A 144,179-nucleotide genomic window follows, 5' to 3' on the forward strand; every position below is an offset into this window, starting at 1 on the left:
GAAATATGACAGGAATTTGTAAACAGAGGCAGACAGGGGGCCCCGGGGTATCCTGAGTAATAGCGAAGAGAGGGGAGGGTAATTGAAGGAGAGCAGGATGAAGGTTATTATGTGTTTGTATGGCAACTGAGGAGTTGATGGCATGTAATTACAGTGCTGGCTGAGAGGGGAACACTTTACATCCTCTTGCAAGTCCCGGCAGCGACCCACTGGTCTGTGCCGAGACGTAATGGAAAGGCAAATTGCGGAGTAATAGTGGAATGTGTTTATTCTGTCCTTTAACTTCCAGTATATCTGCACCTCTACGCTTTGTTCTGTTAATGTTGTACACCATAATGACTGCAAACTTACTCGTATGAATTCTGCAGTGGCTGGTCTAGCAGATACAGGAACATTTTCAAAAAATCTAGTACTATCAAAAATCTAATAGTCTTACACCAGCCAAGTTTTCATCAGCATAGTTTTCTTTGCATATTATATAGACCCCATTGGTTGACATATAAACAAGAAATAATATAAATTTAACATCAATATGCAAACTTTTTTACTTACAGACGTTTTGGCCCCAACATTTGCCAATGTATATGAAATGTAAAGGTTTTTAATTATTAAAATTATTATACATTTTGTATATTAAAATACTGTTATATAAATTGAATTTAATATATATTTAAATTTAATATATTTTATATAAATCTTTTTTATTTAGTCATCTCAGCCTCAAATATTATATATATATATCATTGTATAATATAATTTAAATATCACATATTAAGTTATTAGACATTTCAGCCTCACTAAATTTGCCAATGTATGAAATGTCAATTATCGAAAAAAAATGTAATAAATATTTTTCCTGATAAATGTATGTGTATATGTGTGCTTATATATATATATGTAAATATTATATAAAATGAAATATTAATTTTAGCCTCACTAAATTTGCCAATGTATGAAATGTCAAATATCGAAAGATTTTTTAATAAATATTTTTCCTGATATGTATGTGTGTGTTTATATATATGTAAATATTATATAAAATGAAATATATTAATTTTAGCCTCACTAAATTTGCCAATGTATGAAATGTCAAATATCGAAAGATTTTTTAATAAATATTTTTCCTGATATGTATGTGTGTGTTTATATATATGTAAATATTATATAAAATGAAATATATTAATTTTAGCCTCACTAAATTTGCCAATGTATGAAATGTCAAATATCGAAAGATTTTTTAATAAATATTTTTCCTGATATATATGTATGTGTATGTGTGTGTTTATATATATGTAAATATTATATAAAATGAAATATATTAATTTTAGCCTCACTAAATTTGCCAATGTATGAAATGTCAAATATCGAAAGATTTTTTAATAAATATTTTTCCTGATATATATGTATGTGTATGTGTGTGTTTATATATATGTAAATATTATATAAAATGAAATATATTAATTTTAGCCTCACTAAATTTGCCAATGTATGAAATGTCAAATATCGAAAGATTTTTTAATAAATATTTTTCCTGATATATATGTATGTGTATGTGTGTGTTTATATATATGTAAATATTATATAAAATGAAATATATTAATTTTAGCCTCACTAAACTTGCCAATGTATGAAATGTCAAATATCGAAAGATTTTTTAATAAATATTTTTCCTGATATATATGTATGTGTATGTGTTATATATGTAAATATTATATAAAATGAAATATATAAATTTTAGCCTCACTAAATTTGCCAATGAAATGTCAAATATCGAAAGATTTTTTAATAAATATTTTTCCTGATATATGTAATATGAATGTGTATATGTGCGTTTATATAAATATATATACGTAAATATCATTATATAAAATGAAATTAATTTTAGCCTCACTAAATTTGCCAGCGTATGCCAGCGTTTTTATTCAATAAATATTTTTCCAGATATTTCTTATATAAAAAAAATAATAAAAATAGCTAAGATCATGTATGATGATTGTCTTAAGTACGTACTCTTTCTGTTTAATTTGTTTAAACAGTGGCAAAATGAATCTCTGCTACCAGCAAGTGTTCTCTCCCGTCCTCTCTAACAAGAATTATACAAAAGTGGCAGGATTCATATTCAGCCTCGCTTCACAAAGACATAAAAGCTGCTTGGAAAATGGCTCATATAAGGCCAGACCACCCACCAAGGCTGAGTGTTCATCCAACACATGCCCATTTTTAGCCAGGTAAGTCAGACCCAAAGCGTTGCGTCACCCTTCGAAGAGTTTCAACAGTTCCTCAAGCAAGACGGCAGGGCTATTCTGGATAGAGCCGCTGGAGACGGTCGATAGGCTGGGAGCTGGAGTGGTACGCCACCCCACTAGCATATTCACAGCATCTCTTTTATCCCTCTTTGAGGGGAGTCGCTCACAAAGGTCACGCTATACGAAGGTGCGAGGATCCAAAAAGCAGCCCTGCTCCATAATAATATCTGAGGTACTTTGCTCCAAGACCACCCACAAGGTTATGGCCAGTCCCGCCGCCTCAGTGGGAACATTGTTTCCCCTCTTTGGAGAAAATCAGATATTTCGTTTAGCCAGATCAAGACAACAAGAAACAATTACTCGAGTGCAATTCAAATTTTCTCACGGGCACTCAAGACAAATGATCAGAAAATCTTAAGGGGCTGCAGTCCCACTCGGTTTAGTGCCCTACAAAGTGAAATGCATTAAGGGTTAATGCAAACAGAGAGGGTGGCACCCATTGCGTTCTTGGTCTGGCATGCTGGTCTGCCCATATTTAATGCCCAGACTAAACAAGTCCTCAACTTAAATACAAGTGTTGAATCTCTCAGTTGGGTTTACACTTGGTTGTCTCATTCCAAACTGCATTATTCACTTCCTAGTTGAGTTTAAGGCAAGACACCACAGGTGAATAGGCTAAAAAGATTTAGAAACAGATATCACCAAACTTCCCAGGTTGATTGATTACACTAAAGAGATGAAAATCCTGTCTCACCCTCAAGAAGTATGAAAAAAACAAATACTACAGAAGTCGATGGCTTCCGTCAACTGTTTGGTTACTGACTTTCTTCAAAATATCTACTTTTGTGTTCAGCAGAAGATATTCAGTGCATGAAAAAACAATGTTTTTGCCTGTAGTGCAAATAATTTTATTATATCTCATAGCTGTGACTATTTCACTCATATTTGCAATGCAATTTCTCATTATTTGGACATTTGCGAAAATTGACGGGCCTTCTGAACTATAATCCATCTGCTAGATTTGTAGCTGTATGGCGTTCATTCAAAAGCTTCTGGATGCTAGCAAACAGCGCACTTGAAGGAAAACAGAAGCTGCGATAATTACAGAGTCTGAGGTCGGGTGTGCCCCCACCAGCTGCGGATGTCCGTGCCGCTAGTCAAAATCACTGTCAGCATGTGAGTATGTTAAAGTTGTCATGGTCTGGCAGATGTAGGTTTAACAAGAGGAAAAGAGCAGATGCAACCGAATCATTTCCACAGTCTCATTTTCACAACCTGTAAAAGTGCGTGAAAGGAAAAGGGTGAGATATTGCAAGTTATCTTTGTATTTTCACTTCAGCAAATCTAGCAGGAAACGCAATTCACACATTGTTTTCCTCTTATACATATTCAGAAAAAGAACAGTGGATCCACACATTGGAAATGGATTTCTTTACCACTATTAAACTCAAATACATTTTGTGTGATGGAAACATGAACTAAATAAACCCTATTTACAATTTTGAAATGTATGATTTAGTTTGAATTCGCACAATGTGATTCATATAGAAACTGTCAGTGGGACATAAGCAGATTGTACAAAAACAAATGAATATCATTGTAAAAAGTCATTCAAATTTGCTACCAGTTTACCAAAATGTAAAATAGTTGCCATATGTTACGTAAAATGTAAATTCAAGATGGGAAGCACAGGAATGAGGAGAATTGTTACCATGCTAACATTTGCACAGCAATATACAGTATAAGATAACTAGCATAATGCTAACTCCCAAAATAGCAGCATAACATTATCAGCATGAACCAAATAATGTTTGCGCATCTGAAACAAGCTCAAATGAATGACCTGCAGTTAACTATTAGCTAGCTGGCATTAGCATATATTAGCATGCCAAATATAATTTTTTTTTTCAACATATTATGTAAATTGTAGGTGGGAAGCACACAAATTAGGTTTTCTTACTAGCAATTTGCACAGCAACATAAAGTAGGCTATAAATTAGCATAATGCTAACTCCCAAAACAGAAATATAACAGAACATTAATGAAACCAATAAATCCTATAAAGTTTAATCGCTTAAAATGGCTCAAATGAATCACCTGCAGTTAACTATTAGCTTAGTTAGCATTAGCGTATAATAGCATGCCAAATATAACAGTTTTTACAACATATTATGTAAATTGTAGGTGGGAAGCACACAAATGTGGTTCTTACCATGCTAACAATTTGCATTGCAATATAAAGTATAAACTAGCATAATGCTAACTCCCAAAACAGAAAAATAACAGAACATTAAACATAACATTCTCAACATGAAACCGATAAATCTTTTAAAGTTTAATCATTTAAAATAGCTCAAATGAATCACCTGCAGTTAACTATTAGCTTAGTTAGCATTAACATATATTAGCTTGCCAAACAACATTTTTTACAACATATTATGTAACAATATACAGTATAATCTAACTAACATAATGCTATTTCCCAAAATGGCAAGATAACAGAACATTAAGCAATAACATTCTCAACATGAAACCAATAAAGTTTAGGTATGTGGAACCAACTCTTGCAGTTAACTACTAGCTTAGCAATAGCACAGAGTAACATGCTAAATGTAACTATTTTACCACATAATGTAATCGGACATGTTACCATGCTAATGTTTGCAGAGTGTAATATAACTAGCATAATACTAACTCCCAAAAGGGCAACATAATCCCCTGCCTGTTTTTAGCCATGTTAAATTAACGTACATGTACTCCTAATTTGTACATGTAGCTTTGAAAAAAATGTTCAAGAAGTTATTTGAGCAAGGGCGATTTATAAACAGTAGTGATTCAACTTAGCATACAGTAGCTCAGCTATATGATTCACCTCACATCTCATGTCAAATTCAACCACAAAAGCTATTTTAAAGAGCCTAACCATATAAACAGACATAAAAATCCTTCCAGTTAATCTGAATGTGAGATCGCAGCGGCGAGACAGATCTGATACAGACAGCATACATCCCACGCCAGCCTGACGTACTCTTGCCAGCTTGTTGGATAAAGGTTTGCGTACGAAACACTGTCATCCCATCATCCAAGCGGGCTGCCAGCATGGTCTCGTGCGCAACAGCATCTTAAAAGATTAGGAAATGCTTCTTAACCTGCTTAACACAAAACTACCTTTGGCGGAAACACAAGCTCACCTGACCAAATGTGACAACCACTTCCACAAAAGATCATTGCAGGCAAATGTGCTAGTGAAAGCCTTACTGTCTATAAGAAAAGTCACTAACAAGAGTCTCCCATCTCAAAGATTTTTCTAGTGTGTTAGTACAATATGTATGTCAACAACAGTGCTGGATGCTAATATGAATTTGTAGCTTGTCAAGCTACATGCTAATCATGACTATAAATAATTATAGTGAAGCTATTTGAGTGAAAAAGTATAACTATGCTACAAACATTAGCTAGCTAGCTAGCAAACTAGCTATGGGGAACATATCTTCTTAAATGTTTACAATATAATTTAACATTTAATAAAAACAATGAAGTTGACAAATACATTAGCTGTTGAACTACTGAAAAACTTCACTAAACAAAGTCACTAACGTAGCTAAACGAAGTTACTCAATTGGGCTACAATAACAATGAAATTATGATGCTAACTGAACATATAAACATTAGTTCTGATTGACAGGGTCTCTATGCAGTGTTCACTATTCCTACTCCCGGAGCACGGATATCTGTTGGAGTTCACTTCACTTGACAAAATGCAGGAATATCCTGCAAAGTCAAACAAAGAACATGTTCGCTCCCTTCAGATTTAAGAAGAAATACCCTGTGAAGTGCACTTCGTAAGGCACTTATAGTTAAAGGGTTAGTTCACCCAAAAATGAAAATAATGTAATTTATTACTCACCCTCATGCTGTTCCACACCCTTAAGACTTTCGTTCATCTTCAGAACACAAATTAAGATATTTTTGTTGAAATCCGATGGCTCAGTGATGCCTCCATAGCCAGCAATGACATTTCCTCTCTCAAGATCCATAAAGGTACTAAAACATATTTAAATCGGTTCATGTGAGTACAGTGGTTCAAAATTAATATTATAAAGCGACGAGAATGTTTTTGGTGCGCCAAAAAAACAAAATAACGACTTATATAGTGATGGCCGATTTCAAAACACTGCTTCATGAAGCTTTGGAGTGTTATGAATCTTTTGTGTCGAATCATGATTCGGATCGCGTGTCAAACCGCCAAACTGCTGAAATCATGTGACTTTGGTGCTCCAAACCACTGATTCAACACGCTGATTCATAACGCTCCGATGCTTCCTGAAGCAGTGTTTTGAAATCAGCAAAAATATTCTCATCACTTTATAATATTAATATTGAATCACTGTACTCACATGAACTGATTTAAATATGTTTTTAGTACCTTTATGGACCTTGAGAGAGGAAATGTTATTGCTGGATATGGAGGCCTCACTGAGCCATCGAAATTTATCAAAAATATCTTAATTTGTGTTCTGAAGATGAACGAAGGTCTTACGGCTGTAGAACGACATGAGCGTGAGTAATAAATTAATTTTTTTTCATTTTTGGGTGAACTAACCCTTTAAACAGAATGCACTATACTAAAAAAGTGTTTGCAAAGTACGAGAACAACCCATAGACATCAAGATGATGCTAATTGCTAAATCCATACTTTGCAAACACTTTTTTACAAATCATTTCTGAAATTTACCACTATATGAATTAAATCATTTGGCTTTGCTTTATCAGTTAACATGGTGGAAAGCAGGACATTAGCATGCAGCCCCTGCAAAAGCAAAAACTGACTCCAGCGCTGAGAGGGTTTACACCAGATGCAATTACTTCCTAGCTTCTTTCACTAGCTCATCCTCTTTTCTTGCCCTCCTCCTCTCTATCCTCTCCGTTCTGGGAGAGGGCTAGGTGACAGATGGGTTTGGGACATCCGGCCGAGTATCAGGACTTAGGGAAGCGGCTAATCTAAAACAAAAACAGCAGTTGGCAGGTACCACCCCCTTAGCCGAAGACAAGCTGAGTGATTAGTGGAGTTGAGAATGGTCGAGAGCACCTGGAGAGGATTACAGACAGGGAGAGACACACACACAAAGCGTTCTGTTCTCTAGGGCACTGCTTTGTTGGCACTTTTTGGGATTAGCAGGGCCTTCCCATAACACACCTGGACATTAGTGTGGGATGGATGGCGACTATTTGCTTACATAAAAGAAGACATGACATAAGTGGACTAAGCGTGTATTATCCTACTAGTCATAAAAAATTAGGTAACTGAGACACACACAGTCATTGCATAATGCTGCTTGGAGTTTTATGCCGCATCTAATAATACGCAGTAGGTTAAGTCAATTAGTGCGCAATTTATGAAACTAGAGTCTGATTCATTTGATGGAATGTGACCAATTGCAGGGAACAAAACAAATTCTGAAGATTTAAGCTACATTCAAGCTATCAAAGATTAGTGGAATGACAAAGAAATTATATAATTTTAATATATTAATACAGGAGTGAGTCTCACGAAAACTGAAATACACATTTCATATTTCACCCCAAAAACAAAAGGAAAATTTTTTTTTTATAATAAATTAAAATTTATATTTAAAAAGAATTATATTAAAAAATAAATTATATTTAAAAAGTAATAATTTAATGTACATTTAAAATTGTATTTCAATTTATATAATGAATATAATTAATTATTGTATTAAAATTCATTATTATTAAATGATTAGTTTATAAAATATATTTTTTAATTATAATAATATTTTATTGGATTAGTGGCGTGACAAAGAAATTATATAATTTTAATATATTAATACAGGAGTAAGTCTCACGAAAACTGAAATACGCATTTCATATTTCACTCCAAAAACAAAAGGTTAAATTAGATTTAAAAAATAATAATTTAATGTAAATTTATTTAAAATTATATTTTAGTTTTTATAATTATTTTATTATTATTGTGATTAGTTTATAAAATATATATTTATAATTATATAATAATTTTGTTTTAAAAATATTAAAATTCAAATTATATTAAAATGTATGTATTAAAATGATATCCCATATAAAGAAAATGTAGCTTATTTGTTGCATTGTGACTATTTTCTTGACAGTTACTCTATCTTTCCACATCTAAATTGTAGATTTAGTATGTTTTAGATAACCACTTATATAGATATAGATAAAAAAGTTGATAAACCCAAAAATGTGTGTCCACATTTGCATCAGAGTGCTCTCCTAAGCACAAAAGGCTCTTGGAGTTCAGAGAGCCTAACTTGACCTAACTTTCTCAACAAGCTGAAGTGAAACTCTGTCATGCAGCCAATCCAATCAGGCCAGATTGAAAGCTGAGCCACGGAGGACAATGAGTCTCACCGCCACATACACTCCTTAAGGATGTATTGACAAACAATTCAGGTTCATTCAGACCCGGTCCATCCGGCTAGACTCAAAAAACAAGAGAGGGCGTAGAGAAGGAAGATTACACAGATGTCTCTACCTGCCAGCTCTCTGTCAGGAGGCATCAAGGGAATAGGCTGAAAGTAGTCTTGCTTAAGGAAAAGCCATCAGGATTGAGATGTGGAGACGGAGTCTGGATGTACGAGTGGCACATGACTGGACAGGCACATGGATACTAGAGCAGACAAACACTGTCCTACACATAAGAACATACGCATTACACATATGCTGGCTTTGTAACAAATAAAGACTGGGGCTAGTTGTCACACTTTTTACTGAATAATTTAGTAAATAAATAACATATGCAATTTATAGTGGGGACAAAAACAACCATTATTCCAATATTATTTTTTTATGATTTGTCAGTCTGATCTCATTAGTATTTATAGGCATTCATATATAACGTTTACACTAAATATGCTGAAACATATCATATGCAAATGTACTAGTAGTACTACTAATGAGATCACGGTGGATAGGGATATAATTAAAAATGATATTTTCCCACAGGAAGTTCTGTTTCTCTTTTCATTTGTACAGTACAAAGTAAACACATTTTGACAAGGTCAGATTTCTCAAACAGGTTGTGAGGACACAGGACGGATGTTCTAGATTTTGCAATGACCCCTGGCAGCACCTCTTTCCAGTTAAAGGACCGGTCCCATATGTGGAAGGTGGGAAGTTCCGTACGTTCTTATCAGCAGCAGGGACAGCCTGTTCCCACATTTCCTCCTCCAGCTGAATGGACGCAAGAAAGAAAAAAAACAGATATCTATGAAAACCGGAAGCTCATGAGACTTTACAGGAAAAGGGCCCTTTTCTAGACTTTGTGAAATATAAGCATAACAAAGAAAATAGGCTAGTTTCAGATGTGAGAGGAAATTGTAAAGACAGAATCCATGTTTGGAAAATCATGACAAATGGTATAAAAGCTCACCAACTTTGGTGCGTTTTCCCACACAAATGGCATTCCCAGGTGAATAAAAAAACCTATCAAGGCAAAACGATTTAAAAAAGCAAAGCGACAGACATAACAATATGTAAAACATCACAACTAACTACTTTAAATGTAAAACACACAAATCCATAACAACAACAAAAACTCCTTGGTGTGTATTAAAAACAGTCTTTTTCTCTTTTCGTGTTCCTTTGAGATTTTATTAAGTGCAGCTGTTGTAATCAACACACCTCTGTGTCCTTTGAACTTGACGTCTCTCTTCTGAAAAACACATCAGGTTCCTTGTGTTATTCAATCAAAGAAAACTAAAAACACACTTGGGGTCAAAGGATTTGCTACAGGCCGTGCAAATGTGTGACTTCAAAGGGCGTCGGGCTTAAAAAACTGTTTGAGATGAGAGCACAGGGGGTTTTTGGTTAGCAGGAAAGACTTGTTTTAAGGATCTGGGGAAAAGCCAAGGAGGAAAGTATCCGGGTGGGGGGTTATTAACCCATCACACCTTTTCAATACCTCTCTTGAGGAGATTTTGACACTTTGAGAGTGTGTGTTAACCCAAGCGATTGTTTTTCATTCATCATTTTGTCCTAATTTCCATTGCAAATTTTCAGTCGCAACTGTTCGCAAACGCCTACAAGATTCCATCAGATTCCATCACCATTAATGGAAATTTCCGTCATTTGTGAGAAAACGCTTCCCCGCCATTGACGGTGTGGTGAGAAATCGAGTCCCCTCAGGAACTGGGTCTCCTTTAGGACCCCAAATGATCCCACTGGTTCAACAGACTTTTAGAGGGTAGTATTTTTAGTGCCTGATTATAATTCCTGCAAAATCACATTATGATTTATATCGTTATAGTGACAATTAATGTCTTTTAAACTACATGGTTCATATGCTAGTATATAACTGAAGCTATAGATTGAGAAATCAAGCATTTGTAGTTCTTACTGTTTTTTTTTTTTTTAGTTTATGGATTGGCATAACATCTACCTGATTAGCTTGCTAGCTTAGCTTATATTATATTAGGTGTTTTTGGCTTCCAATATAGTTCCCAATTACATGTTTCAAATTAATGATGTTTGTGTGTACTTAGCATGACAATTAATTTATTAAAAATGAATAATAATAATATTATATACTATATCTCATTGCTATTATTGTGAAAAATTAATATTATATTACTTTTACTGAACATTGTATGTTGCAACAATCCTTATTCCTTACAAAAACACATTTTTAGGCATGGTTTTGTTTCCGTTTGTTTTATTCTGCAATACGTAGGCATTTATTTTAGGCATTTATTGTTTGTGCACTTAAAGGGATAGTTCACCCAAAAATGAAAATTTGATGTTTATCTGCTTACCCCCAAGTGCATCCAAGATGTAGGTGACTTTTTTTCTTCAGTCGAACGCAAATTATGATTTTTAACTGCAACCGCTGCCGTCTGTCAGTCAAATAATAGCAGTAGATGGGAACTTCAACAATAACAGTAAATAAAACTTGCTTAGACAAATCAAAATTAAAACCTGCGGCTCATGACGACACATTGATGTCCTAAGACACGAAACGATCGGTTTGTGTGAGAAACCGAACATTATTTATATCATTTTTTACCTCTAATACACCACTATGTCCAACTTCGTTCAGCATCCTGTTAGTGAGGTCAAAAAACGCGTTGTGATGACGACAGTGATCTCTCGCCCATATACTTCAATGAGCGCGAGACATCACTTCCGTTGTCATAGCGCGATCAGACCTCACTAACAGGAAGCTGAACGCAGTTGGACATAGTGGTGTATTAGAGGTAAAAAATGATATAAATACTGTTCGGTTTCTCACACAAACCGATCGTTTCGTGTCTTAGGACATCAATGTCTCGTCACGAGCCGCAGGGTTTAATTTGGATTTGTCTATGGAAGTTTTTTCGACTCTTATTGTTCAAGTTCCCAATCACTGCTATTATTTGACTGACAGACGGCAGCGGTTGCAGTTAAAAATCATAATTTGCGTTCGACTGAAGAAAAAAAGTCCTCTACATCTTGGATGCACTGGGGGGAAGCAGATAAACATCACATTTTCATTTTTGGGTGAACTATCCCTTTAATGTAATGATTACAACTTTTGATCAGGCATTGCTGCTTGGGTCCTAAAGGAGACCCGATTCCTGGCGGGGGACTCGATTTCTCATGACAACGGAAATTTCTGGCTTTCCATGTTTTGACTGTTATACGGTAGGGGATGCTATTACGTATTTTCTGAAAGAGTGAATCCCCTGATCAAAACACATGCGAAGAAGATGCAGAAGCAAGCAATATCATATGTAATCATATGCATATGGTTTTTGATCAAAATGTTGCTTTTTTTATGAAACTTACCCACATTCAAGTGTTCATAAAAAAGAATGCATGAAGCAGAGTCTGTTCTTTCTTTTGATATGTTGCATGTTCAGATATTCATACAACAAAATGTTCTGGGGGCTGTGAAATTTTTGTGAAAATGATCAAAAACATTAGTGGTGATGGTGATCCATGGCAACTTTTTTTTTTTTTTTTTTATAAACACTGAGCTTAAAATTATTTAGACAATTATTTGGAAATTATTAGATATATAGATTAGTTTTTATTTATTAAAAGTATGTAATATTTGAAATATGAAAATATTTAATAATTAACATGACACCAAGAAGTGCTTTAAATATCTTTACAACTGAAAAGCAAAAAGGCTAAAAGGTCATTAAAATGGTGATTTTGAATGAATATTAACCTAATATATGTAGGCATATTATTTTATCAAAAAAATACATAAATAAATAAAACATTGTTTTACTTTTCTTGTCTTTTGTTTTGATGTCTGTAGTCATTTTAGAAAACAATAAGCATTTCAAAACTCATTTCCCATGTGAGGTTGGAACAAGTTTATGTACTAGCCAAAAATAATCAAAACTGGGGTGAAGCCACCTGGATTTGGAAAACACCCCACTCAATAAACCAGGTGTGAGGATGCTTTAAAACAGATGTGAATAGGATCGTATGCTTTAAAAGTCATAGTGTGAGCCACAGATCTCAAGATAAGTGCATGATGGATTTATGACAAGACTAAAACAAGTGAATCCAGATTTGAAGCAGCAGTTAGTTCTTGGAGTTTCTCTCACCATTTCGGAAACTTCAAAAAAGATCTCCAACCCACAACAGGTGTATAGCTATCTTTAAACTTTCCGCTCCATAAAACCATCTATATTTGTTGAAAGGGAAAACCTCTCAACAGACGTTCCCCTAAACTAAAAAAAATAAAATAAATGGAGCAGGTCTATTCTGTGCAGGTGGCACTGCAGAAACAATACGAGCGACCTCTTTTCCATCTTTATCAGTTCTTCCCTAGAGCAGAAGGTCAGAGGGAATTTCCTCAAAATGCTCTGATTCAGCGCCAACCAGTCCTGGCTAACAGAAGGAAGAACTAGTCCTCTGATGTCTGTGGGGGGGGATAATGTTTACCTTCCCTTGCCTCATAAGCAGGCAACCACTTTACCATATGTGGGTCCTACAAGAACCTGCATGCGTACAAATCCATAATCACAGGCACATGCTCGAGCAGACAGCCGCACACGACATCTTTTACACAGGCACACATGCATACATTTCTGTTGTCTTCTCTTTGTTCTACTTTCATAAGTTGGTTGCTCTAGCCCTTTTTCGGTGCCCCATCGGAGACAAGGGACTTGTGTTCTGTACAGAGAGGTCACAAGCACACCTGCTGTCTGTGCGAGACCGTGTGCTGCACAGGAAGTAGCTGGGGTTGTAATTTGCAGTAACAACAACAGTCACATGCTGGAATTTTTGTTGTGTATATACAAATTCTTTAAAAAAATATATAATCTAGTCCTGTCAAACCGAAAACCGAAACATATTAATGAGTAATAAATCACCATTATGTTGAAGATATCGGGTACATTATTGTTTAAATGATTTGTTTTCACTGACAGTGGATGCATTGTTTTTATGCAAGACTGTTGGGAAGACTTCAGCAGAGCTGCTGCACACAGAAGGATGTGGTACGCAAAGCAAACAAGCACCGCTGGGCCCTTCTGTCGATTGGCTCCCTGCTTCCGTCTGACCTCCACCCAGAGGAAAGCCACAAGGCTGCGGCTGATTGAGAAAGAGTAAACAAGACTGCGAGTGTCTCTGAGGACACTTACTCAGTCTCTCTCTCTTACATACACATGCACAAACCATTCATGCTGCCTGGGACACAATCGCATCAAAGACATGAGCTGTATTTCATTCATAATGGTCTATATTTACATAATCCATATGATGCAGCAGACACAAACCAATTTGGATACAGTAAAAATCTGTGCATGTATGTCTATTCTTTCAGTCTCTTCCTGGAGGATGACAGCCAAAACATGACTGGGATGTTGTCTTAGCTGCAGCTACTTTTTTTTTTTTTTTTTTTTGGGTGAGACTGCTGTATGACCCCTCAAATCCCCCTCCTGCCCTTCCCTCATCCTGCTTTCAGTCTTTTCATCTTGTGTCCTTTTTTACATTGTTAAGTCCAATGTCCTCATTTGGAATGACACAGCTGGATGTCTTTAAGCTCAAAAGAAAAAAAGAATAAGGGATTTGGTGTGTCCCCCCTCTGCAGGCCAGAGGAAGTTACCATTGAAGTGAGGACCACTGGGGTTGGGTATCCCTCACACAGATGATCCCTCTGTTTCCTCGTCAGATCGGTCCACTTGTTGTGTCTGTTGCATAAGCAGGACCTGGTTGTCCAGGCATGTCCTCAGTTTGTCTTCGGTCAGTGTAAGACGCTCTTCGAGGACAGCAACGGTCTGAGAGACAGTTTAAGTCACAATCACATTAGTAATATTTCGTAGACAAAAAAAAGGTCTATCGCCAATAGTGTAGCTATTTATGAGTCACACAGCAAATCTGCATGACCAGCTTGAGCTTGTTACGAAATCTGCGTGGGGAAATCATTCATCCTCACATGAGATTCCCAATTGTGTGTATTCCTAATGAAATGACTGGATTTTGCCAACAAAAATGGTCAAACAACAGTAAATATGACCATACCTTTGAACAAAGTTCAGATTTGACTAGGAAAAACAAGCTACATTTGATCTGTTTTGCTGAATAGATCTAGACAAAACAGCACTATTCAACAGATTTAGATGATCTACAAGCAGTTTACCTGGGTCAGGATGTCCAACTGTTGCACAATGTTCTCAAGAGTGCTAGTAAGGCTTGATGGGATACCCAAGTGCTCCGCTGCAGATGTTGTCCTGCCACCAGGAAACCTTTCTTCATCCTCCTCATCTCTGTGTCGCGTATGAGTCCGAGCTCGACCTGAGTCACTACCTGAGATGGGCTGATCTCTGCTGCTTGTCCTAACATCATGGCTTCTTACATCCTGAGGAATGATAAAACCAACATCGAAGGTTCTGTTATCATATCTCACCCTCATGTCAGTCCAAACCTGTATGACTTTCTCTCTTAGGTGGAACACAAAAGGTTATGTTTAGCAGAACGTAGCAGGTGCTCATTTCCAATGAAACAATCAATAAACAACATAAAAGTAAGTAACATTTTGGTCTGTTCCTCACTCAAAGCTATTTTATGACTTTATAAGACTTCCCAAAGACTTATTTTAGGGTCCGCTGTCATTTTTGGAGCTTGAAAGCATTGGTACCTATTCACTTTCATAGTATAAAGTGATGCATCAAAATATATATATTTATTAAACCCACAAAACTGAAACCAAAACTAAAGTTTTAAAGTGGCCATGAATTCAAAATTGAAGTTTTTTGCCTTTTGTAACGGTTGGCTTGTCATGTTCATTTTAGACAGCTTTTAGCTGTTGCGGCATGGCGCGATGCGACATGGTAAATGATAAGGAACGATTAAGTAAATATGCTTCCATTGAGACGAATGAAGTCTAGTTTCACGTTAGTGTCATGCGAGAGACACAATAGCACAGAGCGGCTCAAATGCACGAGTCGGCGCAGACCTGAAATGGATCAGACCCATTTGAATTCTGCACAGAATGCTATATTTTAAAGCGATATGGAGAAGTAACTGTTAGAGATTAGAGAGACTAAGGCTTTACCAAGCTCAACATCCTATTGGTCATTTTTTAAAAAGGGGAGGAGCTGTTCGATATGTCCCACCCTGTCTTTCTGTTTCAGTGGAAATTTCGTCAACACATTGAATAATGCTGCGCGTTCCAAGGCACTTCAGTGGGACATTAATTTAGCTAAATGCCAAAACTGAAAAATAAAAAATTGGTAATAGAGTGCCCCAGGGATGACGCATTTTTGTAGGCCAACCCAGAAGTTAGCGGTGCACGGGTTCCCTAGGTTGAAAGCCTTTTTCCCATAGACTTTTGGAAAATCGCAGAAAATAAGCTCTGTGTTTAACAAAGGGTTATGACACTTACACGTTTTGTCTATCAAGATAATCTTTACAAGTTAACACAACATTTATAGATTTTGAAGTCTAAATAAAGTCGTCAGATATAAAAGGCTAACAGTTGGCGATAAACAGACTACAGCACACCATGGTCGCGGATCAATGTCGTCACCACCAAGCGTCCTCAAACTGTATTTAAAAAACAACTCTATTTAAAAACATGCTCACTGATTATGATCTGCGCTGTGTATGAATACTTATCCACTTTTTCATGAGAAATGCTGTCCAAATGTCCCGTTTTTAATGATGACGTCTAAAGTCCCCGCCAAAGGAAGTAGTCCATTTTAGCAATTTGTTAGCAACCGCCGATTTTAAGACACAGTAAAAGTTTAAAAAAATCACGAGTGGGTTATAACTGGTGTGTTTTAGCAAAAACCCATTAAAAAAACCCCACAGACTTTATGGCGTTGGAACCGGAAGTCCAAAAATGCTAACTCACTTCTGGGTTTTGCCTACAAAAATGCGTCACCCCTGAGGCACTCTATTAAGTTGGCGAAAATAGGAAATTATCTCTATATGCAGTTCAGGGTATCGTTTTTTTTGTCGTTGTGAAGTTCTTCAGCAACGAGCCAACTCTCAATATTTCAGCCGAACAAATTTTACATATCTAGCAAAAATTTTTCATGATAGACGCATTCCACACTGCTGCCATGTTTACCTGTTATAGCTTATCTACGTTGTGCTATGTGTGCATGAAACAGATTCTAGAAGTCAAAATGTGTCATCTTACACCATGGCCTAACCAGACACGATGCAATAAGATTCCAGCAACGAGCAATTTGACTGTCCACGTTAACGTAGGCGCGACGCAACAACGAGAAGCGATAAAATCCATCAAACCACAGCCAATCAGAAGAGAGTGTAGGTGGGCTCTCTCGGCAAGAGCATAACAGACACAATGAAATGGGCATGTACATAGTAAAATTCATAAATATTACACAATTTAAACATTGCTTAAAGTACATACAGAGTGACTGAACCAATCTTTGTCATAGAATACACTTGTTTGTTCACACTGAGTTGACAATTTGAACGTTCCTGTGCGCATTTATTTATTTTCAAAATCTGAGGTGAATTAGCCAGTGTTGTTTTCATTACACCTAAAAAGTTGGGAACACATAATGATATTAAAACTCACATAAGATGCTTTTAACATTAAATAAAGCACATAAACAGTACCTGATATTATCATTGCCATACTTTGTGTGTCGCCGTTGCAGCTGGTTAGGACAAAAACTCAGATTAACATGGAAAAGACACCTTTTATCGGGTGTCGCGGTGTTGCGTTGCATCAGGACATGGTGTGAGAAGCGATAATCATTGATTTTGTCCATGACAAAAATTCCGTCCGAAACGGTCCATCACAAATTAGGTTTTATTTTCTTCTTTTGTAAAATCATATGTGTTTGGAATGACATGAAGTTGACTAAATGATTTTAATTATCTTTTTGCTAACAATACATGACAGAAACACAGAATCAGTACATGGGCCTCTGACCCTATCATGCATATAACCAAAATCCAGAGAAGAGAGACAAAGTGAGGAGGAGGAGGAGGAGGAGGAGGATAGGATCATACATTCCTGCCCTAATGCAGGAAGAAAATCGATTGCAGCCCCTTACTTCCTGTGCAGCATCCTGACTTCAAAGCTCAGGCCTGAGAGACAGCATCATGGCCTAGGAAGGGAGGGGTGGAGGTGAACAAAGCTGTCAGTGTGTGGAAGGGTTGGTTATGGGGTCCTCCGGCACCCACCAGCCACATCTGGGAAACATCTGCTAGCCTCATTTACACGCTTCATGCTAAGACCTCGATCATGCTACGCTCCAAACTTAGTATCTTCTTCCGTATGTGTTTAGTTTCTCTATACTAGTGGAAAACAGCCCTGGGAAAATACTGTTTGTGCTAGTAGCAGTGTCTCATTTGTGAAAATGACTGAGAAGTTTAGCGTCTCCATGTATGCATGACGTAAAGGTTCAAACCAGGAAAAAAGTTGCAGCTAAGATTTCTCTAAACAGGGGCTTCACACAGGGTAGTTATTGGAACCAAGTTCTAGGAACTAGCCACCAAGGCAGTCTCCCGAGAACTAAATGTTCGCTTACGACCATTTTCCTGGTTGCATTCATACTGCCAGTTGGAAGTTTAATTAAATGATATACAAGCAAATGGTATACAAAAAGTATTATATTGTTTCCCATGTAGTTAGCAATGTACCATGTAGTTTCCCAATGTCGCTAGCTGAGCAGAAATGCATAATGTTTCGCTAGGTCCCTTCAAAGTCACAGTGGATTTCCTCCTTAGCATAAAGGTTGTGCCTGGACTTCGGCGTTGGTCTATCTATCACTGTTTTCTGTTCGTGGAGAAAATATGTGTTTGCACAGATTTTTAAACATGGCGGATGCCAGTGTTTTGCATACATTCGGCCAATCAACGTACACTTACATCACTGGTAGTTCCTATTGTGCTGGGTTATGGTGCGTTCAAGTCCTCCTGGGAAGTTCGTATTTACGAGATGGGAAGTCGTGTGTACGACGGTGGGTGCGTTCAAGTCACTTTCGTCGGAGTATGATGGTGGTGTGCCTTCTCTAAATTAATTACACAAAATGACAACACTTCTGCTTCTAGAAAATGTAGAACAAATAATGTGCATTAGTTGTATGTTGCTTTTTTTATTAATTTATGAAGCTATTGTAAACTTTATTGTTACATATTACATTTTTACATTGTGATGCTATGGGTTTTTTTGCTGGTAATCAGCTTACTTCATTGTAAATGGAAAAGCCTGACAATGTCACTGCTAAATACCTGTAAGTATTTTGGTATTTCGCTATGTTTCTGACTGACACACCCCCAACTTGTACAGATCGGAGCTTAAAGAAAATTACGAGCTTCCCACTGGTATTTACGACAAAGTGGTGCCGTTCATGTCAGTTCTGCTCGTAAATACGATCTTTCCGACATGACTTGAACGCACCATTAGACCATAGTCTGTAGTTTAGTAATTTATATATATATATAATTATTATTTTTTTTTTGTAGTTTTAGTAATTTAAAGTTCCCCCAAAAGGTGTTCCTAGAAATAAAATCATTCCTAGTTCGTGGCGCGAACAAGCCAAAAAGGGGGTACTTATGCTAGGGCTGGGCGATTTTTCGGATTAATTCGAATTGAATCTTTTGCCTCAAATTTATTATTTTTAAATCAAGAAATTGTGATTTTGAATAAAAAATGTTAGCAAACGTTGACAATACAGCAACGTTAAGAGAAGAAAATGATCCGACCTCATGATGGAGCGCCTGATTAACTGCTCTCGCGTTAATCACATCACTCACTAGTCTTAAGCGGCTGTTCACTCCGAAAAAATGCATTATTGCGTTAAAAAAGAGACACGAGTTATTAAATGCAAGTTGAACTTGTTTTTAACTTGACAGTCGCATTTTTAGAATGCCATTTCATGGGTGAGCTGCTGCAAAGATGCGAGGCATGATTGAAGCAGACAAATATATCTGCCAAACATAAAAACAATAGGAAAAATAGCCCAATGGAATGCAAACACCTGTAAAGAACTATTACTGTATGTTTGATATTTCATGTTTGCATGATGGTGATAGGCTGAAAGCTGTTTTTATTTTCTGTTTTTATAAAGGATTTGCTGTTAATAGCCTACTAGTGGTGTTATTTATTGCCATTAGTTTTTGGCTAAGAAATATTTAGCATTTTTTTTATACCATTTCTGAGTAAACAGGATATGTTTAAGATAAGTCTTATCTTACATTTGCCTTCATATTTCATGCATATTTTCTGCAAAGATATTTAAACAATAAGTCATTTGTTTTACATTTACACCATGTTGATCACTTCAGGTGTAGTAGATTTGGAATAGAACTTTTTTTAACCAGATTATGTTAATAAAGATAATGTTACTTGAATAATATTGTAGTTAAGTTTTTAAGTTGACAAGTTGAACACACACAAAAAAAACAAAAACAAAAAAAATTATATATATATTATTTTTTTTGCCATATCGCCCAGCCCTAACTTCCACCATGAGTTATAGGAAATATGAAAAGGTTCATCTGGTGCGAAAGTCCCTAATGATTCCGGTTCCGTGATGGTTCTTAATGGTAATTGATTGGATTTTGGAGGAATGGAGGCAGATGAATGTGAGCTTCCTGGGGCGGGGTTTAACCGGACTAAATGATTGGAGAAGTCCAGCATATATCAGCAAAATGATGTAAATACTTGTAAAGAAAACATATTTGGAAAAAATAAACGCCAAAGAACTGCTTAATAATGAGGATTTCATTAATAAATCCATTAACACTTTTAGGCAGCGTGAATGCAATCCAATAATTGGCCTTAACTACACATTAAGCAACAATGTAGAAACAAAGTATTTGTAAATTTGTAAAAAACACAGTTATTCAATTAAATTGTAATTATTTTTAATAAAATACTTTCTTTATTTAATTTTTTATAAAATACTACTGACAAAGCTAATAATGTGCATTTTTAACTACACATTGTAATATGAACAACCAGTCAGTCTTACAATTGTAAGCTGTATGCATTCGATTCACTAAAAAAAAACAGAATAGTAGTACAGTACAGGAACAGATCATATAATTTATTGCATAAGACTATTAATTATATGGCTCTCTAGGAAAAATCAGAGGTAACCTTTTCAAAGCAGAAACAGCTCTAACATTAGAGTTATCTTGTCATATCTAATCGCACATAACTCTGCCTTACTAAAGCAGAAAGGTCAGTTTTGGCTTAGTGTTTCTTACTCAATGGGCTCAGGTTGGGCAAGAAACAAGCCTGTGTTGCAGGGTGAATGAGTGACCTCTTCTTGATTGCTTCACCAGTTGCCATGACAACAGGGGTACCTGGGGTTGCTCGCAGAGAGTTACACTCATTCTGTTCCCTTGGTGACAGTGTAAGCGATATGTGAACTGACTTCAATCTTTCCTGGACCGTTCTGAGAATGTGCACCTTGTTAACAACTGTTGTGTTCGGTCAAAAACTGTCTTGCATTCTCAAGTTTGAAGTGGGCACAGGTGGGTCATTACAGTTTGAACATATTCAGCTCTGAGGCCAAACCAAGGGTCTTTATGCCAGCGCAGATATAATTTATGTCAACAGGCTTGCTGGCCGCTAAGCAGGTACTTCACTGAGCCATTGGGAATATTTATGAGCTCCCTCGACAACACCGAAACCCCCCCCCCGAACAACCCTTTGAAATATCACTCCGTTATTCATTGAACACCCGGGATATGGAGCATAATGACTGGATACTTGACAAGATCAGAGCAGCTGTTGAAGTCGTGTCTGGTCGTATACTCATTAAGAAATGGGAAGACACCTTCTCAACGGCCTCCTCACAACAATATCGGCTCCTCATTAGCGCTAATATTAGAACGATGTGTCCGTGCCGGTGAGAGAAATGTCAAACGTCCTTCATTTACAGAAGCGTATGCTTGTCCTCAAGGATAGGCACTGAAAGTCCCAAAACGGTTTCTATTTTTTTTTTAAAAGTTAAGCGCCCCTTCTCACTGCCACTAAACCACTGACTGATCTGGTCTTGTGACATAAGATATTTCCTTGTCACAGGATGCCATGTAATGCCATTAAAGTGAGCTCCTTGTTCAATGAAATCCTTACTGAATCAAAGGAGGCATCAGCTCTTTGACCTGCTCTTTTTCTTTTAACAGTCTTTCTATGGATCAGAGGCTGGTTTCTGCCATGTGAAGTGTCTTCTAAGGGCTGGCTAATGGGGTTTAAGCTAGTATCTAGCTCCAGAACTCAATAAGACTCAATTTTGAGACTCAACTGAGAATCTGAAGCAACTGACAGGGAAAATGGGAAAAAGAAAAGAAAAAAAATGTATATTCACTTTCATAACCTTTTAAAATAATGCTGAAAAGTTATTTATTGTGTTTAAGTGAATGGTTTTCCTTTGCCTGTTTGGCAGATAATTAAACTATTAATCTTAAAAGTGCATAATATACACTGACTGGCCAAAAAAAAAAAGAAAAGAAAAAAAGTTACTGTTTGGGTTTAGGAAAATACTTAAGAATCTATGAATGGATCATTATTACAGTGATAATTATGTTTCTAGCATGTTTTATGTTTGGCAATGGTTCTTTTAATCCTAACAGATGGAGTGTGTAGCTTTTCATTTCATAAACAACCATGTAGAAAGACACATCATGGCCAAATTCCAGAATGTCAAGATTCATCAGACTCAAATTGTGAAAGAATGGGAGCATGAATAATAATTTTCACACATGAATTGGCACCTCATTTTAAGTCTTTGGGATGTGCTGGAGGAGACTTTACAGAGTGCTCACCTCTTGCATTGTCAATACAAGATCTTGACCAAAAATTGATGTACCTCTTGATGGAAATAACATCACAACATTCATTTCCACCAAGAAGTACATCAATTTTTGGTCAAGATCCCGTATGGACTCAGAGGTGCCAATTCATGTGTGAAAATTATTCTTCATACTCCCTCCCAACCATTTTTTCACAGTCTTAGCCTGATGAATCTTGACATTGTCATCCTGGAATATGGCCAAGATACAGTATGTCTTCCTACATGGTTGTTTAATAACTGATAAGCTTTTAGGGTTAAAAGAAACATTGCCAAACATGTGACCCGTGCTGTCAAAATGAGTTGAGGAATGTGCACAGGCTAATTTTGACTACAGGCAAAACAAGTGAAAAATGTCTATTTTGGTCGAATTTGAGGTTTTCACAAAAATGAGTTCATTAAGCCCTCATCTAGCAATCCCAATGCTCCAAATAGCAATTAAACATCTAAAAGTAACTTTATTTGTATGTTTTCTGAGAGGAGTACCTTTCCTTCGTCCATGAAAAATGACGTTTTTCTCTGCTCGCTTCTGGACGACTGGCGTTTCCCCCAGCACAAGTTTAATATTGTAGTAAAATGTAGCATTCCAACTTTGTGAATATTCATAGCGAATTCTCGATGGTATGAGTCTGAACCAATGAAATGTGATTTTTGGTTAACTGTTAGGGAAAAACATCTGATGTGCATTATATAAGATCCGTGTGATACAGTAGGTGTTAATATATAGGCTATCTGTTTCATTAAATGTTACTCAAACAATTGTGGAATTATGGAAAATATTATACACATATGGACTTGGTTTGTGCCAAATTTGGTGGTATTACAAGGGATTTTAAGGTATGGTTGCTAGATAATTTTGTTTTGGAACCTTCAGAAAACTTTACCTTGATTTTTCTCAAAATTGAGTTTGCTGACTATCGACTTCAAACAGGTGTAGCTTTTTTGTCGGATTCCAACAAATCATACATCAATTTGAAAGTTTTGTAATAAAGAATGTGAAAATAACCAAGTTATTTTTGATAATTTGGTCATTGGGTTTCATTTTGCCAGCACAGATCACATATAACATGCTAGAAACATAATAATCACTGTAATAATGCTCCATCCATAGACTCTTAAGTATTTGCCTTTTAAAATCCAAACATCAACTTTTGTTTTGGCCAGGTAGTGTATATAAAAATATATATACACACACACACACTCAAAAATAGACTTGTGAATTGTGAATGATAAGCATTACTGTCTGGATAGTTCATTAAAGTTAAAAATCCCTGCACTGCTATGTCATGTTATCATATTTGCACATGTCCTACTTCAGTGATTACGATGACGGCTATTTTTGCAAGCCAAGTCTGACACTTCTTTATGATATGGCGTATTTGACCCTCATGCTGGCTGGCCTAGTGGAAAAGTGAAACCAACACATGTCACTCTGAATGTAGGCCATATCCTGTCAGGGGACCAAAACCACAGCTGTCTGCAGCACTATGAGTTTCACATAGAAGGTCAGGTGATGGGTGAAGCCTAAAGAGGACCTGCTTTTGCTTTGGTGTGTATCGGTGCTCAGGAAATGGGCTTTGAAATGGGTCTTTGTCCCGAAATGAGAAACACACACTTCCGAAACGAACAAACACATGCGTGTACACGCAAACCCTGACCCTGGGCTTCAAAAGCAGAGCTGTTTGGTTAGTCTTCCAGATGAAAAGATAGAAAACACAAAGCTGTACTGAAAGACTGGAATATCAGAGATGGCTCCCGCACGCTATGGTAGGGGAAGCAGACGCTTCCTTTTTCCCTCTCCGTCTGTTCTCGTATCAAACCACCGTTTGCTCGCCCACACGTTGGCTTCAGGGAAGATAAATATCCGTTTTCAGAGATACCACAAAACTGCAGCATTTTATAACCAGCTCTGTGACTAAGTGGTTATGTCACATTTCCATTGTGACTGAAGTGTACACCCTCATCGGCAACAACACACAACCAAAGACAGCAATAAAACTCGAAGATCGCTGTCAGTACCCTCTCATCCGCTGTCCATGAGCCGTGTTCACAATGAGTGCCGATACCACCAGTGACCTGAAACCACCAAATGCCAAGTCCACAGGATATGATATAACTTGATTATGCAAACCAGGATGCACTGACAAATCTGCCTCATCAATCTGGAATAAAAAGAATGGATTCAAAAATCAGACTGAATGATGTAACATATAATTAGGGGATTCTTTGTAAATCATTAAATTAGATTTAAAAGCATAAATTCGACTGTTGGAACTCAAATCAGAGGCCCTTGTTTCAAGAAAAGAGGGGATCCCTCTACAAAACGGGTAAAGGGGGACGATGAATGCGGCGTTCTGACCCAATTCCTATTGGAGGCACAGTTTCAGATCCCACAGACTGGATGAGTCATCAGGCGCATTCGCGCGCACACACCAAAATTGTTCCAAACACCCCAAAATCAGGTTGAAGGAATCACAAAACCGAAACGTATGGAAAATTAGAACAATGTGTCTAGAGTAAATATATATTTATCAGAAATGAAGGAGGGCAAAGTGTCCTTGTGGTGAGTGGGCATTCCATCACATCTTAAACACCAAAAGAACATCAATTACTTAATAAACTCTGAATGAACACACATATACACACACACACACATTATATATATATATATATATATATATATATATATATGTATATTTTATAGCAAGGTGCTTGAAAAACTACAGTAAATCTAAGCCTTTTGAATCAGTAGCTGCTAACAGGAATAGGAAAAAAATATTACAAGAATTTAGCTTTGTCCCCAAAGAACAGGAAGGGTACAGTAAAGCGACCAAGTTCTTGGAAACCATGTCCATCATTTCCCTATCCAACACATTGTACAGCATTCAAACATCTCCATTCATTTTCACTCAAGAGCCTGTGACTCATGGTGCTCAGCAGAGTCGTGATGGGAAAATTCAGCATTAAATAACCTTGCGAGAGCGGCCGAAGTTCATTGCCTGAAACTCTTGTTTTGTCTGGGACGCAGCTCCTTTTGTTTGTTATTTTTTGCGCCCTGTTGCATGGAATGCAGGCAAGGTTAAACATACAGGCTGCATTGTAGGTGGTGGTGGTGTCAACTGAGGATGTGTAGGATGAAATTTAACCTCTCGAAGTAGGCAAAGATGAGTCACTGTGAGAAAACTGAAGGTTATGTCTTGAAGGTGCAGTTTATGCAGTTTATTTTAATTTGCCATAACAAAAGACACAAGCATAAATTCGTTCACTATCTTCAGGTAAAATGCTACTGTAGGAGTGGATAAAAATATAGACCTTAAAAACATCGGCCTCAGTGTCGGGCAAAAAAAAGACAATGAAGCTAGCTAAGCTACCAACTATTCAAAAGGAAAAATTTGTTTATGCAAACAACTACACTGAAAAAAAAAATTGGGGTAGAAACAATTTTCACTAAGAAATTACTAGTAAATTTCACAAACAATAGAGTGGTGCAGGGATGATGTCAGAACATGGACGACTGATTCGCCAGTAGTTCCCTCAAGATTTTCCTTATGGGTTTTTATAATGGGTTTTTTCAAGATAAGTCCTGTGATAAATATAAATTGGCAACGTTTTGTTCTACAACAGAAATTACACACACCCATATTGAAAACACGAATTTTGAAGCAGATGTGTTTATTTTTAAAAACGTATATTTCTAAGAAGTAACATTTGGGGTGTGTGTAATTTCTGTTGTAGAAAAAAACGTTGTCAACTTATGTTTACCACAGATCTTATCTTGCAAACCCCCATTATAAAAACCTATAGGGAAAAACTTGAAGGAACTAGCAGCGAATTTCAAATTTGACGTCATCCCTGCACCGCGTTATTACAAAGAAATGGCAAGTAACACACTTAACTAAATGAGAAATTTTGAAATAGAAAAACTGAAATATTTTCATAATAAAATTTATTATGTTAATATTTTCTTGTAAAACGTACTCAAATAATCTTTAAAAGTAGGAAAAATCCATTTTTACAGTGTAGGTACAATACAAGACAAAAGCTACATGCTAAATGCTACATTTAAGCTAATTTTAATAATTATGAAACTAACAATACTTTACATTTCTTATAAAACAATACGAATGATTCAGACTTGAACTTTAAGTGATTCAGAGTTTTTCCTAACTCGTTTGACCAATTTGTTGAAAAGAACTGACTCAAAAGATTCAAGTCATTCGTCATTCTACGTTACATTCTACGTTTGCCGACGCTACCCCGCTATATAATCAATACAATAGAATTAATTAGCAGACAAGGTAAGTTCAGCATACAGTCTAAACTCTACAGTCTAAATATAATGCAAAGCAGAGAAAAGCGTGTGTTTGGCTCAGGTCAGCTCACTGTGGTCCTGCTTGTAGCACATAAAAATTGATGCTGGTTGTGGCAGCCGTAATGTTTCTGAGCAGGAAACCATTAACATGGCATTACGCGGCGGATGGAGGGCAGGAAATTAAATTCGGCTGTCTTTGAGTAACTGATGTCACAGTTCTCCCTGTGGGTAATTGATTATTACTCGCTTCCGCTGGCTAAGAGCACCCTGGATGTGGGTCATGCAGGGATGAGGAAAACAGAGAGGTGTGGTGAGTTTAAATCTGAATTATTCGTTTACTAATCAGACTGATTCAGTTCTTGAGTTCAACTCACTGATTCGATATATATATGGGTCAATGACGTGACGGGTCATTTTTTTTGTCCAAAGGCCTTAAAAATATTAATATAAAGCAAAGATATGACATCCAAAGTATCTAAGGTGGTACAACTAGATCTCTTTTATTGAATCCTGGAAAAGGTTTTAATTATATTTTCCTACATATAAATGTATTTTAAAGATTTTGAAGTGTCAAAAGGTCATTCGGTTTAACCGTCCAAAGGCCAATATAGTCATTTGTGATTAAAATATCTAAAAATGTAATAAACGTATTTATTTTTTATTCTGGCATGATTTTATAACATCATATATCAACATAGTGCAAAATGGTATTAAAATTATGTGTAGAGGATGTTGCTTTGTTATGAGAAAGAACGTCGGAAAAATGAATTTCATTGATGTCATTCAGAGTAACCAATATAAAGGGACCATTTTGGATCAAGTCATGCGGTAAGTATTATGTGACAGGATGTGACATCATTCAGACACCTGCAAAGGACCACATGGTCATGAATCAAAGTAACTAACTCTCTCTTAACTATCTGAAAATTTCATGTTTTCACTTGTTCATATGCATGTCCCGAAACATCAGGTCATTCGGTACAACCGCTGTAAAACATGGAAAATTTCATGTTTGAAAATATTGTCATTCGGTATAACCAAAAGTGTCTTTCAGTAAAAATGAAATTCTGGTTAAATAGAATTACTTCTGTGGTGACAAATTTTGTCCATCTTGTAAAAAATGACAAAAGCAGTGTTAATTGATTATAAAAACCATATAATCTCATTGTTAACACTTAATAAAACTTCAAAAAATTGTATATATATATAATCATTATATGAGAAAAAACATATATTCATAAAATACCAATATAAATATAATTCATAAAATTCCAATATAAATATAAAATTCCAATATAAATCCAATATAAATATAATTCATAAAATTCATAAAATACCAATATAAATATAAAAATAAGAATAATTGGATTTTTTAGACCCCCAAACTATTTATAGAAAAACTTGGTTACTGCCAGCCTGCATAAGCAAGATGAGGAAAAAAAAAAAAAAAAAAAAAGGCAAAGTCCAACAGCACTGGAAATCCAGAACTGCAATAAAAAACAAGCTGCCCAATGAGCCCTAATGCACCATGCTTATCTTGGCTTTTATGCACCTTACTGATCTTACAGCCAATGATTAACGCCAGGGTCAACAGCCCACTGACTGTAAAAGCTTTGCTATCAGCAGGAGATATCACGCCGCCAACTGACACCTCATTGAGACGTGTGGTATTCAACCCCCATCGGCAAACTGTTCACACCAAGAGAGACTCCACATCCTCAATTCTGTTTTTTGTGGCTTCATAATCAAATGCTATTTTATGCGTGGGAGAAAAAAAAGATAAGAAAACACTTGCACAAGGTTAAATGAGAACATGATGTACTACCATGCCGTAAAAAAGTTTGACATATAAAGACCGTGTGCTGTAACGTGGCACATTGTGCAATCATAAGTGACAGTGGGAGATCTGATGGTGTTAATAGCGTTGTCATATTAAACTGTCATAAAATGTGCGAAAAGAAACTGGGACAAACGTTATATGACATGCAAGTGGTTGATTGTTAAAGTTACATTATGATGAAAGTGGCCAACATTGTTTAATTTGGGCTGGTCATGACAGAATAATGTTTGATAGGTCTCCCCAATGCTCATTTTCCTAATTTCAATACTGTCCACAAATTGTATACACAAATATATTATACACAAATTGTAATATATATATATATATATATAATTAGTACAGTACAGTACAAAAGTTTGGAACCACAAAGATTTTTAATGTTTTTAAAAGAAGTTTCGTCTGCTCACCAAGGCTACATTTATTTAATTAAAAATACAGTAAAAAAACAGTAATATTGTGAAATATTATTACAATTTAAAATAACTGTGTACTATTTAAATATATTTGACAAAGTAATTTATTCTTGTGATCAAAGCTGAATTTTCAGCATCATTACTCCAGTCTTCAGTGTCACATGATCCTTCAGAAATCATTCTAATATGCTGATTTGCTGCTCAATAAACATTTATGATTATTTTCAATGTTGAAAACAGTTGTACTTTTTTTTTTTTTCAGGATTCCTTGATGAATAGAAAGTTCAAAAGAACAGCATTTATCTGAAATACAAAGCTTCTGTAGCATTATACACTACCGTTCAAAAGTTTGGGGTCAGTAAGAATTTTTATTTTTAATTTTTTGAAAAGAAATTAAAGAAATGTATACTTTTATTCAGCAAGGATGCATTAAATCAATCAAAAGTGGCAGTAAAGACATTTATAATGTTACAAAAGATTAGATTTCAGATAAACACTGTTCTTTTGAACTTTCTATTCATCAAATAATCCTGAAAAAAAAAAATATTGTACACAAATATTTTGTACAATTGTACATATTAAATGTTTATTGAGCAGCAGATCAGCATATTAGAATGATTTCTGAAGGATCATATGACACTGAAGACTGGAGTAATGATGCTGAAAATTCAGCTTTGCATCACAGGAATAAATTACTTTGTGAAATATATTCAAATAGAAAACAGTTATTTTAAATTGTATATATATATATACACAATCATCATTAATAAAAGAAAAAAACATGTTTATGAAATGTGATTTTTAAAAATTAATTAATAAAAAAATAAATGTTATATATAATTTAATTATATTTAATATATTATATATAATATTATAAAAATTAAAAGATATAAAGTTGAACTACAAAAAAAACACCACTAATAGCACAAGATGCAGCAAATTATTAATTTGAAATAATAGTATTAAAATGGCATATTATGTTTTTTTTGTCCCAGCCTGTCGCCATCCTCACTGCACTTCCACTTATTTTAAGGTGCAGTCAGCACATTTGTTTCCGATCTCACGCCTTTTTTTCTAATTTTTCCTCTCTCTCCATCACCCACTTCTGCTTTAATTTTTAATTCTCTTGCTCAACGTCGACTGTGCACAGCTGTGGTTCAGACAGAGCCAGAATACTGTGGATTTTCCGTTTAAGAGTGGAATATATCAGAAATGACCTGGTCCAAAGCCCATGGTCTCTGAACTGATCCAAATGCATTTGCAACAGAACATTGTGATTAGTGAGGCACGACCCGCTGTTCACAAAATTGTGACGTTGTGGGGCTGAAATGAGATGAGTTAGTGACACCTCAAATGATATCAGATGTGAACTCACAAGAACTATTGCTGTGAAGTAGGAATGCTGAATGCTAAAATGGAAAATAGGTTGGAAAAAGAACAGAAGCTGAGTGGTGGCTCCGGTGTTTATGGTGCAGTTGATAATTGAAAAGTGGTGTGGCAATCAGAAATGAACCTTTGAAAGGCGAGCGTGGGGAAAAAAGCTTTATATAAGCTATGTCATGTCAAACTGGCATATAATAATTCCACTGGAGCCATGCATAACCACATTCAGCACTGGCACGTAGGTGTTAGCATAGAAGAGAGTAGCCGAATGAAGCAAATCCCTATCACGTCATTCAATTCAACTTGCCGCTGTGATCCTGTTCGCTCTGAAAAAATAAGTGCACTTATCTTAGAGATGACAGCAAGAGACATGCTACCACTGTTTAACTGAAGGAAACTGATAGACTTCAGAGAGCCTGAATACACAATAACATGGCGGAAAATGATCACGTCAAGTTTGCTTACTTGTACTTATTGGTCTTGCACTTTAATAAATATGCCTATATTGGCTAACGTTGAATGGATGTTTTTTTTAAGACGGCCTGAATGTTAAATGATCATAACATAAGGCAGACGCACCACATATTTATGACCCAGTGGCATTAATTATGGGATTTGACTGTTTTGATCATACACAGGGTGTGTTCACACTTGTAGTTCGGTTCTCCAGACCAAAAAAAAGAAAATAATACATTTACTCATGGTTCACTTAGCATTCACACTGTCGTTTTTAAAGGTGCCGAAGAACATGTTTTCAAAAGATGTAATATAAGTCTTAAGTGTCCCCTGAATGTGTCTGTTAAGTTTCAGCTAAAATCACCCAATAGTTTTTTTTTTATTAATTTTTTTAACTGCCTATCATTATAAATGCGCCGATTCAGGGTACGCGGCCCCTTTAAATCTGGTGCTCCACGCCCCAAGAGCTTGCGCTTGCCTTAAACACCATAAACAAAGTTGACAGCTAATATAACCCTCAAAATGGATCTTTACAAAGTGTTCATCATGCAACATGTCTAATCGCGTAAGTACAATGTTTATTTGGATGTTTAAATTTGATTCTGAATGAGTTTGATAGTGCTCCGTGGCTAAAGCTAACATTACACACCATTGGAGAGACTCACTGTATGTCATTTCCATGTACTGAACTCTTGTTATTCAATGATGCCATTGTAAATTAAATTTTTTAATCTAGGGCACCTTTAACACTGAACCTAAAGATACAAAAAAAAAAAAGATGTATACTTTGCGACAGAACTTGTCGAACATCCAAAACAATGATGTGTACTGGGCTTAATGCGCTCACTGTATGTGTGTACATGTGATGGTATATGATGGAGCTGACAACTCGCGAAGAGATTTTAAAATGTGTAAAGGAGTCAGCAGCAAGAATTCCTCAATCACACACAAAAACAAAGATCTGCTGCAAGGAGACTGGTACTGATGCCTGTACCGAACTGTGATCGTGACTAAAATGAAGAGAAAAAACTTTTACGATATGAACTCGACAGTAATGCAACATCACGTAAGTAACTGTTAATTCTAATGCCTGATCTGATATATAATGTATCTTGTACAGTCAGATGTGTCGGTAAATCAAACCAGTGACTAAATGGTCAGCTTCACGTTTCTCTTAGTAGGATGAAAATAATCAATAATTTAATAGGTCATTAAATTATATATAAAAAGCGATCAAAAAATGCTCCCTTTACATTTGCTGGAGCTGTCAATCAAACAGCGCGAGTTTATCAGTGACTGAGTTCTGGACTTGCGCCAAAACTCCTGTTTTATTCAATGAATTTCTTACATCACATTTGCACTGTTAGTTATGATGAAAGCATTCGTTAGTGTGCAGAAAATGAGCTGCAATGACGAGATCACTGATTTCACGCGCTCAACAACATGTCTGTGATCGGCTACAATGTTCATCACAGCAACCTTTCATGCCACAATCTAAATATAACGCCATAGTTATAAATGTATCCTATAATCAACACTTTTCATGATTAGATAACCTTGAGAGCTGTAATAGTAAAAATGTGCTAAAAGTTTTTGAGAGTAATACTTAGCTATTTCATACGCGACGATGTTAGCCAATCACAGCAGTAGGCATTTACACTGAAGTCTCAAAGCAGACACGCCCCTTAAAGGTGCCATTGAACATTTTTTTACAAGATGTAATATAAGTCTAAGGTGTCCCCTGAATGTGTCTGTGAAGTTTCAGCTCAAAATACCCCATAGATTTTTTTTAAATAATTTTTTTAACTGCCTATTTTGGGGCATAATTAGAAATGCGCCGATTCAAGGCTGCTGCCCCTTTAATTGCTCTCGACTCTATCATTGCATAAACAAAGTTTACACAGCTAATATAACATTCAAAATGGATCTTTACAAAGTGTTCGTCATGCAAGTATAGTATAGTATTTATTTGGATGTTTACATTTGATTCTGAATGAGTTTGAGGCTATATGCTCCGTGGCTAACGGCTAATGCTACACTGTTGGAGAGATTAATAAAGAATGAAGTTGTGTTTATGAATTATACAGACTGCAAGTGTTTAATAATGAAAATAGTGACAGCTCTTGTCTCTGTGAATTCAGTAAGAAACGATGGTAACTTTAACCACATTTAACAGTACATTAGCAACATGCTAACGAAACATTTAGAAAGACAGTTTACAAATATCACTAAAAATATCATGTAATCATGGATCATGTCAGTTATTATTGCTCCATCTGCCATTTTTCGCTATTGTCCTTGCTTGCTTACCTAGTTGGGGGTGTACACCCCGACTGTTACGTTATGTTGAGATTCGCCTGTTCTTCGGAGGTCTTTCAAACAAATGAGATTTATATAAGAAGGACAAAACAATGGAGTTTGAGACTCACTGTATGTCATTTCCATGTACTGAACTCTTGTTATTTAACCATGCCGAGATAAATTCAATTTTCAATTCGAAGGCACCTTTAAAACAGAGCGGTCAAATCAGAGGGACAAAATCAGGGTAGGAAAAATTCCTTTTATTTCTAAATTCTGACAATTTTTTATGTAAAAAGCATACTAACATTATAAGTGCACCCCAGGAAACATTTTAAAACAATATAATAACGCAGTTCATGACCCCTTTAAACAAAAGTCAAATTAGTTGTATTGCACACCCCTAGCTCTAAGTATCATTTATACCTGTAAATGATCTGATATATATTTATATCCAAAAAAAAAAAAAAAAAAAAAAAAATCTTTATTTTTGGGTACCTTTGAGAAATATATTTATGACATTCAGATGGGGGTCTATAATTAAACTGTTCATTATTATGTAGTCTTACTACTAATATGTAGTATTATAAATTTACTATGGACTAAAGATTTGTTTTTGCACTTTCTCGCCTGCTTGTTTTTCTGTTCCCCTCCGAGTCGAATACTGGCAGATGGGCTGTGTCCCTCACAGGAGTCTATTGTGCGTCTATTTGTATCATTAACCTATTTTAAATCCGCTTTCAAAGAATTATCCACTTTTTAAAATATTTACCCCTCTCTGCAACACAAATGACGCACTCAGCTGGCATGGAAGTAGTCATTTCCGCATTACAGTGCTTAATACATAAAACAAATAAGTAGAACATGCTGAAACATTAAAACGTCCTAAGCATGAGCCAGTAATGAAAACCAAATGCTGCATTTAATCTGCAAATCAATGGATCAAAAAATCCCTTTTCTCAAAAGCAGAGTGGAGTAGAAAGCGTCTTAGTATGTATTTCTCACTATTCCCTGCTTATAAGCTTGCAGCACTGCAGCAAAGAGTGCGGACAGAGTGAAAGTTCAGCCGTTTGATTGACAGCTACAGCAGCAGGTGGCGTGAGGTCCAGCTGAGCCTGTGCCCTTCACCGAGCTCCGTCAGGGAGCCTCAGCCTCAGCATGCCACCTCTCAAATCCACCATTACTCCCTAAACCGGACAGACAGAACCTTCATGTCAAATCAGCCTGAGAGCAACATGGGCTGGCGACTCTGTTGTTCCTAAGAAACACTGTTCCACAAGGCTGATTCAAAAGGTAGACATTTTAATTACTCTGCCTTCTAAGATACCCAATTTTAGCCAAGTTATAGATTTAACCACTATTTTTGTGCATCACATATTTTAATTAGTGAACAATATTAAAATTATGGCTGATAATTATTTTCATTTTACAGCTGATAACTGAAACACTATTTTGTCTAAATAAATAAAAAATAAACTAATAACACTAATAAACTTTTAATATAAATCATTTTAAATGATACAAATGAATCATTAAGTTTAAAAGAATAATGAATGTATAATTTAAAATTATAAATTTATTTGCATTATTAAAAATTATTTACTTTCTAAATTAAAAAAAAAATATATATATAATGAGTCATTGATGAATAAGGTTTTTAAAGGAACACTCCACTTTTTTTGAAAATAGGCTGATTTTCCAACTCCCCTAGAGTTAAACAGTTGAGTTTTACCGTTTTCGAATCCATTCAGCCGATCTCCGGTTCTGGCGGTACCACTTTTAGCATAGCTTAGCATAGTTCATTGAATCTGATTAGACCGTTAGCATCGCGCTTAAAAATCACCAAAGAGTTTTGATATTTTTCCTATTTAAAACTTGACTCTTCTGTAGTTAAATCGTGTACTAAGACCGGTGGAAAATTAAAAGTTGTGATTTTCTAGGCTGATATGGCTAGGAACTATACTCTCATTCCGGCGTAATAATCAAGGAACTTTGCTGCCGTATCATGGCTGCAGCAGGCGCAATGATATTACGCAGCGTCTCTCACAAACGTCTCCATGGTTGCAAGGCACGTTCCCTGTGCAAGCAGGGGCTCACGGGCGCTGCGTAATATCATTGCGCCTGCTGCAATGATACTGTAAAACTCAACTGTTTAACTCTAGGAGAGTTGGAAAATGAGCCTATTTTCAAAAAAAGTGGAGTGTTCCTTTAAAAGTGAAAAAAAAATCATAATGGAGCTATAATTAATTTTGAAGTTTTATTAAGTGTTAATAATGAGATTGTGTGGTTTTTATAATCAATTAACACTGCTTTTGTCATTTTTTACAAGATGGACAAAATTTGTCACCAAAGTCATTCGGTTTAATCAAAATTTTGGTTTTACAGAATTACACATTTGGTTATACCAATATTTTTTAACAATGCTAACAGTTTGATAGCTGGCAAAAGGACAATCAAACATTTTATATTTAGTAGTTTATAAAATATTGCAACATTTTCCATTGCAGGTGTCTGAATGATGAAACATCCTGTCACATGATATTGACCGCATGACTTGATCCAAAATGGTCCCTTTATATTGGTTACTTTGAATGACATAAATTAAATTCATTTTTCCAGACATTCTTTCTCATAACAAAGCAACGACTCCTACACATAATTTAAATACCATTCTGCACTTTTTTTTTTTTTTTTCAATTTTTTTTTTTTTTAGAACAAGGAAAAAAGATCAGACAGGGAAAGCTCTGGCTTTGTGTGGATGTGGCCTTATAATAAATTTGAAAAAGCTCTAATATCTTCCAATAACCAAAACAGTACAGATATATCACGCATCCCTAATTTTATTAGACGTGTCTCTCTGAATCCACGTAGTATCTCCAAAGGCCCAGTGCTTCCCCACTGTGTGGATGTTCTCATTTTCCCTATGCATTGATGAGCATGAAGAGGGGAGATGATATCAGCGGCGGGGAGTCTCAGAATAGTGTTACCATGTGAAAAGGCCACAGGCTCATAAGTGTAGCATATCCGTAGGTCAACCCCATAAAGCAGAATATCAAGGCTCCCCTGCGCTTCCTCTCATATGAGCCGGTGCCAGAGGCGGCAGATTAGTGAGAAGAGTTTCCTGTTGCTCTAAATAGGTATGACATCTGCAATTCAAATTGAAAATGTAAAACTACAGGTGCACTCTTCAACTTGCTGCTTGGTATAGGTGTGTGTGGTTTGGCATGTAACAAATAATGTTTTTAAAATGCTCATATTATTGGAAAATCAAGGGTATATTCAATATGGACGTTGCTCACTGTAAGCAAATCAGGCTCAATCAACAGCCTTTAGCATACAGCGTGATCTCATGCCATCTCACTTTAGCTCAGACTTATAAAGAGGCTATCTGTCTGGCTGTAAGCTGATTCAAGGTGTTGCTCAAGCAGCATGGCCAAGAACTACAGACATTGAAATCTTTTCATTCTAGTGCAAGCCGATTAGGCCATATGCAGAAAAATCACGCCCGTATTGGCCCCTTTCTTTTTGCGAGTTCCCACAATTTGAGTTCTATGAAAAGCTATTAGTCTAAAGTTACCCTACAGCTTTAGAGAAGTCTGCTAAAACTTTTGGCCTCAAGAGGCCTGTGCATTCCATTAATGTTACACTAAGAGCTAAAGACTCACCTCTAAGTTTTAAAGCCACAATATGTACATGTTCGCCTCTAAGAGGTCGTTTATTCAAAACAAAGACGTAGCTTAATGACCCCTTGATTTCACAGAATCTTGGGAGGTGTTGTCATGTCTACAGCCAGTGGAAAAGAATCGGAATGGGACTCTGCCAGAAATCATGTTCATGGATGAGATTATTAATGTTACTGTAGTATGAAGCAGAGCAGGACTGAGTGATGTACGAGCAGAAATGAGGCTGCTTAATAATACTTATGTATAATAGGGCTGAGTGATATATCGCATGCGATTGTCACACGCCGGATCCCTGATTACCGTTAAATCGCCATCACCTGCTTTCAAATGGAGCGGCATTTAATAGACAGAGCCGTAGTTCACTGACAAGCTATGCAATATCGTGCTCATTATCGAAGGCGATTCATCTGCGATATGATTATATATATTAGTAGAAATAGTAGTGGTAGCAGCTATATTAATACTTTCTGTTATATTTTAAACATTATTAATTCTATATATTATTATATGTTTAGTAGTAGTAGTAGTGATGATGATGATCCGCCAAAAATGAACAGTGTCATTGGAAAATAGGATGGAATCCCTTTTTTCCAGTGCCAGAGAGGATGTTAAAAACATGACACTTAAACTCAGACTATGCCATGCCTTTCTCAGAGGCTATGTAGACAGCTCTTCATTTTCCAGACAGGAGCAGATAGTAAGTAGCAATGAAATCGGAACAGAGTTTTGGGCATCTCTGTGGTATCACATACACCTACTACTTGAAAGGTGTGAAACTAGGGGCTAATTTTAGGCCTAGCCAAAAAACACTCACATCTTCTTCCCGTTGCCTCCATATGCTACAGTGATAGATATCAGTTAGGTGGCGAAAAAAACAGGAAGAGAAAATGGTGAGGCATGTCCAGAATGCATTGGAACTTGAGCTTCGGGCCTGACACCTGACCCCACTGCTGCTTCAAGGGGGTCAATGTGGGTCAAAAGAATGATGGGAAAGAGGAGCGGCAGGAAGGGAGGTGGATGATTTCCAGTGTTGGCTTGGAAAAAATGTAGACGCACTTAGGTAAGTAAACATGAGAGACTCACCAATGCCATTCCTCCACAATTCTTCTATCACCTCCTTGAAGGTTAGGCTGAGGTCAAGCAGATCCCCTCTCTGCTAAAGTGACAGCAGCTGTTTACACTTGTGCTTTCACATGGTAATACTGAAGGTGGTCAAGCAGTGGAGACTCATTACTGCAGCTCACTGGAAACCCAAGGCTTTTTATAGCAAGTCAATAAAAAGATTCCAGTGTTAAAAGGGGATGCAGCAGAAGTGAGTGGGGTAAAACAGCTTTTATCATTTTAATCTGGTACTTACGACAATGACCACAACAGAGCAATGAAAGCAATAGAGGATTTCCCTGATCCAAAGTGATTTCAACAATACAACAATTTCAAATTCAAAGTGGTTCTTCCTGATTCAACAAGGGCTCCTACTGAGTGATCTCCATAATGACTTTACATACTTGTGGTCATCACTTGGTCTGATGACCCCTTTTTAACCCCAACAGTACTCCAGAACACCTGTTTTTTTCAAAATGGGGTGGTGCACTAATACAAACATATTGCTGAGCCCTGTTATGTGTCTATCACTATGGATGGCCTACTGGGTCAGCGTCATCTCTCAGTGACATTTGGATTCAAATTTTTGCTTTTTTAAATAAAATATATTTAAATATCTTTTATGATTTTAAATTTGATGTTAAATGTTTAGCTCAGTAAAACAACTGGCAGAGCAAGTAGAACTCTAAATCTAAAAGGAAAAGAAGTTTGCTTCTTTTAAAACACTCTGAGGAAAGTCAGCATCTCTAAATTCATCCACCGCCACCACTCAGTGACTAGATGACCATTCTGCCCATTCCTAGAACATACGTAGACTTGTAATTTGGAAGCATATAGTTTGTCTCGCCAGATTTAAGCAGTAATAATTACCTGTGTCTACACTTCATGCAATTTCCAAGCATGATGTAAACCCTCTATTATGTATATTGTATAGTATTTATTTATATATGAACCTCACACTCCCAAGTTAAGCCCCAACACATCTGGATGAGCTAAATTAAGAAAATGAGGGTAGTGTCGACTCTCCAAAACACAAGAGAGAACATTGCAGGACATATGACTTCTTCCGTGCCAGTCAATTCTAGGGATACACATTCTGTAATTTGATTCTGGATAATCCGATTGATCCATGCAAAATCAGGGACATCAGTGAAGTGCTTGTTAAGCGTGTTTCCTAACTCATTGCCCTCACATGAGGTAGTCTGTAAATAGCACAAAGAGGAAGAGGCAGAGCGAGTGGGATGAATGCAGTCTTCATTAAAGATGTGGGGGAAATGGAGGTGAAGCAAGCAACCAATTTCCCTCCCCCCCCAGCAGCGGCACAGGTTTCTAAAAATAAAATCATGCAATGTCCGACGAAGAAGAGATAATGAGATTTCAGAGGGCTGTACTGTCTGAATATGCTAACTCGAGGTCTGGAAGGTTATCATGAGTCAGGGGGTCAAGGAAAATAAAAAGGCATTGGAAATTGGAGTTTTTGGTAGTTATGTTAAATTACCTAATCATTTCACATTTTTTGAAACCATAAATAGTAAAATACTTGGAGGATTTGTTCCTCAAATGAGCCCCAGCTATTCAATGTGTTTGTGTCTGAAGTTGTAGTATTTTAGACATCTATACATAAGACATGCTGCTGCACAATATAGCATATATGAATTACCCGTAGCAGATCTATACAGGTGGAGCTGGGGAAGGTGAAGGGTTTCTGAAAGTTTGCTACAGAAAAAGCTGACCAGTATTTGAAGGTTGAGCAGTGAGCTCATTGGCAACAGCAGGATCCAATCAGCTGGGCCCTATAGAGAATGATGTGATTGCAAGTTACGGACCGATCAGCCTGCGGCTGCGCCATGGTCTACAATTTCTGACAGAACTTTATATACACTGCGTTCCAAATTATTATGCAATAGACAAATCAGTAAGATTTCTGTACAATAAACATTCAGATTTTAGTTTTTCTAAGAAAATGTTTGTTTGTTTATTTATCCATGTCTTTTTAGATAACTGGTATCAACCTCAGACAAAATAATTTGCCAGATCTATGGAAACCCTACTTAGAGGTTGATCCACATTATTAAGCAAGTCACAGTTCTCATGCAATATGGGGAGGAAGAAAGATCTTTCTGAAGATGAAAAGCATGAAATGGTGCAATGTTGTGCAAAAGGCATGAAAACAACTAATATTGTGTGAAACTGAATGGCGATTATCGAATTATCAAAAGATTTGTGAGTGATTTAGAGCACAGCAGAACTCGGTCAGATAAAGGCTTATTAATGAAAGTTCCTATCAGAAAAATGTATTGTATTAAAAGGGCAGCTATAAAAAAAGCCAGTGTTGAGCAGCAAACAGGTATTTGAAGCTGCTGGTGTCTCTGGAGTCTCAAGAAACTCTCCATGCAGGCTGGCAGTTGTGCTTAAAGATGCATTTCAGCCACTCCAAACCAAACCTCACAAAGAGAAACATTTACAGTGGGTTTAGAAATACATGAAGACTCATTTTTAAATAGTTTTATTCACTGAATAATGCCGTACTACTACTGGATGGTCTAAATGGATGGATTCCTGGATGGTTGGTGAATGGCCACCACGTTCCAATAAGACTGCAATGTCAGCAAGGAGCTGGCGGGTGATGATCTGTGCTGGAATATTGGGAAGTGAGATGGAAATGACTTTTGCAAGATATGTGGAGTTCATAACTGGCCATTTTCAGCTATGGTATAAAAAGGAGGATAGTGCATAGTACAATGCACTATTGTACAATGCACTATGCACTATCCCATGCTGCAAAAAACACCACAGCAATAAAACTGTTTGTATTTCTACACCCACTGTAAATGTTTCTCTTTGTTAGGTTTGGTTTGTGGTGTCTAAAATGCATTTTTACGCACAACTGCCAGCCTGCATGGTGAGGTTCTCAAGACTCCAGGGACACCAGAAGCTTCAAATACCTGTTTGCTGATCAACACTGGCTTTTCTTTATAGCTGCCCTTTTAATACAATACATTTTTTTGACAGGAACTTTCATTAATAAGCCTTTATCTGACAGAGTTCTGCTGTGCTCTAAATCACTCACAAATCTTATGATAATTTGATAATCGCAATTCAGTTTCACACAATATTAGTTGTTTTCATGCCTTTTGCACAACATTGCACCATTTCATGCTTTTCATCTTCAGAAAGATCTTTCTTCCTCCCCATATTGCATGAGAACTGTGACTTGCTTAATAATGTGGAACAACCTCTAAGTAGGGTTTCCATAGATCTGGCAAATTATTATGTCTGAGATTGATACCAGTTATCTAAAAAGACATGGATAAACAAACAAACAAACATTTTCTTAGAAAAACTAAAATCTGAATGTTTATTGTACTGAAATCTTACTGATATGTCAATTGCATAATAATTTGGAACGCAGTGTATGTATTCTACTTTATATATGATAAGAGCACATAATAAATCATGGGCAGGAAACCTGTATGACACCAGCCGGAATAGATATCTGCTAGACCTGTGAACTACATGCACTCACACACAAGTTCCAAATATCAACTTTGAATTGGACAAAAGTGCATTAGAGCAGGGAGATGGATTGATTCTGACCCAGGGTCATTTCTCAGGTTGAGGAGGTTTCTCTCAGGTCTGTGCTAATGGTGATCTAGCTTCCGGGCCTGATGGAAAAGAGGCCCCACACTGACTAAAAACCTCCTGCCTGGTCACAAACATCACTATGTCAATATAAAAAAGTCTCATATTTGCAAATACCTCAGCAGGTATTGAGTAAAAGTAATCATTTTAAAAGTACAGTATGAAAAATAGATATTCATTTTTAGAATAGATAAATCTATGGCAAAGGTCAAAATGTAAATCTAAAAGTAAATATAGAAGAAATGAGCATGAACAATTAAATATGCAATACTGACAAATAAACAATAAACTTAAAAGAAAAAAAAAAAACTCTAATGTTTGATAACTGCTAGGGTATCAAAATATCATGGATCCCTACTTATTAGGGTTGTAAAGTTTCCAGAAACTTTCCTGAATTTTTGGAAGCTTTCCAGGATTTCTTTGGGGAAATTTTCAGAAACTTTTGGAAAGTTTCTGGAAATTTTCAGCCACTTTGCAACCCTACTACTTATAAAAGAATATTGTACGTCTTACTGATAAATTACTGAGATTCACACTTTATTGACTAGTATGAATGACATGGTTAGCATGGAAACATTGAATACACAATGTATGTTTGTTTGTTTGTTTGTTTATTTATAGGTTAACGCCATGCCAGCTACCCCGGCTATATTCATGGCAAGAGAAAAAAAAAAAAACTAGATTTTTTTAAATTTTATCTTAGATAAAAATTCTAAAACTAGATCTGGTCTTCATTAAAAAAAATTCACAAGAGTCAACTGAAAAATAAAGAATTCTAACTGAGTTCAATCTATCAGTCCATCAAAGCATGCTTCAATGATAATGGATTCCGGCACAAGGGGCATAAAGGAGGATCTTCACCCATTAAACAATGTATGAATTACCTCAAACAAACAAACAAAAAAATACACTAATCCCTTCCTGTACACCAGGCTACACTTCACATTAACTTCACATCACATTTTAGAGCTTTAAGTTTTTTCATAAACTGGTGTAATTCCTTTAGAATTACCGCTATTAGGCTTAAAAACAGCAAAACTTTTCACTTTCAAACATCAGAAAGCAATGTAAATTCACAAATACACGGAAACAAGAGGGTCACTGTATGGGATTTAATTTAAGCTAAACCCCATTGCTACACAAATGCTGGATAATCTGCTTTCGAACTTGGTAATACCAAATCAACTGCAAAGTATCTGTGGGAAACTGCAACACACAATGAGCTTGTCACTAATTGCGAACCAGCAAGACAACAGGAATGTTACCATATAACCCTACTAAAACCACTGCAGGATTTCATTGGTTTTCATCTCTACAATTGGTTCACTTCACTGGATATTGGCGTACAACAACAAAGACTTTACAATTATTGCTTGCATTAAGAGTTGTTTGCGAAAATAGATAATCACACCAGCGAAATGTATTTAAAGCAGTGTTTGAAGGGTTAAAAGGTGATGTGTACACAGACATTAATGCACTTTGAGATAAGGACTGCACTGACCTCAATCTCTTAACACTGCATATTTGGAGAGTGTTTGAGATAGACGTGAATAATGTTATTGGCGTAGTCGCTGCTTTCGCATGAGGCCGCCCTGGGAGGAATGTGAAGCTTTATGGTTAAGTGCACTTTAGCTGGGCCTTGCCTCCTTTCAAAGTTCCCGTCAAAGCCCCCTGGCCCAATTCAACCCAAAGACTTCCCTCATCTTCAAGGGAATAGGTGTGAGGGGTTAGAGGGGAAAGAGAATGAGTAATGTTAACACATTTCCCAGAGGCAAGGAAGAATGCTGTGACTTGTGCGGGGTTAAGCCCGTAAGGCCCGGACGGGTCGGCAGAGAGGCGCCTGACAGCCCTTGTGGGCCTGTGGTTGGAGGTGGATGTTGGGGCTTAGAGGAGACGAGGCAGGGGAGGCGGGGGAGGCAGGGAGAGCGGGACGTGAGGGGTTGAGGTTCAAAGGGTCATGGACATTCCCCGCGTGTTTCATTATGAGCTGCTGAGGCCAGCTGACGCCAAACAGGCAACTGTGGTGCTGTCGGCGTGCGTGTGGTGTTTGTGTAAAAGAGAAAGGAAAACAGGGTCGGAAAGGACTGGTGTGAGAGAAAGAGAGGGAGGGCTGTGGTGTAAGACTACAGAAAAAACAAACAGGAAAGGGTGTGAAAAGTACAATAGGAAGAAGGGAAAAGTGTGCAAGGGCCATTCTCAAAAAAAATTCTGATTTAGAAAATGCTGATGTTTGAATTCAGTTCAAAGCTGAAAAAAGGTTAAAATCTTTAAATTAAAAAGGGAAAATATTTAATTCAATGCACTGGCTCTTCTTTCTCTTCTTTAAAAAACAAACAAACAGAGTTCCCAGGTTCATATCCCGGACGAGCCCCCAATTATGTTATGACTTATGACTATTATTGGCATCCAGGGTTGTAGGAAGGTAACACAAAACATAAATATATTCCTACTTGTAAAGTGGTATGTCAGATGAAGGGGACAAGGTATTTTTCAGGCACCTAGCAAACTAAAAAATAGTTAAAAAAATATATATAGTCAAGCTTAATAAAAAGTTAGTTTATCTTTTGATGCCTTTAATAAAGTTTGTGGATTATTTTAAATATAACAGAAGTAGGATGTTTGTCACCATATTTTGAAAATGACCCAGAAGAGAGAATGATAAAGAACAATATGTCCATTAAAAGAAAAATGTCCATTAACTTTTACAAAATAATATTACAACAGCCATTATATGCAATAAATCTAAAGAGCTTTGGGAAAGATGGGAAACATTTGACACAGGAAGTGTTAGAGTGAATGAGATGGGAGAGAAGGGAGGGAGTACTGGTTTAGGAATAGAAATGAATGACTTCCTAACAGGTGGGACGGGGAACGCAGCTTACCCTCTAACCCTGAACAGCATTGGGTTTCAGCTGTACCTCCGGAGCCCATGACCCTCCTGTACCTCTTGCTCAGAGGAAGTTGATTTGTTTTCTTACCCCTGTACATTTCAAACACTCATGCCAAGAGAGTAAGTTTTTCTGACAAACCTAACCAAAACGCACTTCTTCACTAACTAAAAATAAAACTTCCACAAAAACAATTTACCAAGAGTATACGTAGGTTGATTTTTGTTTCGTTTTCATAGCTGTTTTTGAGCTTAAAAAATAGCTAATTTTTTTCCATCAGTGAAAAGCAATGTTTTGATAGCTCGTCCTACGCAGTTCACAGAGGCGCTTCCACCTTCCATTTATGCTACGTTAAAAATAACTCATACAGGTGAAGAGGAAAGCGACAGTAAAATGGAGAATCAAAATAAATCACGAAACCGCGCATGCAGCAGCTATCTATTAAAGTAAAGGGCATGGAGAGATGACCTGCGTTTTTAATTGCTACATTTTTACAGAGGTTCTGCTGCTCTGAAGAGGCAATACTGTAGCTGTGGTGTTAAAAACATGTACACAAGCAAACACTTTACTGCATAAAAGTGCTCGTAATGCACAAACCTGTTTGGGTGAGGAGTGTATATTTAGCATCAAATAGAGGATTGAGTAGGTATTCAAAAGCATTAATCTATTCTTCCATTGTGGTGGTCCAATGTTGGCTTGAAATTTGTCTTAAGTTTTGCAAGTCTCTTTAATAATGATGAAATGGGATATAACTCTTATAGCATGTTTTAAAATGTCTGGAAAGCTCATTATAATTGTTATAATTGAAAGTGTAAACTCTGCACCACTAGTAATAAAAAAAATAAAAATAAATAAATAAATAAATAATAAGATAAAATACAATTCTAAAGTTTTGGGTCAGCAAGTTTTTTAATTAATAGTTTTATTTAGCAAAGATGCATTAAATTGATCAAAAGTGACATTAAAGACATTTATAATGTTACAAAACATTTCTATCTTAAATAAATGTTCTTCTTTTGAACTTTCTATTTAATCAAAGAATCAGTTTCTACAAAAATATTAAAGCGGTCATGAATTGAGAAATCAACTTTTCCTTAAGCTTTTGATAAGAGGTCATTATACAATAAGAATATCCTGAACTGAAACTTCCTTGTTAGTCCAATAAAAGATTTTATTGACACCTGGCCCAGTGAACCTGGAATGTGCCCATCTATGCCATAGATAGGTGAAACGCTGCCTCTGCAGAAGAAATCAATGCCTACTTCATCATTGTAACGTTAGCACCGCCCACTGGTGTTTTTAGCAAGATGATGAGGAGAGAAGAGCGATACAGGACAAAAATAACATAACCTTTCAAAGGATCCTAATGCTAGGAATATGGTTATTTATTTTCAACAATGTGAATGTCTCAGTTGAGCTTTATTTATTTGTATTCAGTACATTTCACTGTGGATTTTTTGGTAAATAAATCACATTTTGGTGCAGGCTTTGAAAACAGACTTTTACAAAAGGGACTTGACAGTAATGTAACAACATGTAAGTAACTTAATTCTAATGCCTGATCTGATATCAGTGATATGTAATGATTTGCGTATAGTCAGATGTTCTTTGTCTATGTGTCAGTAAATCAAACCAGTGATTTAAGTCAACTTCATGTTGTTTCTCTTAGTAGGATGAAAATAATCGGTTATTTGAACGGTGATTAAATTATATATAGAAAGCAATCAAAGAACACTCCCTTTACAATCGCATACTTTTTTTTTTTCACCATTAGTTAACCTTGAGAGCTGTAATAGTAAAAACACGCTAAAAGTTTTTGAGAGAGTAATAGCTATTTCATATTGCAAAGATGTCAGCCAATCACAGCAGTAGGCATTTATGAAGTCTTAAAGCAGACACGCTCCTTAAAACAGAGCTTTCAAACAAGAGTGCTAAAATTAGGGTAGGAAAAATACCTTTTATTTCTAAATTCTGACAATTTTTGATGTAAAAAGCATACTAACATTATAAGTGCACCCCAGGAAGCATAAATTAATAATACAACGCAGCTCATGACCCATTTAAGCATTTCAACATTAATAATAATGATAATAAATGTTTCTTGAGCACCAAATTAGCATATTAGAATGATTTCTGAAGAATCATGTGATACTAAAGACTAAAAAAAATTGAGCTTTGCAATTCTGGAATAAATTTAAAACATATCAAAATAATAGTACCTTTCCATCAAATAAATGCAGCCTTGGGGAGCATAAGAGACTTCTTTCAACAACATTAAAAAATTAAATTACTGACCACAAACAACTGAATGTTAGTGTAATGGTAATTTTGTAAAGGATGGTTCATCCAGTCAAAAAGAAAAAAACAAATTATATATATATATATATATATATATATATATTATATATATATATATACACACACACACACACACACAGTACAGTCCAAAAGTTTGGAACCACTAAGATTTTTAATGTTTTTAAAAGTTTTGTCTGCTCACCAAGGCTACATTTATTTAATTAAAAGTACAGTAAAAACAGTAATATTGTGAAATATTGTACACAAATATTTTGTACAATTGTACACATTAAATGTTTCTTGAGCAGCAGATCAGCATATTAGAATGATTTCTGAAGGATCATGTGACACTGAAGACTGGAGTAATGATGCTGAAAATTCAGCTTTGCATCACAGGAATAAATTACTTTCTCAAATATATTTAAATAGTACACAGTTATTTTAAATTGTAATAATATTTCACAATATTACTGTTTTTTACTGTATTTTTTATTAAATAAATGTAGCCTTGGTGAGCAGACAAAACTTCTTTTAAAAACATTAAAAATCTTAGTGTTTTTTTTTTTTTTTTAATGTTCTGCTGTAGCATAATATTTGAAACAGAAGGGATTGTGTAGTAGACGGACAGCACAGTGAGTGCACTGCAGGAGAGCAGCTCACGTTTGCCTTTGAGGTGTCCCTGTTACCTGCAATAGTACAGGCCCACTATTTTTAGAATCAATGTCAACGGACTGTCAGCGTATTTTAAGCTATGCCCCTCTGGGCCACCATATACCCTTGAGAAAGCTCATGGAGAAAGAGAGAAAAAGAATGTCAGGTGAGAGAGGAAAAACAGACCCTAAGCCAGATTCTGATAAGGTCCTTTCAACTCTACACTCCGTTTTGACAGGTACTTAAGATGAGGTCTGGACTGTTTAGGAACCATCTGCTTTAATGGAGGAAGTGAGATCAGCCATTAAGTTAAAGTGCCAGTGTGACTCAATGGATGGAACAGCTCTATTCTAGGATAGGGGTCAATAGCCTTTGGTGAAACTCGAAAGACAGCAGATAAAACAGATGAATGGAAAAAAGAGATGAAAGGGGTGGATGAAACACAACATTTAATGGAGAGAAAAGAAAGGAAGAGGAGCAGACAGACACAATCGGTGAGAAACAAGATGAAACATTAAGGCGGACACACTGAGTTCTGGGTGTGCCCTACACTGAATAAGTGATGAACCAACTCGGGTTCCTGTCTTTGATGTGCGAGTGACTGTTTGTCTGCCAGAGTTCCCGTCTGAGGTCCTTGGGTCAGTGCAGGGGATTATGGGCCGGATGAAACTTTTGGACTGACCTTTTCTATTATCTGCCTTAGCTTGCGCTTCCAGGAGAATCCAAAAAAGGTGTAATAACGCTAGTGCCAATGCCGCCTGCTGTCATAACGAAAGGATATTTGCGATAACTGTGGTTGCATAACCATAACACATATTTCCACACTTCACCACCTACATTTCTTCAATGACAAGGTGCGATGTTTCACCGTCAAGATAGAGTAAACAACTCTAAAAAGTACAAACAAAGCATTGAATAACTCTACCAATGCAATCTGATTTAAATCAATGAGTACTTCCTGCTGCTGACAGCTCTTGTTTTTTTGGTTGAGGATGACAAGTCACTCTCTCTCCCTGTAAGGCTATCTTTCTCAAAGCTCTCCCGGTGGAAAGTGAACCTTCCCCTGGGCCATTCTATCTTTAGCGATTTACTTCCGTCATGTCACGTCTTGTCACCGGAGCCGGTGGCAGGCCTTCAAGCTGGTATCCACACCTCGCAGCCACCCAATCTCCTGCTCTTTACAAAACAGGAAGAGGCTCTTTGCATGCTTCCTGTCTGTCACCCCTACAAGCAACCTTCAGAAACATAATACCAGGTGGCATGCACACATTTACAGACCCTCAAACAAGCTTGTACACACTCTGTTGAATGTATAATGTGAACGACAATTTTATGATAAAAAAATTTTTCTTTAACAAAATTTTAATTTGATTGAATACTAATTTGAAAGCACTTGAAAATCTGAACTAATATAAATATTTGAACTTTTCCTACCCTTTAATTATTTACATGACATTGTACCATATATATATCAAGTATCAGTAATTACCTCACCATGTGATACATCAAGATTCAATATGCCATGATGCATCACAATATTTTAACTAATTCAATCTGTCCTGCGCTGTAGGATGTGATATGAATGCTCAAACAAACAAACACACAGGTACAAGTGAGAAAAGGTATCAATATAGGAAAACATTATTTAATATGGTTTATTTTACTGCTTTTATTGATGTATAAGAGTTGGGAGTGGGATAGGAAAGTGACGCAACTAGCCCTAACCCTAACCAGACCCAGGAGTTCTTTGACTAGCTAATACGTGGTCAATTCACTGCATCAGGACTGAGATGCTGAGGAGTTCCACCAATTGAAGACCGCATCAATGCACACACACACTCTCTCAAGCTGAAAGGAATCCAGAGAGAGTCAGTCAAGAGGAAGTGATGGCAGGAAGCGTCACACAAAAAGGCGCCACGGGTCATACTTCTCTTTGCAGTCCACTTCCTCCTGTCTCTGCTCCCACGCACGCAAGGTGGGGAAGCAGAATGAGGAAACTCTGTCCTGAAGGACTGCAGGACGCTCAGGGCCAGATAATGACAGGGTTTCCCTGAAAATATGCCCTGACAGGTTGGATTTGAGAGGGCTGAATCAAATGTGTTAAGTGTGAATGGTAAAAGTGAACGTGCGCTATGGCTATTTTTACTAGTCAACTTGTTATCCAGAAGATTAGTTGACTAGTCAGTGGGTTAATGTTTACCATGTGACACGCAGCTTCAGCAGCCTTCTTTTGTTTCTGGCAAGAGGTAGTTCACCCACAGTAGTCTGATTCACAAACAAATGACTCCTATGAGTCATTTCTTTTAATGACTAGTTCAAAAAGACAAGTTTCCAGTTTAAAACAATCTGAAACATTGCCTTCTATAATATATAGAATTCACACAGAGAAAATAAATACACCCAAACAACACAGAATCAATTCACACTGAAATCTAAAGCTTGTAACTGAATCTAAACTAAATATAAAGCTTGTAAGTCAGAATGGGAAAATTTCATTCAAATCTTTTCATTACAACTGAAAAACACCCAAATGAAACAGAATCAAAATGAACCAAAACCAGAACTGAATCTTAAGCTTGTGAATCAGAATCAAATACTAATTGGACTCGCAAAAACATGAATGTGACATTTCTTTCATACATTCACTACAAGTGAAATACACCTAAATAATACAGAATTGAATCAAACTGCACAAAAATTGAAACTGAATCTAAAACTTTTGAATCAGAAACGAAACAGAATGGGACTTGCAAATGTCCTATCTTTTCATTACATCTGATAAAGCACTCAAATGAAACAGAAACAAAATGAACTGAAATCAGAACTGAATCTAAAGCTTGTGAATCAGAATCGAACCCGGATGGAACTTGCAAAAACCTGAATGTGCTAGACCTAAGTAGACACGAAATAACACTGGGACGTATTACATATAGAACAAGTGCGATCACATGATCGACAACATGTTAACAACACATGTCCAATGAGTCTAGTGGCATTACTAATTGACTAGTCAACGAGTGTGCAGACGTCCAAGCTGGACACTTGTTTTCTCTATGCAGTACAGTGTGTACAGACAAAGGGAACAAATGGTAGAGAGGAAGAGACAGCGAGAGCGAGCGCTAAAGTCACAGTGTGGAGGAGTCTATTATTAGTCTATGGCTCCAGCAGCAAAGTGAGGTCACATCAGAGCCCAGCTTTAGGCACGTGTGTGCTCGGTGTGTTTTTGCTTTCACGCTTGAGCTACTCTACACAGCCAGAATCAGAGCACTCAAAAAAAAAGAGAGAGAGAGAGAGAGAATGAGAGGGGGAGAAAAAGGGTAGGAGAAAGACTTCCTGTAAACACGCGAGGCACCCACAGTCTGTTGTGTGCCGTCTCGCAGCATTTCCTCAATCCGCTTGTAAAGCAGAAAGCCCAGCATTTTGCACGGAAGCATTCCCATAATTCGGATAAGAACAAGGCACGCAGTAAATAAGAACGGTTTGGAAAGCTGCCAGCAACACAAACAAACAATGTTGGGCTGAATATAATAAACAATCCAAAAAATATATATAATTTTTGGAAAACCTGCCACATTAATAGTCATCATGTGCCTCATTAACTATAATTTACAGCGGGGTCCAACAATAATTATAATTCTATTTTTTATATATATATATATATATATATATATATATATATATATATATATATATATATATATATATATATATATATATATAATTAAATATTTAATTTTCATTACAAATTAAAGTATTAGAATACCGCTTTGAGTGAAAGCTTATTGACAACTTAAAAATTATTTAAAATAAAAATGTATTCATTTTTTCATGACAAATTATAGTATCAGAATAGCAATCTGTGTGAAATTTTAAAATGAAAAATTGACATAAATTTCATAATTACATTTAATTATTTAATTTTTCATGACAGAATGTCAGATTTTCAATGTGGTCTCAGATTTTTACACCCCACTGTAATACTTACGAGAGAACAGAAGTGTGTTGAGTAGACAAAACCATAATAATGTGGAAAAAACTGATAAATATTGATGAGGACTGATCATTTAAAAATTAAAACATGAGTGAAAGCAAAACTGTGAACTGCAGTGACAGCACACTTTTCGATGAGGGCTCAACATTAGCTAGCCTATATTGCCCCCTAGTGGTTGGAGTGAAACAGTTCTGATTTCATGAATCAGTTCAGATCTTACCGCTGTGGAGAAAAGAACACGTCCCACTTCAACCACCTGAGGGTCACCAGACTGAGTATCAGCAACAATGGGGTTAATCTAAGGAAACGAAAGAATTGACGTCAGTGAGAGATAATAACAAACCCGAATGCAGTGTGTGCCGGTACATCACAGAGCTAACATATTGACTGCAGTGTATTGAATTGATCTACATTGTTGACGCTGTACTGATCCCAGAGTGGAAATTCAGTACTGTTCGTGAAACACGTGTATTGTGTACTGCAGTTGTGGGCATTAACCTCTACTGTGCCATTCTGAGCATAGTGTCGGTGAGGCAATCGAGGGTAAATGTCCATCAGGTGTGGAGGGGGATCTGGAGTGACTCGTTTGCTATGCCTGCTCAACAGCTCTCTGTAGTTCAGTGAATCAAAGTTGGTCTTCCACATCAGAACCTGAAACCCAGATGATCAAGGGCATGAGTGACATCAGCCCGACAGTAATCGGATAGTAAAACAACCATTATGTCACAATTACCTGAGAGTCAGCACCTCCAGAAGCAAACAGATCTCCGTCTCGAGAAAACGTCACAGCCAACACTGGACCCTGAGAGCAGATGGGAAAAAAAGACACTTTATGTCTTTTCTTCTAAGGGTGGGCTATTTAACGCAGGAATTTAAATGAATGTAATAATTTTTACTCCAAAAAAGTACTAAAAAGTCCTAAAAAGTACTCCATATGACTTGTGCACTATTTTCAACTAATAATCAGTATATTGACTATATTCAGTTCAGAAACTTTATAATGTGCAAAATTGTCTTCGGCTTCACCATAGACAGTATGGACATATATACATATATATATATACATATATACATATATATATATATATATACATATATACATATATATATATATACATATATATATATATATATATATACATATAAATATATATATATATATATATATATATATATATATATATATATATATATATATATATATATATATATATATATATATATATATATACATATATATATATACATATATACATATATATATATATATATATATATATACATATATACATATATATATATATAAATAAATATATAAACGGTCAAAAGTTTGGAAACATTACTATTTTTAATGTTTTTGAATGAAGTCTCTTATGCTCATTAAGGCTGCATTTATTTCATAATAATATTGTGAAATATTATTACAATTTAAAATAACTGTTTTCTATTTGAATATATTTCACAAAGTAATTTATTCCTGTGATGCAAAGCTGAATTTTCAGCATCATTACTCCAGTCTTCAGTGTCACATGATCCTTCAGAAATCATTCTAATATGCTGATTTATTATCAGTGTTGGGAACAGTTGTGCTGTTTAATATTATTTTATAACCTGTGATACTTTTTCAGGATTATTTGATAAATAAAAAGTTAAAAATATCAGCATTTATTTAAAATAGAAATCTTTTGTATCAATATAAACTACTGTTCAAAAGTTTGGTTTTTTTTTTTTTTTTTTTTTAAAGAAATTAATACTTTTATTCAACACAGATCAACAGTGTTAAATTGATAAAAAGTGACAGTAAAGATTTATACTGTTAGAAAAGATTTAGATTTTGAATAAATGCTGTTTTTTTAACCATTTATTTATCAATTAATCCTGAAAAAAAGTATCACAGGTTCCAAAAAAATATTAAGCAACACAACTGTCTTCAACATTGATAATAACTGAGTATCAAATCAGCATATTAGAATGATTTCTGAAGGATCATGTGACACTGAAGACTGGAGTAATGAATGTGAAAATTCAGCTTTGCATCACAGAAATAAATTATATTTTAAAGTATATTAAAATAGAAAAACAATTGTAATAATTGTAATAATATTTCACAATATTGTTTTTTCTGTATTTATTATGAAATAAATGCAGCCTTAATGAGCATAAGAGACTACATTCAAAAACATGGAAAATAGTAATGTATTATATTTATATATATATATATATATATATATATTTATATATATATATATATATAAAATTAAAATATGTAATTGCAAAAAAAGCCCCCCCAATTTCTTGATTTCTCATGGTATGGCAAGAACTTTTTTTTCAAAAATTCTCCTTTTGGGTCCCATTCAAAAAATAACAGAATATGGGTTTGTAATGACATGAGGGTGAGTAAATAAAAGAGAGAATCGTCATTTTTGGATGAATTCCCAATTGCTCCAGCTAGAATTCAGGTTCGACACTATTAGAAGAGGGTGACACCTTGTGGCCGTGAAGGGTGTAGATGAGCCTCCCCTCCAGCAGGTCCAAGATCTTCATTGTATTGTCACTCGAACCACTGATCAGATAGTTTCCGGATGGATGGAAGGAAAAGCAGTTGACCCCTGCACTATGAACTGCAAGACCAAGTTAAATGCTTGAAAACAAAACCAGTCCTTGTGACTCTTATTAAAAAGATATTAACTTTTATGACGTTAAACCATCTCAGTTTTTATTAACTACCTTTGTAATGTTGTATCAACTTGTTTGTACGAATATCCCAGATTTTTAATGTGTTGTCTGCTCCTGATGATGCAATGCACGTGCCACTGGAATTGAAGTCCACAAATGTCGCTGACCTAAACAGACAGTTTAAAATATCAGGTCCAATACGCAAACTGTATCCACAAAAAGAATCAGAAAGGAACAACGCTCCAATTCTCACCCGCCATAGTCTGTGAAAATGTTTATGCACTGACGTGCAGATGTATCCCAGAGGCGAACCGTCCTGTCATCGCCACAGGAAGCAACGAGACGACCATCTGGTGAAAACCTGACAGGGACAGATCAAGTGACAGTGAGAGAAATCCCACTTTATGTGACAAAACCGGAAAGGTTACACACACAGTCTCATACCTCGCACAGCGCACCCAGTTGGTGTGCCGGTTGAGAGAATAAAGGAATTTCTTCCGTTCGACACCCCACACTTTCACAGACTTGTCATCTGAAGCCGTGACCAGCCTTTGGCCATCGCTGGAGAAATGAACGCTTCGAACGCTCGCTGTGTGAGCTTTGAACACAGTCGACTCACCCTTTCTGTAACACACATAGACGATAATACATCAAGATACAAATAATACATTAAAACTCGAAGGGGGCAGCTGTACTCACATGCTGGGCGTCCAAAGTCGAACTGTCTGATCTCTGGATGAAGATGCCACCAAAGATCCGCTTGGAGAAAAATTAACACCTGTAATGACGTCTGTGTGACCCACAAACCTAAACGCCCTTGCTTTAGGAGCGAGGTTCCAGATCATAAGATTCTTGTCACAGGATCCAGTAGCTGCAAGAAATGTTGCAAGTGGTTACGTTGGGATGTTCTCTGACTGAAAATAGAAGATAAATATGACATACCCAGCTGTTTATTATTGGGGCTGAAGTCAGCGCAGGAAACAACATCTTTGTGGCCTTTAAAATGTCTCTCAAGGGTGGGATCCTCCTGAAAAAGGATATCATAGAAAAATAAGGGGTAAAATGCAGTGGACTTCACTGAAATTTTTTTTTTTTTTTTGTATTTGGGTCAATAACGTGACGGGTAATTTTTTTGTCCAAAGGCCTTAATAATAATAATAATAATAATAATGAAAACAAAGATATGACATCCAAAGTATGTAAGGTAGTATAACTAGATCTCTTTTATTGAATTCAAAAGGTTTTAATTATATTTTGCTACATATAAAGTTATTTTAAAGATTTAAGTGTCAAAAGGTCATTCGTTTAACCATCCGAAGGCCAACACAGTCATTTTATTTGTATTTAAAATATCTTAAAATGTAATAAATGTATATATTTTTTATTCTGGTATGATTTTATAACATCATATATCAGCATAGTGCAAAATGGTATTAAAATTATGTATAGAAGTCGTTGCTTTGTTATGAGAAAGAATGTCCGGAAAAATTAATTTCATTGATGTCATTCGGAGTAACCAATATAAAGGGACCATTTTGGATCAAGTCATGCGGTCAATATCATGTGACAGGATGTGACATCATTCAGGCACCTGCAAAAGACCACATGGTCATGAAGCAAAGGTCTGAAAAAATCATGTTTTCACTTGCTCATACGCACGTCCCGAAACATCAGGTCATTCAGTACAACCGCTATAAAACATGGAAAATTTTGTAATATTTTAAAAACTTGTACTAAATATAAAATGTTTGATTGTCTTTTTGTTAGCTAGCTAGATATCAGTCTGTTAACATTGTTTGAAAATATCATAATTCGGTATAACCAAAAGTGTCATTCAGTAAAACCGAAATTTTGGTTAAACCGAATAACTTTTTTTGGTGACAAATTTTGTCCATCTTGTAAAAAATGACAAAAGCAGTGTTAATTGATTATAATCTCATTGTTAACACTTAATAAAACTTCAAAATTAATTATATCACCATTATGTTTTTTTTTCACACTTTTAAAAACTTTATTCGTTAAAAACCCATTTCTTTTTCAAAGTTTAAGTACAACTGATGTTTTTAACATAACAATTTGAATGAATGTTCATGTACTCATACGTCTAATTGATATAAATTATAAATACATGGTTACGGTAATACCACGGAACCATGTCTAAAATTATGCTAACGTTAGTTCCATTGTATCTTAGTGATGGCTAATTTTATTGTTTTGTATTGTCAATTTCGTCAAATATAACCAATATAAGTATCTCCACATACAAACATAAACACGAAACTTTCCAGCACAGTTGCACAGAGCTGACTAAGTTAAACCACTAACTAAATAAAATGTCTACATTCGCACTTTAAAATGTTCCTGCTAAGTAGCCTTACCATTACAGAAGCCATTATTCTGGAAAACGTCGAGAAAATGTTTGAATTTGGTGCAGTTTGTTCTTTGTTTTAGAAGTAAACAAGTGAAACTCCTTCATGTTGAAGCACTTCCCATCCGTCAAACAAGCCGCGTTTTACCCAGACCAAACAAATCACGCTCCGAATCATCGAGTCAGCGTGGCTAGATGAGCAATACGGCGAATAATGAACTAAAAATCTCTAATGATGATTTACATGTATGTGTCGCTATTAAGATGCTCATTTACACAGATAAACGTTTCCATCAATGCAGTCAAAGAAAACAGCTAATGTAACCAATCCTCCTAATGCAACAGAAGGCGTGTTCGGATTAAATCTAAAATTTGCAAGCTTGTCTTGCAAAGATTATATTGTCTGTAGAGTTAATGAGTTGCAAATCCCAGCCAAATATTATAAACAACTGTCTTCAGGAGAAAAAAAAAACTGGAATTTCTGGTAAAATACATAGATCTGCAAAAGCATTTAATAAATTCTGCAGCCTCTGTCAGAGTTGAAGCAGCATTGGAAATAACGCCGTTGCTTAGCAACAACCCCAAACGGTAAAGTAGTAGAACTCAACATTGAGGTTAAAAGAACACCGTCGCCGATTGGATAATCAATTCGACGGACCAATCAGTGAAGACGTTGCTCAAGGAGGCAACGCTTTGAGTTTTGATTTTGGAAGCTAACGTTAGCCGCCGAAGCTCAGCTACTGGAAGATGTCGGTCAAGCGGGCGATTGGCGATTCAGAGGTCAGTGTTTTCATGTTTTTTCAAAGTGTCATTTGCAAAGAATTTTGTGGTTATATTTTGAAAGCGAGCACAGGGAATGTTTTCATGGGAAGCTGGGGTTTTAAAGGGAATATGACACCGGCGTTGCCATCACCTATATAACTTACCTGTCTGACCATCAACACCAGTTCACCGCCCATTTCTACCACTGATAATCAATAAATAAACATTTTATCTGAACTAATGGATGTTATGTCTTTTATATGCGCTGTAAACTCCATTAAACTCAATGTTTGTTTCATAGACATCATTTTCTCAGAATGTGTTGTGCCACTGCCAGTGTTTAACCAACGATTACATTGATCCCAAAAGCAAACAGATTATTTCAGCTACCCCACAATTTTATGACAGCCATAATAGTTACATAATGCATGTAGCTATAGTATGTTTTCTTGAAATGGATGCCTATTTTTCCTAGTTTTTGAAGAAGAGGATTCCACAGAACCCCAAATATCAACATGTAAAAACAAGACTTGATACAGGTATCCACTATTTGTGAAATCTGTGGCTAAAATTTTGAATGTTTATTGCATATGTAACTAAATATGTGATGACTAACCCTTCATTTTGTAGGCTACAGCCTGACAAAATACATGGAGAGACTAGAGGAGACCAGGAAAAGTAAGTTCAGAATATAATAAATCCATATATTATATTGAAGAAATATTTTTGATACCTCACAATGTTATTTACTTCAGAAGGGTAACTCTAACAGCTTTTTTACAACACCTAACAAATTCAAGCACATCAGTGTTCAAACAAAACTAGTGTGTATTTACATTAAAAAGTATAAAAAGTGCAGAATCGCACAATAATGCATCTTGTGTGAACAACTCATTAATTAACTCCTTAATGTTTCAGCTATTTTGTCTCCAAATGCACTTGTCCTACTTGTATTTACTCACTTGATAAGAAGAGAAAGACTGCTTTGTCCATATTGGTCATCTTGTTACGGGTTCCCTCTGATTTCTCAAGGATAAGCAATTCTTGTTCCTTCTTTTGGATGCATGAGCAAAGGATGGTGATTGTACTGTAGATTACAGTAATTCCTCTGTCAAGACTGTCTGTAGTGAAACCGAGATGCATAACCTCATCCAGTGGTGTCACTTGGCATCTTACTGTGGATTTGGTGGTGAGGCTGGACTCTGGAGTTCTTGCCAAAGATATAAAGAGATGTTGGCAGAGCTCGTCTCAGTTTGTAGCAGCAATTGGCTTGTTAAAGTCAAGTTTAGAGAGTTTAATTGGTATCAAAATGGAGTTTGATATTTTGGGTGTGAATTTAAATGATGTGTCTTTAAATGAAGATGAAGTGAGAAATGGTAACTCTCAGGATCCAGGTAAAACGCTTCAAAATTGTTGCTTGAAAATCAGTGTTTTTGCATAATTTAAAATGCATATGTTTATTATATATTTTCCCAGACTACAGATATAAGAAGGACGAGCTATTTAAAAGACTGAAAGTGACTACATTTGCACAGCTGGTAAGTAAAGAATAAATTGCATTAAGCATATGGTTTACTTTTAGTTGTAGTACAGTAAAAATTACTACTTTTTTTTTTTTTTTTAGAAATATTATTACAATTTAAATTTTTTTTTTTTAATTTTAATATCATTTAAAATGTAATTTATTCCTGTGCTGCAAAGCATATATATATATATATATATATATATATATATATATATATATATATATATATATATATATATATATATATATATATATATATATATATATATATATATATATATTTATTTATTTTATTTTATTTTTTTCCAGGTACTCCAAGTTGCTTCGGTGTCAGATCAGAATGACAACATTAAAGATGAAATGCCAGGATTAGACGGTAGTTTCATTTCTCTTTTATGTTACTCTTCTTTATTCTCAATAGTAGTTTTTGCTAACAATTATTATTAGTGCTGATATTTATCGAGAATTATTTGAGCAAACCCCTATCCCGAAGTGTTAAACTTAGCAACCATCCATAACACCCTAGCAACCGCATAGCAACATATTAAAAACAGCTCCGGACACTTTAGTACAGAGCCCCTAAGGGGACATGTTGATGGAAAACATGAGATGGGAAGAAAAAAAATTATATTGCAATGCTTTTGCGTTTGCTCGGAAATCTTTTGCATTCACCTGAGAACTGCAAAACTGCAGATGGAAACATTTGAGATGGGAAATAAACTAAATTTGAATGCGTTTTTTGAGCAAATGCATATATAATTTTGCAAGCAAACACAAAATTTCAACAACAGGGAACGCAAAAGTAATGCACGCAAATGCAAAGTTCCTTGTGGGGACGCAAAATTTGTGTAAACAAACGCAAAGTTATTTGGGGAATGCAAAAGTAGTGCACGTAAACGCAAAGTTCTTTGGGGGAATGCAACATTTTTTGCAAGCGGACACAAAGTTCCTTGGGGAAATGCACAAATTTTGCGTTTCCTCGATGAAACATTGCAAGTTAATGCAAAAATTCCTTGAGGAACGCAAAGTTTCTCAGTGGAATGAAAAATATTTGCAGAGTTTCTTGGGGAAACAAAATACTTTTGTGAGAGAACTCAAAGTTGCACGAGCAAATGTGAAGTTTCTTAGGGAGCGCAAAAGTTTTGTGAGCTTTGCAAAGCAGTATTTCCCTACTATCTCATATTGTTTCCCTTAGGGACTACATTAGCAACCACATAGCAACGCCCTGACAACCGTTTTCATTCAATTTGTTTAATTATTGTTAATTTTTTAATATATATATGTTTTCAGATGATGTTTCGTTATTCTCGGCATCACTGGGGCTCGACCGTCTCTCCGATCAGACTAATGGCTCCCCAGAGCCGACACTTCTCAACCCACAGAGTATCAACAATGACGAATCCGGTGACACTGGGTTTTCTTCTAGATCTACACTCCAAAGGTAGTCAAATCACTTTTGTGTTTGTAACGCACATAAAAGTATCTCCTTAATTCACCTGGCCACATCAGAATATCATTTTATGCATCTAACTGATCCCCCCCCCTCTAACATTTCCTCTATTGTACACCAACAAGAGCTCTCATTGGCCAGGCTGCTTTCTCATGGCCCCAAGCTCCACTGAGTCTGTTTGGGGACAGTCGGTGCAATCGGACTCCGTCCTCAGAGACCCTGTTGGGGGGAACAATGAGATGTAGCCTGTAAACCTGAGCACCCCTGACTGTCCTCACTCGATGTAATTGAGAATCTCTGGGCTCATTCATAGTGTCATCAGTGGCGTGGGAGAAATGGATCTGGACAAGAATGGACAGAAGACCATCCGACTGTCTCCAGTGTCTACCTCCAGCATCACAGAGTGCCCTTTTCCTGACTGCCCGTATCTGTTGCTGGATGTGCGGGACAAAGAGCAGTATGACCAGTGCCATATTATAAGTGGTAGGAAACTTACCTGGAAAACAAACAGTATTTTGCTCAAAGCATGGAATACATTAATATAATATTATTATTATTAAATTATTTTATCTGTTTTTTTTTTTTCTCACAGCATATAGTTACCCCATTGCGACCTTATCAAGGACAATGAACCCATACACGAAAGAAGTCCTTGATTATGTATCCTTTTATTCCTGATATGTAAAAATGTTTTGTATTTATTGTACATGTATGCCGTTATGTATTTATTGTAGATGTATAAAATGCACTGTATTTTTTTTTTTTTTTACTTAATATTTAAGTTAATAATACTTAATAATACTTAATAATACTTAATATTTTTATTATTCTTTCATTCATTCATCAGAACTGTTATTGCAAACCTTGGATGTCCAAGTATAAAATGCACTATAATATATAATACTAATAAGGGGGTCCTATGAATGAAGGATTTTATTTCATACATGAACTATAAAAAAAAAATTAATTGTGCATTCATTCATAGAACCCCAAGGTTCCACTGAAAAAGGTCACACGGTTTTTGTGTGATCAATTATTTCTGTAATTTCAAGTTTTTTTTCTTTTTTTTGTACTCGTGCCCATTCCTAGTTTTAAAATCTTTAACAGTTACACAGAAAAATACATCGGGAAAGATCATAATTTTGTATGATGAAGATGAGAGGATAGCAAGTCAGGCGGCCACCACCATGTGTGAGAGAGGCTTCGAGAATCTCTTCATGTTGTCAGGGGGTGAGTCATCCTGACGGCGACTTCCAGGCAGACAGGAGACTGATAACAAACTTCAAAGACTTCCATGAAAATTTTTTACATCTCATAGAAGGCAAAATAAGTAGTTCCTTTTGAAATGAATATTATTTTTATACATAGATCATTGGGGTCTCAAGCATCTCCAAACATAAAAAGAAAACATGTGGGTTCATCCTGTCAGAATCAGGCATCTTTTCCTTTCTCAACCAGGTTTAAAAGTGGTTGCTCAGAAGTTCCCTGAGGGAATGACAACAGGCTCCATTCCCATCTCCTGTCTGCCATCACCCCCGGGACCTGGAGGTCGTAAGCGATCGGTGCCACAGCAGACGTCACAGGCAGCAGAAAAAAAGTGGAGGTTCACCTCAGAGGACCTTAACAAAATCCAGCATTACCTAGAGGAGGTGTTCATACCCAGCGAGCCCAGCAGTGAGTCATCCATTTAAAAAATGAAGTAAACATTTTCACTGTATTAAAGGGTTAGTTCATGCAAAAATGGAAATTCTGTCATTAATTACTCACTCTCATGTCGTTCCAAACACATAAGACCTTCGTTTAACTTCGGAACACAAATTAAGATATTTTTAATGAAATCTGAGAGCTTTCTGTCCCTCAATAGACCCCAATGCAATTACCACTTTCAAAGCCCAGAAAGGTAGTAAAGACATTGTTAAAATAGTCCATGTGACTACAGTGATTCAACCTTAATGTTATGAAGCGACGAGAATATTTTTGTGTGCAAAAAAACACCCCAAAATAATGACTTTATTCAACACTTTCTTCTCTTCCGTGTCAGTCTGACACAGCTTTAAAAACCTATATTACTACTACTGAAGAGACATGATGAGCAGATTTATTTTCGGCCTTCATTCACATATAAACGCTGATCAGCGAACATGAACAGAGCTCTCAAATTTGTTTAACAGAAGCTCAAGCGTGCTTGACCGTCAGAGTTTTGGGTGAATAGACTGTCAATAGAGGGACAGAAATCTCTCAGATCTCATTTAAAATATCTTTACTTTACTTTATAGTTTATTTGTCCCTGTTAAAGGTGCCGTAGAACGTCTTTTTAAAAGATGTAATATAAATCTAAGGTGTAGTTATAATTATATATGCACCGATTCCTTGCGCGGCCCCTTTAAATCTCGTGCTCCACGCCCCAAGAGCTCTCGCTTGCCTTAACCAGCATAAACAAAGTTCACACAGCAAATATAACCCTCAAAATGGATCTTTACAAAGTGTTTGTCATGCAGCAGGTCTAATCGCATAAGTACAGTGTTTATTTGGGTGTTTATATTTGATTCTGAATGAGTCTGATGGTGCTCTGTGGCTAAAGCTAACATTACACACTGTTGGATTTATAAAGAATGAAGTTGTGTTTATGAATTTTACAGACTGCATGTGTTTAAAAAATGAAAATAATGACAGTCTTGTCTCTGTGAATATAGTAATAAACGATGGTAACTTTAACCACATTTAACAGTACATTAGCAACATGCTAACGAAACATTTAGAAAGATAACTTACAAATATCACTAAAAATATCATGTAATCATGGATCATGTCAGTTATTATTGCTCCATCTGCCATTTTTCGCTATTGTTCTTGCTTGCTTACCTAGTCTGATGATTCAGCTGTGCAGCTCCAGACGTTAATACTGGCTGCCCTTGTGTAATTATGTAACAGTCGGTGTTATGTTGAGATTCACCTGTTCTTCGGAGGTCTTTTAAATAAATGAGATTTATATAAGAAGGAGGAAACGATGGAGTTCACTGTATGTAATTTCCATGTACTGAACTCTTGTTATTTAACCATGCCGAGATAAATTCAATTTTTAATTCTAGGGCACCTTTAAGGGAAAATTGTCTTGGGCGATACAGGTAAAGCTGCACAACAAAACGCCCACATCAATAACATAATCACACAGTCATGTCCTTTGAATTAGAATTCAACATCCTTGTAGCCAACGGAACAAAAGAATTCCTGTAGTGGTTGTATCTAAACCTTGCAGTACGGAACTGTCGACCAGATGAAAGTAATTCAAATTCAGGATAAAGCACATGAGATGGGTCCAGAGTCATTTTCCTTGCCTGTTTAAAAGCAATTTTGTTGAATATGGACTGAAGATTGAGGTAAACCCCCAGACCAACCACTTTCATTGCCATATGCACCAGCCGATCCAACTGTGATCTAAGGGTAACTGTCAAATTACCAAACCAGGCAGCTATACCATACAATAGGATGGATTCATTACAGGCATGATAATATGGCAACATGACACTCTGAGTGACACCAAAAAGTCTGAGCCTCCGTAAAAAGTAACATGCACTTCCCATGAAAGTTTATTATCAATAAGCAAACCTAAATATTTGAATGAAAAATCTTCAGTTGTGTTTGGGAGATGAACAAAAGGAATGACATGAGGGCGAGTAATTGATGAATTAATTCATTGGAGTAATTAATTCATTTTTGGGTGAACTATTCTTTCAGGCCATTCACAATAATGATATATTTACCAGTAGATGGCAACAATGACAAACCTCCAAATACAATTACAGCCATCTCAATATGATTTTTAGGAAAATCCTTCTTGCAATAGGAAAATGCTTTATTTTATTCTGTATATATATATATATATATATATATATATATATATATATATATATATATATATATATATATATATATATATATATATATATATATATATATATATATATACTCTAAAAACTAATTCAGGGGACCTTTAGTCATTACTTATATATTATATTATATTATATTATATTATATTATATATTGTTGCGAAATAAAAAAATCAAGTTCTGAAATGCTGTTAGACTTTTTACTTGTAATTGTTATATTATTGAGCTTGGATGACACACACATTATGCCTATTGATTTGATATACTATCATGACAGTTAATCAAAAATGTATTTAATTTTAAGTTCTGTTAATGTAAAATACAATCTGATGACGTGTAAACGTGTTTCATTGTTTTGAGTTGTATGAACACTTCTAATTTAGAGGAACTTAAGTTAAGTGAAACTGGGCTGGGATTTATATTTCCCATCATGCTTTGCCCATGACACTTGAAAGGGAGAGTAAATGCTAAAATTAAGTGTTATATAATGTTTTTTGCACAAGATTAATGGTAAGGGAGATTCAGCAGTAATCAGTGTTTTGTTATGCTAATTTAGAAGAGTTTCTGTTAATGTGGGTTTTTGGAGAGTTACCATCATGGTGACAAGCAGTGCTTGGTAAGTTCATGTTACTTAGAAATGCGTTTTATTGTGTCTAAAAAGCGTCTTCATCTTACTTAAAACATTATGTTGGATCAACTTAAATGGTTGCATTCATGTTGACAATTTTTAAGTTCATGTTATTTAGAAATGTGTTTTTATTGTGGCAAAAAAACATCTTCACCTTACTTAAAACATTATGTTGGATCAACTCAAAATATTGCTTTGAATTTATGTAATTCTCCCAATTGGCTTAAGTTAAAAATTCTAGTGGAAAACATTAACATATATATATATATATATATATATATATATATATATATATATATATATATATATATATATATATATATATATATATATATATATATAATAATCATTTTGCTATCATTTTCCCCCCCACATTTTAGGTCGTCTCAGCAGCAGAATGTCCACCAGCAGCGCTCGTTCCAAAGCGTCTACAGCTCGGAGCAGTCGACAGGGCTCATCCATTGTAGGATCAGAGAGCGCTCGTTCACGGAGCAGTCGACCTTGGAAATAACCTTCAGTTTCACTCGCACCATTGTCATCTTCACTTCAATGCAAATAAAGCCTTTATATTTTACTTTTGCAGGATTCCTGTGAATATCTGTGATGGACACTCTGAACTACTGGCCACATGCACATGGTTTAATTCTCAGTACACTGGAAGAAACTGAACATTTTTGGTCCTGGTACTACACACAAATGGCACTGTTTTACGATTTCAGTTAATACACTTATCGACGCACTGCAGACTTTAAATCCAAGCTACATGTTTAAAATCTAATCAAGTTTTTACTATAATGATGGTATATGATGTCCAGGGTTTGACATCTAGCCTTTTTAATGCATATGTTGGGTTCTTCTATATGTTACGTAAGTAAGCAGGTCTTAGTGGAAGGACTCCACCTTTTGGTGGTCATTTTATTTGCTTTAGTTGTGCTGTTCATTGAGCATGCTGGTTTAGCTACTGTAAGTTTACTTGCTCAGTTGAGACCGTGTGTATGCCGCATTCGTTTAGAAGTATTTTAGATGTGCTAGATGTTTTTTATGCCTTAATGCCAGAGCTTGTCTGTTTGTTCAATGCATTTATTTAAATTATGCTTTCTGAACCTGTGCAGAAAGATTTTCCTTCATAATCTGCATCTACTCAACTGTGATTTGAATATTATGAAGTGCAGATGTAAGTACTGGCTTTAATGAAGTTGTTAATGTTGCTGTGTGAAACTTTGCTTTGTCTGTTGCAGAGCGTGATGAAGGAACTTAAAGTGCATTTATTGGAGTCAGTGTTGGTGGAATGTGTACATGGAGAGGTAGAAAGAGCTTTGACTGGTTTGTTTGGCCTTTGTTGTCCATGTTTCTGTGCTGATTGACTGAAATCAGTTATTCTGTTCTTTTATTGACCAATGGATAATTTAATGTAGTCTATATAATGAAAACTACCTGGCTTGTTCTTTTGTAATGAAAGTGTGAATAAAGATCAGTTTTATATTGTAGACCTAAGTGCTACCTACATGACTTTCAAGGATAGGCTATTCATGTATGTTCAGAAATGGCATGATCTAATGAGCTGAGCTGTTTACTTTGACAATTACCTTTTTAGTCATTATTCAAACATTATTTTCTATTACTAGTATTACTCCCTGTAATACTCAATTATTGATTAAGTAATCTAATATTTCGTAATGTGTAAAAAAAATAAAGTAATCTAATATTTCGTAAAATGTCTTTAGTATTAATATAACTGTAATGTTGCAATGTGTGTCTTGTTGCCAAGCCGTATATTTTGTACATTGTAACATACTATTTTTCAGTTGCGGTATTCAGCGGTCTAAGATTTCTTAATGTCATCCTTGGCTTGCAACACTGTATATCAGACCTATTGTAACTAACCGGCGCTACTATAGCAAGCTGTTTTGACTTTTAATCATTCCCAGGATTTGAATCAAGAATTTAATTTTCACCAGTTAAAATGATGATTCTTGATATCAGGAATGGATTTTTTACTAGTAATTATGGCTATTTTTGAAATCAGGAATTACATTTCCAGTATAGTAAAAATATCACAAGCTTGATATCAACAGTTGCTACTGAAAGTAGCATCAATAATTCGGTTGTCACTACTCAATAATTTGGTTGTCACTACTCTGTTCTGTACGAATCACACAAATTACATATTTTGGCTTCAAAATGGCAACCAATTCACCAAAAGGTGATTTACTTTGTGATTTGTGTGATTCATTCAGAACATAGTAGTTTTTGTGGTTTGATTGTGAATTTTTTTTTTTTTTTTTTTTTTTTTTTTTTACTAGTAAAAAAATGATGAAACTGCCACTTCAACTAGTAAGAAATCATTGGTATAATTGAATTTGAATGGCAGCTTATTGTGATATTTAGTGAAAATGCAGTTTTGGATATCAAGAATAATAGTTTTTACTCATTAAAATTTAATATTTGATACCAGGAATTTGATTTCTGCGAGTGATGTCATTGTTGACATCAAGAAAATTCACGTTTTTACTGGTGAAAATGTAATTCCTAGTATTTCTTAATGTTCGTTGTCGTCCCTGGCAAAGCTGTAAATAAAACGCTCAAAACCCACCAACCCTAATTCCATCATGCAGTGACTGTAGTGAAAAAGACACCAGACTGTGAGGACATTTAATATTAACATTACTGTAATGTGGTGTTTGTCTTCTTGCTTTTGAATTGTAATGGACTATTTTTTTCTTAGTGGAAGTTTCAAGAGAAAATACAGGTAAGATTATGAAACCCTTTCAACTCAAATCAATATTTCATGTCCATTGCATTATTTATTTGTCAAGAAGCAATGTAATAAGATGGATAATCTATAATCTGACAGTCATTATTGCAAAATAAACCCCTTTTTGCCATAATGACCAACTGACTGTACATTATCCCTTGTGCATTTTACATTTACATATTTATGCACTTTGACTTATCACAAAAATATTGTAGAATGTTTAATATGGATTATTCTTGGTGTGCTCCATGATGGCCATCAGGGCCAGCCATGTCTCTTCAGCAGTGGGGAGGATCTGATCAGCAGGCAGGAGGAAACCATAGCGACCAGTGTCTCTCAGCTCAAAGGTGTAGGAGTACTTGATGCCCTGTTCATAAGTCCAGTCTGCAGTGACTCCATCAGCTTGGTCTGAGAGCACAGAAATTGTTAGCAATAAGATTATGATATTGACAAGTTAAGAGCTTTAGATTCACTGTAAATGTTCTTACAGATGGTAGTAATCATGTTGCCAAATGTATATGCAGTGTTATACAAAGACTTCAGTTCAGTGATGGCCGTTCTGGCGAGTTCATGCTGAAGGGACAATACAGATTTTATTTGAATTGATATATGTTAAAATCATCAAAATTAGCATGTTTCTGCAGCATACCAGTTCAGCCTGGTCTTTGGCAGGATTCACTGTGAATCCATATGGATACATGAGCATCTGGGAATAGCTGTGGATGGACACAAAGGCCTTGAGGTTGCTGTGAGATTTCACAAAGTCCACAATGGCCTTGACCTCTGGCTCAGAATGAGCACTGGGTCCATGGTAGGTCTGAGAGCATGGGTTGGTGCTTGCACCAGGACCTATTGATGAAAAACGGCACAAAGATTATATATCATCTGAATATGTAAAACAATCAGAACTCCAATATCCCAAACTTAATGCTACATCTCACCACCAAAGCCAGTTTCCCAGTTTCTGTTGGGATCAACTCCAACACAGCTGGATCCAGGGTTTGGCTTTCTGGTTTTACGCCACATGCGGTCCTTAACCAACCAAACAATTGGATTCCACAAGAAAGGAGCAAATATCATTAAAATAGTTGTTCTTTTTAACCGGATTTGCATGTAATGTCTTCCAAGCGTCAAACTCACATTGCTGTGGGTGTAGGCATAACCATCAGGGTTGGTGACGATCTCCAAGAAGATATCATAGTTATTAAGGATGTCGGTGAGGACGGGGTCACGTCCGTAGTCGGTCACAATCTACTCAACAAAAAAATACACTGGTATAAATCTTTGACTCAATTATGCTGTAGTAGATTGTATTTCAGAATTTCAAAAGACCTTCTTGGCAAACCAGATTCCGCTGGCCTGAGTGATCCATTCTCTGGAGTGGATGCCAGTGTCAATCCAAATACCTGGACGATTCGCTCCAGTGCTGAACTGAGTGACAGGGTATTAATCATAATGAAAAAATAGAAATATTCATTTATCTTGACATTTATATCACTTAAGGTCAGTTTACACCAAGAATGGTAACTATAACGATAACGTAACCTTGGTTCCCTGAGATAACGGGAGCGCTGCAGCCCACCAGAATGGGTGGAGCATCCATGTATATAACAGACTCCTATCGCCATAGGATTCAGATTAACTTGACTGAAGCAACAAAGGCCTAGTCAAGTACAATAATAGCAAGGCCAGCTATGCGATACTTGTTCCCGTTATCTCAGGGAACAGGTTACATTAGTAACCGATTACATTCCCTTTCAAACTGTTTATTCATATTGTGTTGCTTAACACTATGTGAACACAGTCCAATCACGCCATGCTATAATAGCACAACGACAAACATTCTAAGACCCCAGCCTAAGACACTTTGAGATAAGGGCCTCAAGGCAGTAGGGCTAAGTAAGGGTGACGAGATTGCTCGACAAGGGAAGGCACTAGTGGGTTGCGCTCGTTCAGTGGTCAAAGCCCAACTAAAAAGAGAGGACTCGTGCTTGTAGTGCAGGAATGTCCAAGTTGTAAAACCTGGTGAAGGTGGACAGTGAGGACAGGTCGTCACACTGATGTCACCAATGGATACACCGCTGGACCACGCCCAATAAGAGGCCATTCCTCTGGTGGAGTGTGCTCTTACACCGATGGGGCACTGCAGACCCATCAAAGTGTAAGCCAATGCAATGGTATCAATTATCCTGTGGGATAATTTCTGCTTTGTGACCAGGAGCCGAAGCACACAAAGAGCTGCCAGTGTAATGACCTGTGCTCTGAATGGAGTTGAGAGCACCTTTGGCACGTAGCCAATAGTGTTTAGGACTCTCGTTGGGAGGTCTGTGAGTTCCTGTGGAGGGGCCATACATAGAGGACCCACAACTTGGGTTGGGGGTGCCAGATCTTTCCCTTCGCCTGGGAAAGGAGGTCCTTCCTTGGGGGAATTGGCCATGGAGCTGCTGCTAGTAAAGGGGGAGGCTGGGCCATGTGTAGCCTAGCGCATGCATCCCTGTCCTTCAAGAAGAATATTTGGCAGTGAAAGTTGTCTTCTGAGGCGAAGAGTTCGACCTCTGCCTTCCCGAAGATACTCCAGATCCTTTGAACCGTCTGGGGATGGAGCATCCATTCCCCTGGGGACACATTTCCCTGGGACAGCATGTCTGCTCCCTGGTTCAGTTTCCCTGGCACGTGCACTGCTCTCAGTGAGCGCAGGTTGCGCTGTACTCATAAGAGGAGGCGTCTCACTAGTTTTTACAGACGCCTTATGTAAGACCACCATGTTGTCCGAATGTGGTGCCCTATCAGGTCTGGTCCGAAGGTTTTGAGGGCTAGAAAAAAAACACCAGCATTTCCAGGCAGTTGATATGTAGCCACTTTTCCATGCTCAACCAGGAGCCGGAAGTCAGCCTGCCCCAGCACAGAACTCCCCAACCCGTGTTGGAAGCATCTGTCTTGACCATCTTCCTCCTGGAGACAATCCCCATGTCCATGCTGGTCTGGCACTGACTGGGGTTCTTCCAAGGGGCCAGAGCTATAATGCAACCATGGTCCACCTTGATGTGAATACGACCTAAGTGGCAAGTATGGGCTGTAACCTGGGGTTTCAGCCAGTACTGCAGGCGCTGCATGTGTAGCAGGCCCAGTAAAATTAGGTTCTGAGAGGGGGAAACCCCTACTTTGAATCATGCTGTCAGCCACTGAATTGTCAGAGCACGCTTTGGCATGAGCCTGGCCCTCATTTGGGCAGAGTTGAGAACTGCTCCTAGGAGGGCGATTCACTGGCTGGAAGACGGTGAGCTCTTGGCTAAGCTGATCCTGAGTCTCAGGCATTCCAAATGGCTAAGGAGCAAGGATCTGTGTGTATTAAACTCAGCCTCCGACTGGGCTAGAACAAGCCAGTCATCAAGGTAATTCAGGATGCACACTCCTTTCTGTCTCAGAGGGGAGAGGGCTGCATCCATGCACTTCGTGAAAGTGTGCAGTGTCAGAGACTGTCCAAATGGTAGGACAGTAGGTTGGTAAGCCACCCCCTCGAACGCGATTCTCAACGCAGTCTGGGATGGGTGCTATCTTGATATCTGAAAGTATCAGAATAGCTTCTGAAGCTGAGGATCCAGTTCTGTGCTGTAGTAAAGTACTCTGCGAAACTGTCTACCGTGGGGCAAAGAGACCATAGGTGGAGACTGGGGAGTCCTTTGATCCTTGATTAAAATCTTTGAAAGTGATTCCAATTATATCGTTTCCCTGTGCTGTTATCGTTATAGCTGTGGTTCTTTAATATTGAGTACAATTTTTAAACTATCTTTATCGTTATCTTTATAGTTATCATCCTTGGTGTGAACAGGCCTTTAGGCTGCAATTCTTTAATAAAAATGTACATTATACACCAAACTGGAAATTGTAAAGCATGCTTTTTTCTGCAAGTAGTATGGTAGTAAAATAAAATTGCATGTTGATACCACCTTATTAGTGTCTAGCTAAAATTATTAGCCTAAAAATCTTTATTACTATACTGGAATCGTAGCATAATCCTAGTTTGTGTGCAATATTCACTGATAAATGATGAACAATGCATACTTCATGGACTCACTTGAGATTTGATATTTTCCAAAGTATTATTATTAGTACACTGATTTGGGATTAATCTGGCATATAAATATTATGCAAATTGGGTTTAGTAATATCCATCTCTATTAAATCCTGCCATATGTAATGACTAACATTTAAAGTTTCCTAATAGTAAAATAAGTATAAAGAATATCATACGACTCTTATTGATTGTAAGTCGTGACCTACCTTCAGGACGTTCAAGGGGCGGCTCTCATAGCTCTGACCAATCACAATTTTGCTGACCAGATTACTGTTTTCTGCCACAAGCATGTCAATGAAAGAGTAAATCTGCAAACAGTATGGTGAAGATCAAATGCATGGTTGTATGTAAAATTAGGTTCTTAGGCTTAAAAAAAAATTACAAACAATTTTAAAGTACGGAAAAACATTATAGTTTCTTTGAAAAGGCTGATGAAATTTCAGTGTCGTATAAAGCTATAGAATTACACCACTCACAGAGTTCAGGTCATGATAGGTGGTGTAGACAAAATCATCTGTACTTCTTGGAAAGGTGCGATATTTCAACATCTGCAGTTGCTCCTCATCCACCAGATCCTTATGTGACAGAAATCCAGCAAATAAGTAAGGATTTTCATCTCCATAAATAATATAGTGTTATGTTAAGTAAATATAACCAAACGTTTAATTTTTTCATGTTTTTTTTTTTGTTTGTTTGTTTGATTGTTGTGTTTTTTTTTTTTTTTTTTTTTTTTTTTTTTTTTTTTAACACAGTTTTGAAATGGTCCCACCTGGACATTCTCAATCATGACATTGTACTGGATCTGATTGTACGCCAGGAACGCCCTGACAGCCTGGAGGCTGTGAAAGGGGACATGAACATCCACAGGCAGGGACTCATGAACGGGCTCCATCCAGAAGTCCAGCTGATCACAGAGGAAAATATAGGGTAATACTTGTATTATAATACGAGTATAATATTAACCTATATATAATAGTAATGAAAACAAAACAAACAAAAATATATATATATATATATATATATATATATATATATATATATCAATTTGATGTAAAAAAAACCCCAAAAAAACAGTTACACAGTGATCACAGTTACAAAATCTAAGAACTGTTCAAGTGTCACTTTTATCCCAACAAATCTGAAATGATGAAAAGATCTATGAGCTTCACAAACACTTACCCCGAGCATCGGTTCATCAAGTTCCTTCAGGAGCGAGATCTGCTCTCCATCTTTTGCAGTAATCCGAAGAACCTGGTCTCTAGAAACATTAATACAGTTTCTTTAGCTTCAGTATTCAGAATAATGAGTAGGCCTATTTTGAAAAAAATGGCACATGGAAGTCACAGCTTGTTTCAGCTGTCAGTATATCATAGGACAATATGCTAAAACATGTTTGTTTATTAACCAGGAATTTGAAAGCATGAAGTAAGGTATATTTAGAGACACAGGATTTGTGAACTCACCCCTCAAAAGTCACTTTGCCAAACACGACCACAAAAAGAGCAGTTAGAACCAGTAACCCCTTCATCTTGCTGCTTGAGGTAGAGTTTCTCATAGTAAGCTCCCCCCTTTATATAATATTATGGTGATGATGACTGGAATCAGGAGCTAACGGGGTCAGGGCTCAGACAAACCTGCTGCTTTGGTTCTCACAACCTTATAAAACACTGATGGAATTTAAGGGATGAGAACATTGCATCTGTTTTCTCGCCCGTTTCTAAATATAGCAACTCAGGGTTTATTGACAAGAAAGAAAAGTTGCTTTACTTATTTCAAATCCATTGTCAAAAGAGGAGGTAAACTGGAAATTCAGTCCATAGTCACTAACTTCACATTTTTTCGATAATGTACATGTGTTTTTATGCCTTTTTATGCAAACCTACTCATTTGTTTTCTGTGATGTTTTTGATGTTGCTTTGCAAAAATTCCTGATGTAACTTTTTGTAGAAATTACGAGAGAGACTTGTGATCATTTTGGAGCATTATGAAATTATAAACAAATCAAATCATTTTAACCTTTTTTTGCATAAAAAACACCCCCTTTTGCATGCAAATTGAGCTATAATTAGATAAAGGATGATGTGAATAATTTAATTGACTTCAATATAATTAATCTAACCACATTAAAGTTGTTATTCTTTAACCTCTTATTTTTTTAAAAGGTAAAAGTCTTTCTTAGAACTGATAGGAAAACATAGGATTTAACCTGAACATTTAGATAACAAAAGTTACAATCACTTTAGCTTTCAAGATTATCAGGTAAAAGGAAAGAATGCAAGAGTTCCACTAATATTCGCTCAAATATAGTCTGATTAAAGGTACAATATGTAAAATTTTTGCAGTAAAATATCCAAAAACCACTAGGCTAGTGTTATATATTTTGTCCAGCTGATTACTAACAATATCTAATGTTTTCAACTTCTTGTAAATCATGAGAAAATTCCCATTCTAAACAGTGACACGGGGCAGTGCAGTCGCCTGTCAATGACGTCAGTTACCTTTGTTACCGCCTTTACTGACGTAGAAACCACATGACAACAGTGCCGTGGACAAATGCGGAAGTAGTGTCTAGCGTCCAGCAAACCACTAGCTTGCTTCAAGCAGTTCCTTATTTACTTCTTGCACATTTTATGGTGGATTGTGTTACTTATTTATGGAACATAATTATTGTTTACCATCTGCCGCTGGTTCTGTCGACAAGGACAGCTCCCGTAAACTCATGACCGGAAAAGCGGAAGCGGCGCCGGCGGCTGTGTCATAATAAAAGTCCCGCTGCTCGTGAGGCGTGTGTTGATCAATCGCTCCAGCTCCTCGTTCAGCTCCCGCAACACTTGGTCCTGCTCTGCTTCATACTACAGTAACGTTAATAATCGCATCCACGAACATGAGTTCTTCCAGACTCCAATCCCTATTCTTTTGCACCGTCCATTGAGATGGAGACCACGTGTCCCAAGTTTCCGCTCTAAAACTTGGCGTCATCAAACTACGCCTTTGTTTTGAATAGGCTTCTAGCGACCTCTAGCGGAAAAAAATATCACAAATTGTACCTTTAAATACTCCACATACATTTTCTATACTGACATATTCATAAATCTGAAAATGTATGTGATTGGGCTCCTGTTAAAAATAGACTTCAGTCTCCTGTTTCAAACGTTCCGATCCTTTGGAGGAATGTAAAGATCAGCAGGAAAAGCTCAAGGCTCATTTTAGTTTTTCTAGTGTTTAGGAATAAAAACATCTCTCTTGCTTCCTTATTTATTACATCATTATTCTGATTAATGGTTTCTCATCACCCAACAGGCGTCATATGTAAAATTAGGTGGTCATGTTTTGATGCAACTGGATGACGTCACAATAATGCATGAATTCGAGTTATTTTCGCCAATGTATGGCATTCTTATAATACCATTCTTCTTGAACTGGGGAGGACATTTTGAGCTCTTTTACTGCAAAAGATTTTTTAAAAAATGAATTGAATTGATAAGCTAATAATTTTCATATTACAGCCTGTCAGGGAATCACAGGCTGGAGAGATATAGACCTTTATTGACAAATAGACGAAGTTGGCAGAGTGAAAGCAACAGGCAGCAATGATGGTGAATGCATCAGGTAAAGCCGAGTTCAGACTGCACGATTTTCAAAGTAGTCGGGTCATTGTTCTTTTCACACTGCATGACTATCTTGGCCAGCATTCAGTCGCTGCTGTGTTCAAACTGCACGATGGATCGGTGACAGAAGGTTTCACACTGCATGACTTTACAATAGGAAGAATCGCTAACAACTCTGTCTGGCACGCAAACTACGTTTCACAACCAAACACACACGAGATGTGAAAAGGAAACAATGCGATATCACGTGTGCAAGACCGGAGTTATTATTATTATTATTATTATTAAAAACAGTAGCCCGCAAGAAGCTTGCAATACGAATTGCCTGTGCGCTGATTTGCAGCGAAAACAAGAAAAAGAAAAGAAAAATAAGGAAATGGTTGGGGAGACTGTGGATTGTGTGTTCTGCAACGAGAGTTGGAGGTAAATAAATAACTTTTCAATGTGCTGCAGTTGCGGATGGTCAAGCAAATGTTTGTGCTTTGTTTCTGTTTGATAGAATTGTAATGTTTATCTGAAACAAAGCCATGCTTGCTGATATTGTGGTCTATAACTCCTCCCCAAAATCCCCACTGCTCTGTATTTTGCTCTCTCATTGGCTGTTGGTCATCGCTGATGTAGTTTTCAGTCAGAACACTTTTCACACTGCAGGATTTTGAATCGCCGACAGGTCCAGATATTTAGCATGCCAAATATCTCACGGGTGTCGGCGACTCATCGGCGATTCTCTGTGATCTCGTCTTTGCTCATTCACACTGCGTGATTGTCACTCACGTGAACGAGCACCGATTTGCCTGTGATTTCGGGCATTTGTCGGCGATTTCTCAAAACCTGTCGGCGAGCCAAAATCGGGGCTAAAATCGTGCAGTCTGAACTCGGCTTAAGTCTTGATCAAAGCAATAGTAGTCTTAGCAATCAACGAGACCAGACAGTGTATGTGGAGTGTCCTTATATCTGGTGCTGGGCTGATGAGGTGATTGAAGACAGCTGGTGATGACTGTAGAATGTGTGCAGGTGGTGGACCAGGAAGGATTCTAGGAGATGTAGTGCAGAAGGTGACAGGCATGGTGACTAAGATCTTGACAGTGCTCCCCCCTCCCGGAAGGTGCGACATTGCTTCAAACAGAATCCAACTGGGGAGGGAGGGGGAGGCATCCTGAAATGGAGGCAGGTGACAGACAGGTAAAATATAGGCAGGACAAGGAGCCTCCAGGATGGTACCAGCACCCCGGAAACCAGGGAGGTGCCAGTAGCTCAGGAAGCCACGGAGGTGCCGGCAGTGCAGGGACAGGCGTCTTGGGGATGGCCGCCATGGCCATTTCAGGGAGAGTGGACAACTATGGGACTGCCTCCATGGCCGTGTCAGGGAGAGCAGGCCACTCTGGGACGGCCTCCATGGCCATGTACAGGAGATAGGAGCATGGAAGTTTCTAATGGCCGCTGTGGCCAGAACACAGGAGACGGGAGGAGTTTCTAATGGCTGCCATGGGCATGACGAGGATGCTTGTGATGGTCACCATGACTGCAACGTAGAAGCAGGGAGAACAGGAGAGTAGGCTGGCCTCTGTGGCCGAGACAAGGGACCAAAAAGCATGGGAAACAAGAATGGCCACTTCAGCCTTGACCAGGTAAGTCACACCCACCCACCAATTTTCATAGGAAACATCAGAGTAATGTGTGCTGCCCAAAAACACCCAATAGCTAGTGCCATAAACAATAGCATTGTGACCTCTGGACTCGACTCTGGGGATTGCGCAGGTACTGGGCTGAGCTCTGGGACTCAGGGGCTGGAGCTGACACTGGAGCGGACTCAGGGGCTGGAGCCGACACTGGAGCCGACACTGGAGCAGGCTCGTGAGCAGACTCATGTATTAGAATTCAGTCTGAAGTGGACTCATGGACTTGAGTAAACTTCTGGGCAGACTCATGAATTGGAGCAAACTCAGGAGTGGATTCTGAATTGGTTTGGACTGTAGCAGACTTTGGATTGAGTTGAACTGGTGAAGGCTCTAGATTGGATTGGACTGGAGTGTACTCTGATTTAGCTTGAACTGGAGCTGACTCTGGATTGGACTCTGGGATTACAGAAAGAATAAGAGGTCTTTCAGGGGTGGCCCTGCTGAGCAGAAGGGTGTAGAGAATGCATTGCTCTAATGTACAGTTATTCACATCTCAAGGCATCTTGGAAAAGAAAAGGTTAGTCCGAACCTTCATGAAACATCTCCATGAGCATATCATCATCCGGGTGGACTGTAGAAGCCAGCTCCAGGAAATCCTCAGCATACCTCTCACTTGGACGGCCATTTTGATTGAGGGAGTACAACATATCAATCGAGCAGAGAAGCATGCTCATGCTGCAATAAGGTTGAGGTCTGGTCTTCTGTCAGGGAAACACAGGTTGGAGAGATAGGTGAGTAGAAAAAGTCAAATTCTTTATAGACAAATAGACGAAGTTGGCAGAGTGAAAGCAACAGGCAGCAATGATGGTGAATGCAGACAGGGAAATTGCAGGTGAGGTTCCACGCACACACTTGTCAGGTTGTCCGTGTGGAAACTGGAGAACGAGGAGGAACAGGAACATGGAAATTGAAAAGGAGATGGGAATGAGGAGCAGGACAAAGAGGTAAGTATAAGTGATGTTCGATTCTTGAACAAATTCTTTTAAGCTGGTTCTCAGGAAGTAACCAGTTGAGCCAGTTCACAAAATCGAACTGAATCAAACTTTAGTTCCGGGTTGATGAGGCAAGATGCACAGCCGAAGTAGCATGTCCGACTCAAAAAGAACCGAATGAACCAGTTCAACAAACTGTCAAAGTTTGCAGTTGATTACCAAGGATCCTGATAAGTGAGTTGCTGACACTGCGCAATGTAAGCTTCTATAATAACAGGTAAAATGTACTGGAAATATTTGTATATATGGTTTACTATATGGTTTGTGCATGCTGATGTTAAATCATGGAGTTTATAAGGACCATTAACAAGGAGTTGATAAGACTGCTTTACTCGTTCTATATACTTTAGACATTAAGAACATATGCATTTGTGGATTAATGCCTGTAATGTGTGCTGTAGGTGCACAGTTTTTAGGAAAGTTCATTGAGCCGAACTGTCCGAAAGAACCAGTTTGCGGAAAGGAATCAGACTTTGCATCACTAGTAAGTATACTTCAGGTAAGTCATGATCCAAGTGAAATCAGTCTTAGCTATCGACAAGACCAGACAGCGTGTGTATGTGGAGTGTCCTTATATCTGGTGCTGGGGTGATGAGGTGATTGAAGACAGCTGGTGATGATTGTGGAATATGTGCAGGTGGTGGACCAGGAAGGATTCTGGGAGATGTAGTGCAGAAGGTGACAGGCATGGTGACAATAACCAATTAATGGTCGATATTAGAATGATATACACTTTTGTCTAAATAAATTCAAAATAAAACACTAAAAACTAATAAATTAATAAACTGAATTTAGACATCACAACATTATAATGTACAATATGAAAATTGGATATTAATTTTGAGATTTGCTAAAAATTACATTTAACAGTATTAATAAATTGTTTGTGTTTTTAAAGATGAGTGTGAGATGATGGCAATGTAATTTAAATGTAAAAATAGAGGAAATGAGCATGAACAATTAAATATCCAATATAAACCGATACTGATAAATTAAAAAAAAAACTCTAATAATGGCTGATAACCTATATGGTACAGATATATCAGTCTCCAGAAGCTTTTCAGGGGTGAACAATGTATTCTTTATATTTGATAATGTATATCAAAGCAAAATCCATAAGATGGTAATTTTGTTTTCTGTTGTTTTTATTAACACTCTTTTATTCACTTAACAAATAGAAGAAATATTGTTTAATATGGATTATTCTTGGCGTGCTCCATGATGGCCATCAGGGCCAGCCATGTCTCCTGAGCAGTGGGGACGATCTGATTGGCTGGCAGGATGAAACCATAGCGACCAGTGTCTCTCAGCTCAAAGGTGTAGGAGTACTTGATGCCCTGATTGTAGGTCCAGTCAATAGTGCCTCCACTGGCTTGGTCTGAGAACAAAACGGAGAGATTGTTAGCAGGGTAACCGTGATGCAAATCTAATATTAAGATAATCTTATAAACTCACAGATGGTGTTAATGATGCTTCCATATCTGTAGTGAGTGTTATACAAAGACTGCAGCTCAGAGATGGCCTTCCTGGCGAGCTCGTGCTGAAGAGACAATACAGATTTCATTTTAAATGTTGTTAAATAAATCTAGAATAGTATGTTTCCACATGCATACCAGTTCTGTCTTGTCCTTGGCAGGAGTGCTTGTGTATCCATATGGATACAGGAGCATCTGGGAATAGCTGTGGATGGACACAAAGGCCTTGAGGTTGCCGTGAGATTTCACAAAGTCCACAATGGCCTTGACCTCTGGCTCAGAATGAGCTCTGGGTCCACGATAGGTCTCAGAGCATGGGTTATTGCTGGATCCACCACCTATAGATGAAAAGCAGAGAATTACAAGAAAGTATTACATATAATTTAAATCTTTATAAGTTAGAGGTAACACATTATTTCAGTAGTCCACTTTATACATTCTGCTAACTAGAAGTAACTTTGCAGCCAACTACATGTCAACTACCAGTCATTTAGAGGATTAGTAGACTGTTTGCTGGATATCTGCAAACACATAATTTTGATGGTCCCCCAACAGACATTCTACTGACTATAAGTAATTTTGCAAGTACATGTCAACTTATTCTACTAAACCAAACCTAACAGTCTACTACTCTGAGAGTTAGTTGACATGTAGTTGCAAAATTACTTATTTTATAGTCCACTTTAGACATTCTTCTAACTATAAGTAGACTTGAAATAAAGTGTAACCAAGTTCAGTGGTCTACCAGCACTCATCAATGTCAAAATAATTGGGATGTCCAATCAAATCAAAAAAGGCAGGTAGGGCCTTAAAGTACAATTGCAATCATAAAAGCATCTCACCTCCAAAGCCAGCATCCCAGTTTCTGTTGGGATCAACTCCAACACAGCTGGATCCCGTGTTCGGCTTTCTGGTTTTACGCCACATGCGGTTCTTAAAGAACCAACCAAACAATTGGATTCCACAAGAAAAAGGGTAAATTTCATTAAATTATTGTTCTGTTAAACTGAATGTGCATGTAATGTCTTCCAGGCATCAAACTCACACTGCTGTGGGTGTAGACATAACCATCAGGGTTGGTGACGATCTCCAAGAAGATATCATAGTTGTTAAGGATGTCGGTGAGGACGGGGTCACGTCCATAGTCAGTCACGATCTACTCAACAACAAATACACTGGTATAAATCTTTGGTTCAATTATGCTGTAGTAGATTGTATTTCAGAATTTCAAAAGACCTTCTTGGCAAACCAGATTCCGCTGGCCTGGGTGACCCATTCTCTGGAGTGGATTCCAGTGTCAATCCAAAGTCCTGGACGGTTCGCTCCAGTGCTGAACTGAGTAATAGGATATTAGTCATAATGAACAAATGGAAATATTAATTTATCCTGACATATTACTTAGGCTGCATGCATCCCAATTCTTTAATAAAAATATACATTATACTCCAGAGTGAAAATTATAAAGCATGATTTTTACTGCAAGTAGTATGGCAGTGAAATAAAATTGCATCTTGATACTACCTTATTAGCATCTAGCTAAAAATATTAGCTCTATATATATTTCCAAAGCACTATTATTAGCATACTATGATTAGGGACACTCTAATCTGGCATATAAATGGAATGCAAATTGGGTTTAGTAATTAATTTCCATCTTTATTAAATCCTGCCATATGTAATAACTAACATTAACGTTTTCTAATAGTAAAATAAGCATAAAGTATATCATATGACTGTTATTGAGTCATGACCTACCTTCAGGACATTCAAGGGGCGTTTCTCATAGCTCTGACCAATCACAATTTTGCTGACCAGATTACGGTTTTCTGCCACAAGCATGTCAATGAAAGAGTAAATCTGCAAACATGGTGAAGATCAAATGCATGGTTGTATGTAAAATTAGGTTCTGTTGGCTTATATGCAAAAATACACAACACATTTGATACAAACAATTTTAAAGGTGCCCTAGAATTAAAAATTGAATTTATATTGGCATAGTTGAATAACAAGAGTTCAGTACATGGAAAAGACATACAGTGAGTCTCAAACTCCATTGTTTCCTCCTTCTTATATAAATCTAATTTGTTTAAAAGACCTCCGAAGAACAGGCGAATCTCAACATAACACCGACTGTTACGTAATAGTTGGGGTGTACGCCCCCAATATTTGCATATGCCTGCCCATGTTCAAGGCATTACACAAGGGCAGGACGTCTGGATCTGTGCACAGCTGAATCATCAGACTAGGTAAGCAAGCAAAAACAATAGCGAAAAATGGCAGATTGAGCAATAATAACTGACATGATCTATGATGACATGATATTTTTAGTGATATTTGTAAATTGTCTTTCTAAATGTTTCGTTAGCATGTTGCTAATGTACTGTTAAATGTGGTTAAAGTTACCATTGTTTCTTACTGTATTCATGGAGACAAGAGAGCCGTCGCTATTTTCATTATTAAATACTTGGCAGTCTGTATAATTCATAAACACAACTTCATTCTTTATAAATCTCTCCAACAGTGTAGCATTAGCCGTTAGCCACGGATCACAGCCTCAAATTCATTCAGAATCAAATGTAAACATCCAAGTAAATACTATACTCACATAATCCGATGCATGCATGCAGTATGCATGACGAACAAAGATCCATTTTGAGGGTTATATTAGCTGTGTGAACTTTGTTTATGCACTGTTTAAGGCAAGCGCGAGCTCCGGGGGTGGAGAGCGGGAGCATTTAAAGGGGCCGCAACATGAATCGGCGCATTTCTAATTATGTCCCAAAAAAGGCAGTTAAAAAAATGAATAAAAAAAAATCTATGGGTTATTTTGAGCTGAAACTTCACAGACACATTCAGGGTACACCTTAGACTTATATTACATCTTGTAAAAAAAAATAAAAAAAAACGTTCAATGGCACCTTTTAAAGTACAATAAAACATCATATAATTTCTTTGAAAATGATGTTAAAAGTTCAATGACTTGTTACACCACTCACAGAGTTCAGGTCATGGTAGGTGGTGTAGACAAAATCATCGGTACTTCTCGGAAAGGTGCGATATTTCACCATCTCACGTTCCTCATCATCCAGCACATCCTTATGTTAGAAAAAGCCATCAAATAAGGATTAAATAATTATTTACTGTTTTATGGAAGTAAATATGACCAGAATTTTCATTATTTTTTGTTTGTTTGTTTGTTTCTCAAATTTTTTTAAATAGTCCCACCTGAACATTCTCAATCATGACATTATACTTGATCTGATTGTACGCCAGAAACGCCCTGACAGCCTGGAGGCTGTGAAAGGGGACACGAACATCCACAGGCAGGGACTCATGAACGGGCTCCATCCAGAAGTCCAGCTGAACACAGAGGAAAATATAGGGTAATTCTTTATATTACATTATAATATGAGTATAATATTAACCTATATATAATAGTAATACATAAACAGTGTTGGGAAAGTTACTTTTAAAAGTAATGCATTAAAATATTGCATTAATCCCTAAAAAAGTAACTAATTGCATTACTTAGTTACTTTTTATGGAAAGTAATGTTAGATTACTTTTGCGTTACTTTTCCTTATCTAGCCTGGTCTGATTGTTTGTTTGTATTTATAACAAAAAAAGTTCTATTTCTGGCAAATGTAAAGGCCCTTTCACACCAAAAGTGAAATTAATAATCCTCAGGCTGAAGGAAATGCAAATTCACGCCTGTACAGTAGAGGGCGCAATTCAAACAAACAAACAAGCCTTTTAACTCAGATATTTTTTGTAAATTAAAAAGTAATGCACTACTTTACTAGTTACTTGAAAAAAAGTTATCTGATTACACATTACTGGTAATGCCTTACCCCATATATAGCCATGCGATATGACTGTAAATCAGCATGGCAGCAGGCCGAGTATCTTAGGTAATCACGGCATACAGCCATATCGCACAGCTACTCGTGTGATATTGCTAACTAACTACTGGAAGCTCAGCTATGCTATAAAGTTGAAAAGGAGTTAATTATTTAACTAATTATAGCCTATTATATCTGCTTGCATACAACCTACTAATAAGAGGTGGTAATTGCCTTTGTCCTTCACCATCATCTGCATCTTACAGAAGAGGATTAGGGCCAAGCAATAATAAAAAAAATAAAACCATCTCGAGATTAAAGTTGTTAAATTTCAAGAAAAAACTTGTTAAATGTCGAGAAAAAAGTTGAAATAAAATGTTGAGAATAAACTCATTAAATTACGAGAAAAAAGTCGTTAGATTATGAGAACAAATTCATTAAATTATGAGAAAAAAAGTTGTTAAATTTCGAGAAAAAAAGTCGAGATAAAATGTTGAGAATAAACATTAAATTATGAGAAAAAATTCGTTAAATTATGAGAACAAATTTGTAATTTAACGACTTTTTTCTCGTAATTTAATGTTTATTCTCAACATTTTATCTCGACTTTTTTCTCAATTTAGAGTTTTTTCTCGAAATGTAACAACTTTAATCTCGAGATGGTTTTATTTTTTTATTATTGCTTGGCCCTAAACCGTAGCATCTTTAATTAGGCCTGTTAAAATAAATTTGACAGACGGTCCACTTTGTTTTCTGGCTGTTTTTCTCATTTGAGATCTGCTTTCATATTCTCAAGACATTACTGTGACGTCAACTCGTCCATTATTAGGAATTCAATGTGAGCACATCAGATGAGTTCGATACAGGCCAATCACTGAATGTTTTCAGAAATTGTAAGCAATGATATTTATATTGGATTTCAGCAAGGCTTGACATTAACTTTTTTGCTCACCAGCCACAGTGGCTAGTGGTTTTTCAAAGTTACTAGCCACTCGGCATTTCCACTGGCCGCAATTTTGACATCGATACCATAGGGAAAAACTGCCATATAGATATTTTTAATATTATTTCAATTTGGCAGCAGGTATATTAGGCTGCTGTCACTTTAAGACCTGACAAACAGACCCATTATACTGCATTTTCTTTCTCAACTGTTTACGAGGACTTAAAACATAACTGACTGTGTTTTTGTGAATACTCGCCAAGACTAAGCTGTATTAAGACTAATACTGCATATTGCATAATATTGTAACGCTAGCCAAAGGATGATGGAAAAAAACAGATAATGCATTAATTGCATTAAAACGTTAATTTTTACAGTCCTAATACAAACATTTATGTTAGATGCGATTAATTTAATTGACTGTATTTTATATATATATATATATATATAATATATATATATATAATATATATATATAATATATATATATATATATATTTATACTTTATATATTATATAATTTATAATGTCCTTACAGCCTACAAAAATAAAAGAACCAAAACCCACAATGACACTGACAAAGCAAATAAATATAGTAAACAATAGGATAACCTTTATCCCAACAAATCTGAAACAATCAGATGTGGGCTTTCCAAACACTTACCCCGAGCATCGGTTCATTGAGTTGCTTCAGGAGAGAGATCTGCTCTCCATCTTTTGCAGTGATCCGAAGAACCTGGTCTCTGTAGAAACATTAATACAATTTCTAACAATGTTACCCAGGAACATTCCTCATGTTGTGATCAATAGAATCAATATTCAGAATGATTATAGGCCCATTTTGCATATTTTAAAACAAAAACTGGCACATGGAAGTCACAGTTTGTTTTTCTTTATTTCCATTGTCAGTATATCAGAACAAAATGCTAACAAATGTTTATTTATTAACCAGTAATTTGAAAGCATAAAGTAAGAGAGAGGCTATTTGGAGACAAGATTTGTGAACTCACCCTTCAAAAGTGACTTTGCCAAATACAGCCACAAAAAGAGCAGACAGAACCAGTAACCCCTTCATCTTGCTGCTTGAAGTAAAGTTTCTCATAGTAAGCGCCTCCTTTATATAGGCCTATCATGGTGATGATGACTGGAGTCGAGGGGGTCAGAGCTCAGACAAACCTGCTGCTTTGGTTCTCACAACCTTATAAAACACTGATGGAATTTAAGGGATGAGAACATTGCATCTGTTTCCTCGCCCGTTTCTAAATATAGCAAAAATTGACAAGAAAGTGTTTTTGTATAGAAATTATGTGAGTGACTTTTGATCATTTTGGAAGCATCAGTCACAATGGGTTTGAAATTATAAACAAACCAGTGTTGTTTTTTTTATGTTTTTTGTTGTTGTTGTTGTTGTTTTTTGTTTTTTTTTGGGTGGGGGGGGGGGGGGGGGGGGGCTTGTGGTGAGGCCATTGAAAGAGTGAACACTGAATAAGCTGACTGATAAGAGCAAAAGTCTAGGCGTGTCAAAAAAGTAACTTACCTGAAAATAAAAATAAACTTTAGTCTCCTGTTTTAAACTTTCTGATCCTTTGGAGGAATGTAAAGATCAGCAGGAACAGCTCAAGGCTCATTTTATTCTTATATCACTAGTTTTTCTAGTGTTTAGGAATAAAAACATCTGTCCTGTTTCCTATTCATTACATCATTATTCTGATTAATGGTTTCTCATCACCCAACAGGCATCACATGTAAATGTGGGTGTCATGTGTTGATGTGTCTGGATGATTTCACAATGTTGCATGGATTCAAAGCGAATTATTTTTGACTTTTAGTTTAATAAATGTATGGCATTCTTATAATGGCATGCTCTTTTTGGACTGTGAAGGAAGTTTTGAGTTCTTTTACTACAAAAGATTAATTAAAATGGCACTTTAGGGTCCAATTCACAATATTTACTGGTTGCTTATTAGCATGCATAGTGACTGATTATTAGTACTTATAAAGCACATATTAATGCCTTATTCTTTATCATATTCTACATCCCCTAATCCTACCCATACCTAAACTTAACAACCTTACTAACTATTAATAAGCAGTAATTAGGAGTTTAATATGGCAAAAGTCATAGTTAATAGTGAGAATTGGATCCCATAATTTCCATATTATGGTCAATAACCAATAAATGCTCTATATTAAAATTATATATACTCTTTTGTATGAATAAATTAAAAATAAAACACTAAAAACTCAAATAAATTAATTAAAAAAGAAAATTTAGGCATCACAACATTATTATGTACAGTAAGAAAAAAATGCTGAATGTGGTAACCGGTAGCGTTTTAAAGATGAACTTTAAGGGAGTGTTACATAATGGCAAAGTTAATCTAAATGTAAAAATAGAGGAAATGAGCATGAACAATTAAACATCTAATATCAACCAATACTGATCAATTAAAAAAAAAAAAAAAAACTCTAATAATGGCTGATGACTGATATGTTATGGATATATCCCTTTTCAGGGCATTGTTTTTATTAACACTCTTTTATTCACTTCGACACATAGAAGAAATATTGTTTAATATGGATTATTCTTGGCGTGCTCCATGATGGCCATCAGGGCCAGCCATGTCTCCTGAGCAGTGGGGACGATCTGATTGGCTGGCAGGATGAAACCATAGCGACCAGTGTCTCTCAGCTCAAAGGTGTAGGAGTACTTGATGCCCTGATTGTAGGTCCAGTCAATAGTGCCTCCACTGGCTTGGTCTGAGAACAAAACGGAGAGATTGTTAGCAGGGTAACCGTGATGCAAATCTAATATTAAGATAATCTTATAAACTCACAGATGGTGTTAATGATGCTTCCATATCTGTAGCGAGTGTTATACAAAGACTGCAGCTCAGAGATGGCCTTCCTGGCGAGCTCGTGCTGAAGAGACAATACAGATTTCATTTTAAATGTTGTTAAATAGATCTAGAATAGCATGTTTCCACATGCATACCAGTTCATTCTGGTCCTTGGCAGGAGTGCTTGTGTATCCGTATGGATACAGGAGCATCTGGGAATAGCTGTGGATGGACACAAAGGCCTTGAGGTTGCCGTGAGATTTCACAAAGTCCACAATGGCCTTGACCTCTGGCTCAGAATGAGCTCTGGGTCCATGAAAGGTCTCAGAGCATGGGTTATTGCTGGATCCAGGACCTATTGATGAAACACAGAGAATTACATATTATTTAATTACTTAGTCATTAATTACTCACCCTCATGGTGTTCCAAAGCCGTAACACAAATGAAGATATTTTTGATGACAGAATGCTGATTTCCTTCCATAGACTGCTTTGGCAACTGATACTTTAACGCTTCAAAAAGTTCATAAAAAGATCGTAAAACTAATAGTACTGTAGTTGCAAATTTACTCGATTTTGACCAAGGGAGCTAGGGTCTGTTCATATAAACTTCCCTAATCCACTTCATGAAGTGGAACGCACATCAAAATGGCTGCAGGGATTCCCCCGAGGGGAAGTGCTTAGGGAAGTTTGCAAGTGCATGTCTAAAAGTGGAGTAGAAAGCAGCCATGGACTTCCCCGTAATCCATTGCCTGGACTCCTCAGCACTCATTGCTTTCAGGTGTGTCTCATTTACCTTGTTATTTCACCCTATATAAGCCTGGTCAATTCTGTCATTCATTGCTAAGTCTATGTTTGTACTGCATTTTTGAGCACTTTCCTGGTTTTGACCCATTGTTTCCTGGATTACCCTATTTGTCTGAGAGTCCTGTCTGGTGTTTGTTTTGGACTGCCTGCCTGTGTCTTACCCCAAGACTTGGGCCATAAAGTACAACAGCAATCATAAAAGCATCTCACCTCCAAAGCCAGTTTCCCAGTTTCTGTTGGGATCAACTCCAACACAGCTGGAGCCAGGGTTCGGCTTTCTGGTTTTACGCCACATGCGGTCCTTAACCAAACAGATTCACCATTGAAAAGCAGTCAGTTGGGATTTATTCCCAAAATATAGTTGTTCTGAATTGAATGAGCATGTGAAGTCTTTCAGGCATCAGACTCTAAAACTCACACTACTATGGGTATAGGCGAAACCATCAGGGTTGGTGACGATCTCCAAGAAGATATCATAGTTGTTAAGGATGTCTGTGAGGACGGGATCACGTCTGTAGTCGGTCACAATCTGCTCAAGAAAAAACACATGGTATGTCAATCCCATTTATACCAATAAATCTTTTTTAAAAGCATGTTTTTATTTGCTAACTCAAGAATAAATAGCTTTACCTTCTTAGCAAACCAGATTCCGCTAGCCTGGGTGACCCATTCTCTGGAATGGATGCCAGTGTCGATCCAGATACCTGGACGGTTCGCTCCAGTGCTAAACTGATTGAAAAGACATAATCAAAATGAAAAAAAAGTGTAATTGTCTTACACATACTGCATTTAAATACACATTGGGAAAGTATGAGATTCAACATCTATTTTGAAGCTGAATGATGTAAATGTTTTGATGTTAAAATACTGCTTAAAGAGTCATTCATAAGTTAAATTTTCTCAAAACTGTAAACAATGTACTTTAAGAGTGCTATGAAAATTTTGTTTTACGTTTAATTCTACACAACACTGTCTTGGCCAATGGCGTGAGTTGTGGGCGGGGCTGTATATGCATTCACACCATAACTTGTAAACTGGGAATTTTGTGAGACCTCCTACTTGTACCATGTGACCACTGTAACACCTGACTGTTGCACATTCATTTAGGACAGAGGTGTCCATTCCTGCTCCTGGAGGGTCACTGTCCTGCAGAGTTAAGCTCCAACCCCAATTAAACACACCTGAACCAGTTAATCAAAGTCTTACTACTGTAGGTAGGTATACTAAAAAACTTCCAGGCAGGTGTGTTGTGGCAAGTTGGGGCTAATCTCAGCAGGACAGTTGCCCTCCAGGGCCAAGTTTGGACACCCCTAATTTAGGCATTGACAGTGTTGCCAAAGAAAAGCATAATTCCCAGTCCGACGACGTAAACCACTCAGAGAAGTCACATGTTGTCATCTCGAAATTACGGTAATTACAACATGGCATGAACGTGTTTGCTCATTCAAATTTGCCATATAATATAATTGACAATTGATCATATAATATAGATAACAAAATTAGTAATGAGGAAAGTATGAAATTATTAAAAATGCTAAATAAAATTTCAAACTAACCCAGATAGCAAATTGGTTTTGGGCCAGGTCTGGCTGAGTTTCGGCAGAGATTTTGGCCCACATACTGCATAGAAGTACGGCCCAAGGTTGGCTCAAGTGCTGTTTGCCGAAAGTCAACCAAATCAAGGCCAGAAGCAGACCAAAACTCACCCAGAACCCAGAAATTAACCATTACTGGCCCACAACAGCACTGTAATCCCCAGATGTCAGCCAGATCTTAACCACAACTTATCCAGAAGCCTGATATTATGCAATATTATTATGATATTATTACGCGAGTTAATCATAATTTCTTCATTTAACACGGAAGAAATTGATTGCAACTTCAACACTATCGACTCAAGGAACCATTAAGACTTTATCCTGAGACTGCATCCGGTCATTGTTTCAATGGCCAAGGGGATTGCAAGTATTGTACAATTAACTACCTAAACAGGGGTTTAGTATAAGCTGTGAACACCTTTGTTAACAAAGGTGCTTTGATGTAAGAAACTGATGGTTCTTTCAGATGGGTAAATTACTCTTTTCCATTGATTCATTCTCCTGTTCTGTTCCGGTTTTATTAACTTTCACTTTTCCATTTCCCATATATGCGTGATTTGTGTTTGCTTTATATTATATAATTATTTATTATGGCCTACCTTAAGGACGTTCAAGGGGCGTCTCTCATAGCTCTGACCAATCACAATTTTGCTGACCAGGTTACTGTTTTCTGCCACAAGCATGTCTATGAAATTGTAAATCTGCAAATAGCATAGTGAAGATCAATTGATTGTAGATTTTGTGTCTAAAATTGTTTAAAAGATACAATGGTTAAGGATTTTATGAAAATCATATTGATACACACAGTTTTCAGGTCATGGTAGGTGGTGTAGACAAAGTCATCGGTACTTCTCGGAAAGGCTCGATATTTCACCATCTCACGTTCTTCGTTATCCAGCAAATCCTTATAGTGCAAGAAGAATCATGTCAACAAGAAACAAAACTTCAGGTTTGCATTTTGTGATTACCCTCAATAAATAATAATTTAATATTATATGAAATGAAATATTAAATATGACAAAAGATTCATTGTGGCGTAACCCAGTGTTTCCCAATCTGGGGTTTGTGAGGGAACTCAAAAAGAAATTTCATTATAAAAACTGTAAGTTAAAATATTTGTTTACCTGCATGTCATATGACCATTAACAAACATAAGAGAACATGTGAAGGTGTTTTTTCTCCAGTAATATTCCCACCTGGACATCCATAATCATGACATTATACTGGATCTGATTGTATGCCAGGAACGCCCTGACAGCCTGGAGGCTGTGAAAAGGGACACGAACATCCACAGGCAGGGACTCATGAACGGGCTCCATCCAGAAGTCAAGCTGAACACAAAAGGAAGGAAAAGAAAACCTGATGTTCACAGTTTTTTCTAGTTTAAATACCAAATGCATATGAGAAATATAAAAAATATAGATCTCTGGTCTTGATCTGAGACTTACCCCATGTCCCTGTTCAGAAAGTTCCTTCAGGAGAGAGATTTGCGCCTCATCTCGTGCAGTGATCCGAAGAACCTGGTCTCTGATATCATCAACACCATATGTTTAATTATGTTGTTAGACATGATGTGGCATTATTTTAACATAATTTCATTATATGAAGATATATATATTTGCATATGTTATAAAATATTACAAAAAAAAAAACATTTGTATTCTACAGAAGAATGATGATACAGATTTGGAATGTCATGATGTGAGTAAATGATCAGTTTTGAACAAACAAAAATCCATTTAAACCCCAATGTGACTCACCTCTTGAAAGACTTTTTGGCAAAAACAGCCACAAACAGAGCAGCTAAAAATAATAATCTCTTCATCATCTTACATAAAGTAGTGCTATCTACATTAAAATCACACTTTATATACTTTGACCATGTTGAACCTCCTCCTTAACACTCAACCACAGCTTCCTCCTGAGAATCTTAAAGGTATAGTTCACCCAAAAATGAAAATTTGTCAATTTATTCACCCTCAAAAATTTTTTACATTTTTTATTTCTGCTGAACACAAAAGAAGGTATTTTGAAGAATATGGGTAACCAAATTGGAGTGGATTGGATATTGGGAAAAAATACCATGGAAGTCAATGGCCCATCAATTGTTTGGTTACCAACATTCAGATTGAGAACTGGTGACACTGGAGGTCATTTCAATTTAGTAAACTTATTGTCCATGTTCAAGAAACCAGTTTGAGATTATTTGAGCTTTGTGACATATGCGTTATTAGTGTGTGCCAAGAAAATATCCTCCACTCCATCCACCAACACCTGTTCACATCAGACAAGAGTGCTTTCTAAGATGTGAAAGATGGGTTTAGACATCACCAGAGTTATCAGAATAGTAAAACAAACAGAAAAACATACTGACAGAGCAAGCAATAATCTTGGACAGCTTGTCTAAGATTATTTCTGTGAATAAAGGAACCTGTTGTAAAGCACTGCTCACTCGACGCGGCTGTTCAGCACTTCAACACACATACCACCGTGCTCACGATTAAGAAACTAGAAAGCAAGTTTTTTTTCTAATGGCCTTGTGTGATGGCCTTCTTGCCAAAATTAATAATGTCATATATAAGTGCTCTGGGTTGCATTTCCCAAAAGCATTGTAAGCCTATGTTGATTGTAAAACCATTGCCATCAATGGACTTCTAATCAATTTAGGCTTTACAATGTTTTTGGTTAAGGCGGTTTAGGATGAATCCAGTATCACATTTAGATTTCTAACACAGAACATCACAAAAGTTATATAAATCACAAAATTAAACAAGAAGAATTCATTTTAAAAATCAATGTATATGAAAACAATTTATTTTTTATTTATTTGTTTGCTTTTTATTTATTTTCCAAAACATTGCAAATTTGTTGGGCTGACACTATTAAATTAAGCTGTGCCCAACCATAGTAAATAAGCTGAATCAACCTTAATAAATTAAGTTGACACAACGTAAGTACATTAAATTGGAATAACATAATTGCATAATGCTGAAATAAAGCAACTTAATCATGTGGAAATCCATAATTTTTTTATGTTTGTTCAAAGAGTTATTTTTTTCATAGAGAGTAAAAGAAATGGACACAGCGACCCCATTGGAACTCAATTGAGACAAGTGAAGCCCATTTTTAGCGATTTTTAGCACTTCCTTTTCTGACGCGCAGACTCAAACTAAGCTTGATGACGTCTGCAACCTGTCTGACAGATGTAAATCTTCTAGTAGCTGTGCGTGCAAACTTCCATCGTTAATCTTGCAGAGATGGCGAGCTTGAGCGGGGAGTTCTTTGGCGTGAGTGAGAAGGAGTAAGTATTCTGATTAATTAGTTTGTATAGTATTTTAAAATGTAACGACAGTAGGCTTCTCTCTTGACGTCTCCCTGATTGCCTGCGAGCTTCTCTTCTTGTCTGTACGGTAACTTCTCTTCTGTGCGACAGAGAGTCGAGTGGTTATGACGCAATCGTTAGCTTATTTTTACAAAAACTGTTTCTACGGGGCCATAATGTAACATAGAAGGTAATGGAGCCCTTTATACATTGTCGTGTATCTTTGGAAATAAATAATGGACAAATGGAGTCTTTAAACGCCTCAGACGTATAGGTTATTCACTGTCAAAGTGACGCCAAAATGAATGGGAGTCAATGGGGATGCTAACGCAAGTGAAGTTCTGCTACAAGATGGCGGCACCCGGCCGACTTCAACTTCCGGTCGACTTCCTTGGGCACTGATTTTTTTTGAGTGTAGCTATAACAAGCTGATTCAGAAAATGCTAACATGTTAACAACAGCATGATATCGAACTTGCTGAATGACTACAGCAATATGAAAGAAAAAGTGCTTAATACCAAAGACTATAGAATAACACAAGACGTGTCACTAGTATTGTTTCAAATGGAAGAAAGTGTAACGCGCAATATGAAGTCCCGCCTTCTAAAGCCAAGAGCCAATCGCCGACTGGTAAAGTGTTCGCGTCACTTCAGCGGCCGTTAGAATCACCGGTTTCTATAGAAACAGTCAGACGCGCGCCTCCGTAGAGACGCGCATTTAGGTCTGCGCATGCGCATTAGCTTGATCCAGCCTGAAAAAATAGAGTTTTTTTGTCATGATTCGAGCGTTTAGAAAACTAAATTTATGAGTTGGTTGTTGTTAGATTTCATTGGTGATTTCAAATATGAAATTTAATCGTAAGGTTGGCGAACAGTTTTGGAGAATCTGATGTTTCCCCATTCAAAGAGATAGGAGCTGCATGATGCCCAGGATGCCCGAGAGGCGTTTCAAAGATGGCCACCGAGTGAAATGACTCGTCTTAAAGGGACTTTGTTAAAACTCATAAAATTTGATATGACTGAACTAATTTGCTTAATTTAAGTTTGTCCTACTCAAACCAATTATTTTTTTCAGCATTACCGTTTTTCTGTAATACATTTTAATTTTGCAACTTATAAAATGTTAAAATATGTTTAAATGATGTTTAAACTAGTGTAGGAAATAGCAAATGTTAATTATATTATTACATTTGAATTACTATTTTTCTCCAAACATTGCACATATATGGAAAATGTACATTCAAATACAGAAATACATTGCCATTTTACATATTACATTGAATAGCCTATACAAATGGAATATTTCTGCCCATATGCTTTCATAGAACTAGCGAGAGTCATCCTTTATGTACTGCCTCAGTGGCTGTGACCTTGTATTTGAGGTGGAAACGGGAAGGGAAGCCTGCTGCTGTGATTCCCACAATATTTTGCAATACTAATGCTGGAGTTTGACAAATGAGAGTAATATAGCTGTTTTATATGTTACTTAGTAAAGCAACATAAGCTGTATTGACTGGTAAATGTAATCAATATGCCTCAGCTGGTATGCCTGAAATCAGAGAAATAAAAAAAACAAGACCAAATCAATGAGTCTTCTATCTATTGGGGCAAATATGCAAAATTATTGGTAGTCAGTAAAATTAATTCCACAATTTTCCTGTTAATCAATTAATCGCACCTACATTAAAGTTAATATATTTTATGTTTAATACTTTTACATTTAATCTCCAAAATTATGTAGTACATCTCAAAAATGTAGAATATTATTGGAACAAACTTTAATGTTTGAATGGAGCAGATGGACAGAACAGTTGCATTTACATCAAATCTTATCAGATATTACTGTATAGGTCAAGATGACCAAACCATGGTAATCATTAACTTTTTCTGGAGTTTTCTCTTCAGCACAACCTCATGAGTCATATCCTGACAGGGGAGGCACACCTAAATGTTACAAACACTCACATGTAAACAAGCTCACCCTTCATAACATTACTACTTTTGTCATATGCAGCTAGCAGTGGTACAGTTAGTACAACCTATTTTTTATTACCTCATAAAATGGAATAAGCAGGTAAAATGCGTTTAGAAAACCATCAAAAAACAAAGCTTATGCATTTATATCTCTTTGCAAAACACGTTCTTGCTTTGTAGACCTGTACCGAGGATAGTTTTGACCTTCTAGTTGACACTAAATGCTCAGACAAGCTTGCTGCTTTGGTTCTCACAACCTTGTGTAACACTGGAGTCTAATGGATGAGAACAATGCAGCTGTTAATATCTTCATTTTTACAGATTACAGTGCAATTTAGTCAATACGTTTTCTTAAATAAATTGCTTTTGTCTAAGTGAGGATTTATAGCGGTGGCAGCTTATTGCTTGAAGATCTGTCTGCAATGTACTGAAAGACACTTTTGTAATCTGGTCGATGAAATGGAGCTAAATAAAGGAATGGCTGTGTATTATTGAGTGAGTGAGTGAGTGAGTAATGATTACACCAAAGATAAGACAGGAAACACACACACACAGTTTCTGGTTATATTCAGACAGCTAAGACACTATCACTAGTGGCAATATGGTTAGTCATGACATTGAAGCAGTGGCCATGCTTTCTGTGCTTCATGTCCACATTTACTCAACAAAGTGAGTGAAGCAAGGAATTCAAGCAGACTTAGTGAAGACAAGTCAGTACAAATCTCTAATAAACCCCTAAAAGAGAAGCAGAGAATGAAGAATTTATGATCTTACACCTCACATCACCACACCCCTTCTAAAAACCAAGACAAACACAGAAAAAAGCCACAGCTTCCTCTATGAGGCCATTGCATCAGTTTCTGTTTCCTGCCCTCTGCCCCAAAATTTGCACTTACAACTCGTTCTGACCTCTTACAATGTGTGTTTGTTATATTGAACAAGTTAAGTGCTTTATTCATTTCAAACACAATAATATATAAACGCACACAGTGGAGTTCATGTTTCTAAGTGAAAATGCTTTAATGCTTTAAAGTTTTTCCTTTACAAATTATAATATCAACATAATAATTTGAATGAAAATTCAAGATTAACCTATTAAAAATATGTAATATTTGAATTCTTAATATGTAGGGCCAAAGCCCTGAAAGGGCGAAAGCCCAATTGTTTTCTTTTGTTAATTTTTTTTTTTTTTTTTTCGAACTACACCCTTTTTTGAGGGGCTGTGCACTCCTTTTCACCTACAGAAACCAAACTTCATACAGTTATAGATCTCATCGGGCCGAACAACTTTCGCACTCTAAGTTATACGCCAGCTCAACAGGAAATTGGCTATATAAGGTTATTTGAAAAACGCATGCTCTGCAATTTGATATACGCTTCCTAGGGGGAATCATCCTATCACCACGAAACTCGGGCAGCATAAAGTCAGTACATTGAGGATGCTAAATTGCGAGTAGATTTTTAATATCTTGAATGGTTTGACCAGGAAGCGTGTTGTAACTTCTGCATACATTAACTGATTTTGATTAAACTTCAGTGTTCGTTGTAGGAGGTCAACCAACAGGAAGTCAGATATTTTGGTTTGAATGTGGATTTTTTTTAATAATTAGGCTCTGAATTTTTAAGTACTCCTTGTAGGAGATTCACGCCATCGCCACCAAACTCGGTCAACATGAAACAAAGACACTGAAGATGCAAACGATTATAGGGTATCTCGAAAAGTGTTGCCATGGCGAGAGATTAAATTAAGGACAAAAAAGGAAACAGGAAGTGTCTTATATCTTGTAAGATCATTAATTTGATTCAAATTAAATTAAAGGTCCCGTTCTTCATGATCCCATTTTTCAAACTTTAGTTAGTTAGTGTTGTTAGAGTATAAATAAAATCTGTAAAATTTTAAAGCTCAAAATTCAATGCCAAGCGAGATATTTTATTTAACAGAAGTTGCCTACATCGAACGGCCAGTTTGGACTACATCCCTCTACTTCCTTCTTTAATGACGTCACTAAAACAGTTTTTTGACTAACCTCCGCCCACAGGAATACACAAGAGTTGCGTTTGTAGAGTGTGTTTGTCTTCATGTCGTCAAAACGGTGTTATTTTCATCCCGCAGTCAAATCACCTTTGTTTGGCCTTCCCAGGGACGCTGTACTTAGAGATCAATGGATACAATTTATGTTTAACTCGGTTCACAAAAATTATGTGGTATCCTTACTGCAGTAGTTAATGTTGGACTGCAGTGCACATAATGGCCACAAGAGGGGACTATGTTTATGTATATGGCTGTTTTCCATATGAGGTACTCTTCTGAGTGAGTGCTAACGTTGTACATTTTCTGTCGCTGCTTGTGGAGATTAAAGATTTCAGTCTCTCGGGAATTATTGTCTTTTGTGTTCATTCGGCACAACACCACAATAATCCACATGTAAAACTATGTGCAGCACACGTTATGGTAAGAGGCGTGACCTTTCCAGGCAAGGAGCGCTCTCTATGGCTCTGGGAGCGCTAAGCTGCTGTTGAATCACAACACAGGAACCGCTGTCACAATCAGAACTCGTTACGTATTTCTGAAGAAGGGACTTCATAGAACAAGGAAGTCATCAGCCCGTTTTTATGACAGTGGAAACAGCGGTATACAGATAATTAAATTATGTGAAAAATACTGTGTTTTTTTTACACGCGAAACATGAACACATGTTATACTGCACACTATAAACACAATCAAAGCTTCAAAAAACCACGAAAAACGGGACCTTTAAGATTATATGTTGCCCATCATGCACAGGTTTCCTTAAGCCACCGGGTGGTGGTGGCACCGGGGCTTGGGCCCGTCATCGCTGCTTGCAGCTATATTTATCTTTTTGTTTTGTGTGTGTGTGTGTCTATTTGTTAATGAGGGATTTGTGGACACATTAAAGTTTTTAGATTTGTGGAATAAAAGTTATAGTTAATATTTTGAAGTAAAAAGATAAAATTAGACCCTTGGGGTAAGATGATATCCCAACCCCCAACAACCACCCATAACACAAAGTTCCAAGTTAGAGACCTGTGTGGGACGGATTTTTCAGTCCCGCGCCCGCCCACTCTCGCAAAAAAAAAAGTTATATTGTCCCGCTCCAGCCTGCGACATTGATGTTTTGTCCCGCCCCCGCCCGCAAAATCCCAAAAGCCTCCATTGTTGCAGTAAACTTACACATTGTTCTTGAATTAATAATTTATAGATCCACGCCGGTCTGTTATAGAGTACCTCAGAGGACGGGTTCCCTTGAACTTTTGGAAAATCACAAAAAATAAGCTCTGTGTTTAACAAAGGGTTATGACACTTACACGTTTTGTCTATCAAGATAATCTTTACAAGTTAACACAACATTTATACATTTTGAAGCCTAAATAAAGTCGTCAGATATAAAAAGCTAACAGTAGCCTATAAGCGCCATGGTGGCTCCCTGATGAAGGTTAGTTTTAAAGTAACCAATGTTTAACAGTTTGCAAATTACTTATAATTGTATCCTAATTTAGTTACTTGGTGTTTGGTAATGAAGGGCCTACTTTGCATTAGCAACACTGACTCACTGACAAACAAGTCATTCATAAGATATCCATCCATCCATCCATCCATCCATCTATCATCTATCTATCTATCTATCATCTATCCATCCATCCATCCATCCATCCATCTATCCATCCATCCATCCATCCATCTATCATCCATCCATCCATCCATCCATCCATCCATCATCCATCCATCTATCTATCTATCTATCTATCTATCTATCTATCTATCTATCTATCTATCTATCTATCTATCTATCTATCTATCTATCTATCTATCTATCTATCTATCTATCTATCTATCATCTTTTAGGCCTACATTTTATTTATAATAATTTCTGATTAATAATAGGCCTATCTAAAATAAATAACTGAATAAAATAAATATAATTTTAAATGAAGCAGTATAATCCACGTTTCACAGACTATAACAGTAAAATATAATAGGCTATTATTTTACTAGTCATATCTCATAGCCTCCAGCTCTCCAATCTATCCGCTTTTGTTTCGATTTGTAACTTTGACAAGTCATACTTGGCGCTGATTGGTAGTTCTCATCTACATCTCAGCTTCTATTGGTTGAACAGCGCACATTGGCAACGAGCGGAAGTCTTTCAGCGTGAGTAAGTGTGAGGGGGACAGAGGTGGGAGACTGTCCCGTTCAACAAAAGTGATCCTTCAGGGAAAGTTGCCGGTGGGAGTACATTCAGCGCTGGTTATCAACTCTAAACAAGCTCGACAAGAATGGAGATCGAGAAAGAAGTTAAAAAGGTACGCTTATTGAACTGGTCACGGTCCAAAGGGTTAGTTGCAGAAACATTCGGCAACGCCCTTAAAGGTATAAAGCCACTGCCATTGTTATGCATGGCGAAACATTTGGTTTTACAAATGTCACATTTGAGAGCGAATGAAAAAGCTTGGTTACATTTATTAAGTAATAGGAAGCGGTCATTAATAGGAAGTAAAGCATAGGAGTGTCCTGGTCCTTCTTTATTTGATAGAAAAAAAAATATTGGATGTAACGTTATTGGCTTAGTTGATAGAGTCGATAGATTTTCCTTTTTCCATATTGTAAACAAGATGTTATGATTATTATGTATAATTTTGCAGATATATTCACTTTTCTTATAGGGTGTAACTACAGAAACTGGGTTTCTTTCATCGCATATTGCGGTAATTTAACCACAAGCCAAGTTGAACATTTGTTTAGTGGTGGTAAAGTGGTAAATATGTTGTAACGTACATGTAGAGTAAAGAAAGAAGTGGGTTTATTGCAAGATAGCGAAGTTCCTTATTGTTAAAAACAGTTATTTACTCACCCTCACGTTGTTCCAAACCTGTATCACTTTCTTTCTGTCTTCTGTGAAACACAAAAGATATTTTGAAAAATGTTCTTCAAAGACGATGAATGAAAACGGAAGATGTCAAGCCTCAAAAAGAACAAATTCACTATAAAAGTAGTTAATATGTGCTCTTTGTGTGTTGAACAGACTGAAATGTATGTTATTTTTCACTGACAAACTTGTCAGATTAGTGAACAAATTATTCATTTGATCATGATTCATCCGATTGATAAACAAATCTGAATGATTCGTTCACAAATCAGACTGATCCAGTTCTTGAGTTCAACTTGCCAAATCAATGATCCAGTCAACGCAGTTAAAGGGTTAGTTCATGCAAAAATGGAAATGAAAATGTCGTTCCACACCCGTAAGACCTTCGTTCATCTTCGGAACACAAATTAAGATATTTTTGATTAAATCAGATGGCTCAGTGAGGCCTGCATTGACAGCAAGATAATTAACACTTTCAATGCCCAGAAAGCTACTAAAGACGTAGTTAAAACAGTTCATGTGACTACAGTGGTTCAACGTTAATGTTATGAAGCGACGAGAATACTTTTTGTGCGCCAAAACCCCCCAAAATAAAGACTTTATTCAACAATATCTAGTGATGGGCGATTTCAGAACACTGCTTCATGAAGCTTTACGAATCTTTTGTTTCGAATCAGTGGTTCGGAGTGTGTATCAACCTGCCAAAGTCACGTGATTTCAGTAAACAAGGCTTCGTTACGTCGTGTTTCGAAATTTCAATGGTTCACGTGACTTTGGCAGTTTGATACACGCTCCGAACCACTGATTCGAAACAAAGGATTCGACAAAATGGGGCCTCACTAAGCCATTGGATTTCATCAAAAATATCTTAATTTGTGTTCTAAAGATAAACGAAGGTCTTACGGGTGTGGAACGACATGAGGGCGAGTAAATAATGACTTTTCATTTTTGGGTGAACTAACCCTTTAAGATCTTACTGGAGGTGAAGTCTCAATCTTTCCATTAGTTTTCAATTGAAACAAATTATTAACAAATTATATAGTGTACAAGTATTATGCTTGAAAGTTGCGTTCATCATTAGTTTTGATAGCATGGAAAACAGTCTTCAGAGAACTGTAATTTTTGAAGTGAACTATCCATTTAATAAAATGGCCAGTTTCTCATAAATGAGAACATTTCCACATTTTTTTTTTTACAATTGCAACAATAAGTATACGAAGAGTTTATAAAGGAAAATGATTAATATTTACATTTTGTTAATGTTGAAAGCATCTTTAACAGATGAAATATTTTTCATTTGCTACATCTTTGTGAATACTGCAAAATGGTCTTTTTTTTGAAAGAAATAACCAATGTTTGCACTAGTGTTGGTACAGTAAATAATAGTAGTTACAGGTTTATGGACCACTATCTTGCAGATTAACAGTAACTCCTCAGATCTGGAGGGATCTCTGTATTTTAGACTGAACAAAAGCCCTGCAGGCGTTCTCCATCTTGATAAATACTTGACCTTATAAGGCAGTCTTCCAGCTCAGGAGGTTTACTGTTGAGAAATGTTGAGACAGGAATGAACTTTATTATATAAATATTATAATATCTAGTGAAGTAGAGTGATGTCAGATTCTTTTCTTTACTTTACTTATGGAAATTTTGCCCTGCTTCATACTTAAACGTTTTGTAAAGTCTGTTTTTTTGTCCTAAATAGTAAGTTCTATGGAGTTTTAAGAGTCACTTTTATCTGAGGAGAAAAAAACTTCTTATGACATCAGCCTCTTTTTGAATCTTGCCTGCTTGTCTTATGAAAAACAGACCACAAAGAACTGCAGTTTCTCCTATATTTTGGATTTGGCACAATTAAGGAAGTAATGCATACATGATGTGTGAGAGAACTTTCCGGGAACATGCTGCATTTTGATATATATATATTTTAATAATAATAGGAAACACAAATGCTTTGTTTTGAAGATATGTTAAAGAGTACAGTAGAAAATACAGTAATGTTGTTACAATTATTTAATTTCAGCAGTCATTACTCCAGTCTTCAGTGTCACATGACCCATCCTGCTTAATATTTTTGTGGAAACCATGATGCATTTCTTTCAGGATTCTTTGAAGAATAGAACATTCAAAAGAACAAGGTTTATTTGAAACATAAATCTCTTTACTGTCTCTTTTGTGTCCTTTGATGGAACTGAAATAAATACTTTGAATGTTGCGATCCTATCAGATTTATGATAGCAACCTGATTCGTAACAAAGCACTGTTCGCCAGAGGAGAACTGGCCCCCCGGCTAAGCCTGGTTTCTCCCAAGGTTTTTTTTTTTTCTCCATTTTAACACCTATTTGCCATTTGTTTGCCACCTGATGTCACCTGATGGAGTTTGGGATCCTTGCCGCTGTCGCCTTTGGCTTGCTTAGTTGGGGACACTTGACATTTGATATTCAGCAGTATTCTTGACATTTATTCAACAGTGCTTCTGATCTGCCTGTATTGACACTTTTCTTAAAGAGCTGCTGTGCAGCAAAAATTATGTACCAGTTATCAGTGTAAAGCTGCTTTGATACAATCTGCATTGTAAAAAGCGCTATATAAATAAAGTTGACTTGACTTGACTTGCTGAATGAAATCATGATCTTCTGAGGATGATAATTAACGTTTTCTGAAGGTTCAGCACCTCCTTTCACTGATCATTTGTTAAAAAAAAAGGTTTCATACCACATTTGTGCCAGAGGATTAATTAAAATACCATAAATGCATATGCTGTATTCATATGGTTTGGCCAACACTTGTGTTTGATACGTGTTGATCTCTTTTTGTGTCTTTATGTGTTGTTTTGGCAGATAACCCTGGGCCATGAGATTGGAGCCGGAGCTGCCTGTCTGAAATGCAAGGACAAGTGTGAAGGCTTTGAACTTCACTTCTGGCGGTTTGTACTTGCTTGCTTCCTTCCTATGTATTTCATGCATGTGGTTTTTACTGTGAAAATTGTATAATCGTGTTTGGGCCATCACTGATTTGACTTCTCCATTTTTATCCATCATCATCATCTTGACAAACACGGCAACATGTAGTACCATATCTATCTGACAAATACGACAAGGAAAAGTGTCATGCTGAGAGAGCTTTGGCCATTAGCTGCGTTTGACCAGTTTTTCTGAAGTGAGAACCACAGGTGCCAAGATGCCCATGCCAGAGCTTTATCACTACAGCAGCAGTGCATGTCATTTCCAAGCACCCTCATGGGGCTTCAGGAATTCTTTGAATGAAAATACGTCAATGAGGATACAGGTCATTGGACTTCATCTTTGTGTTTGTTTCCATGCAGTAGAGATGGGCGACTAGCCATCCAGTGTCTGAGTGGGTGTGAAGTGACTCAGACAGGCTTAGGCCCACTTTCTCAGCTTTAATCCAAAGTCTTTCTTTTGTAAACCGCTTTGGGTTAAAACATCTGTGCTTTGATGCTTTGCATCACTGACATGCTGAAACATTTATTTTGGGTGAAGATAAAGCCTCTTTGGATTTGTGGCTACGATTTATGTTGTAACATTTCCCAAAAACCATCATTCTTTCTGCTTGGCTCTCATTGATATGTAAAACAGCTCAAAGTGTCCTTAAAGGGGCCATGTTCTACTTTTGTAGTAATTTATTTTCTTCCCTTATAATTTAGTTTTCCTGAGCACTTCTACCCTCCCGCTGACCTTGCGTTCACAATGGCAACCTTTCCATTCAAGTTGTGAATTTAACTTATGAGCACAAAATATAAAATATTTACGAATAAAGCACAGCTTATATCCCATGTGTTCATGAGAACAACATCATCACTTCCTGGGAAGCTGGCACAAAGAATCATTAATAAAAATGGAAGTTGCTGCAATTTGTTTCCTACATAGTAAATTGCTTGAGACTCAGAATGTGCAAACAAAATGCAACAACAAGTGCCGTTTTATCTTGCGTTCGGATTTGTGAACGCAATCATGTGAGACACTTCTGGCAGGGAATTAAACCAAATCATTTTGACAAATTTCAGAAGGATCAACCTTCAGCGAACGCACAAGCACTCTTCTTCATGAGCATTTGAGCGTGTGCTTAAAAAACTAGCCTAGAGCGCCATCTGCTGTTAAAAACTTAGCTTCGATTCGAAAGAGAATCGCGATGCATTCGGAAAATCTCAGAATCGATCCACAAATTGAGATGAATCGATTTATTGACCCAGCCCTACTGTTTAGGCGAAGTCACGTGAATATTTTTGTTGCGCTTTAAGGGATTTATTTGTTAAATGTGTTTCCATCTTAGTTATGTGCATGTCTTCTTATTGGATGAAAATGTATCTGCCTCAATTAAGTGCATATGTTTGTGCATTTTTAGAATTTAATCTTGGCATATATCCAGAATTTATTATTATTTTTATTTATTTTTTACGCAGTATGCCGAAATACACACAAAAATAGGCTGAAGGAAACGTAGCTAATTGCATTGGTTTGAAGCAACAAAGTGACCAAAATGAATCCATTCAAACTGTCAACAAAGTCTAACTTTTATTTATGTTTGAGTTTTTCATGACATGTCCCATATAAACCTTTTGTCAACTTTCAGATAAACAATGCACTTTATCTTGCTCTACAGAAACAGGTCTTTTTTTCCCTGAAATCTTTACAGTTAAATGAAACACAATACATTAAAAAAAAAAAAAAAAAAGCACTAGAAATCATGACGAAAGGATTTCAGTATGTGGCCCACGCTTTTTCCAAGTAATCACCAAATATCTGTGCAAGCCATAACTTGACATGGCCACAGCAATCCAAACTAGTGTTATCAGACCCTTAACTTAACAAAACAGACGTAACTCAGAGAGACAGCTCATCCTACTGTAATAATATGCTGCTCTCATTCTCTATCAATCACTTATTTTTCCCACTATGCTGCTGCCGTTTGGTTTGGTCTTGATTCTTTTTCATCTATTTTTAATATATTTTTTAACACATTTTAAATGCAATTCCTCTGATGCCAAAGCTGAATTATCAGCATCATTACTCCACTCTTCAGTGTCACATGATTCTTCAGAAATCATTCTAATATGCTGATTTGTTGAAACATTTCTTATCACTGTTGAAAACAGTTGTGCTGGATTCTTCAATAAATTAAGAGAATTCAAAAGATCAATATATGAATATACTATAGTATTAATTTCTTTAAAAAAAAATCAGACTGACTGCAAACCATTGAATGGTAGTGTATGATTTCAAGTGTTTCCACAAGTGTTCACCCAAAAATAAGAATTCTGTCATCCTCTTTATCAGAAAGATTTGCCGAAACTGCAAGTGCGGCGTTGAGGACCATGACGTGCAGCTCGAGTCTGAGGAGAATAAGAAGGTGGGGAAGCTTTTTGAGGACACCAAGTACACTGGCCTTATAGCCAAGTTGAAGAGAGATGGCCTCCCGTCTTACAGAGGCAACCAAGTTACCTTCAGCATCCCGGCCGCCGCCATCAGCACTGCTACTCCTGTTTCTCCTTCTACCTTTGTCCCCGGCTCCAGCCAGACCTCCACCCCCAGCACTCAGTCTGCTCGTGCCCCACCTGTTGGTGCCACTGCGGCCCCAGGGGCAGCAATTCACTCCCCTGCTGCCCCAGGGGTGGCAATCCACCCCCCAGCTGCCCCTGGGGCGGCAATTCACTCCCCTGCTGCCCCAGCATCAGGCCGTATTGCTGCATCAGGGACAGGCCATACTGCTGCCATCCCATCTAAAGGCCCTGGTGCTGCCACTACTGTTGTCCCAACCCTCACTGCAGTGCCTGCCAAGACAGATGTGGTTAAGTCCGTTACCTATGAATGGGCTCCACCTGGGATCAACCAATGCATGGTAACTCTCTTAATCTTAAAATTATATTATATTATATTATATTATATTATATTATATTATATTATATTATATTATATTATATTATATTATATTATATTATATTATATTATATTATATTATATTATATTATATTACATTACATTACTCTTTCTTGAGGGTCAAGTAATTGTACTATGATACCTGTTTTCACTAGAGGTCACTGTTCTCCACTTTTTTTTGGAGACTGCCCACTTTGATAGGAAAAACTTTTGATTTGGAAAACTTTTGTGCCCTCTCAATAATCTTAAAAAATAAGTCTTAAAAAATGCTGAATAATAAAAATATCATTTGCATGTATAATGTAGCTGATACTTAAAAATAAGGAAATGCAGGAGCCTACAATATTACCAGTTATGTTTTTATTTATTTATTTATTTTATTATTATTAAAATTACTTTTTTTCCTCAGTAAAAATGCTATTCTTTAAAAAAAAAATCTAAAAATGCATATGTTCTTGTAGTTTTTATAAAATCTGAACAATGAAAAGTTTTTTCATTAATAAAAAATCAAGCTGAACCTTATTTTCTGTAAACTTTGTTGCAAATTATTTTTAATAAAATATTTTTAATAAATTATTTTTAATAAAATACTAGAATTATAAATGTATATATATATATATATTGTTACTTGAATTATATATATATATATATATATATATATATATATATATTTATTATTATTATTATTATTATTATTTTTTTTTTTTTGAGATATGCTCAAAGATATTTTTATAATTATTTTATATATAACATTATTGTAAAATAATTATAAACATATCTTTAAGCATATCTCATAATAAAAAATTAAATATATAATATGAAAGTCCTGCCACTCCAATCCTATATAACTTTGTAATTTATTTTTGAATATCCTGTTTCACTCAAAAGTACATCACATTACCATAGTTAATCATATTGACCAAAAAACATCACTTTTGTCCTCTCAGGCCCTGCGCTACATGGAACTTCTGCCTCCGGAGCGGCGGCCCATCGCTGGTTCGGCGGGAGCAGATTACCGTAAGAAGCAGATGGCCAAGCAGCTTCCTGACCACGACCAAGACCCTGAGCGCTGCCACGAACTCTCACCCAGCGAGGTTAAACTAATGCAGCAGTATGTCCGAAAGTACAAGGATGAGGCGTTGGGCGTAGGCGACATCACCGTGCCCGAAGAGATGGGGCTCCAGGCAGGTTTGGCCGGGGAAAAGGGGCCTCAAGGTCTCGGGGCTGGAGGGAAGCCAGGTGCTGGAACAACAGGGATGCCAGGTGACAAAGGTGATGCTATTGCTACAATGGGAAAAGTTGGCGCCCCAGGGGCTTCTGGAACTTCAGTCGGTGGACCTGCTGGTAGCTATGTAAGTATTCCATTCCTACATTTTGCAATGGTAACTCAAACACAATTTGGGCTGGTAACTGAACGTTTTGAATCCAACATGAGGAACAGACTATTGTGAATGTTGCTTGTCATGAATACTTTTCTCTATTACATACAAATAGCATTTGTAACCTTTTTATTCTCATTATCCATTTATATCTAATTTATTGCCATTTAAATGTCACCATCTATTAATGAAAATCCCCTTTGGAGCTGTTGAGCAGCAGTATTTATTTCCACCACATGTGCACCACGGGAGCCGAATCGTTCTCCTGTGCTTATCTCCGGATTCACTTGATTAACATTAGAGCAGTTCATGTACTGCCAAACCTGTGTTAGTCAGGCAGCTGGAATGAACGATATGTTCTTCCAGAGATCTTCATAAATTACCACACTTAGTCCCTGTGGTTATGTTCGAGCTTGGGCGGATTTTTCCAAAATCTTTTGTAAGCATCTGAAATCTCATGATGGAAACACATGTACGCCATCAGCCTAATGTTCTTGCCTTTTTTAAAGGGATAGTTCACCTAGAAATGAACATTGTGTCTCTATTTACTCAACCTAATGTTGTTCCAAACCTGTATGTTGTTATTGTTTGCCTGGAACACACAAGAATAATTTAAACTATCTTCAGCAGTTCTTTTGCATAGAACAACAGCTCATAATGTTCACATTTTTCAAGCTCCAAAAAGATCCATACAATTCATTCACTATATTTCAAGTCTTCTTAAGTCAAACAATTGCTGTGTCTCATTTTGAAGGCTGCGTCTTCCAGCGGTCGCGTTTGTCAGCGCCATGCATCATAAAGGATGCCTTGTTTCAGAAAAGTGACCATTATAAAATAGACTGTTATTCCTAGTGAAGCATAAATTGTTGTAATTTCTTTATGACTTTGGAATGTAGCAGTCAGTTTACTGAAATGAAGCTGCCTTAATGACAAATGCGCCCTCTGGAGGATGCAGCCTTCGAAATGAGACGCAGCTAATAACTTTCAGATGAACAAACTGAAATAATTTTGTTATTCACTGAAAATCTTGCCCTCCGCTGCTGCTTTCCAATCATAACAACAGGTTGCAGTATAATAAAATAGTTTAAAATTATAAATATAAAACCAATATAAAGTCGCAATTACGAAAAAAAGGTATTTTGTGAGATATGAAGTCATAATTACCAAAAATAAATGTACATTATAAGATATAAAGTCATAAATATGAGAAATGGTCATAAATAATCGCATTATGAATCATAAATAGTTGCATTTTGAGATAGTCATAAATGCAAGAAGGTATAATTAGGGAAAAAAAGTTATAAATATGAGAAATAATAATTATTGCATTGTGAGATATAGTCATAAATATGAGAAATTATCTGAAAAAGTAGAATTATGAGATATGTAGTACAAAAAATAAGAAAAGTAATGATTATGGGATTGTCATATTGTGAGAAATAAAGGTAAAATAATCATAAAGTGCCATAAATAAAAAAAGCTATTACTCAAAAGATACATTGAGATATAAAGTCATAAATATGATAATCATAAGCCATAATTATAAGATATAAAGTCAGAAATAAAGTTGTAATTATTAGATAAAAAGTCATAAACATGTATAATTAATACTGTAAGATATAAAGTTGTAATTATGAGAAATAGTCACAATGTTTGATATAAAGTCATTGGAATCTTGTTTCTATTCTTTAGAATTTGTAGCTTTTCTTATTTCCAATACTCATGTTCCACCTGGGGTGATGAATTCACATCTCTGGTCTTGTTCATTAATACCAACCTCCCCCCACTGTGTTTTTCCCCCCTTTCATTTTTCATTGATGTTTATGCCAAGCTGAACTCATCACCGGATCTCTGCCCACAGTCATGTCACCGGTGCCAGCTGCCCATGAAGAAGGGTGAGCCAGCTGTTTACGCCGAGCGGGCAGGCTACGATAAACTCTGGCACCCTGCATGCTTTGTGTGCTGTAACTGCAGCGAGCTCCTGGTGGACATGATCTATTTTTGGAAGAAGGATCAGCTGTACTGTGGCCGGCATTATGGAGATAGCGAAAAGCCTCGGTGTGCAGGTTGTGATGAGGTGAGTTGAGGCAAAGTAGTTCAGTGGTCAGTGTCACGAATTTGCTTACATTTGTTAAGCAACCTGGAAATAGTGCAGAATCTTCAATGTTTCAAATGTTTCACAACCTTAACTTTGATTATTTTCAGGTTTAAAGGTGTCCTAGAACTTTTTTTTTTTTACAAGATGTAATATAAGTCTAAGGTGTCCCCTGAATTTGTCTGTGAAGTTTCAGCTTAAAATACCCCATAAATTTTTTTTAATTAATTTTTTTAACTGCCTATGTTGGGGCATAATTAGAAATGAGCCGATTCAGGGTGCGTGGCCCCTTTAAATCTCGAGCTCCACGGCCCAAGAGCTTGCGCTTCCCTTAAACAACATAAAAAAAGTTCACACAGCTAATATAACCCTCAAAATGGATCTTTACAAAGTGTTTGTCATGCAGCATGTCTAATCGCGTTAGTACAGTGTTTATTTTGATGTTTACATTTGATTCTGAATGAGTTTGAGGCTGTGCTCCGTGGCTAACGGCTAATGCTACACTGTTGGAGAGATTTATAAAGAATGAAGTTGTGTTTATGAATTATACAGACTGCAAGTGTTTAATAAATGAAAATAGCGATGGCTCTTGTCTCCGTGAATACAGTAAGAAACGATGGTAACTTTAACCACATTTAACAGTACATTAGCAACACTAAAATTTTAGTCACTAAAAATATCATATCATGGATCATGTCAGTTATTTTTGCTCCATTTGCCATTTTTCGCTATTGTCCTTGCTTGCTTACCTAGTCTGTTGATTCAGCTGTGCACATCCAGACATTCTGCCCTTGTATAATGCCTTTTATAATGTTGGGAACATGGGCTGGCATATGCAAATATTACGTAACAGTCTTATAATTTATATAAGAAGGAGGAAACAATGGAGTTTGAGACTCACTGTATGTCATTTCCATTTACTGAACTCTTTTTATTTAACTATGCCGAGGTAAATTAAATTTTTGAATCTAGGGCACCTTTAAATAAGAAAAGTTAATGAGCTGATGGCGCAGTAGGCGGCTCAGTGTACATTGTCCTGTATGCCAAGTTGAAGGGTCCATAAAGAAAGATTTGGTATAGTAAAAAGTGCTGAAAATTTGGATTTTGTTTGAGCAGTACATCTACTATAACAGACTTTAGTCCACTTTAGCACCTTGTCTGAGATGCCAAGTTCAATGGTTCATAATAAAGATTGGTACAGTAAAAAGTGCTCAGAAATCTGGATTTTATTAGAGCAATACCTCTAGTATAAGTCCTTTTTGTCCACTTTAACGCATCCTCTGTGGCGGCCCACTAACCTCGTCACAAATTGGGCTGATTGTGCAGTAGGCGGCTGTGTGCATTGTCCTATATTCCAAGTTCAGTGGTTCATAAAAAAAGATTAGTACAGTAAAAAGTGCTCAACATTTAGATTTTGTTAGTGCAGTACATCTAGTATAAAGTTGTTATGTCTGCTTTAATGCATCCTCTGTGGCGGCCCAGTAACCTTGTCACGAATTGGGCTGATTGTGCAATAGGCGGCTTAGTGTGCATTGTCCTATACGCCAACTTCAGTGGTCCCTAAAAACAGATTAGTACTGTAAAAAGTGCTCAAAATTTGGATTTTGTTAGTGCAGTATGTCTGATATAAAGTTATGATGTCTGCTGTAACGCATCTTTTGTGGCGGCCAAAAAACAGTGCTGAAAAATGGGCTGATGGTGCATTATTCCACGTGCCAAGTTCAAAGGCCAATTAAAAAAATTGATACAGTAAAAAGTGCTAAAATTTTTGATTTCGACAAGCTGATTCTGCAGTTGGCGGCTCAGTGTGCATTGTACTGCAAAACTAAGTTCAATGGTTCATAAAAAAAGATTGGTACAGTAAAAAGTGTCCTCTCAGATGTTTAGACCACACCATATGTTTCGTGGTAAAGTCTTAGTAAAATAATGAATGCAATTTTGTCCTTTGTTCTTAAATTGTGTTTAACATACCATGTTTGCTTAAAGCACAATACTGAGGGGAAATTTATGTGTGTGTGTGTGTGTGTGTGTGTGTGTGTGGTCTCCAGCTCATCTTCAGTAATGAGTACACTCAGGCCGAGGGCCATAATTGGCACCTGAAGCACTTCTGCTGTTTTGAATGTGACTGTGTGCTGGCTGGAGAGACCTACGTCATGGAGAACGACAAGCCTGTTTGCAAACCCTGCTACATGAAGAACCATGCTGTGGTAAAGAGGAAAAATTCCTTACTTTCTCTCTCCATCACCCTCCTTCTCTGTCTCTATTTGATACACAGATGACCTTGTGGTTTATTTAAGCCTGCTATCTTAGTACAGTTTATATTTACATTTTTATCAATTTAATTGTGGTCGGCATAACATCTGAAATACATTATAGTTATGACCTGCAGCAAAAACTATCCGAGACAAGACCGTTTTACTGTGCCGGTGCATTTCTAACTAGCGAAACATTTAGCAGCTAGTTTTACAACCCCTCACGTTTTACAAGTATCATTCATGTCACGCCTAAATGGAACTGAATTCCTGTTAAGCCTGGGCTATTAAAATTAACAGCCTCGGCATTTATTTGTCAGCCTTATTGGTTCAGGAGCAGGTGAAGGAGATTAAGGAAGTGCCAGTGACATGATAATCAGAGGAAAGGGAGGGTGGATGCTCTCATAATGGAGTCGTGTGATATCGGACACCAGCGGTCCCTCTCAACACCTGCCTGTCCGATAACACACAGCTCTTATGACTCATCTGTTAGACATCAGCTTAGGAAGGAAACTTCATTTGAAACTTCAAATAGAGCAGAGTTTATATATTTTATCATCTGTATATTATTTTCATGTAATATTTTATAATAATTATTTACGCACATACTTATATTATATTAATAATATAATAATATTAATGATTAGGTTTGCTTCCAAATGACTTTGATCACATTATTAAATATTTAATTTCTAATATTATCATTATTATAAATTAAATATTTAGGATATATATATATATATATATATATATATATATATATATATATATATATATATATAATATATATAAATTCATGTAAATAATAATGTATATTTATTATAAATATTTAATTTTTAGTAATGATATTATAAATTAAATATTTAATATTATTATTTAGAATAAATATTCACACACACACACACACATATATATATATATATATATATATATATATATATATATATATATATATGTACAAATATACATATGTATGATTATTTATACTTAATAATTTTAAATATTTAGAATAAATATTAATTTAGAAATATATATATATATATATATATATATATATATATATATAAATTCATGTAAATAATAATGTATATTTATTATAAATATTTAATTTTTAGTAATGATATTATAAATTAAATATTTAATATTATTATTTAGAATAAATATTCACACACACACACACACACATATATATATATATATATATATATATATATATATGTACAAATATACATATGTATGATTATTTATACTTAATAATTTTAAATATTTAGAATAAATATTAATTTAGAAATATATATATATATATATATATATATATATATATATATATATATATATATATATATATATATATATATATATATATATATTCTAAATATCTATTTATATAAATATTCTAAATATTAAATATTTAATTTATGATATAATTATTATAAAAAATAAATAAATAGATATTTATAATATATATATATATATAACTCATATTTTAAATATTTAATTTATACGTTATACATTTAATATATATATATATATATATATATATATATATATATATAATATTTAAAATAAATTTAGAATAAATAAATATTTAATTTATATTATTATTATAAATTAAATATTTAGAATAACATATATTATTTAGAATAAATATGCATATGTACATAATTATGTATGTACGTATATATGTATATTTATTCTAAATATTTAATTTCTAATATTAAATATTATTTAGAATAAATATTCATACACACATTCTGAATACATATTTATATATATATATATTTATTTATATTTATAATATTATAAATTACATTTTTAATTTTATTAAGAATAAATATTTACACACGTGTGTGTGTGTGTGTGTGTGTGTGTGTGTGTGTGTGTGTGTGTGTGTGTGTGTACAGGCACAATCATGCTGGTTTATTCTGGGATATAAAATATACATTAAATGTGTGTGTGTAAAACACACACACACACACACACACACACACACACACACATTTAATGTATATTTTATATCCCAGAATAAACCAGCATGGTTGTGCCTGTAGTAAGCATAATAGGTGACCTTTGCCACAAGTGTTATTTCAAACAAATAAATGTATTATAATATACTATTTCCTGTGAATTTCTCAATGTCTCTCTATGTTGACAGTGTTGTGCGGCCTGTCAGAACCCCATCGAGCCTGAAGCTCAGCGTGTGTCGTATGGAGAGCACCATTGGCACGCTGAGCCCCAGTGTTTCCAGTGCTCCTGCTGCTCCAAGTGCCTCATGGGCCAGCGCTTCATGGCCCTGCAGGGAATGCTGCTCTGCTCCGTAGAGTGCAAGAAAAAGATCATGGCCTCCTGAAGGAACACCTAAGAATTCAACTTTTTTTAGGAGCACTGCAAGCCAGTTTCATTCAATTACAATTACACATAAATATATACTGCCACTATTGTAGAAATTAATGACCAATCTTAGTATTTCTCATTCAAAAGACAGCTGATGGTGACCCAACTTAATAAGTGTTGTCAATGTGACCGTGTCTTTATTATTAATAATTTAGTATTAATAAACAGAAGCAATAATGGCTTTTGTTCTTTGGCTACTGAAAAGTCACTTTTCCTTTTTTCCTGTTTTAGGTCTAAAATTGCACTTTATTTTTTCATAGCTTTCTTTTTGTAATCCAATAAACTTTTGCAGTAATATGAATGGATTTTTCCCCCCATCTTTCCACTTCAACTATGTATCCAGATATTCATCGTTATTGTGACGTACAAGTTCGGGATCTCGAGGGACAGGTGTTACGCTCATGCTAACGTCTTGACCATTTCACACCATTGAAAATTCCAATCTAGGCCAGCACTATTGGGGAAAAGTTAGTCCTTGGTGTGTTTTCTTACACATAGCTGTGGAAACCGGGCACAATTCAAGGAAGCCCGGTTCCATTGTCTCTAAATGGCGGCAAACTTAAGACTATACCGTCATTTCCTCCCATCGTAACTGTCCAAAGTTGCACGAGGGGCTCTGTTGTTTTACCTCCCCTCACCTCACGCCACACTAGGGTGGAGTTTTCCAGGAGGGAATTCTTTCCTTCAATGTCACCCCTCGTGCAGGAATTTATTTACATGGTGCTTTCCCTGCCAGACATTAAGTGCACTTACTTGCACGCTTGCCTCCTTAGCACTTGTTTTCCCTGTGAGCACTAACGGTGCGAGAGATATGTTGATTTGTAGCTCCCTGAGGTGATGAAACCCAGATGCAAAGCATTGCTGCTGTGTAGCAAAATTATAGCATAGGCCCCACACGTGAAGAGTCAAGACAGGCCAGGGATATGATCCAAATCCCTGGAGGATCATAGTGGTGACAGCACAAATGTGACAGACGGGATCCTGGAATTACACTCATCAGTCACAAAATTGTTGAGCTTGTTTGTTACAGATACTTGAGAAATGACAGTATAGCAAAATATGGTTGTCAGGTTAGTCCTCTCTTTCTGCCTATATAAATTCAGGCTAATTATATAGTGCTGTCTTCTCAGCCTTAGTTAAAGGTGTTTATCCTGCAAGACCCCCCTCTTCATCGCGGTCATGTTTATCTGGCCTTTAGCTAGGAAAATATTCCTTGATAAGCACATAGAAACTAAACCTGTCCAATTTGTAGATCAGTCTAAAATGTATTATTGTAAAATAATCTGGTGTTAGCACATTATTAAAGTGCACATGGCCAATTCAATCAGATAATGGACATCTGGATTACATTTTGATGGTCCACTTTAGACATTCTATTAAAGGATTAGTTCACTTTGAAATGAAAATGGCCCCATGATTTACTCACCCTCAAGCAATGCTAAGTTTATGACTTTCTTCTTTCTGATGAGCACAATCAGAATTATATTAGTAATCACCCTGATGGCAGTGCACGGAAAGTTTGAAGCTCAAAAAAGTGCATCCATCCGTCATTGTACTCCGCACGGCTCCGGGGGGTTAATAAAGGCACTCTGAAGCGAAGCTTAAAGGTGCAATATGTAATATTTTCTGTCCGCTAGAGGCCTATTCAAAACAAAGGCGTAGCTTGATGACGCCAAGTTTGAGCGCAGAAACTTGGGACATGTGGTCTTCACCGCAATCGACGGTGCAAAAAAATAGGGATATAGGACTCGGGAAGAAATCATGTTCATGGATGCGATTATTAACGTTACTGTAGTATGAAGCAGAGCAGGACCGAGTGTTGTGGGAGCTGAACGAGGAGCGATTGCGCAACACCCGCTTCGCGAGCAGCTGAACTTTTATTATGACACAGTCGCCGGCGCTGCTTTCGCTTTCTGGTCATGAGTATGAGGTAACGCAGCTCTGTTTATCATATTAGATACATTTGAGAGTGTTGAAAATGATGTTATAACGTTACACTCTGCGTTCGCGCGGCGGCTGCTGTGAGACACTGTTACACACTGCAGTAAGATAGATCGATTTTAGAATATCATTAAATGCTGGATGACTTGTGTTGATAAATGGCATGTAATTAATTTTAAAACATTGTATGATGGAGAAAATGCTGTATTACTGTTACTAAAAATAAAGCTGCATCTGATTATGTTATGTTAGCTACTTCACAAAATAGTGTTTTTCTCTGAGGCATGGTAAAGCATGGTAATCGCAAAAAATCAAGAAAAATAGATTTAAACAATAAGACTAAATGTGTTGAGATATATAACAATAATTAGTTTTCTGTCTATAAATATATCAAAACAGTTGTTCCCTTGCCTATTAAAACATTTAAATATTAAAGCGTCTTTGGTGTTTCCATGGTTTCTACAAAATAAAACAGGAAACCGAGGGTAACGCGGGTATGACGCTATTGACAGGCGACTCCTCACACGTCCTGGAGCCTTGGTTAAAATTGCAATTTTCCCATATAGTTGGAAACATTTGAAATATTGTAAGTACTCAAGTGAACAAAATATATAACACTGGCCTAGTGGGTTTTGGATATTTTACTGCAAAAATATATTACATATTGCACCTTTAACCCCCAGGAGTACGTTTATAATGGATGGATGCACTTATTTGAGCTTCAAACAGATGGTTTCCATGCACTGCCATTATAAAGCTTGGGAGCATCCGGGTGATTATTAATATAACTCTGATTGTGTTCATCACAAAGAAGAAAGTCATATACACCTAGGATGGCTTGAGGGTGAGTAAATCATGGGGTCTTCTTCATTTTAATTTTAATTTTACTTTGCAAACATGTCAACTAACTCTCAGAGTGTTAGTAGACTGTTATGTTAGGCTTAGTAGAATAAGTTGACATTGCAAAGTTACTTATAGTCACTAGAATGTCATCTATAGACAGATAGACCCAAACTACAATAGTGTTAATGTCAATATGGACACCTGTTTCCACTGGGTTCATTAGCTTTAGCAGCAAGTTGCTGAGATGATCCTGTAGGGGGCGCTCTTCCACATTCTAAATGTTGTTGTTGCACAGCACCAGCCTTCATTTTTAAGTTCAGCAATGTGCAACTGACTCCCAACGCTTGTATATGACAAGCTGCTCATCATAAGTTTTCTGTATACGATGTTATACAACATCCTTGCAACAACATTTTTGTCAACAAGGTTTAGGGTTTGGCCTGTAGGGCTGGTTTGAGGCTTGAACAACATTCTTATCAATCAGTCATTTCTCTTTTTGGGAAGTGTGTGGTTAAGGTTATAACAAGAATATTGTCAAAGAAATGTAGTCTAACATTTACTTGGCAAGTTGCATGACTTTTTGTTGTTCTTTGTTAAGGAACGATCCAACGGCATGAGACTCGTCCAGATGCTCCAGGTAATCGTGATAGGAATGTGAATGGAGAAAGAGAGGGGAGGCAGAGTCAGACTTAGCATTAAAGATAAATGTCAGCTGTCTCTTTGATTGATAAGCCTCACCAACAACATTCCTCCTAAAAAGAGAAAACGAGGAAGAATTTGACACATAACAGAATGGGCCTGACACACTTTTCTAGTCACCTCAGTGATGTTTACACTGACATCAAACCTTAAGATGAACACATTTCTCTTCAACGGCTTTCCAAATTCTTTTTGAGCTGTTTTTGCATATGGTGTGCTGATCTAAAGCAGACAAGATTGTTTTCACCGTGGGTTTTAGGTGCCTCTGTCATCTGGGCATGCTCATACCAACTCTGGGCAGGCAAATAAAGCAAATCCCTGGCACAGCCCAAATGGTCTTTAAATCATATCTGCGGTTGGCTTTGGGTTCTTTCGGCGCTCTTTTGTGCTTTTGTCTATCCTGTACACTCCTCCTTTTCCTGCCTTTTTCATTGTGTCAACTCCAATATGATATTAAGTGAACTCTCCACACCCACAGTTGGTTTATTAGACCATTGTTTGATGTTCTTACTCATTCTATCAATTTCTCTTCTGGTCTGTTTATCTCTTTTTCTCTCTAGGGCAATAATATGGAGAAGCCCCACCCAGCTGAAGAGATACTGTAGCTCTCTCCAAACATAGTTGAGGAGTCATGTGGTATCCAGATCCCACTAAGACCATTTAAAATATTAGTGCAACTCATTATTCACAGGGAGTGTTTTTCTTTGGCATGCTTGGTATTTATTTTGGGGAACACAAAAATGTTTTATGCACTATCGATTAAGATGACATCACTCTCTTTTGTACATTTTCGAGTCTTGGGACATTTGGTTTAGCATTTCACATCAATTATGAAATACAATTCAGTAGAGAAGTATGTCAAACTAGATAAAAAAGTTTATCGAGACAAACTTTAAGTTGGCTTGAAAAAGCCGGTCCAGAAAGTTTGAAGTAGTTTTAAAAGGTTTCAGTTTGAAAGTTTCAGTTTTAGTTTAGTAATTTTGATAGAGTACTAGGGTGCTCTGTGTGGTTGCTAAGGTGTTGCTATGCGGTTGTTATGGTATTCGAGATGGTTGCTAAGGTATTCTGGGTGGTTGTTAGGGTGTTGCTATGCAGTTGCCAAGGTACTCAGGATGGTCGCTACGGTGTTGCTATGTGTTTGCTAGGGTACTAGGCGTGGTCGCTATGGTGTTGCTATGCGGTTGCTAGGGTACTCGGGGTGGTCACTAAGGTGTTGCTATGCAGTTGCTAGGGTACTCTTAGTGGTTGCTAAGATGTTGCTATGTAGTTGCTAGGGTACTCTGGGTGGTTGCTAGGGTGCTGCTATGCAGTTGCTAACGTACTCAGGATGGTTGCTGTGGGGTGGTCGCTATGGTGTTGCTATGCGGTTGCTAAGGTACTCAGGGTGGTCGCTATGGTGTTGCTATGCGGTTGCTAGGGGTACTCGGGGTGTCGCTATGGTGTTGCTATGTGGTTGCTAGGGTACTCGGGGTGGTCGCTATGGTATGCTGGGTGTTGCTACGCGGTTGCTAGGGTGTTGCTATGCGGTTGCTATGGTACTCGGGGTGGTCGCTATGGTGTTGCTATGCGGTTGCTAGGGTACTCGGTGTGGTCACTAAGGTGTTGCTATGCAGTTGCTAGGGGTACTCGGGGTGTTGCTATGTGGTTGCTAGTGTACTCGGGGTGGTCACTAAGGTGTTGCTATGCAGTTGCTAGCGTACTCGGGGTGGTCTCTATGGTATGCTGGGTGTTGCTATGCGGTTGCTAAGGTACTCGGGGTGGTCGCTAGGGTGTTACTTTGCGGTTGCTAAGGTACTCAGGGTGGTCGCTATGGTGTTGCTATGCAGCTGCTAGGGTACTCTGGGTGGTCGTTAAGGTGTTGCTATGCGGTTGCTAGGGTACTCGGGGTGGTTGATAGGGTGTTGCTAGTTTGTAGATTTAGTTTGATAGATTTAGTTTGATAGATAGATGATAGATATATAGATAAGTTTATGAGTTTGAATGAGTTTCAATGGATTAGAAATAGTAGACTACATAGAATGGCACTTGAGTCTAATTGAGTTTTTGAGTCTAATGGGCTTCCGTAGTTTAAATTTGAATTTTGACAGTTGGAGTTTGAACAGTCTTGGCTCATTTGAACATTCCGTCAATGAAAGTCAATGGGATTTTTCCGAGCTTTAACAGTCTTTTTTAGGAAATCCGTAAGTCCGATATAGTTAGAAAAGATATAGCACACTAAGCCAGAACAGTCTGAAGATCTGACCCGAGTTTGGAGTATGTAGAGTTAAAGCTCTAGGAGGAGTTAGAGTTGGAAATTTTAATCTCAGAAGAAAATAGCATAACAGTAAGTTGGCTTTTTCAAGCCAACTTAATAATGCATTAATATGCAAAACACCCAAATTTAGGACAGATGATTTGTAATCACTGTACAATTTACAAAACACATCTGCATTCTTATGCCACAGATAAAATATAGAAAAAGTAATGAATATCGCAAATTAGTTCCTGTCCTCAAATTTGATTGACCCAATAGATGGATGGACAGACAGACGGACCTACAGTTGGATTGATACATAGATATTTGTACAGATAGATAAATAGATAGCGGCACTGAGACCTTACACCATTTATCACTCAGCTGCACAGTTTTGCGAAGTTCCAGACAGACTAGTTTCTGAAATCGCTACTCCTTCATTGACTATTCCTAGTGGATTTCGACTGTCCGAAATCACCCCCTATACCCTTTTACAGTGCACTTTCTTGAGGGGACAGCCATTTGTAGTGGTGTACACTGGAGACAACATTCAAACGAATTGAACTGAGGTGCACAATCCTCAAATTACAACTTTTGATTGGATTACTTTGGATTACTACACAATTTACTGGATTACTTCGAAAAAGTATTTAGTTTTTATGTAGCCCTGTCCCTTTCGGCTCTGCTCTCATTGTGTTCTGTCTTCCGGTTTGTATTTCCACAGTAAGGATGGACTTATGAACCGCTCGTTTTAAAATCGTTTCATATTGCTTATGGCAAGAATGCACAGAATCTGCAGAACAATGAAAAATGATAACGATTCTTCCAGTACATTCTTGGTGTATTGTGTTACTGCCGGAGCTGATGTTTACTCAAAAGTGTTTGACACAGATTTCACGGCCTCGTTACTCTCCAGGTTTAGTTTGCATAGCCTAGCAACTGCCTCAGTTTCCTGCTTTTGTACACTGTCTCATTTCCCCTTCTTCACCCTGGAAAAACGTACAAGCAGAGGCAAACACAATCCATCAGAGCTCAGTCGTTTAAACACCTCAGAAAAGCATCTCATCACTCTCAGTGACATAAATGCCACAAACATATAGATAACCCATTGCTCTCTTACTGGATTGTAAAATATTTACACTGGAAAGTTATGTTTTTTTCATTCGTAAATGACATGTATATTGGATCAACCAATGGAATCGCACATGAAACATAGAGATAGTAATTATTTCCTGTCATTTATTTTTCCAATAATTCATGTTCATATACTGTACTTTACAATAATGATGAGGCACGTTGACTGAAGCACTTAACCTTCACATAAATAAGTATGAAACCCCACACTTAATATGCTTTAACTGTAGAGAGATAAGAAGTCTTAAAAGCTGTACTTAGCAAGCTATTGGAGAAAAATTTTAAGAGCTAATAAATGTCTCCAGCAGGAATGTGTAACTACCTTGTAAGGGCATGAAAATCAAGAGCGCCTTTTTTCTATCATCTTTCTGCAGCAAAGAGGTTTACTTGACTTTAATGTGGTTTAAATAAGGGGGATTTCTAAAGGTGTTTTTTATCTCAAACAGAGATTTAAAAAACACAATATCTTCTCTCATACTAGGACCTTTTTAAATGTGGTACAGAAAGGAGAGGATTCCTCTTCCTGAATGGTGCTGATGCCACTGAGTATCACCTCTCTGTGAAGAAGAAGTACTGAGCTGAGAATGTGAGGGGTCAAAGTCTGGCTCTTGTAACATTTCGGATCCTCTTTTTTACATCTCCATCAGTTTTTTTCCACCCATCCATCTTTCAGATGAAAGAGAAAAGTGGATGTTTGACATCAAAAGACAGAGGACAAGCCTCTCCATTCCTGTACTGCACATTCCACTGGTGGGTGATGGAGAAATGTCAGAATTAGCCCAATTCTTAGCCTTTAAACTTTGACCTTTGTGACACCCACATCTGTCATAACTTTTACTTTTGGTGCCACTTTCCAGCAAAAAGTTTGATTTTAAACTGAGTATCAAAAAAAACAAAACATTTTAATTGTTAATCTCTTATAGCTGGGGTAGCTGGCTGTACCGACAATTATTGGGTCAATGACGTGACGGTTAATTTTTTTGTCCAAAGGCTTTAATGATATAAAAAACAAAGATATGACATCCAAATTATGTAAGGTAGTATAACTAGATCTTTTTTATTGAATCCAAAAGGTTTTAATTATATTTTGCTACATATAAAGGTATTTTAAAGATTTTGAAGTGTCAAAAGGTCATTCGGTTTAACCGTCCAAAGGCCAATACAGGCATTTAATTTGTGATTAAAATATCTTAAAATGTAATAAATGTATATATTTTTTATTCTGGCATGATTTTATAACATCATATATCAACATAGTGCAAAATGGTATTAAAATTATGTGTAGAAGTCGTTGCTTTGTTATGAGAAAGAATGACTGGATGATGTCATTCGGAGTAACCAATATAAAGGGACCATTTTGGATCAAGTCATCAATATCATGTGACAGGATGTGACATCATTCAGGCACCTGCAAAGGACCACATGGTCATGAAGCAAAGTAACTAACTCTCTTTTAAAGGTGCCCTAGAACCAGTTTTTACAAGATGTAATATAAGTGTAAGGTGTCCTCTGAATGTGTCTGTGAAGTTTCAGCTCAAAATTTTTTTAAATTAATTTTTTTAACTGTCTATTTTGGGGCATCATTAACTATGCATCGATTCAGCGCGCGGCCCCTTTAAATCGCGCACCCCATTGGGGTCGTACATATTAATGATCCCGACTGTTACGTAACAGTCGGTGTTATGTTGAGATTCGCTTGTTTTTCTGAGGTCTTTTAAATAAATGAGATTTATATAAGAAGGAGGAAACAATGGAGTTTGAGACTCACTGTATGTCATTTCCATGTACTGAACTCTTGCTATTTAACTATGCCGAGATAAATTCAATTTTTGATTCTAGGGCACCTTTAACTATTTGAAAAATTCATGTTTTCACTTGCTCATATGCATGTCCTGAAACATCAGGTCATTTGGTACAACCGCTATAAAACATGGAAAATGTTGTAATGTTTTAAAAACTTGTACTAAATATAAAATGTTCGATTGTCCTTTTGTTAGCTAGCTAGATATCAGTCTGTTAACATTGTTTGAAAATATCGTCATTCGGTATAACCAAAAGTGTCATTTGGTAAAACCTAAATTTTGGTTAAACCAAATGACTTTTTTTGGTGACAAATTTTGTCCATATTGTAAAAATGCAGTGTTAATTGATTATAAAAACTACATAATCTCATTGTTAACACTTAATAAAAAATGTTTTTTTTTTTTTACACTTTTAAAAACCTTATTTGTCAATGACAATATTATTAGAACTGTAAATTATTTCCCAGTTTTACAAGGATGCTCTTGTTATGTTGCATTTTTTATATATAGATTTTGTTTTGTTGTTGCTGTTTTTGCCTTTATTATGATAGGACAGTAAGCAGAAGGAAGCAAAGTGGAAGAGATGGGGGGACGGGATCGGAAAAGGGGACTCGAATGTCCGCACGCTGCCCATGAGGCTATCAGCGCAGACGTAATGCTGCAGCTTTAGTTCAAGTGACCTCATCTATCAAACTCCAAAAAGGACTACTGAACTGGAAAAGAACTGCATGAAAATGATCAAAATATTTTCTTTTGTATTCCACGGAAGACAGGAAATCGAATAGATTTGGTATGACATGAGTAAATATGAAAGAATTTTTATTTTTTGGTGATTGATTCTTGGAATGTTTGTCTCTAATGTTTACACAACCTTAATACAACGTTAGCCCTGTTAAGTAGTTTATTCACAAAACTGTGCAGGTCAGCCTAACCTTTCCACAAAAGATATTTGAATTGATTTGCCCTGCTTACTGCTTGATTGGTAACTTGCCTGTGAGTCTGTAAACTTTTAACATTATTTCATGGCCATGCTTGCCTTGTTTTGGCATTACACAACACAATCATTTCCATTCCCCTGAGACTGATTCACTAGAGAGCTGGTCCATGCTTGCTGAAAGAATGCACCTCATGGAATGCCGGTCTTTGTATCATTGTAACTTTCGAGCCAAGTATCATGAACAATACGAACTGTCACAGACTTATTTGGATGTTACTTAGTTGCACCTCCTTTGCCGTGAAACACTAAGCCATGAGGATTTAAGCTATAGTGAATTAGAGGGATAAGATAGTGTAAAAGCAGCTATAAGCAGTTTTGACTAGGGGGCTGGTTCGCACAGTGTTTTTGCAGTTGAAAACTCGAGGCGAAGGTCAGCAGGACGGAAAAAAATAGCTAGGTCTAGAGACACATTTGAACTTAAGCGCCACATTTTTAGAATGCCATGTCATGCGCGAGATGCTGCAAAAGACACAAGAAGTGAACACAGCGTTAAAGACGTCCGTGTATGTTTGCAGAGCCAAAAATGGAATGGATTCTGTGTGAACAGTCAATTACGGTTTCTTTTCTATACATATCAGCATTACTCATGTAACATACTTCGGCTCTGTGAACATAAACTGAATCTGTTTGTTTCTACTCATGTGATTGCCTTGGTTTGACAGGACTCAATGATGTGAAACGAAGCCTGTATATATCAACAATCGTTATTCTCTGATTTCCTCATCCAAGTCTGAAACTGAATGCCATTTATTCCATGGAATGAATTGGTAACAGCATGTCCTGGTGTTTTCACAAACATGCTGTACTGATAAGTCTGTGGCTCTGGAATTCTTACTGTCTGAGGTAATGGAGTAAATGCAGAAAAGTGTGGAGAAACCATTGCAACTGGAGTTTTTACCCCTCACCGGGACTCACAGTGTAAGGTGATCAAGCAGGTTATGGTAATAGCTTAAGTGCATTGCTTTGAAACAAAATCATATGCAATGTTGATATAATATTTGCTGTCCTGTTTTGCCTCTTTTCAGAAACCTCTAGTGTTGATAATGTGAAGAGCTAGTAAAATAACTGAAATTCACAAACATGTTTGGGTCATTTCACGCCAAAATCAAAAGGAAAAGACAAATTTAGTTTATTTTTTATTAAGTTGTACGCATTTATGTTTTATTTCATGTGGTTTTATTTTAGATTTATTTGAATAATATTTGCTTTTTTTTTAGTTTTGTTTTGTTTGGTGTTTTGTTTCTGTTTGGAGTTTTGTTTGGTTTTGCTTTTGTTTGGTGTTTGGTGTTTGTTTGGTTTCTTGACTTTTTGTTTTGCATTGGTGTTTTGTTTTTGCTTTTGTTTCATTTGGTGTTTTGGTTTTGTTTTGCTTTGTTTTTTTGTTTGGTGTTTTATTTAGTTTTTGTTTGGTGTTGCTTGGTCTTTGTTTTGCTTTGTCTTGATTTTTGGTGTTTTATTTTTATTTTTGCTTTTGTTTTTGTTTTGTTTTTTTGCTTTGTTTGGTGCTTTGTTTTGTTTAATTTGTTTTTGTAAAAAAACAGCATGGTTTAAAGTTAAAAGCAATACAAAAATAAATTTAGTATAAAAACTTCATAATTACTATACAAAATATCGATAAAATTATACAATATATTTTTTTCACATTATGGTAATAAGAATGAGTTTTCTTTGCATTCACCTAATTTGTTTTTTGAGTATCTAATGCAATTAAAAAGCACTAGTGCTCATTTTTATTTTTAAACCATGCCTTTAATGTTTTTACCATTAATGCTTAGTAATTTATGACATTTTTTTCATTGACAAAGTCATACATACTGTACATTGTTTTCTATAACTGTTAAAGTGAGAATGAGAAAACAGGCTTGGCTTCTTCTCTCCGGCAGGATATAACTTCTCTTGAGATTCTTGAAAGATTTTTGTCATGCAATGAACTAACTTCATCACAACACAACAGCTTACAGCCATATTGTTCTCCAGATCAAAGCTTTTAATATAACTTTTACATTCATATGTAAGAGGGACTCTTTCTTGTATTTTAATGAGCATAGAGTGTTTTGCCCCAAACTCATCTGTTGGTTTCAGATCATATATCAGATATCACTGAAATAAAGAGGATACTGTTTATACAAAATGCCTCCTTAAGCAACAGCACCAGTTTATTTCCATTGCCATGCCAACGGTCTGGTAAACGGCAACAGAGTGGAAAGATTAACAGTTGTGGGAAGTAAGATACACCGGGCACTGGGTGAAATCCTTTGCAATCCACCAGCAGCTCATTTTTATGCAATATCGCTTTTGTGCAGAATTTGTGTCAGGCACAGTTTCAACATATCATGTTCCTAGGATTTTAACAATAGATTTTTGTTTTTGTACAAGTTGTTCCACATAGATTGACTCGATGTTCATCAAGTCATCAAATCTCATATTTTGGTCCATATAATGAAGATAATTACTTTTATTGCAATGCCCAAAATACACTTCTTTTTTAAAGACATTTAAAAAAATATATATATATTTTTTTTTTTTCTTGTTGAAGATCAGTTTTTCTACACATGAAAAACCAATAAACCGACTGACTTTTTCTTGGTCATGTTTGTGGCATTTGAGGAGAATCCTCCATCATGTGGAAGGAGTTTCCCAACCTCACCTCTCTCCCAGACAACACGGGTGGTTTCAGTTGCTCTATAATGACAATATATTGAGCAAGCCATGCTTTGCCCAATTTCATTAGCTAATCTTTCACTTTTTCTCCCTTCCTCCCTCCCTCTTTCTGACTGTTTCTCTCGCCCGTTGCTGCAATCTAAACTGAAGACACACATGGGCCTTTCACACCAATTCTGGAAAATTCCTCTCCGTCTTTGCTTTAGGGAGGATATGCTCATTTATATCTGTGTGCCCGCCCTCACGTAGGTTATACGCCTTGTGGGCATCTGTGGTGTGCCAGGGCAGGGCTTTTTCAATGAGATTCTTCCCTAAACGTTTACTGTTACACTACTGTTTGAAAGTTTGGGGTTGGTTAGATTTTTCAGTGTATTTGAAAGAAGTCTCTAATGCTCACCATTCATTTATTTGACCGAAAATACAATTTAAATAATACAGTTTAAAATAATTCTTGTAATGTATTTCTGTGATGTCAAAGCATCATTACTCCAGTCTTCAGTGTCACATGATCCTTCAGAAATCATTCTAATATGCTGCTTTGCTGCTTAAGAAACATTTCTTATTATTATCAATGTTGAAAACAATTGTTCTGCTGTATATTTTATGTGTACTATCCCTTTAAACTTCAAGTATTTCTTCCACATAACCCAAGATGCTCCATCTCTTGGCCTCTAGAGTTCAGTCAAAGCCAGTTATCTTTCAAACAGACATATCAATGGCTAAGAACCCATTTTCTGCCAAACATTTGGGGTCTTTCCATGCAATAAATTTAGCAACTCACAATGATCTCCAAGGAAACAAGGGAGGAATGACATTTTTGTGAATTCCCTCAGCACTGTATAATGGTCGTGGTTAGCTACTTCAGACACACCTCTGTGTTCACAGCTCATCTGTTTGGAAAGAATTTATGTGTTGAATAAGAAAACAGTAAGAGTGAGAAAAAGTGGGAGGCTGAAAAGATAGAGGCACACCCTGATAAAACTTTTTTTTTAACATCTTCCAGATGATATTGCTATGTTGATGCTTGGTTTGAAAACAATCTCTGATTCATGTCAATGCATCCAGCTGGTGCCTGCCCTGTTGTTTACATGTCTGCATTTCCAAAATTCCTCCAGACCTGGCCTTCTTAAATAAACACCTGTTAAGAGAAATACGCTGAAATTATTAAAAAATGTAAAATAAATGTAAAAAACATAACAATTTAATAATAAAACTAATATATATATATATATATATATATATATGCCATCGAACTGTTGTATAAACGCCATACCGCACGGCTACGAGTGTGATATTGCGTTTATACAACAGTTTGACGGCACGAGTGTGTAAATAAATCAGAAATAACAACGGAGTGTCTTTAAAACTCTCTTATGTGAAGCACTACTTCCTTCCGCCACGGATTCAAATCTCAAGTTGTCAGTTGGACCAAGCCTCCGTTACTAATTCTAAAACGTCACTTCAGAACTAGTAATGAAGGAACGTTGAGTCACTTCATTGAAACACACTTAATTTTGTACAGTATGACAGAGAGAGAGAGAGAGATCGCCTTAGAGAGTAGGCTATTACCTGTCTGATATATATTGCATTACATTCCTGTCCATAATATTATATCCATTTTAAAAGTCTGTTTGAATGTCCGCTGAGGAAAGCGATCTTGTATTTATCCCATAACACCACAGCGCTAAAACAACTTCCTTTGCAAAAGTTCCTTTCAATTTAAAAGTCTCTTGTGACTGACAGACTCATTCACCTGTAAAGTTTTGCCACCAGTTTGTATCTCTATATTTCCAAATTTTTTCTTTCCTAATTCCTTTATGCTTGTATATGGGTTTTACAAATATTTAACGAATGAAGAGGATTTTAAACAGCTTGAGAGAAAACATCATAACTCCATTGGATCCTCAAACTGTCAGTCAAACCTCATAAATCCACCTCACCTCGTGAATGAAGTGCGCACGCAGTTTGGACATCTCGTCTATGCAATGCAAAGGTAAAAAAAGAAAAATAATTGTAAAGCGTTCTTTACTTAAAAAACACTGTCTATAAAGGGTATGTATTTAAAGGGAGCAAGAAGAGGAAGCGGAGAAGAGTCTTCGTCTGATATGTCCTGTCTAGTTGTAGCCAATATGCCATGCTATATAAATAAGGTAATTATTATCAAATTAAACATAGCACAATTCGACTTGCTGTGGAACAAATAATAGATTAATAAGATCAAAGATTGCCCTTTTTATGTACTCAAATTGAATTATGTCTCATGTTTAACCACTATAAGAGCCAGCGGTAAATCCCCGAAGCACTGCCTGAGATGAAGCTGTTTTTGGCGCATACACGATCAATGAACGGCCGCTGACGCCCTGGAGCTCGCATCTCCGAAAACATCAAAACAAATTGTAAAATAGGCATTATTATTAAATATAAGTCATATAATTCAGGTCTAAACAACTACATTCTCGCCTAAAAAACTATTAAAACTACAGTTCGTGGTACAACAAGTAGTATTCACACAAATTACGGTGGATTTGCTCGTCCACCATGACGGTCACTTCAAGCGGAGTGATACAAACGGTGAAAAGGTAGGAGGAGTGCTGTTATCACTGAAATATCGCATGGCTATCCGCCAATCAGATTCGAGAACCACACAGAACCGTTGTATAAATATATATATATATACACACACATGTTTCTGCTTGTGTAAAAGCTGTAGCTCTAAGAAATGGGAGTATGCCAGGTATCTTTTCCCAAACTATGTGCCATGTTGTGGCAGCAACTAGTACAATGCGCTTCCAGTGACTCACTATCTTTTTTTTTTTTTGCGGGCCACTCCTATTCCCATCAGGTGCAATATTCTTGCTATGCAGAGCTACAGTATTTTTTGTTTGTTTGTTTGTTTTTATTTACTGTTTTTATTGTTTGTAATTTATTTATTGTTCAAAAATTGAGTGTGTTTACATGCAGATTTAGGATAAGCTCACATTGACGCCTCAAAGTATTTTTTTTATATTTTTTTTTCTCTGTTTTGAGAATGATCTCATAATTAAATGGCACACTAAAATAAAAAATAAAAATCAAGAATGAAGTTATGGGCCTATTATGAGATAATGTCATAATAGACATACAATTATATTATCTTTTTTCATTTTGATATATGAAATTATTCATGAAGCTTCGAAGCTTTACAAACCTTTTGTTTCGAATCAGTAGTTCGGAGCGTGTATCAAACTGCCAAAGTCACGTGATTTCAGTAAACGAGGCTTCGTTAGGTCATAAGTGTTTTGAAATTTCAATGGCTCACCACTGGGGGGCGTGACTTTGGCAGTTTGATACATGCTCCGAACCACTGATTCGAAACAAAAGATTCGTAATGCTTCAAAGTTTCATGAAGCAGTGTTTTGAAATCGCAAGTAGTTATTTTGTTTTTTACGTGCACAAAAAGTATTTTTGTAGCTTCATAACATTAAGGTTGAACCACTGTAGTCACATGACCTGTTTTAAATATGTCATTAGTAGCTTTCTGGGCATTGAAAGTGGTAATTATCGTGCTGGCAATGGAGGCCTCACTAAGCCATAGGATTTTATCAAATATATCTTAATTTGTGTTCCGAAGATGAAGGTCTTACGGGTGTGGAACGACATGAGGGTGAGTAATTAGTGACAGAAATGTCATTTTTGGGTGAATTAAGCCTTTAAGACGGGCAATATCTCTAAAGTAAAATTATTACCTTACCATATTTCTCTCGTGCTCATTTTCACTAATACATTTCAGGTGTGGTGTTGTGGTTGGATAATATTGAAAATAATGACAGTTTAGAATTTTCACACATAAAAATGGTTTGGAATTTAAATGGAGAATAGCTTACACATGTGTTGGATTTTTGGGATTGAAACAGTGATGCTTTTGAAGTCTGAGCATCTAAGCAAAAGCTAATCCACCCATGGTTATAAACAAAATACAGAAATATTTTGTTGAAAACCAGTAACCTCTTTGTGCATTCATTCAGTCATAGATATGAAAACTGAACAGTACTGCACCATCTTAAAGGGATAGTTCACCCAAAAATTTCTTCACCCCTGTGTTGTACCAAACCTATATGACTTTCTTTCTTCTGTGGAACAAAAAAGAAGATATTCTGAGAAATGTCTCAGTGCTTCCACTGTGAGTTGAGATGGTCTCCATCTCAACGGACAGTGCAAAAGAATAGGGATTGGAGTCTGGAAGAACTCATGTCCGTGGATGCGATTATTAACGTTACTGTAGTATGAAGCAGAGCAGGGCCGAGTGTTGCGGGAGCTGCACGAGGAGCTGGAGCCATTGATCAACACACGCCTCACGAGCAGCGGGACTTTTATTATGACACAGTCGCTGGCGCCGCTTCCGTTTTTCCGGTCATGAGTTCACGGGAGCTGTCCTTGTCGACAGAACCAGCGGCAGATGGTAAACAGTAATTATGTTCCATAAATAAGAAACACAATCCACCATAAAACGTGCAAGAAGTAAATAAGGAACTGCTTGAAGCAAGCTAGTGGTTTGCTGGACGCTAGACACTACTTCCGCATTTGTCCACGGCACTGTTGTCATGTGGTTTCTACGTCAGTAAAGGCGGTAACAAAGGTAACTGACGTCATTGACAGGCGACTGCACTGCCCCGTGTCACTGTTTAGAATGGGAATTTTCTCATGATTTACAAGTAGTTGAAAACATTAGAGATATTGTTAGTAATCAGCTGGACAAAAAATTTATAACACTAGCCTAGTAGTTTTTGGATATTTTACTGCAAAAATTTTACATATTGTACCTTTAATTGAAAGTAACTAAATGTCACTAGCTAACATCATAATGGCAAATTCATTGATCTATATAAATATGAATATAGATCAGTGAGCAAAATAAGAATCTAGATAAGGTTTGTCCAAGAAGTTGCTAGATTTGTCACTAAACTTTTGAAAAAAGTCTCAAAAGGGGTGAAGTCACTAAATCTGGTGACAAAATCCCTAAATTGGACACTGTATACTGTAAATAAATGGGGGAACCTGTAACACATAATATGGCAACTGTAGGAATTGAAGCCCACCTTTTATTTAAAACAGCCAATCACATTTTTGATTGAGAACTTGGTGCCGATAGCCTAGTGGTTAGTGCACCGATATATGATGCAAATGTGTTCACTGCGACCTGAGTTCGATTCTTATCTCAAGGGCCTTTGCTGATCCTGTCTGCTCTCTACTGTCCTCTCTGAATAAAGGCACAAAAAGCCCATGAATATGACAAAAAAACAAAAAACTTTTTTGTATGAAATGTCACCTGTTTTGTGTGTGATTGTAGTTAAAATAGCACAATGTATTATTTATTGATGAATAGTATATGTTACTGAAATAAAATCTTCAGTCTTTCACCATTTAGATGGATGCCTTCCATTAGCACAGCAAATAAAGAAGATTAATGATGCCTCTTACGTCTGCTATGCCTCATTGAAATACCCCTCAACCATCTTCCCATCTGGTGTTCTCTACCTGATAAATGCATTGTGTGAGAAGCAAAGACAAGCTGCATCAATAGTCGGAAGCTCTCGGCCGAAGCCACATGGTAAAAGTAGACAACTCTCAGAGGAACTGTTTTCACATCTCCTGTCCAAAAAGAGTTGCAGTCGTTTCCTCAAACTACTGCAAGCTGGAGGACAAGGCAAGGGTGTGTCTTGGGCCTTTGGGGGAAGATTTATGAGCTCTGTCCCATTTGTATGGGCTTCCACTGACGGGAGGAGTTCCCTGCTCCAGAAGAAGAGTTCTCCCACACAGCCAACCCACGTGGCGAGCAGGGATGTCCTCGGATAATTTTAGTCAGCTGACGTCGTTCTGTGTTCCTACCTTACATCTGTTCCCCCTTTTGTTCCTGATGTCTGCTATTAACTGGGTTGCTTTTTTGTCTCTGAAATTTAATGTCAAACACATGTGCTTCTGCAAGGAACAAAGCCGTTTGAGAGGAACTTATGTTAGCAACCAGAACTCAAGTCTCTATCTATGATATGGTTTGCGCCCCATTGACTCAAAATATCTTCTTATGTGTTCCATAGAAGTCAAGGTTTGGAACGACATGAGGGTGAACTATGAACAATATTATTTCCCTACTAATTTCACCTTGGATACCAGATTTTTTCCTCAAATCTCATGATCTCAAAAGGTAGATTGATTTCTGCACATGGCGCTCGAAGGAAAATCTCACAGAGAGCTCACATTCATCACAACTCAAACACATCCTGCCTGGAGCCTGTTGCAGGAAAGAGTGGGTCACCACAGCATTATGTAATGGGCTCTTTGCTGTCATGGCAACACTGTGGGAACTGGAACTGTGTATTCGTGTGGCTGGAGGCTGCGGCGTGTGTTGACAGAATGTTCCTCACATTGGGTTCCTGGATGGGCCTGGCTATAAACACTCAGTCGGGAGTTCCCTCTCTGACACAATTCAGGTTTGGAGTTCTGTGCAGGCTTGTATTACTACGTTTTTGGTCATATCCTCTTATTTTTATTTTTCCACAGGATCTAGAAGAAGTTTTGTACTGTACTCTGGAAAGGGGACATTTTCTGAAAGGATCTGCAGGCCAGATCAATTTACCAAGTTAAAAAATGAAACATTAAACATTTGTGAATCCTCACCGCTGCTGTCAGGGTCTCGATTGCCTTCTGAAACAAGATGTGTTGCAGAGTTTATTGCTGGTTTTAAAGTTACTGAAGCATCATCTTAAAGGGTTAGTTCACCCAAAAATGAAAATTCTGTCATTAATTATTCACCCTCATGTTGTTCCAAACCTGTAAGAACTTTGTTCATCTTCAGAACACAAATGAAGATCTTTTTGAGCTTTCTGTCCCTCTATAGACAGCTATGCAACTGACACTTTGACGCTTCAAAAAGCTCATAAAGAGATGTAGCGAACATAAACAGAAGCTCAACCAAACTTGCTTGATGTGTAAGAACAAACCTCTTGCAGAAGCTCAAACATGCTGCGTAACACGAGAATGAACCTCATTGGTTCTTGGAGAAGCTCAAACTTGCTGTGTAACACACCAGAACGAATCTCATTGGTTCTTGCTGAAGTTCAAATGTGCTGCGTAGCATGAGAATGAACCTTATTGGTTCTTGCACGAGTCAAGCAAACATGCTTGAGCTTCCCTTTACCATAACTGATGTGTGAGTTGATCAATGTTTATATGTGGAAAAAAAAAGTTGCTTTCGCATCGAATAGTTCTAGGAACTAGCCACTAGGATAGTTCCCTGGGAACTAATTTATCCCACAGGCCGTGTTCCTGGTTGCATTCGCACCGGGAATAGGAACTCTGAAGCAACCGACAGTGGCGTCTTTAAAGGTGCCCTAGAATTAAAAATTGAATTTATCTTGGCATAGTTAAATAACAAGAGTTCAGTACATGGAAATGACATACAGTGAGTATCAAACTCTATTGTTTCCTCCTTCTTATATAAATCTCTTTTGTTTAAAAGACCTCAGAAGAACAGGCGAATCTCAACATAACACTGACTGTTATGTAACAGTCGGGATCATTATTACGTACGCCCCCAATATTTGCATATGCCAGCTCATGTTCAAGGCATTAGACAAGGGCAGCCAGTATTAACGTCTGGATCTGTGCACAGCTGAATCATCAGACTAGGTAAGCAAACAAGAACAATAGCGAAAAATGGCAGATGGAGCAATAATAACTGACATGATCCATGATGATATTTGTAAATTGTCTTTCTAAATGTTTCGTTAGCATGTTGCTAATGTACTGTTAAATGTGGTCAAAGTTACCATTGTTTCTTACTGTATTCACGGAGACAAGAGCCGTCGTTATTTTCATTATTAAACACTTGCAGTCTGTATAATTCATAAACACAACTTCATTCTTTATAAATCTCTCCAACAGTGTGTAATGTTAGCTTTAGCCACGGAGCACTATCAAACTCATTCAGAATCAAATGTAAACATCCAAATAAATACCATACTTACGCGATTAGACATGGTGCATGATGAACACTTTGTAAAGATCCATTTTGAGGGTTATATTAGCTGTGTGAACTTTGTTTAGGCACTGTTTAAAGCAAGCACGAGCTCCGTGGTTGAGGAGCGTGAGCATTTAAAGGGCCCGCTGCTTAAATCGGCTCATATTTAATGATGCCCCAAAATAGGCAGTTAAAAAAATGAATAAAAAAAAATCTATGTATTTTGAGCTGAAACTTCACAGACACATTCAGGGGACACCTTAGACTTATATTACATCTTTTAAAAAGACATTCTACGGCACCTTTAAGCACAGCATTTACACACACACAAAAAAGGTGAATAGAAGATGCTGTGATTGAAAAAGCAAAAAAATGGGGCTGAGAGACAAAATCTCCTATGACAACTTTCAGTATTACATATCATCGAGGTGGAGAAACACAACCCTGCAGATAGCAGGTAAATGCCGTTATCACTGTTTTATCAATGTTCGTGAAGTAAATATGTTTACACGGCTTTTTAAAAATGCTGTGTTTGTCATGCGTTTGACCAATCAACATACACTTACATCACTGATAGTTCCTATAATGCTGGTTTAGACCCTACTTTGAAGTAGGAGCTAATTTAGTTCCCCCAAAAGGAGTTCCTAGAACTAAAATCATTCCTAGTTCCAGGTACTTCAGCCAATAGTTCTAGAAACTATGAAAAGGTTCCTCCAGTGCGAAAGCCCCTAAAGTCTAAATTCAATCTGTTCATCATATAAAGCAATCACGTGGATTAATTTTACAATCTCTTTATGAACTTTTTGAAGCGTCAAAGTGGTAGAAAACCTGTATGTAAACAGATTTTGATTTATTTCTGTGAATTAGCTGTCAATGCAAGGACAGAAACCCCTTATCAAAAATATCTTAATTTGTGTTCCGAAGATGAGCGAAAGTCTTACAGGTGTAGAACGACATGAGGGTGAGTAATAAATGACAGAATTTTCATCTTTGGGTAAACTAACCCTTTTACATGTTTTGTAAGCAAGTAGAAAATAGCTTTACTTGTATGTCTTTTAATAGCCAAGATTGCTGCAGAGTAAACTGATGTGCCTTGACAGGGTTTTTTTGATGGCACCTCTGCCAATTTAATTTATACAACCACCCAGGCTCCTATTTATGATCTAGTTTGATCCAGGACGAGTTCCTTTATTCTTTGTCATTCGCACGTAACCTCAAAGTGAACCATTTGAGCAGAGCCCTCTGTATCATTTGTGAGAGAAGGGAAAGCTGCGTTTTGAGGCGAGTATGACTCACTGAACTTAAATGAGGGATGCAAAAAATGAGGCAGACATTTTCCCTTGTGGTTTGAAGTATGTTGGCATTAGCGATGATAGATTTAAAGATTGAACATGCAGTTACGGCTCCTCACATGTCAGACGGTGTGTTTATAATGACTTGTATCTGGTGCTAATGGGTACAGAGGTCTGATAAGGGACGTATCCACCGGGTGACCCCCCTTCCTGATAAAGAAGGCACTGTCTGTATCACTCTGAATCACCCGGCCCTGTGTTTGTGTGTTTTTTATTGTATCCAGGCAAAGGCAGTCTGAAGTTTCCATCCTTCAGCTCAGAGCAGCACTTTCCTGAACTCCAGCCAGGAAAATGTGTGTCGGCTTGGCAGCTCGACTGTGGGAAGACTATGGGCAAAAACTGGTGGAGTTTTGCGGCAAAGGGCTTTATATAGCATTACAGCTCCTCGGGAATCCCTCTTTGGTGTAGACTGAGGTATCAATAGAGGGATACTATATGGCAAGAGCTGGAACATAGTAAGTGAAAATAAGAGATGTTGGAGTATAAGCAGCATATGACTTGGAGAAATGAGTGTATTATGGTTTAAAATTACTCATAGTGTGCATGTAAGCTATAAAATGGATCTTCTATAGACATTTTTTGGTCCACTTACATGAGTTTGACCCCTGGGACCAATGGCCTGTTATCTCCAGATAAAGCTTTAATTTCATGTTCAGCTGCACAAGGAAAACAAATGCTATTCCCCGGTCTCTGCTAATTACTGACATCCCATTTCAGGAAGAAGTGTGGCCCACTCCTACTGTTTTCTCTGTTATCAACTGTACACGACTTCCTGTACGAGCACCGAGGCAGGCCGGTCCACTCGGAGAGAGAGAAACAGACAGAGAGACTCCTTAGTGAAAGAGGCAGACTTTTATCTATCTATCTATCTATCTATCTATCTATCTATCTATCTATCTATCTATCTATCTATCTATCTATCTATCTATCTATCTATCTATCTATCTATCTATCTATCTATAACACCTGTGGAAGAACAATTGCATTTTCAAATGAATCACGATTGAATGTCCATCTTAAAACCAGTCACCACAATGCTTATTGTCTTCTTAACAGATTACAAATGCTTCAGAGGACTTGCTGGCAATGTAGTTGCTCTGTTTTTGAATCCACATTGGTCACTGTATTTACTTCCTCCTGAAAATGCCCGCCTTTAAACATGAACAGTGTGATGGTGCCAAAACAACTCCCTTTACTCCATAGTATGATGAGTGGATGACTGTAGGCTTTAAAACCGACCAATCACAGCCTACTTATGCTGGATGGCAGCGTTTCCAACTGGAGACGTCTGCAAGGAAATGAGCAAATACATTACAATATATTTGGCAACAGCTCTGAGGAACATTTGTGTTTCTGTGTAGAAACATAAGCACTTTTTTTAAACCCTTTGAACATGGAAAATAATATTAGCACTGAAGGCTCGCATCATGCCTGTCCCTTTAAGGCAAATCAGTTCCCTCGGCAGCCATTATGGAAGGCAGTATAAAAGTGCAGCTCCTTTCAAACTTAAAAAATCTTAACTGTTTGTGAAGATTGTATTATAAATGTTAGCATCATGAATGTAGCTCAAATCATGTAGCTCTAAAACAGTGTATTTTTCAGTTTGAACTATAAAGTTCATGCATGTTCCATCTATACTCTATTAAAAGGAACACTGGCTCTTTAACTGAAAGGCGGGACCCTACAGCTGCTATATTAAGTGTTGCGATTTTTCCCATTAATTTTTCTGAGTGGTCCGTCCTCCCTTCCCTTACAATGTCTCTGATCATGCTAAGTCCCCTAAAAACTCCTTACATGGTTTTGGTGGAAACATTAAACTCTGCCGAGCAGCTGATATGGACATGCTCCTGCCGTCACCACAGAGAAAAAAAACCTGAGGACTGTGTGTTTAAAATTCCCTGGTTGAAAGTCCCTGTGGACCTTCATGCTTTGCTCTCAGAGTCCGCCATCAAATTTAAGAGCTGTGCAGCGCGAGCACGCTTCATCCTAAAATGAGCATTTTTTAATATTTGATATGTAGTTTTGAGTTATCCCTATTATATGATTAATTATATTCCTATATTCACCCAAATGGGACACACACAGTTTAACCCTTTAACAGTATCTAGTATCAAATGACCGTTTGATCTTTTCTATTGAAGTTAATTTTTATAAGTCGTTACAGTTAATTGGGCATGTTGAGAAGTATTTGTAGCCGTCATAAGAAGGCAGCCTGAGGCATGTTCTTCCTTGCCTTTGTACAAGCGGATGTGATTTTCCATTCAACTTGTTAACACACATCAGCACCACTTAACCTCCCGTTCAGAACACCTGAAAACATTTCCATGGACTGTCACTGATGTATAAATAATGTCATTAAGCACTCTTAACAAATGTTTGTACATTTCATTTCAAAACACAAGTACACTGTAATAAACATTTTTGTTAGTTAATCTAAAAATGTGCTGCATATAGTAAAATCTATAATCATTGTCATTTATATACAGTATCTCACAGAAGTGAGTACACCCCTCACATTTTTGTAAATATTTTATTACATCTTTTCATATAAGAACACTGAAGAAATGACACTTTGCTACAATGTAAATTAGTGAGTGTACAGCTTGTATAACAGTGTAAATTTGCTGTCCCCTCAAAATAACTCAACACACAGACATTAATGTCTAAACCGCAGGCCACAAAAGTGAGTACACCCCTAAGTGAAAATGTCCAAATTGGGCCCAAAGTGTCAATATTTTGTGTGGCCACCATTATTTTCCAGCACTGCCTTAACTCTCTTGGGCATGGAGTTCACTAGAGCTTCACAGGTTGCCACTGGAGTCCTCTTCCACTCCTCCATGACGACATCACGGAGCTGGTGGATGTTAGAGACCTTGCGCTCCTCCACCTTCCATTTGAGGATGCCCCACAGATGCTCAATAGGGTTTAGGTCTGGAGACGTGCTTGGCCAGTCCATCACCTTTAGCCTCAGCTACTTTAGCAAGGCAGTGGTCATCTTGGAGGTGTGTTTGGGGTCATTATCATGTTGGAATACTGCCCTGCGGCCCAGTTTCCGAAGGGAGGGAATCATGTAGCTCCCCAGTGCCGGCAGCCCCAGACCATGACACTCCCACCACCATGCTTGACTGTATGCAAGACACACTTGTCTTTGTACTCCTCACCTGGTTGCCGCCATACGCTTGACACCATCTGAACCAAATAAGTTTATCTTGGTCTCATCAGACCACAGGACATTGTTCCAGTAATCCATGTCCTTAGTCTGCTTGTCTTCAGCAAACTGTTTGCGGGCTTTCTTGTGCATCATCTTTACAAGAGGCTTCCTTCTGGGATAACAGCCATGCAGACTAATTTGATGCAGTGTGCGGCGTATGGTCTGAGCACTGACAGGCTGACCCCCCACCCCTTCAACTTCTGCTGCAATGCTGGCAGCACTCATACGTCTATTTCCCAAACACAGTCTCTGGATATGACGCTGATCACGTGCACTCAATTTCTTTGGTCGACCATGGCGAGGCCTGTTCTGAGCGGAACCTGTCCTGTTAAACCGCTGTATGGTGTTGGCCATTGTGCTGCAGCTCAGTTTCAGGGTCTTGGCAATCTTCTTATAGCCTACGCCATCTTTATGTAGAGCAACAATCCTTTTTTTCAGATCCTCAGAGAGTTCTTTGACATGAGGTGCCATGTTGAACTTCCAGTGACCAGTATGAGAGAGTGAGAGCGATAACAGCAAATTTAACACACCTGCTCCCCTTTCACACCTGAGACCTTGTAACAATAACGAGTCACATGACACCGGGGAGAGAAAATGGCTAATTGGGCCCAATTTGGACATTTTCACTTAGGGGTATGCTCACTTTTGTGACCAGCGGTTTAGACATTAATGGCTGTGTGTTGAGTTATTTTGAGGGGACAGCAAATTTCCACCGTTATACAAGCTGTACACTCACTACTTTACATTGTAGCAAAGTGTCATTTCTTCAGTGTTGTCACATGAAAAGATATAATAAAGTATTTACAAAAATGTGAGGGGTGTAGTCACTAAAGTCACTAAATTGCAAGTTTGAACAATGTCAAAACACATAAAACAAAATAAAATGGCTAATAATTAGTTATCATTTACTCACCCTGGTCATATGTTTCTTTTTTGGACCAGAAAAGGAGAATTTAAAAATAAGGTTTTTTTTTTTTTTTAAAAATGTCCCAGTCATGCTCATCCATATGATGGCAGTAAACAGGGACCATAATCAAGCTTTAAAAAAAAAAAGATGGAAAAGTATCATTAAGGTCCTATGCGACGTGTCATATATTACAAGAGTTCTGGGGGTAAACGATAGGGTTTGGTGAAAAACAAACCAAAATTTAATGTCTTATTTAGCAAAAATCATGACCTTGGCCATTGGTCTTCCCATGAGACTCTATTGAACTGCGGCACTAATAGAGTCCCGTGAATGCGCAGTCCTGCACAGAAGACAAACAGCCAAGGTCAGGATTTTCTTACATCTTTTTTTTTTTTTTTTTAAACCCCATTGTATACCTCCAGAACACTTGGAATGTACAACACATTGAATGTGACCTTTCTGTGGTACTTTACCATCTTTTTTTAAAAGCATGATGCTGGTCACTATTCACTGTAATTATATTTCCTTTTATGATATGAAAAATAAAGAATGGTATACTGCATTAGAACAACACCAGGGTAAATTATGACTTAATTTTCATTTTTGGGGGAACTATCCCTTATAATATGAATTGAAATGTTATGAATTTGTATGTTCTGGGAAAATGTTGTCATCATTTACTTACCCTCATGTTGTTCCAAACCTGTATGAATTTCTTTCTTCTGCTGAACACAAAAGAAGATATTTTGAAGAACAGTTTATGGGCCCCATAAAAAAAATACTATGGAATACATTCTTCAAAATATCTTCTTTTGTGTTCAAGAAAGAAATTCATACAGGTCTAGAACAACTTAAGGGTGAGTAAATGATGACAGAATTTTCATTTTTGGGTGTACTGTCCCTTTAATATAGCTGTCTTTCATTACTAGGTTAAATGACAAAGCTTTAGCATTAGCATGTCTTTGGAACTCTTTCAAAAGCATCTGCCAGTTTGAAGAAGAAATTGCCAACTCTAAAACCTTTAAAAGCTTGAAGGAGCTTTCGCAAGCCAAAAGAAGTCTTGAGAAGATCACATTCCTCAAGAGCTCCCAATGGAAATTCAGCTTCCTCATGACCACGCCCTTTGTCTGCACATTGTTTGTGCTAATATTGGGATAGCAAAGAGCAGTGATCTCTCACACATCTGTTTTCAAATACTCATTACACCCTCAATCAAGCGAGCAGGGTAAGCGGTGGTCTCATTATTGTGTGTTCATAACCGGTACTTCCTTTTGAACTCCCTGGGACACTCCACCCACTCTCATTCACTCCAGGTCGCATTCATACCGCGGGAAGTGTGTGGTCCGATAGCCGTGTATTTGGTTTCAAACCCTGTTTTTCCATGAAAAGACAAAGGTTTGATGACACTGAGCTTGGAATTCAGCCTGCAGGGTTCACAGTGTCAAAAACTGCAGTGAAGGCCATACAGTGTACTTAGCTGAGTTTTCCTTGTGTACTAATGTCCATAATGATAGACTGATGGATTTAGAGTACACACTCTAATGTAGACTGCATAAATGAGACAATTAACCTCTCATCGGTATCCCTGAGGTGATGTTTGTGGAGCAAGGTGGAAAGGAGGCAGCCGAGGCCTAAAAATAGCCTCAACAGAACCGTAGCTTGGAAGGAAAGAGAAGAAAAGCTGTGTGTGAGCTGATAGTGTGGTCGGAGAGAACGAGGGAGAGAGAAGGCATAATTAAAGACTAAATTTAACTTGGGAATTCCACTTTGGGGGAACCCTAGATGAGAGTTTGCGTGTCTGAGTACTTTAGAGGCCATTAGCTACATGCTAACCGCCCTCAACTAGATGAAAAAACACTACAGAAAAAAACAAAACAAAAGGGCTTTTCTCTCTCTAAGTGTTCCCCTCAACCCACACCCTTTTGGCACAGAATCAGGGCGAGTGTTCCTGTAAAACATCACTGTTGCTAAGTTTGGGGTCCGTGGCTAGCATAGTTTTAGCTAATTCAGGTAGCGCATTCAAGTGTAGTCCTCATATTTCAGTGCAAACAAGTCTGGAAAACTACTAGAGCAGTGGCGGTTGACAGTATTTGCTTTGGACCGCACGGATACTCCAGCGTTTTCAGTGTCACCTGGCTCAGATGTACACAAAGCTAACTGGGAAAACGATAAATAAAGCTTGAATAAAATGAATTGGTATATGCATGTTAGCATGCATGTTTTGCGACTATAGTCTAGCCTATATATAAATTGTGCGTGCCTTGGTGGAACAGTAGAGTAACATCTCACAGCAAGAGCAGGCAAATCTTTCTCAGTCCATGAAGATGAGATGTACTGTAGCATTTAAAGCAGTTGGTGGCCACACAAGATAATGACAGCTACTTGACTGCTACTTTTGATATCAACCCCCGCTTTGTTCAGGGACTTATTATTCCATTTCTGTTCGTCAAATGTCTGTGAAATTTCTTCCATTTATGTCTCAGTTGTTGAATCTTTTTATGTTCATACAAATATTTACACATACAAATTTGCTGGGAAAAAAAAGCAGTTGAAGGTGGGAATAAATTGAAAAAGCGTGTAACCTTTGTATGTAATGGAGGTTCATTGAGCCTAAATCTAGCCAATCTCTGCTCAGTTGACTTCCATTGTAATTTAGGTTTGTAAACATGAGCATTTTAAATAAATGTAGTTCTGGTAAATCCCTTTGGCTTTTGAACTGTTCCGGCACATTGAGTGTTATCACTCTCTTTTGTTTGTTGCAATCAGTGCCTTTTTAGAGCAATGTAGCCCAGTGGAAGGGGAAATAAGTTCATCAGAGGTGAAGCCAGGACACTTTCATGTTACATTGGTGAATTAGCTAGTAAATGCTTATATATATATATATATATATATATATATATATATATATATATATATATATATATATATATATATAGACCGATCATACATAACATTATGACCACCTTCCTAATATTGAGTTGGTCCCCCTGTTGCTGCAAAAACAGCCCTGACCTGTAGAGGCATGGACTTAAGTTGTGAGGTGGGGCCTCCATGGATCAGACGTTTGTTCAGCACATCCCACAGATGCTCGATTGGATTGAGATCTGGGGAATTTGGAGGCCATTCAACACCTCAAACTCATTGTTGTGCTCCTCAAACCATTCCTGAAACATTTTTGCTTTGTGACAGGGTGCATTATCCTGCTGAAAGAGCCCACAGCCACCAGGGAATACTGTTTCCATGAAAGGGTGTACATGGTCTGCAGCAATGCTTAGGTAGGTGGTACGTGTCAAAGTAACATCCGCATGGATGGCAGGACCCAAGGTTTCCCAGCATAAACATTGCCCAAAGCATCACACTGCCTCCGCCAGATTGCCTTCTTCCCACAGTGCATCCTGGTGCCATATGTTCCCCAGGTAAGTGATGAACATGCACCCGACCATCCACGTGATGTAAAAGAAAACGTGATTCATCAGACCAGGCCACCTTCTTCCATTGCTCTGTGGTCCAGTTCTGATGCTCACTGTTGACACTTTCGGACACTTTTCAGCATGGGCACCCTGACTGGTCTGCGGCTATGTGGCCCCATACGCAACAAACTGTGATGCACTGTGTAGTCTGACACCTTTCTATCAGAACCAGCATTAACTTCTTGAGCAATTTGAGCTACAGTAGCTCGTCTGTTGAATCGGACCACAAGGGCCAGCCTTCGCTCCCCACGTGCATCAATGAGCCTTGGCCGCCCATGACCCTGTCGCTGTTTACCACTGTTCCTTCCTTGGACCACTTTTGATAGACAGTGACCACTGCAGATCGGGAACACCCCACAAGAGCTGCAGTTTAAGAGATGCTCTGACCCAGTCGTCTAGCCATCACAATTTGGCCCTTGTCAAACTCTCACAAATCCTTACGCTTGCCCATTTTTCCTGCTTCTAACACATAAACTTTGAGGACAAAATGTTCGCTTTTATTTAATGGGTTCAGGGTGTAAGATTTGCTTAGTTTGTCAAGAGATAATTGTGGTTTTATACAGAGATTATGTCATGATGTTGCCATGTTGGAATTGTCATGTGACCTGCCAAGAAATTATTTAAAATACACTTCTATGTTCACCCAAATGTGATAATGTGACGTGATTCTGTCCAGTGTTGCAGTGTTTTCATGAGGGGACATGAAAAATGACTGCAAAGTATAAATCACCTCGAAGCTGAAAACCTTAAATTTATACCATGTTTATCACAAGGGCCGCTTATAAAAACTTGAAACAGGATCAATGGCCAGCATTTCCAAACTTGGCTTAAAATAAAGGGAAAAAACACACCTGTAGCTGTTGAGTAACAGCATTGGTATGCACGCTCCGATATGTGGAGAGTCATCTACCTGATCTAAACTATGCTGGAAAATGGTTTGAGGGGTCTGTCATGTGATGGAGATGAATATTCCGCCATGTGTGACTGGGAAACTGTGTCAAAGCTGCAGGACTGAAGCTTGTTGAGGACTTGAGGGCTTGTTCATGCAACACCACAGCAAAAGCTGCTGCACAGATGGAAAAAACTTATTTATCTCTTCCCACAAAGAGCATATACTCTGTCAACTAATGCAACCTCAGGCTCTGGGCGGATCCCCAATGTGTTTACCACACCTTCAGCCAGTGGTGTTCGCAAGCACAGAGCAACATGGGTATACAGATGAAGAGATTGGGTGCTTTTGACAGGTTTATTGTGCTTGGAAAAGTTACAAAGCATTAAATTTGATCTGTATAGACAGAGGTACATGCTGGCAGAGAGAATGAAGGCTACTTGATT

The 144,179-nt window shown here is 36.9% G+C and overlaps 6 protein-coding genes across 7 annotated transcripts; 2 read left to right on the forward strand and 4 right to left on the reverse strand.

Annotated features, from left to right (window-relative positions):
• Positions 1–8,250: 8,250 nt before the first annotated feature.
• On the reverse strand, positions 8,251–56,808 carry poc1b (POC1 centriolar protein B). Of its 2 annotated transcripts, XM_067380228.1 has the most exons (13): positions 56,548–56,808; positions 55,112–55,196; positions 54,869–55,040; positions 54,614–54,793; positions 54,423–54,530; positions 54,221–54,336; positions 53,981–54,114; positions 52,227–52,295; positions 51,992–52,144; positions 51,714–51,791; positions 14,887–15,105; positions 14,353–14,524; positions 8,251–9,479 (listed from the first exon to the last, which is right to left on the reverse strand). In XM_067380228.1, exons 1-12 carry the CDS (start codon positions 56,560–56,562, stop codon positions 14,387–14,389), a joined length of 1,467 nt encoding a protein of 488 aa, XP_067236329.1. In that variant the 5' UTR covers positions 56,563–56,808; the 3' UTR covers positions 8,251–9,479; positions 14,353–14,386. The 2 variants fall into 2 exon arrangements, with proteins under 2 accessions (XP_067236329.1, XP_067236328.1); XM_067380227.1 differs by lacking the exon at positions 8,251–9,479 and having other exon boundaries at positions 11,803–14,524.
• A 358-nt stretch (positions 56,809–57,166) lies between these two features.
• cep41 (centrosomal protein 41) lies at positions 57,167–66,271 on the forward strand. Its single transcript, XM_067379880.1, has 11 exons — positions 57,167–57,317; positions 57,775–57,838; positions 57,930–57,977; positions 58,776–58,837; positions 59,134–59,200; positions 60,115–60,265; positions 60,588–60,757; positions 60,867–60,934; positions 61,390–61,504; positions 61,733–61,948; positions 65,170–66,271. The coding sequence occupies exons 1-11, from the start codon at positions 57,285–57,287 to the stop codon at positions 65,298–65,300; spliced, it is 1,125 nt and encodes a 374-aa protein (XP_067235981.1). The 5' UTR covers positions 57,167–57,284; the 3' UTR covers positions 65,301–66,271.
• A 1,302-nt stretch (positions 66,272–67,573) lies between these two features.
• On the reverse strand, positions 67,574–73,236 carry cpa1 (carboxypeptidase A1 (pancreatic)). Its single transcript, XM_067379108.1, has 11 exons — positions 73,083–73,236; positions 72,799–72,877; positions 72,389–72,523; positions 72,096–72,194; positions 71,826–71,927; positions 68,877–68,975; positions 68,685–68,795; positions 68,486–68,576; positions 68,194–68,393; positions 68,033–68,117; positions 67,574–67,952 (listed from the first exon to the last, which is right to left on the reverse strand). The coding sequence occupies exons 1-11, from the start codon at positions 73,172–73,174 to the stop codon at positions 67,765–67,767; spliced, it is 1,281 nt and encodes a 426-aa protein (XP_067235209.1). The 5' UTR covers positions 73,175–73,236; the 3' UTR covers positions 67,574–67,764.
• A 5,789-nt stretch (positions 73,237–79,025) lies between these two features.
• Positions 79,026–85,263, reverse strand: LOC137014606 (carboxypeptidase A1-like). The gene is made up of 11 exons (XM_067378995.1): positions 85,169–85,263; positions 84,823–84,901; positions 82,599–82,733; positions 82,370–82,468; positions 81,129–81,230; positions 80,610–80,708; positions 80,419–80,529; positions 80,216–80,306; positions 79,512–79,711; positions 79,354–79,438; positions 79,026–79,276 (listed from the first exon to the last, which is right to left on the reverse strand). The coding sequence occupies exons 1-11, from the start codon at positions 85,258–85,260 to the stop codon at positions 79,089–79,091; spliced, it is 1,281 nt and encodes a 426-aa protein (XP_067235096.1). The 5' UTR covers positions 85,261–85,263; the 3' UTR covers positions 79,026–79,088.
• Positions 85,264–86,659: 1,396 nt separating this feature from the next.
• Positions 86,660–91,251, reverse strand: LOC137014670 (carboxypeptidase A1-like). Its single transcript, XM_067379107.1, has 11 exons — positions 91,164–91,251; positions 90,852–90,930; positions 90,600–90,734; positions 90,209–90,307; positions 90,003–90,104; positions 88,436–88,534; positions 88,224–88,334; positions 88,016–88,106; positions 87,154–87,353; positions 86,996–87,080; positions 86,660–86,918 (listed from the first exon to the last, which is right to left on the reverse strand). Exons 1-11 carry the CDS (start codon positions 91,229–91,231, stop codon positions 86,731–86,733), a joined length of 1,257 nt encoding a protein of 418 aa, XP_067235208.1. The 5' UTR covers positions 91,232–91,251; the 3' UTR covers positions 86,660–86,730.
• Positions 91,252–98,858: 7,607 nt separating this feature from the next.
• tes (testis derived transcript (3 LIM domains)) lies at positions 98,859–116,326 on the forward strand. Its single transcript, XM_067378792.1, has 7 exons — positions 98,859–99,021; positions 102,425–102,510; positions 104,882–105,443; positions 106,429–106,833; positions 108,722–108,937; positions 111,004–111,162; positions 113,363–116,326. The coding sequence occupies exons 1-7, from the start codon at positions 98,995–98,997 to the stop codon at positions 113,555–113,557; spliced, it is 1,650 nt and encodes a 549-aa protein (XP_067234893.1). The 5' UTR covers positions 98,859–98,994; the 3' UTR covers positions 113,558–116,326.
• Positions 116,327–144,179: the final 27,853 nt, after the last annotated feature.

Source organism: Chanodichthys erythropterus, chromosome 24 (genome assembly GCF_024489055.1).
Source record: "Chanodichthys erythropterus isolate Z2021 chromosome 24, ASM2448905v1, whole genome shotgun sequence".
NCBI classification, from domain to species: domain Eukaryota; kingdom Metazoa; phylum Chordata; class Actinopteri; order Cypriniformes; family Xenocyprididae; genus Chanodichthys; species Chanodichthys erythropterus.

What these genes read in the sequence shown, in the direction of transcription:
- poc1b (XM_067380228.1), bottom strand. An exon ending in CGACTTTGGACGCCCAGCAT is followed by an intron (nt 54,794 to 54,868) that starts GTGAGTACAGCT and finishes TGTGTGTTACAG; the next exon opens with AAAGGGTGAGTCGACTGTGT. An exon ending in ATTTTCACAGACTATGGCGG is followed by an intron (nt 54,337 to 54,422) that starts GTGAGAATTGGA and finishes CTGTCTGTTTAG; the next exon opens with GTCAGCGACATTTGTGGACT.
- cep41 (XM_067379880.1), top strand. Translation starts at nt 57,285, where the DNA reads ATGTCGGTCAAGCGGGCGATTGGCGATTCAGAG. An exon ending in AAAAACAAGACTTGATACAG is followed by an intron (nt 57,839 to 57,929) that starts GTATCCACTATT and finishes TTCATTTTGTAG; the next exon opens with GCTACAGCCTGACAAAATAC. An exon ending in TCTAGATCTACACTCCAAAG is followed by an intron (nt 60,266 to 60,587) that starts GTAGTCAAATCA and finishes GCTCATTCATAG; the next exon opens with TGTCATCAGTGGCGTGGGAG.
- cpa1 (XM_067379108.1), bottom strand. Translation starts at nt 73,174, where the DNA reads ATGAGAAACTCTACCTCAAGCAGCAAGATGAAGGGGTTACTGGTTCTA. An exon ending in GAATCTGGTTTGCCAAGAAG is followed by an intron (nt 68,796 to 68,876) that starts GTCTTTTGAAAT and finishes TTTGTTGAGTAG; the next exon opens with ATTGTGACCGACTACGGACG. An exon ending in ATGCCTACACCCACAGCAAT is followed by an intron (nt 68,577 to 68,684) that starts GTGAGTTTGACG and finishes TGGTTGGTTAAG; the next exon opens with GACCGCATGTGGCGTAAAAC.
- LOC137014606 (XM_067378995.1), bottom strand. Translation starts at nt 85,260, where the DNA reads ATGAGAAACTTTACTTCAAGCAGCAAGATGAAGGGGTTACTGGTTCTG. An exon ending in GGCAAAGTCACTTTTGAAGG is followed by an intron (nt 84,902 to 85,168) that starts GTGAGTTCACAA and finishes ATGTTTCTACAG; the next exon opens with AGACCAGGTTCTTCGGATCA. An exon ending in CCTACCATGACCTGAACTCT is followed by an intron (nt 81,231 to 82,369) that starts GTGAGTGGTGTA and finishes CCATGTTTGCAG; the next exon opens with ATTTACTCTTTCATTGACAT.
- LOC137014670 (XM_067379107.1), bottom strand. Translation starts at nt 91,231, where the DNA reads ATGATGAAGAGATTATTATTTTTAGCTGCTCTGTTTGTGGCTGTTTTT. An exon ending in GCCAAAAAGTCTTTCAAGAG is followed by an intron (nt 90,931 to 91,163) that starts GTGAGTCACATT and finishes TGATGATATCAG; the next exon opens with AGACCAGGTTCTTCGGATCA. An exon ending in CCAAGGACCAGAATGAACTG is followed by an intron (nt 87,081 to 87,153) that starts GTATGCATGTGG and finishes TTGTCTCTTCAG; the next exon opens with CACGAGCTCGCCAGGAAGGC.
- tes (XM_067378792.1), top strand. Translation starts at nt 98,995, where the DNA reads ATGGAGATCGAGAAAGAAGTTAAAAAG. An exon ending in GGTGTGCAGGTTGTGATGAG is followed by an intron (nt 108,938 to 111,003) that starts GTGAGTTGAGGC and finishes TGTGGTCTCCAG; the next exon opens with CTCATCTTCAGTAATGAGTA. An exon ending in ACATGAAGAACCATGCTGTG is followed by an intron (nt 111,163 to 113,362) that starts GTAAAGAGGAAA and finishes CTATGTTGACAG; the next exon opens with TGTTGTGCGGCCTGTCAGAA.